The sequence below is a fragment of the Bradysia coprophila genome, assembly GCF_014529535.1.
Source record: "Bradysia coprophila strain Holo2 chromosome X unlocalized genomic scaffold, BU_Bcop_v1 contig_12, whole genome shotgun sequence".
Lineage (NCBI taxonomy): Eukaryota > Metazoa > Arthropoda > Insecta > Diptera > Sciaridae > Bradysia > Bradysia coprophila.
Window position 1 is genome coordinate 7,669,792 of NW_023503293.1, and position 144,179 is coordinate 7,813,970.

The window sequence follows — 144,179 nt, forward strand, 5'->3', positions numbered from 1 at the left end:
AATAAATCCTAAAGATTATCCAAAAAAAACTCAGAGATCCTTCGAAATCCTTGAGTTCTTGAACAGGGAGCATGTTTCCGTGTAAATATGAAACTCGGTTACGCCTTGAGTTACTAAAATCAACAGAAAATACAAGTTTAAGTCGATTGTCATGGCAATACGTGTAATTATTTATTCTAAATGAAAAATAATTTCGATATATTTTTACATGAAGAACATGTAAAAACTACACTGCTACGGACATATCTCCGGAACGAGCTCCCCGATTTCAATAAATAAAAAACAAAAATGTAGCTCTTTGAATTCTCTATAAACCTTTTGAAGAAAGTTTTTGTGAATTTACAGTTTTTTTTTATCGGTTTCAGGGATTTTCCTTTGAGGATAAAGTATTTTTCGACTTTGAATAATTTTTTCCGCCATTTTGGATTCAAATGTCAAAAAATAAATTCAACCAAAAAAAAAAATTCTTTATAATTTATCCTTTGGAAGTGGATTGATATCTCTTCTCGTTTACGAATGAAAAATCATAGAAAAAAAGTGACATAACGGCCGCTCACCAGAGAACTATTAAGCTGCCGTCTTGGCCCCACTAGAATCAGGAATCGATACGGATTAATCTACAATCATCGTTATCGATTTTGTAAGATGCACGATTTTTTGCCTAAGCAGGTCCACTATCTGTACACTTTTGTTTATAGTCGACCACATGAAAAACAGCTCAACCACATTTATGCCTAAATTTTACTAACGTCGACTGTACATGATATTTCTTGGTTTTCTCGAAATTTCTTTAAAATGCTTTTAATCGAAGTACAAGTAAATAGGCTTTGCTTTGGGTTTGGCTTGTGCTATACACATTTTTCTCTCATCAAGGACGTTGCGATAATATGACTACATCTCAACCATTCAATTTTTACAACAATGCAATCGGACACATTGTTGTAACAATTGGGTCTGAAATACACAATCGAAAACCCGATGAAAAATACTATGTAAGGTTTACATTGTAAAAGTAAACGCTGCTCGGACATTTACTGCAAACATTTTTATTCTTCCATTTCGATGCATATCTTTATACTTTAAGTAATATTCCTTATTACGGATTCCGTATACCGGAATGGTTGTTGAATATCTGTACCGTATTGGAAATGGTATTGGACGAAAAACAATGTTTGTCCTTAAAGTAAAAACCGTGGAAAAATGTCTTCCTTTTATGCATTATAAATAATAAAAACTTTTACCATAACATACCAGCTGCACATGAATGTATATAAATAACACTTGATTTATGAATAGATGCATAAACTGTTATTTTCAATTGTAATTCGTACGACATTATTTGATGAAAAGTTATGGGTCATGCGTCACTTTGTATATTTTTTCTTCAAGAATAAAAGGTTAGTCTCCGTTCATTTAAGGGACCATTCACAAATGACTTTCTACAGAAGGGGGAGAGAAAGGACGTGGAATCCAGGGGTGGTTATCAAAATTGAACGATAAGCAATCGGATGCTAAACATCACCAACAAGTACATGACGTCATTTATGGATGGCCCCCAATATGGTGAAATATGAAGTAAAATACATCTTAAGCCAATAGAGCAAGTGGCTTCGCTTCTATCTAAATTGCGAATTTACAGAGTTACCCTTTTCTTGCAAATTCTTAAAGTTATGGAATGGTTATAACGAAATGAAAAGTGTTCTGAAACAGAGATTCGAAACTGGATAGAAAAAGGAAAGCATCGCTTATCAAAAACCAAAAACCAAAATTAATGAACTATTCACTAGTCCCCTTGACTCTAAGTCATGGGTCTTACAAAAGAAAATACACCGTACGTTACACGTTCACTATGCACTTAAAAATGAATGGTAAGATTTTCATGAGTTAAATGTAACAATTTTGTAATCTTTGTTAACACGATAACTTGAGTAAATCTCAACCGAATTTCAAGAACTTTTTTTATTCGATGAACTATTGAAATCCTCAGGTCAGGTTCTAAAATGAGTGGTATCTGGTCAACTTGGAGTAGTTCTCAAAAAAAGTCTTTGGACTATTTGTTAATACGATAACTGGAGTGATTCTCAATCGATTTAAAAAAAACTGTTTGGTGGAGAATGGTATTCCTGAGGTTAGGTTCCAAGATAGATTATTCTTGGTCTAACGATCTAGCTGCTGTTGCTAAACGAATTTTTGTATCTATTTCAATAGTATTTTTCTTGTTATGTGATTTTGCCTTGTAAATAAAACCGAATAAACAGAAAAACCCGAGCGAAGCAAGAGCCATAATTCACACGAGTTGCAGTTTAATTGAAAACAAACGTCATTTCTTACTGGGGCATTTAATAGACAACGTTTCGAAGATTTTCATTGAAACTAAACAGAATCAAGTTATTAATGAGAGATTTAGACCGTTCTAGTAATTCTTCTTCTAATTATGTTTTTGTGGCCATTAAAATACATTTAATTGAAATAAATCATTGCCAATAAAAATACTAATGATAAGTTCAGGCAATCAAGAGATCTACCCAACAGGTGGGACCTAGTGTTCGTCATTTGTTTGTAATTTTAAAGGGACTTGCCTAGCATCACTGAGAGTTTTTTTTTAAATAAACTTACCTCGAAGTGATAGGAACCAGGTCCCTTATAAGAGAGCGTTTTCACATGACACATAAAATATGAATCTTGACTGATAGTTTACGGACAAGAACATAAATTTGTCCATTCACACAGTTCACTGAAAAGGACGATACTATTAGATGTATCGAATTACATTCTCTTGACGAAGATTTTGGTGTTTTGAATTATTATTAATAAAATTATTAATAAAAAAAATCTTTTGAAAGAATGTACTCAGTTTGCTTCAGATGGTCCACTCATACAAATATAGTCTTTATTATGGTTTCATGTTTACACGGTATGGTAATTGTAAAACCATTAAATAAACTTAAGCAGTGTTATTGGGTGGGTGGACAAGCTTGTATAGAAGGTCTGGTAAAAGACTTGTTGCATTCACATTTAAGTTTAATTTACTGTTAAATACAATTTAGTTCGTAAAGTAGATTAAACTACCAACCGAAAGAGTAATCAGAATATTTTGGCAAGTTATTTTTAATCTAATCAACATAAATTTACTTTTATTTTACCACTTCAAAACAAGCAGCAACTATATTGGTTGAATCGAAATTCAGTAGAAGGTTTTACAAAATGTGTAATTATGACACGAGACCGCAGACCGTGTGTCATAATACACATCGTGAGCCTAATAAAGTACTTCGCTTCGAGATTCATACAACGTTTTATGCAACAGAGGCATCTAAAGTTCGTAATGTTCGAACATTATGATGCTGAGTTGCATAATAGTTGATTATGATACCGGAGAATATTTTCAGCGTTATACACTCGTGTATATTACACAAAATACGAGTGCAACGAGTATTTGTGTAATATACAAGAGAGTTTTACACGTGAAATATTCTCCGGTATCATATTTTCTTTTATTGTATTGCGGAAACGAGGAATAATTGAGAGAAATAATGTTTGGTATAATACTCTGAAAAACAGTGTTTAATGTCGATATACAGACCGCAATGCAATAAAGTAAATTATAGAAAAACAGAAAGAAGGACCCTTCGATCGCCACCCAAATCACGCATGAAAAAGTTCAGCTTTCGCAGCTCAATGGGGGATTGAAGTTTTGACCAATTCGACGCAGACAGTTATTCTAAGCAAAAAATTATTCTACGGTATGCCTCTAAAATGAACAGATTTTTTTATGAAATTAATTTTGTTTACAAAGTACGACCCTACATCGACCCAATTTTGTCAGCGGCCTAAAATGTGCCTGTGGCCGTTTTCAATCTCGATGAACATAAGTATGTGTAAGGTGCTATGCATCAAGTACTACATGGGTGGGTATCGACAATTCTGATCAAAAGAATTTCTAAAATCGTAAAATCAAAAATATAGGGCCGCCATTTTGTAATTTTCTTACGGGCGGCTGTACGTTTCGAAGTTTAGACGAACTTATAAAAAGATCAGTGCATTTTAGAGACATACCGGTGAACATTTTTTTGTTTAGAATAATATTTTACGTCGATTAAAAATAACTTATAAAAACTTCAATCCCCCATTGCAGTAGGTGCACTTTACAGAGATATTATAAAAGCATTAACTATTTACAAAATGGTTTACTTCGTACCAGCAACAACAAATCTCTTCAAAAATCGCTGCCTCGCATTTAAACTGCAATCCAATTCAAAATTTCTGCTTATTTTGTTTACATTAATTTTATCTCATTCTGGTGACAAAGATTAGTTACTGTTTCGAGTCATTGGTTCAGATTTTAATATAATTGCAACGAAAAACTAATTTTCACGATGTGTCCGGGGTGTTTTATTCAAGGTAAATGTATCAACAATTAATTTCGCTGAAACCATAAAACATCAAGCTAGAAAACACTAGTCTTTTGCGATGACATTACGATGATATAGGGATGTACAGTTTACTCAACCGTTAGTGTTAGCTTTATGTTTATTAAATAAAAACATTGATAAATTACGCCGTGGGTTACACCGGTGATGGCTACGTATAATGTATGTAAAATAAAGTTAATTATAATGAATTTTCCACCACCTCCATTGCTTCATGCTTACATAATATTGCGTTTTAAGTAAATAAATTTCATTAGAGGACACAACAAGAACAAAAAATAATGGTTTGATAGTTCGATGTGATTGTTATTGCATATATTACATTCACACACAGTACGCATAGTACCGTCATATTATCGGGAAGCGTGTGGATATTATGTCGTTACAAAACATTATGAGACACTTGAATTCTAAGTCTTACAATGTGTCACAGGACTATTTTTTCGAAAGCATTTTCCCAAAAACATTGGAAAAATAGTAAAATTTCTGGAAAATATTTTCACAAAAATAGTCCCCGTATATGTCTAATGTGTTTCCTAATGTACACATAATAACCTGATGCTGTGCGATGAAAACTTATAATAAAATTAAAAATTATTTCCTCATTAAGTCTAAAAAATGAAAATATCTAGTAAAGGCAATAAGTTACCTGTGAAGGTAATTGCACTGGAAGCTAGAGCTAGTGCTTCATTCACTGACGATTCGTTTTGTGCTCACGTTATTTTTCAATTTTACCCATCCGTCCCCCCACTTAGTCTGATACCTTGGATATCATCATGATCATCATCCTGATTTCAGCATACCGAGAATAATGTTTTTTATATTCTTTAAAACAGCAAACAGTTGTTATTATGAACTGTTGGGGATCTACCAATTTAGTAGATGGTGTGGGTGTTAGCAAACCTTCGTACGAAATAATCTCTATTCCAATTTGAAATGTAGTTTTTTAAGGTCATTAAACATAAATTCGTTGCTAAAATACACAGTGGCGCCACCATTTCATTTTAGAAACATAAACTACCCCATGACCGAAAATGATGGAGCTGCAATCGAGTATTATGACATCACATTTAATCGAACTGTTAATTACGACTAACATCATCATCTTCATCATCATCTGTCGTCTTACTCATCGAGGGAGCATAGAGAGTCTACAAATTGTCGCCATCGTAATCGGTTTGGTATGAGTCCTTTGACTTCTGTCCATTCTTTCTCGGCTTTCCGCACTTCGCCGACGACTGTTCGTTTCCACGGGCCTACCCATTACCGCGACTATATTAGGAATTTGATTTGGAAAAAACTTTGTAGGGCATCGATGCTTTGCTAAAATTATAGCCTACATTTGTGCGTCTCGTTTTTAATTTTTGATGATATCTCAAGGGCCCTCTCAATAGAACAAACTGACAAATTAAAATGAAAAATCATATATTTGAATGTGCGTGGGACGGCTCCGTGTACAGACAGTACAGGGGACTCTTAATGTCAAAAGTAAAGGGACTGATAATGTCAAAAGAAAAGCAAAGTTGACGTTTTCGTGTTAGTGGTGTGTGTGACATAATTTTTCAATGAATTTCGGGCATAATTCCTCTAGGTAGTCCTCTATGTGATATCTTTTCATCAGCATCCTTTTTGAATTTGAATTTACGACCGCAATAACGACCACAAATGTGATAATTTAAAATAAAAATTAAGTTTGGTTGTAGTCATTTGAGCTCTTATAGTGAACGACATCTCAAATGTCTCACTGTCAAATTTTTCTGAGAATTTTATTGTGTCATTGCAAATTCACAATGACATTCTCTGAAAAAAATGACAGTGAGACATTTGAGATGTCGTTCACTGTAGGAAAATTAGCAATTTAACGAAATTCTCATAAACTGTTCACTTTTTCTTAGAGCTGGTCAAACTGTTACAAACAACAATATTTTCTGTTGAAAGCTAACACATTCTTAGTCGTTATTGCAGTCAGATATTTTTGAAAAAGGATTCTGGTGGGAAAATATCATAAAAAGGAGACTAAAATCCAGTATTTAAAAAACGCCTAAATGTACGCTTTTCAGCAAAGCATCGATGTCTCTTAAGCTACAAAGAAAACACGAATTGAAGATGGTGTAGTCAATATAAGTAGCCGAAGTCACCGAAATAATAGTACATTATCGATGGAACAGATTATAGAAATAGTACTTCTTGTGTAAAATTTACCGATCCGAGTGGAAGCCGAGGTCTGTCAACATACAAGAATCTATTTCCGTAACTTTTTTCATTGATTTGTGTCCATTCCACTCAATTTTGTCTCTCTCACTGAGTTCTTTTTTGCTAAGAGGAAACTAAGCTTTGATTTTACTTGGCAACCTAAAGTTCTCGAGTAAAATATCTTCCTTGTCAATGGGACAATTGATGGAAATGGCTTCTACCATTTGCCTCATTGATAAATAAAGTACTATATTACCAAATGAAAGGCGTCGAGAGAAGACCGCATGTTTATCATTTACACTGGATAATTAGGCTGGCTGACTAAAAAAAAAATTGGTAAAATACGAAAATTGAAATTCTCTACTCTTTATTATGAGAATTTTATGGGAGTTGTTCGTGTATAAGTGCATTATACATCCAATACGTGCGATAAGGATTAATTTATAGACTATAAAATTACCTAAATTGTACGACAATAACGTAGATCATCAAACATGTGCTCGGTTGATATCGTCAAATCAAACATAATAAAAAAGTTATTGACAAATATCAAAAATTTTGCAGGCTATTTATTGCTTGTTGTTTTGACAAAAAGAGTTTAACGCAGCCAAACTACGGGTATTGTATATGTACGTGGTACATACGATTCAAAGGAAGCTCCAGCGCCATCATCATATTTTTTGTGTGCAAAAAAGTGACATAATTGATAAGTCCCGTTGATTTACATTCACCTGTCTAACGTGCATGAAATCGTGTATTTTTTTGGGAAAACATTTTTTTATCGAAAACGAATCGACCAATTGTGGATTACATACAAATCTACAGAAGTAGAATGTCGGGATTATGTTTATTAATTTCGAAATTAATTTCTATGTCTGTGCTCCATATGAATTGGAAATTATCGCCGGCGTTTATCTACGCGCCAATCTATCTGAATTTGATAAAATTCTGTGAGCGAAATAAAATTTTATTAGACTCGTGCTATTCATATACTTATAAAAGGATTACGTCATCCTTGAACGAATCACTTATCTATATTAGATGCAAAATAAATACGTCATCGAATATATAACTGTGACATCAACGTCACAGAGAACAATTTCAATGTCTAGTCGTTTGTAAATGGAAATGCGTATAGAAATATTACTCTGGCGGGTATTTGCTCCTAACGTTATGTAAAAATTAAAAGAGGTGGGATTCAATTGACTCATTGACTGTATTTTGCAGAGACTCTAAAAATAATGTAGCGAATGACAAATACGACATCAATTACTTCCGCATTGACTTGAATTGTTTTTTAGAAGTGTGGGCATATAGCTTTTTAGGCTATTCGCGCCCAAAGTAGAAAATATTTTTTTCGTTTTTAGATGGCTTTCTTTTCGATGATAAAAAATAGAATTGGTAAAGAGAGCAATGCGCTAATGTTATTGGTAGAAGTAGAACTCAGAAGGAGTAGACCATGTCTTGTCAATCAAGAACGTTGAAATAGATATTTACATCACGTGGAGCGAGCATACGATATTCTTGAATAAGCGTGAAATGCTATTTTTTACGTATGTATGCCTTTGTTCGAGCCGAAAGTAACACATGCCAGTACCTATTTTAGTGAATTAAATTACCAAAAATTCGAAAAATTTCTGAATTCAGGTTTCTCTGAGGGGGAAAGCCACTGGCCAAAAAGGTGGCAAATCAATTTCTAATTCATTTCAATTCCTTCAATTACCGTATTAATTCCATTTTGATGAAGTTGCTTTAATTCCTATTAATTTCTGATAATTCCACGATATTTTCTGTTACTATCCACAATTCATTGTCTACTTTTTAGAGACACTTTTCTAAAAATTTTCTTCTATTTATTTCGATAATTTTCTAAGATTTCCTTCAAAGAATTCAAAGAAAACGAACGAAAATCTTCAAAATTACGACAGTTTCGTAGTTGCCGAAGTATCCGGTAATTAATACTAATTGAAGGAAATACTAGAAATTGAAGGAATTGATGGAATTACAAGGAATTGAAGAAGTTACTAGGCTGGAAATACAAGAAATTGAAACTAAATGAAAGGAAACAATTAGCGAATGAACTGTATTTTACAAAACGAGAGCCAAGACCAGAAGCCTACAGTGAGTAAGAAGATCAAGTTTTTTTTTGCATTCTGCTAGTTCTTTCGTTCGGCCTACTTATCCGTATTTTCTTTCATTTACGTTCAATTTCTCATATTTTCAGTCAATTCCTTGTAATTTCTTCAATTTTTAGTATTTCCTTAAATTCCTATTAACTACCGGATGTTCCAGCAATTCCCCCTCGGGTTTCCTTGACATACCACCCGAATGTTTAGCTCCAAAATATAAAACACCACTAAAAATAACAGAGGCACTTTTATCTATTTTTGTTATTTTAGAGAAACATATAAAACGGAATGACTCAATGGCTACTTACTAGCCTTCCTCGAAAATGACCCGGGTTCGTTTCCTGTGTCAGACAATTCCATATGTAATTTTATTAGCGATTATGTTGCATTGGTAACGTCCTAAAGTTCCCTCAAGCTTAATAATTTGGATAGTTGCAATCTGTTTGGTTGCTGCAATGATGTATACACTGAATGACTCGTATCACGTAACCCAAATACGATGAGTTTTTATGCATATCTGTAGCCTACATTTAGGCGAGATATCATTTATCACCAAACTTTCCTCAATCTTTGCAATCTTCGAGGCGTGGTTCTGAAGTCACGTAAAGGTCCAAACTGCACCACTTGTTGTTGGCCGTAAAAGGTTGTTAGTGAGGTGTCTATATAAATCAAATCAAAACGTGACCGAGAAATTAAAGAATTTAATAACTCTGTAATAGGCCCTGACACATACAGTATAATAAGTGTAAATAATTCTATCGATATTCAAGTTCACTAAGATGGAGCGGATTGAATGGATGAACTCCTTGTGATGTACAAGATTTTACATGTGTCATGTTACGAAAGACACAAAAAAATACGAAAGAGAGAGAGAGAGAGGCTCTGCCTTCTTATTCAATCTAAATGAAAAGATCGTTTTTGTGCATTGGAATGTTTGCAAGCACAACGAACAACGTAGATTTATACATCCTATACATCCTAAAAACAATAGTTTCGCATACCTTTCACCCAGTGATTTCTTCTACATTCCATGTGACCGTCGACTGAGTAGTTCTAAAGCAGACATCTAAGATTTTATAAATAGTTTCATAGACCACACTGATAAAAAAAATCGTAAATGTTTCAGGTGTACGTAACGGGACAGTTTCCAGTACCAATAGTGCCAAAAGCACTTTCGCTTGTCAAGAGAAACGTAAATAACTTTTCTGCTGACATACAGTGAACTTACGTATTACGTAAGAATATTTAGGTGTCCTCTTGTTGGGTTGGATGTTATTCCTTTCGAACTGAGTACATGTTTTTAAACAAACAATACTTTTTTGCCAGACAAAAAAAAAATGTTTTTGTTTATTCCTTATGTCAACTCAAAGATATTCCTCTCCCCCTTTTAAGAAAACGAAAACACAAAAAAATTAGAAAATAATTTCCAGCATCACTATGAAAACCATGCACGTTTTTTTTTCTTCTTCTAATAATAATATGTGGCGCAATGCTCTCTACTCCAATAAGACTATTGAGAAAGCTTCTTTGTAATTTATTTCATCACCTCACCTGTGATCCTTTCTTCAACTGTGTGATATGCTAAGGTGTTATTTCACCTTAGCACAAAGAAAACTTTTTTTATTCATTTTTTCCTGTAAGCAATTGTGTCTGATGGTTGCAACAGGGCATAAGATTATGTAAGTTTTAATATATTCTTAGACTACATGGAGTCGTAAGAGTATTTTAGGTATTCATTGTTGTAAGTTGTAACACTGGAAAACAGCCGAAAACGATCTGTATCGCGTGTAGCGGATTCAGTGTTTATATGTGTTAATACAGATAGGTTGGAAAAATGCTTCAATTTTATTGATTTTAAAGTCTCAGGCATGGAGGTACGTAGTTGAGTTAAAAATAACGAGAAAGTGTACATAACTGGTTGAGGGGTAATGAAACGGTTGAAGCGTAAGAAAAATTTTCGACGTATACCACTCATTACCACTCATCTTCGATAGTAAATCATGCTTCCTTCAAAATATCCCAAACAATAGTCGAGTTGGTTGGAAAATATTATTTTTGGCGATTGGTATGGAAATTTCAATTTTCAATAGGTTACTTTGATATTGAAAAGAAGGACTATACCGCACTGTGCTGTTGTTAAAACGTTGCTCTTAACTTGTGTTAAAATGCTTTTTTAGCGAATTCGAAACTGGTTTTTGTTTACACGGTAATGACACATTTTCTGGCCACAAGACAAAAAAGTACCGTACAGTCTTGCTGGGAAATTTTTTGTTGAGGTTTGTGATATGCATTCCTCGCCTTCGGCTCAAAATACAATTACCCACACACCTCAACAAAAAATGTCCCAGCAAGACATGAGTGTACTATTGTTGCCTTGCGGCCAGAAAATGCATCATTACCGTATACCGTGTAACAAAAACCAGTTTTTCGTATTTTTTGGCCGCAAGCCAAAGCACCGTCCTCTTTCGGCTCGAAATACAACCTTCCTATACTGCCGTAATTCGGAAGAAAAACAATTTCCAATAAAATAACAAAAGAATTACTGGAAATTCTTTTGTTATTTCCACTGGAAATTGTTTTTCTTACAAATTATGGCAGTATAAGCCTCAACAAAAAATGTCCCAGACAGTAATGTACTGTTATATAGGATTTTTCTTATTCATTACTTCAGTCCCCAATCGGTAGAAGCCTCGTGTGGGAGTAAATAAAGTTTAATAAAACTTCTAGGTTTAAAGATGGTTTTCTTACCAACTGCGGTTCGCCCACATTTAAAAAAAAAAAACAATTTTGAAACATTGCAAATTTGCAATCGAATGTGCTTTCAAAGAATTTGTACATTATGAAGCGTTTGTTGGGGTGTAACTTGAATAAACTTGCTGATAAAGCTTTTGTTTGCAAAAAACCAAATTTCATCGCTAAAGTGTCCATAAAATGTAGCTTTATTTCAATACAGTTCGAATAGAAAATTTACCAAGGAAACTAATTACGAAAAAGCTCGATAACTTTTTTCTTGGGTGTTACAGCAGAAAATGCATACTAAAAGCTTAAACGTAGTTATTGTACACAAAACAGCTATCAACATGCAAACTATGTACATCAATCGTGCATGCAAACATTTCTCCCATTTAAACTCTCGTTGGATGCTCGATGTGTCTCTACCGGAAATATGCTGTAGATCAGATTTGTATTCACTCTTTGTCACTTATTTTTTGACGATATAATACCTGAAGCTTTAAATAAAAATGCTTTGTATCATCCATTCTGTCTTCAAAACCAGTGTTTCAAAACTATCCAGAAAGGATGTGGAAAACTTCCAACGACAAAATAAAATTGTTTTTACGATGTCTTTATATGTAAACCGGTTTTATGAATATGTTCAGAACTCTTTATATTCTCATGGGAATAAGATAACGAGCTAGTTATATTGCAAAAAAAGTGTCATAGCTGATTCGTCTTGTCGTAATCCATTTGTCAACAGAAAAATGAAATGAATTTCAAGTTCATAATTGTATGAATGGGTGGTGATGACAAGTGCATGAATAATAAAAACCATAAAACGTAATCTGGGAATTATTTTATGCATTGTAATCATGCAAGCCGTTACAGCTACTGTTCTTGAATGTAAATGAAATAAAATTGGTAGAACTTTCGATGAATCCGTTGGAAAATTGATGCAAATTTTTAATAAGGTGAAATGTAGATCGGTGGAAAAAGAAGCTTGGGGTGTTGTTGCTGGTTTCTTTAATTTTAACACTATGTTAAAAGGTCACTGATATAAAACGGCTCATCGGCTGTGGGTGGGTGGGATATGGGATAGTGTGCATTTTCTTCAGCAAATAGCTTATATCAGAGACTATTTTTGGGAAAACATTTTTCCTTCAATTTTGAGGGAAAATGGTTTCTCAAAAATAATCCCTGACCATACGAGGTTGTTTTGAACAAATTAAATTGTGACTCAGGGGCCATACATTATTCATGTCAGTATTTTGGGAAATACATAAAAATGAGATAAGGTCATCGTTTGTTCTTGTTTAATACTTGAGCAACATTGATAGCCTTCAGAAACTACCGACATTTTCGTCCAACAAACCATACGTTCCAGGTTCTACGGTTCTTATTTTTTATGTACATGCAACTTCCGTAAACATCGACTTTTTACTTTATATTAAAAACAAAAATTTTACGTTTTCCGTTCAATTATCGTAAAGCGTGCATTTATTGTTCGACAGTGTTTATCACAGCTTTCATTGGGCATTAAAAACAAAACATTACATATAGCAGAGACCATGGACCCAGAAGGCTATTGGTTGCAGCAATCTTCCCAATCATTTTGTGCATGTCAATGTTTAGCACTCACATTATAGACCTCGAGGTCAAACCAACAGTAAAATCCACCCTTTCAATGCTCTTACACTTGTTGCAAATATTTCCCAGAAATGTAACATTCAATCGAAATAGTTTTCAACAAGTGCATCAATTAAATGCCATTATCGATCGTCAGGAGTATACCATACTCTTATTGTGCTGACATGGTATATCCGTTATGTGGATTTTCTTTTTGCTGATATTGGTACTGATTGATACATGGCGAATTCTATATACCAATCGACACAATGATGTTGTGGTAACGGCAATAACACTCTCTAAAATCGAAATGGTGTATACCGATGTACCATTTTGAGAGAATTTTGCGTTTAAGTTATATTAATTATGCTATACCATACCATACCATCTCGATGCGATGGTTTTCCTTCGCCAATATTCTTTCTTAATTTAACTTGGATTAAATTAATCTTTTCTGCAAAATAAATTAATTTAGATTATCTATAGATCCAGCCGAAATTAAAATTAAATAAATAAATAAAGTAATTCGAACTGAACCGATTGTTTCTCCATTTCATGTAACAAATTTAAAGAATTTGCTGAACGCAAAACGAGGTCTCTCCAAATCAATCAAACAAATTTAAAGAATTTGCTGAACGTCTGTAACCCACAATAGAATTACATATATATCGTTCACCAATACCCGCGGTGAACATGATGACTTGTGAGTCAAGTGTATGGAGAATGTGTGTACATTTGTTTCGGTTGATTTTTTTTTCTTCCGAATCCTGCTCAATTGAACAGGTCGATTTGAGACTTGATGAAAGCGGGAGGTAGGAAATAAATCACCTACTCGTGATTTACTTTGCCTATTTATCGATTTAAAAAACCAATTTATTCTTTTAAGCTTTTCGCGGCAAAAATTTACGATGGACGGACGACGATGGACGAAGTATAGGAATGTCGACGAAATTTATTATATGGCGGTTGAAGTGTACCAGTACCAAGCCTTATTCAAAAATCGAAACACGTTCCAGAAAATAAAATTTCGCCAAAGAATTGGTCTAAAAATCGTACCTGCTAATTTAGCATATTTAAAATAAAAACTTGCAAACACCAAATTTGTGTCTAAATTTGCTTCAGCTGTTTACCAACTCGAGCACTTACATTGCTCATTATATATGGGGAATTCCATTATTTTTGTGACACGAAGCTCCTCATTTTTGGATGTAGCATACGTCTTATAAGTAGTCAAAATTTTGGTTGAAATTAATTGTAAGTGATTTCTGATAGAATTTAGTAGTTTTCGACTTTGAATTTCCATATTATCTTTGTTTCATTGCTACAGGTGGCCAGTTGGTGGTAAATACCAAAATTTCTACGAAACACCATATGGAACATTCCAGCTAATTTCTGACTTTTCGAAATATTTTCACCAAATGTAAACCGATTTCGCTAAACTTTTTTTCCCTGAAAGACGTTGCACAGACGCGTAGCTTAAGCCCCATATAAGGTCGGTGGTCCTAAATCTAGGGGAGATACCACCATAAAAGTGTGTGTCTTGTTTTTAGCTAATTTGTGAAAATTCTATATATTTTCACTAAACCTGAAACGATTTCGGTAAAAAAAAGTTTGACAACTAAATGAGGTATAAAGTTATTAAAAACATTGGTATAAAATTTCGATATTTCGAGACGTTACCATTGAATCTCAAACGATTTCTGTAAACTCGTTTCCCTGTAGATTCGAACGCTATAATTGCACAATTGCACCAAATGCCACGAAATTAAATTTTTAAAAGATTTTTGATTCTGTGTCGAAGTAGGGGCATATTACCTCGATCCAACCGTTACTGAAATTACTTTTTTTTAATATGAAAACTGAAGAACTGTGTCATTCGAGAGCTACTGCATATGACTTCATGAGAAAAATAATTTTGGGTCGATCTAGTTAGTTAGTTGGGTGAGGGAAGTAGGTGGGTTCATCCACCGATTCATCGTGAAGCGCACTTATGGCTTGAATGACCCCCGCAGCATATCACTTTTATAGACATACCTCCCACAAATTTTGGGCTACCAAAAAGGTTTAGTGAAAATATAACGAAATGTCACAAATTTGTAACACAACTAACCATCGACGTCACCCTTCGGAGGCTAAAAATTCAAATTCTTGTATGGAACCATGGAATTACCCATATACGGATTTCCTCTACTAATGAAATACTCCGTCCATTGTGAGATTTTTTGTGGAAGCTTAGAACAATTTGCATGTTTAAGTGACATTCATGCGCTGTGTAAAGTTATTTTGCACTTTGCAGGTTGTTTTATGAGTGTGAAATCATATAAAATAGAAGAAACCAAAAAATCTAGATTAATCCACACCGATAAAATAAAATGTTAGATTGTAACGTACGCTGCAGTACGGATGGCTTTATAATCTTCGTTTAATTTTTTATTGCATCCTGTGAATTTATTCATTTTTTTCCCTTTAATATACAAAAGGAATGGCTGACATAAGACGAACGTTTTATAATATTTTTGCTAGCAAAATTAACAAATGTCGTTCATATTTCATGGTAAAAATATTTTTTATGACCCTGTGCATTATATTCCATCATATATACGGTAGTCGGTCGGTAGATGTATTTTAGATAAAACGTAGAAAATTGACATTGATAAAATTATGTAGTTAACGTTTTCAACCTATAAACATAAAATTCATATTCATCTTGGTCTTCCGGGTTTTTTTTTTCTCTCACCGAAACCCTTCGTCACACACAAAAAAGCTGTAAAAATATTTCACAATCGGACAAAAAATGAATATTCCATTAATATTTCCACCGAATAAGCGATCCGACGCTTTTTATGAAGCAAAAATCGAATGCATGCAAGAAAATCGGGGTCATTAACGAAAAAAGTAAGTCCGTTTTTACGCATCACAGAGGCAAATCTTGGGATTCAATTTTTTATACCTTTTTTACGCGGATTACAAATTATACCTTTTCGAAACTGCTAACTTTCCTTTTACTTTCAACAAATCATATTGAGTTCTTATGAAGCGAATCGTGTGATAAAACTAAAAAAGTCGTAGATTACCGCATCGTTTGGACATTTTTATTTTGACGAATAGAATGTTGGTAATAATTATGCGAACAACTTTGATTAATCAAAAACTTAATCCTGAAAAATCAGCTAAACGTTTGATGATACACCTCGATGTCTAGCTATTTAACTAGCTACTTGATTTAACATGATTAGTGACATACTTGCGACGATCGGCATTGAGTGTATTTTGTTAGTCACTTGAGTAACATGTGGTTACTCATGTACTATTAAATTCTGACATTTTTTCGATAGTTTTAAAAGTTATCGATGTTCCTAGTCAATTAAGCGCTTAATTCCCAGTTAATTATATTTTGGCGCGAAATTGATAAAGAATTTAATTAATTCAAATTTTGCGCCAAAATATCATAAACTAAGAATTCCTTTATGCGGTTCGACAACCACAAGAAAGATAATTTCTATTATTTATCCTGTTGACTTATGAGCTTTCGCTTGCTGATTTTACTAGTATAACAACACCACACAGAAATGATTTATCACCTGATTGCAATGAAATGCGTTGGTCTTTCGGAATACCTTGAGAGATTTAATAGAAAATCAAACTCAGTCCAGCTTCACTTTTATTGCATTCTGACAACAGAAATTCGCAGAAACTCGTTTGTTCTTTCCTGACATTCTGTAGAATTTCGTAGAATTCTGAAAATATAATTAACGTAGCGCTGGAATGAACCATATATATTGAACAAATAATAATTTCTGTCCGCGAAAGGCTAAATTAGTTGATTTGATAGTTTGAAATGATTTGTTCCAAAGCTTTCAGTAAATTAAATTAAGGAAGAAAAACTGAATGCCAAATGATGACTGATTTTCTGTCAAAAGTCGAAATTAGTTTTTTATTTGATGATTAAAGAAAAACTAGAGAAAGAACTCTCTATTAAAGTGATTCCATCAATCGAGAGGGCTTTCGTCGTTCGCTACTGTTCTTAGCATGTGCATGTCTTAAAATGAATTTATGCCACTCAGCATCATAATATGCAAGATTTGCTCACTTGAGATGACTCTGTGGCATAAAACGTTGCATGAATCTCGGTGCAAAGTACTCGATTAGTTCGCACTCGATGTCATAAATAACTATTTCATCATCGAACTATTGAGATACCAACTTTTATAATAACACCAGTTGCTCTTCTTTTAATATACGTGCATCTCAGCAATTGTACACTATCTCAAAATACAGATATAACCGAACGGCTATCTGATGGTAGTGACAGCGACGACTGACGGAGGAAATGGTAGATGAGTTTCGTGCTGTGCTAATGTTTGTTAAAAAAAAGTAAAGTAAAAGATTTTCTTAAAAAATGGTTCAAAAAAAGAGAAGTAGTAGATTCATAAGTCTAACGCCTGTCTCTTATGGAAAGGTATGATGATTGAGCTATTTGTTTAAAACAAAAGTTAAAGCTTCTAAGACCGTTTACTTCAAATTTTATATTTAGCTACATCCAAACTACAATTCTCATTTCATTGTTTACACTGATAGGGGACAGTTTCGACATACACACAAAAACATGCAAAGTACTTCCAAAAATGATCCATATCCGTTATGTAGAAGCGGAACTAGCAATTTTGTCCAAAGATAAATTTATCATTTTTACTCTAAACTGACAAAGAAAATTCAACAGTTTATTGTATTTTATACATAAAAAAAAAGTTCCCCAGCATAACCCCCAGATGTAACAATCACGTGTATTATATATGTATGTCATTGTTCCCCATCATTTCTTCAAGTCCTGTGTACATCGTGCTCGTACATCATTTTTTTTTAAACAAAAATTCCTGTTGTACGGACGCAAAAAAAGGCATCAAGATTTTTGTTGTCGTTTGCTGCCATACCCTCCACACACCAAGCTCATCTTCTCCATTCGATGTTGTTTCTTCAATTACAAATTTTTCTTTTTTTTATAAATCCAGACGCAATAATGTATATATTCGCCACATCATCCAAAAACTAGATGTACAACAATTTTACAGGAATCTGTGTAATATACGAAAAATGTGTGGCCATCTCTCTCGGTACATTTTATGGTATGTCTATATAAACGCTTTTCACTGCTGAATTTTCTGCATTCCGTTTGTTCCGTTCAACCAGTGAGGGTGTGTTGTATATGTATATATAGTGCAAACTGTAATCAGGTGCTTGTTGTGGATTTTTCTTTTGCAACATTTATCAAAGCTAACTTGAAATACACTTGTCGCGTTTCGCGTTATTCGTATTTTAGCACTCAAATAATACGCTCTTCAGATTTTTTGCATATTTTTTGTTTCGACTGTTGGTTGGAAAACATTTTCCTGCGTTTTCTAAAGAAACGAAAATAAAAATAAAAAATTTTTTGCGTGAAAGAGGAGAAAAAGGTGAGTGGCAATCGTTCCGTTATTTTTTTATTTGTTTTCATTTTTTTCGTACTCTTTTCAAATTAAATTTTTCAATTTCAAGTGCACGATAACTGCGGGCTCTCTATTTATTTTCTTTATAAATGGATGATGTTAAACAACCGTAATACATTTTAGTGTAAAATTTATTTAACAAATTGAACGAACGTGTTGTACGTTTTTAAATTGCTAACGTGTGTTTATACGGAATTTAATAATCTTTGTACTGGGTAGCAAACACTCTTCTTTGGCAGTTAGAAAAGTTAGAAATTAAAAACAAAAGGAAAAAAACACCATAAAATCGAACTGTGCATTTTAAAAGAAGAGGAAAATCTCGTCGTTTATTAAATGCAAAAAAAAAAAATAGGGATAAGGATAAGGCAATACTGTGCTGTGTTGTGTGAAATGTTGAGCAATTTGGCGGAAGAAATAAAATTTGCATGTACCAATTACGGGTACATTAAAATACATCATATGAAGCGTTCAATTCGTCAAGGATATGAGTGTTCGTAATTATTAAAACATAAAGTTTTTGTGGCATAAAAAGTACGGGCAATGCATACAGCATACTGCACACATGAATATTAAATCTTTATTTTATGGAAATTTTGAATTTGAATTTTGCATGAGAATTTGTTCTTGTTGGAAAATCCGTTGGTGAATTAAAAACTTTTGTTTTTTCGTTCGATTTTAATTGGTTCATCACATTTAAAAAATGAATAAATTTATTGACACGGGGAATATATCAGTCGGCCAATATATTGATTGTATACTCAAGAATGGATATCAGTGATTAATGAGACGAAGATTATTTTTTTGTTGTTAAATTATACGTTTTTCTGGCCTCCTTTATTCGTGATCACTTCAAGGATACCAATTGAAATATTAGGATTATAGTCTCTTGCTCTACACATAACTGTTGATAATATGTGTCAGAGAAGTTAGCCCCAAAATTCATGCTGCTAATGGGCTGTTCAGTTTCGGTTTCGAAAGTTTCTTAGTTATACTTTGAGGAAACAATTTTTTTTTTGTGTATTTGACTTTAGGGTCGTTTGATGTGGATTACATACAATACATACCCGAGAAGTTTTCCGAGAGGTTTTCGTCTATATAGATATATTGTTTATGTGTGACCACACACATAATATAGTCGAAGAAGGGGGAGGGGTAGGGATGAAAGGATTATAGAAAAAGAAGAAGAAAATTATGTGTGTGAATCGAATAGTTGGTATGTATATACATTTGCATTGTTGGTCCTGGTGTGTCTGACTGTCGCATTGGCGTATTTTACAAACATAACAAAAATTTATCCCAAAATGCAGCAGAATATCCTTCTCATATTACAGCTCTTTACTTTTTGGCAGATAGTTTGAATGTTGTTCTTGTAATGAATATTAGAGCCATATATGCATATAGCCGTATTCAACGAAAGATTGGGTACGATATGTTGACTCGAAAATTTAATCTGTTACCTTTAAATGCATCCTATAGCCAATATTTATGTTTGCCAATGTTTATACACATGAATTATCCTTCTCTCTCTCTTACACACACACGTACTCTTTCCCTCTTCCTCTCTCTGTGTGTTAGATACATATATATCGATTGAATTCAACTAATATGCATACTAAAGTGCATGGTTTCTGAGGGATTTTCAAAATTTGGCAAAGGGGAGAATTTACGATTTTCGTTGAAGTTAGACAAAAAAGAAGAAGATCAGAGTGTTCCATTAAAGGTATAAACTTCCATTATATTTCTGCCTACAGGTTGTTTTCTTTATAAATAAACGGTGCATGATACACATTCATGTGAATTCGGCAGAGATAAAATAAAAATTCGAGTCGAATCCATCATACAAAAGATTTTTTTTTACGTATTTTTTGTTTTATTATTTTTTGTTTAAGAGGCATCAATACTCAGCTAAAATTATAGTCTACATTTGCAAGTCTCGTATTTCATTTTTGATGATATCTTTTCCTCCGAATTCTTTTCGAAAAATTTACGACCGCAATAACGACCACGAATGTGATAGCTTTAAATAAAAATTAGTGTTGGTTGTAGTCGTTTGACCAGCTCTAAGAAAAGTCAGTAGTTTTTAACGAAATTTTCATAATCTTCTCAGAATTCTCAGAGATGGTCAAACTGCTACAACCAAATCTATTTTCTGTTGAAAGGTAATCCGCCAAAAAAAACCTAAAGGGTGAAAGTGTGACGCAAGTCCTTGTTTCTACTTACAAAATAACTGATATCGCTGGGGGTGACTACGCATTCTGCGCCTCAACGTAAAAGTTTTATCAACAAAAAATTGACCCAAAAAATTTAAGAAAGAAAATAAATTGCGTCACAAAGTGGCAGATGATTCAGGACATATTTTTCGATATTTTAACTATTTTCCTAACAGTAGTTTCCAATTAACATGAAAAAAGCTACTTTACTGCCAACCAAATGTAAATATTTTATGTTTTTATTAGCCGTATTAAACCATAGCACTATCGCTTGAGAGTGCTATGATTAAACGCATCCTTCTGCAGTAGCAATACAAGCGTATCGACGATTTTTATAACGTTTAAATCTGCTACTTCTTTTGTTGTACAATTACCTGCGACAGTTCGCTTCTTGTAAGTAATAAACAAAATACAGATATTCCTGCAAAAACAAACGCTTTTGCGACTGATACAACGTACGCTGTACGTACTACGATGGAAAATTTTAAACTGCTAAAAGTCAGCAAAATATAGAAATTCTATTGCAGTTGCACGTTTTTAACTCGGATAAAACGTTTATGTCTCCAAGCTTAGTTTTCAGGAAATTGTTCAATTACTGGCAATGTACGACTTCTGATCTCAGCCGAAAGGGAACGAAGACTTTATCAAGAAAAGGAAGCTAACAAAAATTGTTCAGTCATAAATGTGTTGGCCATACATCAACGACATGAAAAAAAGGATGTCGAATTAATAAAAGACATTGAACATATTTCTTGTATAAAAAAGTTTTGGCAAAAAATTGTGCACAACTAATGGTTTCCACTTAAAAAACACAACTTTTTCTTTGTGCTGCTGCAAATTCACGGTGCGAAATTCCCCAAAACGAAAATCAAAAATTTAGTTATAAAATGTCAGGGGACAGAAGAAATATTAGGTTCTTGGTTCCTGGACCAATTGGCGATTTTTTTTAAATGATGGGTAATTATTGCAGTTACAGAACAAACCGTATAACTACAATAAACTTAAATCAATTTAGGTTTTTTTTTCGCATGCAGAGTTTTCCGTTCATTGTTGGAAAGAGAAACATTTTAACCCATTCACCACACCGATTCATTTATTTTCTTAAAAAAAAAAAAACTTTTACCAATTTAACTTGGTTGAAGTTTGAACTTAATAATAGTTTTCAAAACGAAACATTAAAAAAAAACTTTTCCTTGAAATTTTGAGATTATTCAAAGAATAGTTATTAGAGAGGTTTCTCCCTCTTTTTTCGAAGCAAAAATTGCTATTAAATTTTCATCACTCTACGCTTCGTATAATATTTATAAAGTATCCATCACACAGCCACATTTCAATTTATTTATGTCGCAATCCACCTAACTATACGAATCACAAGCAAAACATTTTGCCATACAAATTTTTATCGAAGAAAATCACAATAGTCAATCAATCATGAAATATATTACGGCTGATCTCCCTTAATTCTAAAGGTTTTTTTTTTTGGTCGATGATGAAAATATAGGACAAGAAAATAATTGGGCCTTGAAGAGAAATGTTTACTTAATCTTGTACAAACGACAAGTGTATCGATAAATCTGCTAATTTCTGTTGTTTAAATTTTATTTAACCAGAGTTGGATGCAAAATCTTTTCCTTCAATAGTTGTAACATGCGTTTTTTCAGTATATAAATGAACAATTTTTTCGGATTACTGACGCCATATCTGCAATTATACTTTTCATTCATTTTTTATAGCGAGACAATAACGACCATAAAATCGTCAGTGAACATACGGGCACAGTCATAGTAGGGTGAAATTGTATGAACAGACACTCTCTTTCTGAACCGTTCTGAAATTTCTTTGGACCTAAACTCTGCCTTTTTCCAATTTACTCAGACTGCATAAATCTCGGAAAGGCGGGGATTTAGAGCAGGGCTTATTTTAGGGAATTTTTTAATTCTGAAAATTCCAAACAATTCGAGAACAATAAATTGCTCAAAAGAAATTAAAATTTTTTTATAATTTTTCAGAATTAAAATTCTTTACAAAAAGCCCTGATTGAGGGGACTCTTGACTGATTCTTAGTCATCACACAAAGATCACATTACAGATAAAACAATAAAACAATCAAGGTCGTGGAGTAAAGGACCATTCCGAAGAAAACATGGAATCTCATTTTTTTGACGATTTTTTTTTAAGAAGACCGAAGGTGGCAGTTGATGTCACTTGGAGTTGTAGTTCTGTCTCATGAGAAGCAGGTGATTCAATCAACAATATGATATTGATCTCTCTGAAACCGCGTATACACAACATGAACGCAACTCGTTTAAGAAATGCCCGTAACACTTGAAGCAAAGTTCAGAAAAACTATGACTCCCGATAGGAAAAGGGTCGAATTTTTACGAGTATCCGCAAACTGTTTAATAAAAAACTTTATCGTCAAAAAGTTCCGAATTCGTAATGATAAGAAAATATATTAGCATTGAACGGGTGTATACTACCTTGAATCAAATTCACTGTGATCGAAACTGTGATTACTTTTTCACATAAGTTGCTTTAATGTGTCCAAATAAACTACGACTTGCCGTACGTGTTATATCGTAAAATGAAGAAAAAAAATTGCTAAATAAATAATCATTGAGGTCAGATTAGGTAGAACAACACGGAGCTACCTTAAAACAAACATTTCTGTACATAGGTCGCTTTCGTAGAATTATAAAAAAGGGAGAAAATTTATTTTAATGTATTCTGTTTTCGATTCTCTTTTTTTCAGTTTTAAGACGGGGACGAATTTTTACAGGGATGTAGATGTTGTGATTGCATAAAATCCTCCGATGCATGTTCTAAAATATTCCATTTTGCATTCTGTTTTTGTCTAACACACACATATATATAAAGCTATTAGCATTCGGGATATGCTGTTTTGGAGATAAAAATTCTAATTGATGTATATCGGTGGAATTTTTTTATTGTTGATAGAATTGGTAGATAGAAATGGAAATCAATTTTGCATATCGGAATAATGGCCTCGCTAGAAATTCATTTTTTGAAAACATCGACTCATCACCTGTTAATATTTCTGTGAGAAAATAGCCTGAATTGTCGATACTTCTTGAGTTTCGGCTCGAACACTCGAATACATAACAAGGGATAAAACGATGAAATCGAGGGGGACCGCACTGAAAAGAGTTGCATGGAGTTGCAATCTGAAAAAAAAGAGTGGCACGCAAAAATAAAGAGTTGCAGAAGAGTTGCACGCGGAAAAAAAGAGTTGCAAAAGAGTTGCACGAGGAAAAAAAGGGTTGCAAAAGAGTTGCACGCGGAAAAAAAGAGTTGCATGCCGAAAAAAAGAGTTGCAAATTCAGTGCGGTCCCCCTCGGATGAAATAGTTATTTTGCTAGCTAGTTAGATGTGAGATTGTCGATACGAGCCGAAGGCGAGTTCGGCACACATCGTATGCGCAAAACCCCCATTTAATAACGTGTTAGCAACAAGATTTTATGTACAGCAGTGGGATTATCATTTTTTACAAACGTCAATTTACCTACCAGTGCGTAAATATATGACAATCCATTTACGCACTTCTTTGATCGCACTGCTGTACATAAAGTAGAGTTTTCGTGTATATTTTGTTGATCCTGTGCGAATCCAAGTTATGTAATCGATTTTACATGCTGTTGAGCTGCTGTCAATTTACTTTTTATCCCCAGGGCTGTAATAAGCCACTTTCGACCCTATGAAAAAAAAAGTTTGTAAATTTCGCATAGGATATTTCGTACCTGCTTTAAGTTTTTCGTTTTAATGAACGGAGTCCTTGAGTAGTTTGAATAATGCGGTTTAATGACTCACGAGATTTGTTTTGTCTACTAGCGCTAAAGGAGCGGGATGAAAGGCCCATTTACCTCATGCTATTGCCCGATTGGCCGTTATGTAGCCACTCCTGCTTGTTAGCTATACAATATAGTTACAGGTAAAATCAACGTCTTCAGACATGACGCTGACATAAAACGTAGGACATAGAAAAGAAGGTAATGATGAAGAAATAACGGCGACAACCTTCTAAAAAATCAAAGTCACAAATTCACTTTAACTGGTAAAACATTTCGAATATGTGCGGCCTGTGTGTCTGTGTATGTTTGTGTGGTGTGGTAAGTGTCAAATACTTAACATTTTTATTGGAGCCATACACAAAAGTATCGGTTCGAAGAAAAACGATTATTGCTCGAGATGTTCAGAGATTGTATAACACTTATACTACATCCTATGGTTGAAGTGTTACCGACAAAATGTAGGTTATTTTATTGGAAGAATAAACGTTATTCGTAAAGATGTTGAAGCGTACTTCTATAGCCGGAGAGATCGATTTGCATTTTCACATTCAAATATGCAAATAAAGTTTCCCTGATTTCCTATCCGTGGATGAAAGCAAAGGAGGAAAAAAAATAGAAAAGAGAGAAGAAAAGAACTTGAAGAATATTTATTGTATCGACGTCTTTCCTACACTTTGTTACCTCCATTCTACCCATTCCAACGTTTTACAAATTCGATATTTAAATATCACCGAACATTAAAACATTTTTTTAATTTATTTTGTACACACCCGCATCGAATGTTTCGTGTGGTATGGGTGCTAAACAGTGTTTTGCTATTGATATTATGAGGATAGACAAAAAAAAAGGAAAGCATAAAACGGAGGGAATGGTATAACTAATTAATAAATATTCAATAAATAAATATATTCCGCCATTTACAGTACGATCCATTTTGGTGAAAAACATTAAACCATCCAAAGGCAATTTTGCTAAGGCACGTAGATTCATTGTCGGAACAAAGTAGATTTGTCTTAAGGTTTTGTTGTTTTGAATTGCTTCAAGGGTGTCATCATTTCAATTAGCTGACAAACATGGGGTGGAAATTTTCCAACAATTATATGCGAAATCGTTGAAGCACTTTAGAAATCTTTGTTTGTTTGGCCTTTCGTTCTCTCTTTTTTTTTGCGAAATGGTTGCCAATTTGAATGCCCTTATTTAAACGGAGTCGTCGCGCATCAACCGTGATAAGCGCTAATTAAAAGATATTGTTTCCATCTATAAGCACCCAGGTAAAGTTTTAAGGAATCAAATTCATTTGAATACATTGGGAACCATTAAATTTGTAAAATCTTTTCATTGAATAGAACAAAGGCGTGACAATTAAACCTGACAATGTTTTTTTAATTTCCAAGTAGTGTGGATGGTAATTTAAAGAAATCTTTTTTCCGTTTACGTGTGTTCTTACACAGAAAATCGTTTAAATTGTTGAAAAGGTTATCACGTTCTAATTACAGTTTCCAAAATTCCAATTTTCGATAGAGGCGCACTATATGACAACAATAAAGCTGAGTAAAGTTATTTCGCTACGCGCTTAACGTTTAATTTATGAAATTGATTAAATTTCGGTGTGACCCATGACGACGCCATGACTTTATGATGCCAGATCATTTGATGTTGTTAGGTACAATTTTGTTTTCCTAAACTAAGCCCCACTGTTTGTGGGTCGGTTTCCTCGACTGCCTTTTTAAATTTAGGGAAATTTCAAGTAAATTGATTTCTTTTGATTGAAATGAGGAAAGTTAGTAATGACCAGTGATAAGCACACGGGATTTTTACTTTTACAATGCTGATTTTAGCAATGACCAGTGATAAACACACTGGATTCTCACTTGTACCGACCAGTGATAAGCTCACAGAATGTTTACTTTTACAATGGACTCTAGCACAGACTAGTGCACTCTTACATTTACAATGCTCACTCAATGCACACCGATGTTATAGGTTTCACCCGAACAATATTTTTTGTTTAAATACTGGAATCAACCAATTCATTGAAAAATAATGAAATGAAAAGCGTCTTTCGAATTTTATAAGAAAAGTTATTGGAATGCGTTATTTTTTGGTTACTTCACCAAAGTTAAAAGTTATGAAAAATTGAATATTGTTAGAAATTATCCCTCATTTTATATTAAGCAGTGTACGACATAAATGTTATTAGTTTTTGAAAGGCGTTCAGATTTTTCATATGGTTCAGGATTTTTCGAGTTATCGTGCAATCAAAAACCAGATAAAATTGCTTTTGGGAATTACTTCAAGATCATGAGTATTAAGCTGACCATCTACGAACTTGAACCCAAAAACGTTTTTCCTCGTCGAATACAACCAAAACTTCCAAATTTGGTTTAGGAATTCTCGAGTTATCGTGAAATCCGAAAGCCATACAAAAATGCTTTTGGGAATTACTTAGAGAGCATGAGTTCAACATTGACCGTATTCGAAATTGAGCACAAAAATTTTATTTCTCATCGAATAAAACCAAAAGTTCCAAAATTGGTTCCGGATTTCTCGAGATATCGTGAAATTTGAGAGCCAGACAAAAATGCTATTGGGAATAACCTCCAGATCATTTGTCCAACATCGAACACCTACGAACTTTACCTAAGGAATTTATACCTCGTCGATTAAAACCAAAATTTCCAAAATCGGTATAGCTTGAAATCAGATAATATTTACTCAAATAATGGGTTTCTCCAACCCACCTATAAAACATATCGTCAGCACTAATCGGCTGTTTCTCCTGAACTAGTATTTTCAACAAATTCATACTAAATCTTTTACTTCATTAGTTTTAACATAACATTTGCTAAGCCATTGACACAAACATTATTACTGGACTATACATTCCAGCTGAAATTTTAGTGGTCTTTATGCTCTTGCCGTTTTTTGCGAGCTTACAACAAATATAATCTTGAAAGAAGTGCGTGAATAAGTTTCCGTCGAAACGAATGTGATAGAAGTTACACCAAAATTCCAGCAACGAGACAATAATCTGACTTTCAAGAGTTCATTTTATTTGTTCATTCTATACTCATTGTTAACTAACATTGTTAACTCTAAATTTTTGTCGTTCATTCTATATTCTTAAGTATGGTTTCCAGTCAACAAAAAGTACTCCGTGAGAGAGCAAACTGTCAAGTAAACAAAGTAAAAATTAAAAAAAATCAATTTTTTCTTTCTCACTGAGTGGTTTTTTCGTAAGTGGAAATGAAGCATTAGAAGTCTTCTGGTGAATGAATTATACTTTGCCAGACCACCTTCATACATTTTCAGTTTTCCAAACACGAATCTTTTCATTTTTATCAGTCCCTATGGTTTGGATTTTATATGTTAGAGGAAAACTGAAAATGTGTGAAGTTGGATGTAATGAAAGGTTTCTTAAACAATTACAAGTAATCAAATACTCCAATCCATACTTGCAACCAAAAACGCAAAAATCCAGATGACTAGCAGAGTGTAATTCATTCACCAGTAGAACTCTTCAGAATATAGAATGAACGACGAGAATTTAGACTGAACGATGAGAGTATAGAATGAACAGATAAAATGAACTCTTGAAAGGCAGATTATTGTCTCACTGCTCTCTGGAATTTTGGTTTAACCTTTATCACATCAAAACGAGACTCACATCTCTGACAAATCAGAGAATTTCTTGGTCAAAAAGTTAACTTTCTACATTGAAATTTATTGCCGTCGGGATCGGGGGACATGTGGCTTTCAGAATAAATTAAACTAAGTGAAGAAAACATCAATTTCATCTCTTCCGTTTCTGGTGAATTTCGAATACGGTGCCAATTTGGCAATGGTATACACACATAGGAATGATTATTTGGTAGATTGGATAGCAAAAAATCGAATTGAATGCAGGAAATGTGTCGAAATTTGTGTAAAGAAACTTGTTCAATGAATTAAAAATTGAGTCGAATTTGTCGAAAAAAAAATACAAAAAAAAAAACAAAAATAAACTCAAACTAACGAGACCTGACTAAATTGGGAGACGAGAGACAAAAAAAAATATTATTCTAAAGAAGAAAGAAAGAAAACTGGCTAACATTATTACCATGAAAACCTCAAAATGACAGTTCCATCTGTGAATTTTAATGTATTCAGCTGACTATATAATGTAAGAAAATGTTTGACTGCGAGTTTTGTTTACTTTTGGCAATTAAAAATTAATTTGCAAAGTGAAAAAAAAACAAGCCGTCCACGAACGAGAATGAGTGCGACACGATAGGGATTCGGATCCAAACTCAATTAAGAAAAAAAAACTACGTAAGGCAGTCATTTCGGACAAAATCAATTTTCTTTTCTACTACTCGTATACGTGATGCTAACAAAGCCGAATCAACGGTAGCTTCACAATGCCAATAAACCTTACCGTCAGACAGCTTGATTATTTCTTTCTTTTGTATACCTGGTGTTATTAACCGTCAATAGCAAGAACTTGCGTTATATAATGAAATTCAACTGTTCCCCTCGTTTGGGGCACGTACTTTTTTGACACTTTCTAAGTGGCATCGCATGGTCGTATATATAGAGCGTCACACTCAAGCCGAAAGTTTTCAGACACTTAACATTTATAGTGTAAACTTACTAATTGCATCGCTAAGAGTTTACCGCCGAAATCCTAAAGACATTTTCAAATTAAAGTCGAATTTCTTCTGCAAAGTTTATTCTAGCGTTCGTTGCCAGTCTTGCTTTTGTTATTTTATCTGACAAAGTAATTTTACATTTAATTTTCGGAATATGGGAACGATTAACCTACCAGGTGCTTAAATAAAACCACAGCAAAAAAAAAAAATCAAGAAACGCTGGCATTCCCTTAAATGGCCTGTGAGCTATTATATTATAAACGTAAGATGTTAGGTGTGTTGGTATTCGTCATATTGAATTTTGGTGTGCTGCTGTTGTATCAATTTGAAAAAGTTTTTCTCTTCTTCTTATCATACAAGAATTCAATTTATTTACGCACTGTATAACAAGTAAATATTATGAAAAAGATAAAAAAAGAGAGAACTGCGGGTACGGTATGGTATAGAAAAGTGATTTTCCTTTATTTTTGTCTTGTTTTTCTTTTATAATCTGTTCTTAAAGGTGTATATATACACGTTGCTCGAAGAAGAAAAAAATGTAGTATTTATTGAAGGCACACACAAAGAACGAAGTGTATTCGTCGGCATGATAAAGAATTTTTCAATTTCAATAAAAATTTTATTTTTTCTGTCATTAGTACAATAAAAATCAGATAGAATGATAGAACGCTGACATTATTTTCCTTTCTCGTCTCTCCCCTTTTTCTCTGCTTTATTCGACAAGCCACTTTTTTTTCGTTCGTTCTAAAGAAAGTTTATCGCATTGAAAATTCAAATTTTCAGAATTGTTATTGAGTTTCGTTTTTAAAATTTTACCTAAAGAATTTATTTACAGCCAATTTTATTTAGGAATCTTGCAGAACCAGCAACTTTTTTCAGTTGAAATGTTTTGTCACATTTTCCTTTCGTCTTTAACTATTTTTTACTGCTTTGTTTCACTTTAGACAGAGAGATGACGTTTTATTCAACACAGATAATACCGCTTGGCTTATGACACTTATCTATGAGATTTTACGTGTTATGGCAATGTAAATGTCGAATCGCTCTGATGAAATCGTTATTTACATGACAAGCGATAGAAAGTTTGAAAGTCCATTTTTCGTGTAAATTTTGTTGATCCGAGTCGAAGTCGAGGTCGGCAATCACACGAAAAGGTGACTTTTCATTTTTATCCAAGTTTTGTAATGCTTTGATTTCCCAAACCAATTCTAGTAATGTAATAAGCCATTTTCGACCCGAGGGAAATCCCAACATAAGTTTGTATAAGACGCATATTTCGTACGTTTTTACGTAAAATCTTGCATCAACACATCGCCAATGTAAAGTTTTGTTTTTATTTAATATTTGGGACAATTTATCATTAACTCACTGAGGTCTCAACTTTCAAGGGTTTTTTTATGAATTGTGTCAAAATTGTGTAAATTCGAAAATATTTTTTCTCGAAAACCTTTTGCGTATTTATTAATCCAGTGTATTCTTGGAGTACACTTCCGGTCTCTGAAAGTTTCCAACTTCATCCCCAAGATAATCGTTTAATATTTTATTATTAATTTTTAAAATTTTAAAGATTTGTGTAGTAAAAAAATTGAATTCTTCACGCTAATTTGCACACCAATTTTGCCCACCAATTCTCACACTATCAAATATTGTCGCGGGGACAAAAATTTTACGTAAATTTGTTCGTAATTTCCAGTCTATATATAATTCGTCTAAGATTGAATCACTGTCGTGACTTAATACTCGATTATTTACTGCTACTGTGCTAGGTGCTTTGAGTACGCGTGTATAAGAAGAAACTTTCAGAATATTTCAGAATTACAATTCCCAAAAATAAGGCCAAGTTCAGATATTACCGCTGAAATTGTACGACTCAATTGCGTAAAGTACGTAAACCATTACTTGTTCTAAAACTTCTATATTTGTTCGAGGTCCTACCTGGTCTTCAAACGTCAATGAAATCATGGCTCTGCGTCTTTTATGTAATTTCATGCCAAAATGTTTGGTACTTGACGTTAACTTTCAGGTTCGTTTCGTATTCCAATCTATATTTTTTTACTGGTTATAATATTCTCAATTCATTCCCTTGCCATTGAAAATAATTTTTATTATTATTCCAATGGGCGATAAGTTGAAAATCATTTAGACTTTTCTTTACAATGTTTCTGACTCTCAGTTTTTTATGCCTTTACAGCTTGAAATATGATTTAAAGAAAAAGAAATGTTGCACGAGTGGATTTTCGAAAAAAAAAGTTCAAAAGATAAATGTTGAAAGAAAATCCTACCCGAAAAACTTTCTTGCGTCTTTGACCTATATTTATAAACTGGAACATTAGTACAAGTTTCGGGTCGCAAGTTCTATTTGTTAATGCGATTATCTTCAATATCTCTTGAAATTAGAATTTAAATATAGTTAGCTGCTGAAAGCAAAATTATTTCAAATATCATAATCATCTCAGTTAAGTTGATTTTTAATTAACTTAAAGCCTTCGCTTTTAAGGACTTGTAAAGTTTGTACTGAAAGTATAACATTAACGAATTGAACGGATAGAGAAAGATTTTTTTTTCTTTGGATTGACATGATAAAATACGAAAAATGGGATGGTAATAAAAAAAGGGAATGTTACAATTTTGATGTACGCATTGTTTTTGTGGAATAATACTACTTGATTCTTTAAACGCTCAATCCGAAAAAAATGAGTTGGATTCGAGGGGGAAGCCACTGCAAAAAAAAAAATTGTCCCAAAAGTTCATAAAATACAGTCCCCGCAGATAAAAATGTGGATTTTTTTTAGGTAGTATTTTGTATATTTTTATTAATTTTCTTTAAAAGTTACAATTAATACAATACAAAGACGTACGAAAATATCACAAGAAAAAGTTAAAATCGTTTTTATCACAGAACGTATTGCGTATGCTGATTGCGTTACCCCTCTGAATAGCAATGGAAATCCTTTGTAATAGGAAATCCAAACTTTGTGGTTCACCCGTATTGCGCTTCATGAGTTTGCCCAGCTTCACTAAAAACATTTCAGGGCCGATGGATCCTAAAGATTCGAACGCCAGCGGAGTGAAGCTGTATTGATTCTTTAGTTGTGTTTATCGCGTTCTGCCTGATCAGCCGCCGCACCACATGTTTCAAATGTTTTAAATGTGGAATTGAAATTGTAATTTCGGAAGGGATTACTTCCAGTAAGTAATTTATCTGGGATTACTTTGTAATCCCCTGCTAGGGATTAAGGAATTCAAAATTCTCTGTGGATTAAAATTGGGATCAAAATGATACTACTGATAGACATGACTTAACGTCAGTAAATGTTTTATATTTTTTAGTGTCACTGGTCTCACAATTTCAGTCATTTGGATTGCCCGATCATTTCACTAAAAAATTAAGGTTTATTTTTGTCCATAACAATAGTTCGAAATAAGCACTGACAGGATTAAGAACGCAATAGCTCAGTGTAAAGGGTCTTAACTGGTATGCTGAAGGTACCTGGTTAAATCTCGTAAGCTAAATTAAAAAATTGTTCTCATTTCTGACCTAAAAAACACTTTAATTACTCTAAGAGAACAGATATCAGAGAACAGAAACAAAAAGAAGCGAAAGATTAAATTTCCTTTTCTCTAGGACCTAATGATTTGGGGTTAAGTGAAAGTAGTTCCTGAGGGATTAAATTTTAATTTCATAAAGGATTCGTTCGCGTGCGGTTAATCATAAAAAGATTAAGATGTAGGACCATATTTCTATCTGTGATGGTGTAAAAGATATCCGATGTACGGACATTTTACCACTTCCACATTGTCGTTCATTGAAAACATCCCCTTAAATTGACCTGGTTCAAATGCCAAAAATCCCATTACGGCATTTTGAGCTACGAAGAGTCAACCTGAACATTGCTCACGCGCTACCCTTTGTCGATGTGCTCTCATTTTTTCCGCTTATAATTAAGAAAAAATAAATTTTTATTTAAAAAATTTAAATTCATACAAATGGAGGATTTACCTTTCCGGGGATGATTCAAATCGAAAAAGATAAATCCTTTGATTAGGGTTCTGTAATTGGTTTTTGGAACACAAATTTATCCTCTAAATGTGCATATAAAGTTTGATCCATGTCAGATATAAATAATAGAAATAATACGAATTTCACTGATGTACAGAGAGAGAATTGGATTGGCTGCTTACGGTGTGTTGGAGTTGTAAATTCTGTTGCCATAATATGAATTTGTCTTCGTATTATGTTTGCATTACAACTTATGTATACGTACGTACCGAAATAGTCGGAAAACTTATGTGCACTGATTGAAATATTGCCATTATTATGAAAGCAAAATGAGAAGGAAATTATGTGTACACACAACCACCACCACACGCCACACCATCACCATTCACCACTATACCGCCACTCACTTAGTACACTTTAAAACAAAAACCGGGGCCATCATCAGAACCGAAATTAACTTTTTGTTGGGTAGTCGTACAAATAATTGTATTTTATTACCATAATTATGTAGCGTCGTGTGTATGTACATACGTACATTTTGTACACTCCATTCATGTACAGTTTTGAGTACCATACATGCAATAAAACGGGAACAAATTCGCCTATATGGTAAGCACTTCAATAGGGTAATGGAATAGCGGTTACATGATAACATAGGGAATACGACAAAGTTTTCCAAACAAATGTTAAAGACACGAAATTTATGTCAACTGTGAGATGAAATTTCTTCTGTTTTCATTGCCATGCATGAGTTTTGTTCATATTTTTATGCTTTCAATAGACTTTTGCGGTCGTTGTGTTAAAAAGATGAGTTGTTAAAAATTTTACCACAAAAACTTTACCGAAGAATTAAAATCAAAAGGAAGAAACCTCAACGCAGATTCTACGTTTATGAAGCAAGAGTTGATTTTGTGTCTTGCACTTTTTTTGGGTAAAATTTTCGATTGAAATTGAATGCATTAACTAAGATAAGACCTTCCCTGTTATTTAAAGAGGAGAGTAGATCTTCGTTTACCGGACACAGGGCCTACACAATCACCTTGCGAATCGGGCTCTCTAATGATGTAAATTGCCCCTAGGCTTCGGAAAGGATTCAGGAATTCTCGTTATAGGCATGTGCCCTGATTTTTTCAACCCGAAACCCTGATCCCTGGGAGGACGCTCGCAAAAAACTTTGAATTTAATTTTGATAAAAATTTTATTTTCTTGACTCATCCAAATACTCTTGAAATATTTCATTTCAACAACAACTCCAAATCGGACATCCGATAGAACTGATTGTCTTGCAAGGAGTACCTATGAGACAACACATATTCATGCCATCCTCTTCGTTAAAATCTGAACAAGGCGCACAGTCCCAAATTAAACACCCTGTTTTCAAGTCGTACACTTCAACACTGTAACTGTTTTCGCCACACACTCGTATCTCTGACCGTCCACAGCAATATGGTTGTTTCGGTGCACAAAAATAACTCAAGCAGCCATTCTGGTCGATCATCTGGCCGGGTTTTGTATTAGCTGTGTCCTCACATGGCTCGGGAAAACTCATTGGACATAGAGGTTTAAATTTTGCAGTTACATTCACAGTCTGGAGTAATTAAAAATTACGTTTAAAGTTCAAAAGAGATTCGTTTAAAGAATTTTTTATCACCTGGATTAGAACTATAATTCCAGCTATTACCAAGATCTTCATAATTCAATGTCGTTGATAGATTTACACTGAGATAATTACCATTCTGTGTAACATATTTATACTTAGTCAGGTCGACGTCAACATCCCGAAAAACAGAAAGAAAACACAAGTGGCTCGTGTATCAAAATATGTTTTCTTATTAATATATACAGACAATCAGACCAGCGCCACACCGGACTTTGAGGCACTCATAAGGTGTACGATTTGAAATCCCTTCCATATTACTACATTATCCGATACATTTGCTCTAGTAGGGCCCCAACGAGAATAGACCCAAGGCTGTACACTTTGGGGAGGTCACGCAGATATAGATACGCGGGTTACACACCACAGTTGCACACCAAAATTCACCTACTCTGATGATTCTCGTCGTCTTGATGATGTGGTGACATTTTTTACATGTAAAATCCAAGGTAAATATAGTGAGGAGGTAATGCCATTCAGACGCGCGGCCTAGCAAATAAGTTCGATGCCAATGACATCTTTTTTAAAATGGTTGACTACGATCCTCACTATATTTACCTTGGTAAAATCATCAGAAGTGGTGTGTTCCCGCGTATCTAAGAAAATGGCGGTCTGCGTGACCTCCTCAAAGTATACAACCTTGAATAGACCTTGTGGCCTATATCTCAGCTGTCACCAACGAACTTCAAGCATGAGTGGTACTCTAATAGAGTACTGAAACTGAACAGTGTATCAAACAAACGTCATACATTGCAAAACCATTTTTATGTAAAATACAGTACCTTCTGCAGCTGACCACTATGATTACTCACTGAAGTGCGTTGCTGTCACACATCGTAAAGAAATCCACGTTTGTTTTAAAATGACGATTTTTGCACCAAATGATGAAAGAAATTTTTATCAAAAAGCCTGTCGTGACACAAAAATACAAACTTGAGTTGTCCTGGCACGACAGGTCTCTCGATAAAAAAAAATGTTTTTGCATTTAATGCTTCCTTGGGTTCAAAAATGTGTACGTTCAACGATGCCAAGATATACGCTAGCCCTACCCTCAATGCGGCTCTGCCAAAGCTAAATATTAATAGTCGTAGAACAAATGCTTTTCGTATCGAGTAGTATAATAGCACAGGTTTTAAACTGGAACTCTGAAAATAGAAGAACAACTGAAACGTTCCGAAAAAGTTCTGTTTGTACTTTAAAATTCACATTTTTAGCATAAATTATCGGTAGGGGAACTACCACGTTGATGAACACAGAGAAAAAATCGGATTAAAATATTCCTCTTAGATTAAAGATTACGAATGATCGTTGATCGAACATGATCTCGCGTCTCTCTCTCTCCCTATGTGACAACTAAAAAAAACGAAACTTACTGATCAATTTAAACGAATAGTGTATGTCATAGATGTGTTGTGTGCTATCACAATGGGTGTTATCACATATGACAACAAGCTAAACCAAAATTGAAACTTTTCGTTTTGCGTCGAAAAGTACGTAATACGGTTGAGCTATTTAAAATTAAAGCCTAATAAAACGGAATGTGTTTTGTGTTCGCTCACTATCACTTAGGGTTTGCTCTTTTAATGGGTTGGTATATTTGGTGTATTGTCAAGCGTAAATATGTCGGAAATATATTTAAGGATTTTATCTTTGAAAATTTTACTGTAGCTGTTTAGCAGCAACGGTTAGGGTTACATATATTTTATATAAAAAAAGAAGAAGAATGCGAACATCTTGAAAAGGCTCTATTCACTACTCGGTTATAAAGTGGGGTTTCTTTAGCACACACATTCATGCGAGCCCAGACAACTCTGCGATATATTTATCATAAAACGACGAGCAGAAGTAAAAAAAAAACTTTTACGTCTTGTTGAAGATAGGAAATTTATTTATTGCTCTTGGAGGTGTTTATGTTTATATGTTTGCGATGGAGTTAAATTATCACATATCTTCCTCAACACATAATGTTAATTTACAAACTTGACAAATAATTTCAATTTATTTTTCTGTTGAAACGAGAATATAAGTAAAAGGGTTGGTTGGCAGGAGGGGAGTTATCATAATTTATTGCTTGAACTTTACTATGCATGTAATTCATTGGGTTAAATATCATCGTACATCGCAAAAATGAAGATTGAACGAGCAGACAATTTTCAAGAAAGGGGAAATGGAAAATATCCTTAAAGAAAAAAGAAAAGAAAAACAAGAACTGGAACCTTTACAAACAAAAAATGTCTTCTTAACGTCCAGAAAATGCATAGGTATAGGTTATGTTGGAAAACTTTCGGCCAATAAAACCAACGATTATTTCATTTTACATGAGCTCGATGAACTTGATTGCTGCTACAATTTTAATTTTATTGCATACAGTGCAAGGCAGTGAGATTTAGGGATGAATTTGTTTCAGCTGATGAACTCATACAACTAAGCGTCATTATACGATTTGAAAAATAGCTGAAGCAAATTAATGCCTGAATTTTACTGCCTACCCCTGTAGTCTAATTTAAATTCATTATTTCACACGGTCATTCATATTCATGCCGATTTATTGTATGTTTGGTAATAATTTTGTCGTTATAAAGAAAAAATCGCACCACAAAAAGACATGTATTAAACACGCCTGAGAAAACTCAGTTCCACTTCGTCAAGGCTGTTTTCAGAGAAATCCCTCTCTCTATTTTAATTATTTTATAAAAATATATGTCGCTCCTATGAATGTTTGTGCACTTTCTGCGCTATTACCTATGCGTTCAAATGTTTTATTTCTTTTTAAAATCGTTTTTAGCTCACTAGAACGCGTTAAGACATAAGTATTTTAGGCCATCACCTTCACATGAGTTTTTGTTTTTGCAAAGGGTTGAAAATATCGATTTTATGACATTCGCCCTCTTCCTGTGATCTGTTAATCTATGCCATCGATCGTAGTGTTTTTTTTGCAGTCGCTTTTAACTCTTTTTCTCATAACTGCTTTTTGATATATTGTAATAAATGTTCTCAAACGTGTGGAAAGCATGGCCCCGTCTCTAGGATAAGACCACAAATCTCGCCTGGGGGTGTCCCAATTTCATATTATGTTTACACAAAATTCCGTCAGACTCAAGATCGTTGTGCTTGGTCGTAGGACAGTTCAATCCCAATAAAACGATAAGAAAATTCAAAATAATCTGATAACACATTAAAATCTTCATATCACAATAGGTGAGTGTGCCTGTAGTCGGTTTACCTCATGTAAGTCACCCATTTGATTTCAACGTATGCAAGATAGTACCGAGTTTTCTGTGATATCTCCTTTCAGATTTATTAACTGAATTGGCTGTGACCTCTTGTGCAATGTCTTATTTTATTTTTAATCCCATTAAGTGATACTTGACCTTTGTTACTTTGCTTACTTTTTACATGTGTCAATAAACTGTACCTGTGTGTAACCGAGAAATTTATGTATGAATTCAACGCCCTAACTATGTTCTAGGCTATAATGCTGACGATGAAAAGAAACTATAAAGTATATCCGCAACTAAACCTAATCTGACACTAACCATTAAAAAATAATACAAAAATTAAGATCAATACTAATACAAATTTAAACTACGAGACAAACGGACGAAAGAATATAATCAAAATATAATACAATACAGTCCTAAAAGTCAGACTTAAAACAGTAACTAACTCGTATATTGTATTCCGCACCATATTTAGAATTGGAATGATAATAAAAAAAACTAATTTAAAAAAAACGTAGCGACTAATGCAAGAACAGCGACTGGATGCTGATTCACATACTCGATTGCATAGTTTGTGGACAAAGGATCGCTTTGAAAGGAATGAAAATTCTACAAGTTTGAAATCGATCCGATTTTCATTATTTTCCAATTCTTTCTTAGAAAAAAAAAAAACAGAGTTAAAAGTAGACATTACAAGTCGGAATTACTAATGATTTTTTTGATATCAAACAAAATTCAATAAATCGTTTCTTACTTGATGCAATTCTTTTCAAAACGATTCTTAATTGAATGTCCTTTGTGTACGACCGATATATTCGATATATATTTTCCCCCTTTCTTTGTATTTTTAATGAATAAAATATGCGGCAGCAAAGTAGTAGAGCTTTCATATTCTTGGATTTTCTTTCTTCTCTTCTCTTAAGATTACATAATTTCATGATTTCAATTTTCAAGAATGCAATGAAAATAAGAAACATTTTCAACCATTGAGAGTAGTTCCCAAAAGAAGCCTTTTCTACTCTTTGTTAAGATGACAACTTGAGCAATTCTTAACCGATTTTAAAAAAAATGTTTGGGAAGAATGGAATTACTAAGGTTAGGTTCTACCATAGATTACGTTGGTCTTACGAGCTGCCGATGACGTTGCAAACAAATTTTTGTATCTATTTCAATAGTATTTTTCTAGTTATGTGATTTTACCTTGTTAACAAAAGCGAATAAACAGAACAAAAATGAACGTCTTCCAGAGCGAAGCGAGGGCCGCATTTCACACAAGTTTAAGTTTTACAATAATATTCTAATGTGAGCATAAAACCTGACCTGGGCGCCGATTATCATTTGTTAAAGGATTCGTAACTTGACAGTTTTCACCTTAAAAGTTACAAATCGTATGAACCACTATTTAGCATTAACGTGACAGCTGTCAAAGTACGAACTCTTAAATTCACGAGAGTTGGCGCCCTGTATATGTTATGTAACCAGAAAATGAAGTTATGAAGCATAATGTTTTATAATATTTCAGAACGTTTCGAAGATTTTCAGTGAAACTAGACACAATCGAATTATTAATGAGAGATAAGACCGTTCTAGAAGTTTTTCTTCTAATTATATCTTTGTGGTCGTCAAGATTACATTTCATTGAAATAAATCAGTAAATCATTACTAATACAAAAACTATTGAGAAGTTCCGACAGGGATGTGACTCACCCAACAGGCGGAAGCTAGTTGTTACCGTTTATTGTATAAAGTGGAGTGGTGCTTGGCACGATTTTATCGTTTATTTAATTCCACCTTTTTATCCTTTTTGTTGCATTTTTTTGGGAACGAACAAAGTTTAACAGAAACGAAAAATTAACAAATTCAATTTGTACAGTCTGATACCTCTCACCGGGGAGGCTTTTGTCAATTCTGGTATGGCAAAAAATATTGTTCTCGGCTGAATGTAGCAATGTCAGCAATGTGTAAGTATATGTGCTAAACGATATCTGTAGGGTACTTCGTGCGGAGTTAGTGGAGTGGGTGCATTTCAATTTTGTGAAGTACTAAAGTTCTTTATAAAGGGAAAATCAGCAGTAATGGTGCTTAAATAGTCTGGAAGGGTAAAATAGAGGATACGTACGTATATGTTTTCGAATTTATGAAAATATTGCTAATACATCGGTTGGAGTGAGATAATAGTACATTTTCTACATTATGCACATGGTCTGTCGATTCATATTTCTCGAAAGCATCCGGATAAAAAGCTAGATTATGCATCAACATTGAAGGACAATTCTATGCAAGACTTTAAATAGAGATTATGTTCACTTCGTCAAAATGTAAGGACTCTGAAACGCATACCCAAAGGTGCTCGAATTGTAGCAGCGAACAAATTGAGTCATTTGATTGAAACATGCATCCGTAAAAATGATTTTTCGTCATGGCAAGACCTAATGTGTTTCAGTTATTACGCTTTGCAAGTTCCTCCAAAATCTTCAATTTCGCTTGCACGAGTAGTTAAAAAGAACATTGACAAATTCAAGATTGATGAACCATTACCGAATACTACATTTAAAACAAGTTCTAATCTTTCTAAACGAATTGAAGCAAAAGTAGGAGACGGAGATATTCGTGGTGCCATTCGTCTACTTTCATCAACTGACGATATCGCCCCTCAAGACAATGCTACTTTTGAAAAGTTAAAAGCAAAACACCCAGCGCCATCAAGAGAGTTACATTTCCCGGATCCGCCAGATTCAAATTCAGAATCGTTAGTAGTATCCGAAAAGGAAGTCAAGAAAGGCATTTACAGTTTCGGGGCAGGATCTGCAGCTGGTATAGATGGCATACGTCCACAACATTTTAAGGACATGATTTCGAAAATCACAGGTGACGCTGGCTCACGACTTTTGTCATGTTCGACTGAACTTTGTAATTTAATGTTGGCCGGCAAAGTTAATAAAGACATCATCGAGTTCTTTTATGGCGCTACTTTATGTGCATTGACAAAGAAAGATGGAGGAATACGTCCGATCGCTGTAGGAAACACATTTCGGCGTTTAACAGCAAAATTAGGTTGTTTGGCAGTCAAAGATGAAATTGCAAATCTTTTTAAACCAATACAAGACGGATTCGGAGTTAAAGGAGGCTGTGAAGCCATCGTTCATGCAGTTCGTACATTCCTGAGTCTCAACGAGGAAAGCTGGTCAAAGATATTACTGAAAATTGATTTTAAAAACGCTTTCAATTCGATCGAACGCGATGTAATGCTAAAGGAAATTAAGTCACATGCGCCGAAGCTTTTCCCATTTCTTTGGCAGTGTTACTTCGATTCGACACATCTTTTCTTTGGCAATCACACAATTTCATCAATGATCGGCTGTCAACAAGGAGACCCATGTGGACCTTTGGTGTTTTGTCTTGCTATCCATTCAGTAATCAGATCAGTCAACACAGATCTGAATGCTTGTTGGTATTTGGACGACGGTACTTTGGGTGGTCATCATTTCAAAACAATCATACAAAAATGCGTCCACATTGGCTTAGAAATTAATCCTTCAAAATGTGAAATACATTTCTGCAAAGACGTGGATATGCAGGTTCTGAATGAATTTAACAACGTCGCCCCAGGCATCAGAATTGTTCAAGAAGATCTCAACTTGCTTGGTGCGCCACTAACTTTGGAAGCTTGTAAAAATATTCTATCAAAGATTGCAGACCAATTGGCCTTATCCGTTTCGAGATTAAAACAATTGAAGAGTCATGTGGCATACTTTCTGCTGAAAAACTGTCTTGCAATTCCGAAACTGTGTTACTTTCTGCGAACTTCGCCTTCTTGGAAATTTCCGGAAATTATTGCTAGAATGGATTCTTGTTTAAAACAATCATTGGAATCAATCATTAACGTGAACATTGCCAATTCAAAGTGGGACCTATGCAGCTTGCCTTTGATTGATGGTGGCCTTGGAATACGTAAAATCGAACACATTGGACTGCCAGCATTTCTATCGTCTGTAAATAGCACATCCAGTCTGGTCCATTCTATTTTGTCAGTCTCTGACTCAGATAGGATTGAGATTTGCTTCTACAGCGATGCTATTCAAGAGTGGTCTTCAATTCATGATAGCCTTCCGAGCCTTCCGAGTAAACAAGAAAGTTGGGACAAAATCGTTATAGACAGGACTACATCACAGTTGAACTTAACTACGAAAGAAGATCATGCACGGTTATTGGCTTCGAAATGTACAGAATCGAATGGTTGGTTAAATGTTTTACCATCTAAATTAATCGGCACTCTTTTGGACAACAATACTTTTCGGATTTCCGTTGCTGTTCGTTTTGGTTTTGATGTTTGTGTTCCTCATCATTGCAAATGCGGAAAGGCAGTCGAATCTAATGGCGTTCATGGTCTTTCTTGTAAACTCAGCGCAGCTCGTTTTTCTCGTCACGTAGAGTTTAATGATATAACGAAGCGTACGTTAGCATCGATCCAAGTTCCATCTCGCCTGGAGCCAAGCGGTTTAGACTATAATTCCAGAATACGTCCGGATGGAATGACACTCATACCATGGTCGAATGGTAAAGTTTTGGCTTGGGATGCTACGTGTTCCGATACTTTGGCTCCTTCGTATATAAACATTACATGTAAACAAAAAGGAAAACTAGCCGAACAAGCAGCTGCAAAGAAAATCCGATGTTACAACGAAATAATCGAAAGGGAAAATTTATTTTTTGTTCCCCTGTCTATTGAAACTTTGGGTCCGATTTGCGAAGAAGGTCACAAATTTATTAATCACATCGGAAAGAAATTGGAAGAATTATCTGGAGATCCAAGATCGAAAAACTTCATCATCCAAAGATTCAGCATTGCTTTACAACGACACAATGCTGGTTGTATTATGGGCACGTTCCCGGATAATAAAGGTTTTGAAGAAATTTTCATTCTATAATTGTTATAAAAGCATCAATTATGTTATAAATAAATGATCAATCATTTTTCTACCTTGGTGTATATTTCGAGAATAACTTCGTATGTACAATTGTATATAACGAGCGCCAGCGAGTGTATATACAATTGTACATAAGAAGTGATTCGAGAAATATACACCAAGGTAGAACAATGTTTTATCTCCTGCAAGCTGATATTTCATACATTAGCGAAATAACCACAAAAATTTGGATTTAAAATTAATTAATTAAGCATGTTGTTTTAAAACGCATTCACAACAAAAAAAACATCATACAGAGAATCCTTTATTTACTTACTCACACACATATACTATCCACCTCAACATTTCGTTCAAATCACATCATTCCGACTACTCTGATTATTTGATCGATGTAGAAGTGACTAACGAACCACTACCGACACCAATTGCATCTCGTTATGTGATTTGTTGGCGTAGTGGTCAGCATGTTTGGTTGATATGCTGCTGGTCCCGTGTTCGCTTCCGCTGTTCGGCGTTTTTTTTTTTTCAAATATGTAGATGGAAAGTAAATTTACCCTAGGTGGGTTATGTGTGAATTATCCAATCGTATAGGCTGTGGTTATGTATGTGTTTGTGTTTATATGCAGAAACGCGTAATGTATGAAATATCAGCTTGCAGGAGATAAATTTATTTATCTACCAGTTAAGAGTAGTTGAACATTGAATCTGGGATGCGGGACCTAGAAAATGGATACGATTCTCTCATATTTTTTTTTGTTTCGGTGTTCGACAAAGTCCTGTAAGTCTCACTTATAATAGTACGTAAGAGAAGGATATTTTAAATTAGGTACTATTGTTGGGAAAACATTTTCCGACATTTTTCCGATTTTTTTTTCCAAATTTTACAAAAAACCGTTTTTGAGAAAATTAAGGAAAGTATGGGAAAATTTAGGAAAATTCTTCAAAAATTCAAAATTCGGGAAAATTTGTGGAAAACTAGTGAAAGTTTAGGAAAATGTTTTCCATAATAAACTCTCTGCCATTAATTGCTTAATCTTGGTCAATCTTGTATCAGCCAGGGTTAGAACTTAGAAATTTATGGCATTAGTTTCGTCAAATCGTGTGATTTGTAGTAATCGAGGATTACGAAGCAGGGCAGCAACTTGATTTTTTTAGCAAATTTTGATTGCAAAATGTGGAAAATATCGCACTACCAAAACCGAATCGATTAAAAAACAGTTTATTCTTATCCTACTCATTCCGAATCCGGAGGTATCCCATTTCGGATATTATGGAAATACACACCTCCCAGAAAAACGAACCCAACCATAACTCAAATAACGCAAAAAATAACTCTCGAATACGGATATCGTTTTCTACTCGTATATGTATGGTAAACAACGAGCTTTCTATTAAATTTGAATTTGAACATGTATCGCCTAAATATGAGCAAAAATTTCAACAGCTTTTTTTCCAACACTAGAAATTTTAATACGAAACTGGAGGGATGAAATGTATTGTAAGTTTATTTCGCAGCCTTTTTTACTTCACTCTTTCACAATATTTGTTTTTACCCTACTTTACCTTATATTTAGTCAATATTTATGTTTTCGACGCTACTTGCCAATTCAAGAACATAAAATCCATACTTTTTTCAGATGTTATTTCTATATAACTCGTACTGTAGTTGTGTGTGCAGATTCTGAAAATTGAATGAAATATTATAGGATCATAAACCAACAGCGGACGCGTTGTATCCCATTATTGTATATATATCTGACTGGTTTGACTGTATAAACATTCAATAGATGGCATTTCATCATTCATTCGGTTTCATTTTATTCTACTACGGTTTGTTGTTGAGCTTCACCATTTTTCATTAACATCGTAGCTTATTGTGTCTACTCATTGGATATATGGAATAGAACCATTCGTTTGGTTTTATTATTTTTATCACGTTGCCGTTGCACTCGGGTTCACAATTTTTTTGTTTGGTTTGATGTAACTTATTATAGTCGATCAGAGTGGAAGTTTATGGGTTATTTTCATTTGACAGTAAATGACGCTATTGTGTGACCATAATGCAGTCGTATTTTTTCATTCAGATGGTGACATGTCTTTCACTGATGGTTGTTTCACTGCTTTATTCCATTTTTTTTACTTTTTTTTAAGTTAATAAAATATGGTGGAGTGGGTGTGTGTTTCCTTTTATTGCTACTGTCCAATGAAATGTATATGTGCTACTGACTGAGTAAATTGAATTTGATTTTTATGGTTGGAATATTTTGAAAATGCCATCAGTTAGATAAAGCAAAGATTCGCCACTGATTTGATACAGAGGAGTGTTTTCCTAAAATTTCATCACAGACTGGACACTCTGTGAATAGCAGCATTTAAAAAATGAGGAAATTTGTTTGCCAAAATTGTACCCCAATACCGCATCCGCACACTGATAAAAAAAATTCGTCAGCATAGGTCCAGTATGTATCCGACATATACAGTACATGTCCGACGTATAATCATACATGCTGCTCGTGACTATTCATGTCGCTCGTACGTTTATGCGTCAAACATGTACGATATACATGTCAGCCGTTGGAATAAAAATATCCGAAGTAAGACAGAAATGTAGCCGTCTGCCACCCATTTCATACATACTGGATGTATGTTGACGAAATTTTTTTATCAGTGCATGTATGTAACAATGGATCCATAAGTGTCACTGTGAAGGCTTCATACTCTATTTATATGGGAAAGTCATTCATAAAGTATGTCACGTTCATGAGGGAAATAGGGTAAACCGGTCCGTTACGAGCGCCCTTTATTTTGGTGTGGCACATAACTAACCTGTTTACCCTACCTTTAATTTTGAATTTCTTAGACAGAGGGAAATTGAACAAATTTTCTGATGTCTTTACACATAAAATTTTCCAGCGTACCTTTACTTCAATTCATGCCAAGTTAATGAATTTTATTTTTCTTAGATGCTGTTGTTGAATGAAAGTTTTTCCAACGCAGCAAATCTTCTTAACGTACTGTCTTTTACCGTTGATATATTCTTTTGGCGTGTCACTGAATATGACACGAAAAGCAACCCAAAGCCAATATTTATTCAAACCAGATAAAAGCATCCAAAATCCCTTAACATGTAACCCATGTATCGCCAATCGTATGCAAAGATCAGTGACATATCAGAAGTAAAGACAAGACGGAGAAGATAAAAAAAAATACCAATTTTTCAGTTCAACGACTTAACTTATGATGAAATTGAGTGGAAACAAAGACGAAATACGGTTAAAGAATTTTTTTTAAAGTTTTCTTACATTTTTTGTTGGGTGTTGTTGTTGTTGTTGGTTCATTCGAAAAATATCTATAATATCTTGTCTATTTCGTCCAAATTGAATCAAGAAATAACAAATCCCAGTATAATCTATGCTTTTGAATATATATATACCCTTTATTGTTCGTTTACTACAATCCTCCCGTAAATATATTCTTTATCTGATTTGGATTATGGTTGTGTATGAAAGCAAAATTAAGAAACTTTCAATCCGCACAACATCTGTGGTTTATTTCTAAGAATTTTTTTTTGTATTGTTGTGAAAGCGATGAAAATCACTTTACTGACTAATATATAACATGACTAAGGTAACTTAAACTGAACATCTAATACTTCTCAAGCATACCCATCTATACACTTTATTATACGGATACATGGTTGGATGGCTGGGATATATGTGTATAGATTTGTATATGTCGATGAGTATACGTAACGTATAGATGTAGTACGGGTGGAAATGAAGAGTAAATTTTGTGAAATAATTCGATTACATGACGATGAAGGCATCAGAGGGATCAGAGCATAACGTTTATAACATTTTGTATATAGATGTGTGCCACTTTAAGTATTTAGTTCCCTATTTGATGCTCTAGCTTCCTCTTTTTTGTTTAATGATGGAAAGATAAAAGCTTTGTCAACAATCAACTTCTCTAATTATCATATATCTATAGATACACTCTTACTCGTACATATGGTTTGGTAGGTACGCGTCGTACGCGTGTATACATTATCCATATCCATATGCGTATTATATACCCTCATCATCTAAAAATAAGGAAAACACACAAAATGATGATGGTAGAGTGGAAAATCATTTATAATTCATTCGACATTTTTTTTTGTTCCATTCTTATTTACATTAAAATCTCATCTGATTCGTTAACCATATATGTCTCGATAAATATCAAAATAAAAATGAAAGTAAAAATTATTGCGTCGCACAGGGAAGGCGGGGAAAAAAATCATATGGCTACAATAGGAACCGCGCGCAAATTTACAGGAAGTTCGGATATCAAAGGTTAAAAACTGCTGAAGGCAGATTTTTGGCGTAAAATATAATATATTCTCAAAACGAGAAATTTGTAAGCAAGAACGTACTTTTAATTTTAATCGGAAAACGATGGATCCGAAACTTCAACTGTACAGAAGAACTTCACCTGCAACCTCACCTGTAATATTTAGAAATATATCTTGCTTGATTGCGGGTTGCTGCCAGAAAACGTTTAACTCGAAACTATTTTTTGCATTTTGTATACACAATGTACACACAAAACACAGTGCTGTCTTGCTGGGAAATTTTTTGTTTTGATGTGTAGGAATTATTCCTTGCCTTCGTCTCGAATCAAACTTCCCAGGCGCATAAAAAAATATTCAAACAAGACAGTGATGTACTATTTCTGACAGCTTCTATGTATTCCTTACATAACAGTAACTGTTTTTGGGAAAACATTTTCCTAAATTTTTCCGTATTTTCCTTCATTTTCACAAAAAAAAATGTTTTTAGTAAATTTTAAAGATTTGGGAAAATTTGAAAAACTTGGGAAAATTTCAGAAAGTTTAGGATAATGTGAGAAAATTTAGGAAGATGTAGGAAAATTTAGGAAAATGCGGGTAAACATTTTCCCACAAATAGTCCCTGCCTTATAAACAATAAACATCGATTCTATGCAGTCTCTCAAGTGTGAAGTCCAATTCTCCTTCAAAGCTATAAGACTTGCCTACTTCACACTGACAACTTTAAAATCAAAAATAGAAAGGAAAAACCATTCTGATACGAAAATAAATTGCTTCTCGTTTTCCATCTCACGGAGAAAAAAAAACGATAACAAAATGTACAAATGTACTTTATTCGCAACCAATAAATTTTTTTTTCGCAAACAATAGCAAAAAGCTAAACACAACGAGTGAAGGAACGCTTGAATGAAGTAAAAAAAATCACCCGAAAATAAATCTGTATAAATTGTCATAAAGGAAAAAAGCCCATCATTTTTATTCATTCGTTGCTGTTTGAGGGTTTATAAATATACGATGGCTATAAGCATACTATATAAATTTTGTACACGAAAAATGGTATACAGAGAAAACCGTGTGCAAAAATATTCATTTCTCCTGTATTAAGGTGAATTCGGAACATTATTTGTAATGATGCCGATGACTTTTCACGACTCCGGGAAAAGAAAAGTTTTTAAGCACACAAAGAACCGCACACCAGCCACCTCGCATACAACCATTATTATATAGCACTTATAGCATCTATTATACCGATGATGATGGGTAACAAAAGGAAATTTTCTTTGAAAAATTTCCAACCATAAATAACAACCAATCCATAATAGTAGGTTTGTTTTATTATATACTAGTGTTGTACCCGGCTTTGCTCGGAATTATTTTAATGACAAAATATTCACAAAATTTCACGCGCAACAAAAATGTTTCCACTATTGAGAAACGCATCAACGACATAGACCGGCGTAAAAACGTACGCGCTTCAAATAACGCATGAATATGAAAATTTTTCTCGCGTTCCTCCTAACTTTTCTCCATTAGTCGGTATGCCAAATTTCAAGTATCCAAAACTTTCCGTCTGGGCTCCTATAAATTTGTAGCCTTTATTATCCACTACTGGATGTCTGCCTCCCAATGAGGAGTATTCAGCCATGAAACAACACGCGGGCCAGTGCGGGTTGATGAGTGTAGACCACACGCTTTACGTGAGTTCCGAACCACGCCTGTAGGTTAGCAAGTCTTCAGGATTTTATCGTTTGGTGCTGATTATATATGCGCCTAAAGTTAGACTTCAGATATTTGTACCCAGAATTTATTGTCATTCTTCTGTGTACGTGTCGTTGAGTAAACACCTCAACTACCCAGATTATGAAGCTTTCATGCTACACATTGAGGAAAAACCCCATACAGAATGTGCCCTCACCGTGAATGAACCCGGATTTTCTTGGTGGAAGGACAGCACTTTACCAACCCGTTCTGAGCTCCTATAGATAAACAAACAAACAAACAGACAAACACTAAACTTTATGTTATAGTTGTTTACCGTATAACGGAAACTACGAAAATTACTGGACGAAAGTGAATTTACACTAAATCATGCTTAATATATAATTGGACGAGCCATTTTTCTTTCTTATTAATTTTATCTTTTCTTTCTACGGTTTTTTCCATCTACCTTCGGTGAAGGCCTGGAAAATTTTGTTAGTTTCGTTTCGGGATGAGAGATATCTCCTTTTTTTTGCTTCCATTTTTTGGTTTGAAATGATGAAGAACTGGGTCAAACCGAAACTGTTACTGTGATTCATTATACACACGACTTTAAATTTATACGAATTACAAAAGTTTTGTCTTGTTAGTGGGAAGTAGCTTTATTAATTTAGAGCTTTGTCGTCCGATTTATAAAATCATAAAGTTCAAAACTGCATATCCGATTGAATGAGAGAGAGAGAGAGAGATAGATAAGTTTCAACTAAAACGAAAATATTTTGCATAAATGAATTCGCATGGATTTATGCGCATAGTTACGGAATTGGTTAGTTATTGGACAGTTTTAATTGCTTGAATAAAGTTTTAATCCAGTGGATCGATCAAATTAAAAAGAAAATAGGGAGAGAGAGACGGTATGCGTGTTGTGTGTGAAGATCTCCACACATAACTGATAAAATACGATTCAATTGATATCTGTCTAAATTAAAATATTTTACAGCTCATGTCAACCAAATTTAGTTCTGTTTTACCAGAAAAATAATTCTCACAAACATTCTCCAAATAAAAATTAATTTATAACTACAATGTAATCAATGTAATGTTGTCACAAAACGGGTATATCCAACCAAATGAAAGCTTCACCATGGACCCATATAGTGTGGATTTCGAATGGATTTTTTTTCTTCTTGATATTAATCGGCGAATAATCCGCATAGTGTTCGGAATATATAACTTCTAACTTCATTAGGAACTTTAATTACTGTCTGAATCTTCGTATTGTCACCATTACTTTGAAATGTTCAATTGGGACTCGGTTAATGGTTATGAATGTTAGAATATAACGATAAGGCGAAGTGAAAAAAGAATCGAGTTAGATAAACCGAATGGGACCTAGATAGAAAAGGGTTTCGAAATTTTGTTGTTAGTCCCTTGGCTTTCATTTTTTTAACTTAAGACATTTAATTAATTGGAAGCAACAAGACATATTGTCATAAGACATATTAGAAACACTGCAAAAATGGTATCAACGTTGATTCGCCAAAACTTCTTGACCTGTTGCGATGTTCAAAGTTTTAGCCAAGAAATCATCATCGTCCGAAGACGAAAAAGTGGAACAAGCCGTTCCAATTCGCAAACAGATTCTTAGCGCATTGTGTGAGTGCTCCTTTTGTGAAAAGCAACGAAAGATAAAAGCGAAGCCACGTTCGACGCTGAATTTGTGATTTCAAGTACATAGTAAGGAGTAAATTTGGAGCTGCGTTAAATGTGTAATACACTCTTCAGTCTACGAGTGTGTAATCATTACACATTTTACTCTAAAAAATGAAAAAGTGTGTAATTGCAAAAAGGTATTATACACACTTTTTCGGAAAGTAAGAGTCTAGGAATTGATAGAAAAAAAGTGTGTAAAAACTCAAAAAGCTTAAAAACGCCCGTGGTGTGGGGTCTGTTTGTAACAAAAATCAACTACTCTTATATTTTGCCATTTCGATGCTGAGATTTTCGGACTGATTCCCTTATGCTTTGTTCTATAACTTAACTTAAATGGAAACCTCAATGGAAAAGGAGTCACCATTCTTAATTGAATAAAGTTTTCACTGAAATTTGGCTTTTTTCATGAATCGGGAGCGTAATCGCTCTTCTTCTCCTTTGACATCTTTATATACTTTTTAGAAAAGTTATGGAACAAAGTGTAAGTGAAAATCCCAAAAATCTCAGCATAGAATTGGAAACATAAATATATGGGACATTCTCAAGTTAGTTAGAAATATCGTATATTATGAAGCACTCAGCGGACTAGGCCCGTAGTCTACATCTTCAAATTCACGTTGGCATGAAAATATGAAGAAAAATAATAGACTGATTGTTACTGCAAAACATAGTCAACATAATTCACTGAATGCTTCAATATGTACGAAACTTGTAACTCAATTAACTTGACTATAACCCATATAAGTATACTACCTGCATATTCTAGGAGTTAAAATTGTTAAGATTGTGTCGACAAATTCTTGCCATTGCTTTCCACTTTCTACAGAAATTCTAATTGTAGTCTGTACTCTTGGTTTGATTTGTCGGTTTTGATAGAGTAGAAGAAGTCATTTCAAAGAAAAGACGAATAGCTCTGATAGTGAGAAATACATAGAATTGCCTAAGATATAACATTTTTTTTGAAATTATAATATCAGTTCTGGATAAAGTCTATCATTTCGTTGGGTGCTTCGGCACCCAACGCTACCTAGAAGTCGGCGCGCCTGACAAGATGATTATGATTAACGATTAGGGTAGCCAATCGAATACAGAATATAGTTTTGACTGAAAACCATTTTTTTATTTTGGCAAAATATTTTGTTTGTAAAATGTTCGACGACGGAAAATTCGACAGCCTAATTTTATCGCACTTCAGCCTTCAACTTCTAATTTGTAAAAGAAAATTCTGGCTACCCTAGACCCAATGACACATTCGTGATTTTTTTTTTTAATTTTTCGTCATTAATATTAGAAACAATTACACATTCGGCCATTCATTTTATCCTGGGAATATCCGGGATAAAATCAGCACGTCGTTCATTCATATATTTGAGATATATGCACACGTATAATATCCGTCGTATATTATGGCGTGGTGGCGCATTGTGGGGAAAGGTAAAAATGTATGCAAATGTTTGCGGTTGAAAGTTTCGTTGTTCTGTTTTTTTATTATCGTTAAATATGATGGAAATATCAAATCAAGTAAAAAATATAATCATCAATCAAAACAGCTTGATACCCAGGTGACTGAGAAAAGAGAGCTGTATTTCCGCATATTAAAACTTTCAATCAACGGGTAAAGCCATATGATTTATGTACATATTACATTGGTAAACACATACAATACTCTTTCTCTGGTGTGTGTGTGTGTGTATACACATGGCTCAAACTTGTCAGTGTTGCATACTTTGTGTAATATATGTGATGTTATACACTTTCCCATCTATACATTAAATAAACATAAAAAGGAAGTACTATTGTAATACTTACTTGTATACTAATATCCTGTTTGTGACAATTTCACCGCATAGACTTGATAAATTGTATAAGGAAAATTTAGATAACGCAACTTATACACAATACACAAAAATATATATATATATACAGACGACGTACAGATGTGGATACGGACGATCCTTATTTAACTATAGATGTAGAGTCTACACGTAATACCATACCATTACCAATGCTATCATGGGTATGCCACGGTTATTTCCTGATAAGTTCATTTCAAGATTTTCCATTAAGTGAATAATTATTAACGTTATGTTCAAACATTAAATTGAATCAATGGACTGGCGGTCGTTTTTCTATTTTATGCTTCATATTTGAAGAGGTTTCCACTTAAACTATATATATATATATATATATATATATATATATATTATGGTAGCGTCGATGATGTCAAAAGCCCGAAATGTTTTTCCAGTTACGAATTTATTGTGACATAAATTTTAACGTAGATCCAGCAAATATTATGCCACACTTTCATATACAACGGTAAAAAATCTTATAGGCTGTGGAAGAGTGCAACATTTTGCCTTTGATTTATTTTATGCGAACAATAAAATCATTTCAAGGTTTTTATGTGTATATCCAGATTGACGTTCTGAGAGAATATATTGTAAGGTCACGTGTTATTACCGTATTGTATATTAGGTAGATAGATAGACTATTAATGTTACAGTGTCACTGTGCTGTCTGATGATCCGATCATATATATATAACCAACTTATAGAGAAGACAGCAAAGCCCTTCGAAGCATTTACCCGGTTTTTTCTTTCCCTTCTTCGAAATGTGATTCACGTCATATTGTTTCCTTGGCTCTTGTCGGTCACGCTGGTTTTATTCGATAAAGATAGACAGGAAAAGTCAATACAACTAAAGCTTACCGTTGCCTTTCCAGTTGTATATAATATCGACATACATAAATACATTTATCTGGCATGGTAATGAAATCAGACCTCATTTACTAAACAAGTCTCCAAAATGGAACAGAGGAAAATGGAAGCAAAATTTAATGAACCAGATGTTGTATGTTGGATGTTGCAATTTTGGTTATTTGTACATAAATTGATAAAGTTTAAAAAGAAAACAAAATGTCACAGATAAGATTGTGGTTTCCCAATCACCACTCGTCGAAAATCACTGTAAAGATTTTCTTTGCGTCTACAAGGCAGATTTTCAAAAAAAAATTGTTCGAGAATTTTCAAGAATTTTTATGAATTTCGTTCATTTTCAATAGTTAATTGATATTCAGAGCCTATTTTTGGGAAATTGATTTGCTAAGTTTTTCCACAATTAGCTAAAATTAGTCAAATATTTTTAACAACAACCACAGTTCCTCTGTGTGGTTGAAAAACCATTAAAAGTATCACACACACTCCAAAAAAACAAACAAATTATTTAGGGCGGATCGGCCTCTTTTTATAGATTGTTGTTTGGACCAATATCGAAACCAATTTTTCGTCTGGTTGGAAATCTCGAGAACAAGAAGGCAATACGAAATCGTTGGGAAATTTTTATGGAGTCACAGTCTCCACATGTGTCTTTGAAAGCTCTGTTGCATTATGGGTATGATTAATTCGACGCTTGTATGGAGTGTTTTACTTCGGACATTTAGGACAATTCTAGCCGTGGTACGATATTTTTTTAGTGTCAAGTTAGTACAGTTAATCGGAATAGATTTTCAACACACTTGTGTCAGTGTTATAACGAAGTAAAACACTCTATGGAACAACTCGAAAATAATAGGCAGACTAACGGAAACCCTTATTTTATCGTAAAGTACGACAATTCTAAAGCTGAAATCTTGTAAAAGAAAGCTGTGCCATGCTGGCAAAGTATCAAATGCTCGTCGAGTGGCGACAGTGCAAAATCTCTTGACGAAATCTTTGTGCTGCTAAGCAGCACCGAACGAACAAATCTCTGCCGAATGTCGTTAAAATTCGACAGTGAGGTAATAGTGGCTAGCAGTGGTGGGAATTCGACAGCCTCGAAGACTATGCTTCTGTTGACACACTCGATGGATGACTATGTGAAGATATTGATATTCACCTTCATTGCCATTTTACTGACGATAACGGTTAGTCTGTTGATTTTCGCTTTTCGTCAACAGCTTCGTGTCTGGTTCCATTCCAAATTCGGTATTCGCCTGTTTTACCACAATAACGATATCGACAAAAACGAACGGGAGAAACTGTTCGATGCTTTCATCTCGTATTCATCGAAAGATGAGGCTTTTGTCGCCGAAGAGCTCGCGCCCATATTAGAAAACGGAGACACTCGTTATAATCTCTGTCTTCACTATCGCCATTTTCCCGTCGGCGCATACATAGCCGATACGATTTTACAGGCCATCGAATCGTCCCGCCGCACGATAATGGTTCTATCCGAAAATTACATCAAATCGGAATGGTGTCGGTTCGAATTCAAATCTGCACATCATCAAGTCTTACGCGATCGTCGACGTCGTTTGATTGTGATCATATTGGGCGAGATACCGCACAAGGATCTCGATCCCGACATTCGTCTGTACCTGAAAACCAACACCTACTTGCAGTGGGGTGACAAATTCTTTTGGGATAAGCTTCGATTCGCACTGCCAGACGTGCCTAATAATCGGCGCAATCAATTGAATCAATTGAATCAAACGGCGTCAACGTCTCGACCAAATCTTTGCCATCATAACATTAACATACACAATAACCAGCGTAATCTCATACAAATGACCAATTTACAGCCCCCAAATAATGCTATGCCGTCGGCGGCAGCGTCGAGAGCTTTGCCTGTACAAAATTTGTTATGAAGTTGTGGTGAATGATTTCCTATTAGATTGTAGTCCTATAGTCGAAACTTGATTCGTTAAATAGACGAAACGAAGGAGAAAGCTCACAAAAGTGCAAGGCCTGACTTATCAATGTGATTAAATGTAATATTAGGATCACCTATTGATGCTCACGAATTGTTCAAATTAGAATCGATTTGAATTCCAACTGATTACAATACGAACAAACAATCATATCGAAAGTAGGGATTTAATAGAAGGTTTTCCATTTCCATAGGTATAATAACCGGTCAGAACATTAGTCATTTAACGAGGGATAAAGAGTTCAAAAGTCGAGTTTTCGTGTGAATTTTGTTGGTCCAAGGCGAGGCCGAGGTCAATAAAAACATGAAAACAAAACTAGTTATGTAATGGATTTAACATGCTGAGGGCTGGCTTTGAACATGAAAAGTACGGTTTCGACGCATGTAGCAAACAACCTCAAACTTAAAGAATCTCGAAATATTCAGAGGTGATTAAAATGGGATGATCTACCACAACTGACGGTCTAATCTTATTCTTTTACACGAAAGCCTATTTGACTGATTGGTGTCTAAAAACATGCTCTCAGCATATGCCTAAACCCATGGATTAACACTGTAATTACCTCTTCAAAACTACAATCTTAGCAATTAAAAAAATCATAAATTTTCTGTAAAAATCAACATAATATTTCCAGACCCATTACAATCGTATTGATGACTGTAGGTATCGATAGAATGTATTTAAGTAGTTTTAAGACGATGATAAAACAAGACAAATAAATGTGATATTTATGTAAATACATTGAAGAGAGTTGTTTGTTTGTTTTAATTAATAAAGACATAATCATATGGATTGACTGTTATGTGCGTGCAGCCAGTATTTACTATCGAGTAATCAGACCCCGAGTAGAAAAAAAGCCTGACTCACTCATTATGTGCAAGATAATTATTAGCAGATTGTTTATTTTATTGTTTCCGCTTCAACACTACAACGACTTTCGATTGCTAGAAATCGTACACGCATTCGAACGTCAATTTTTCGTTAGACTATCCTGACTGATTCATTAGCAACTTTTACGTCATGCTCTCTGCTGTTAAGCATGTTATAATTTATAGAAGAAGACCTGAACCAACGATTGACGACTGATTTTAAATTTATTAAAAATTATTTATTTTATCTCGCTTGTAAATTGATGATGTTAAATAGACGGACATTATTGATCGGAAATCTCGGATTAAAAAAGTTCTTACCTTTTACTACCTTTCAGACCCTACCGCATAGATAGAAGTGTTGACCTAGATCTTAAGAATGAATTTGCGAATTTAGAGTAATTTACGATTTTAGATTGATATTTATCACGTTCAATGCGAAAAAATAGGATTGATGCTGCCGGAGTGAATTTTTTGGCTTTTTGTCCCTCCACAATTATTCTTCATGTAGACGTATTTGTGTGTCACATTGACTAATAAAAAATGCATTTGTCGGGTCTCTACCCCCGCGTTTTTAGTATCATTGGAAAGTACCCGTAGTAAGGAGATCTGGTAGGTTTATCATTTTTTAGTGGCTTTTTAGTTGCGGCAGAGGAGCCCTTGGAAGTTCTCCGACGTAGTCAAATTTTCTCAATTTCTTGTCACAACCTTGGATAGCAACAACCAACGGCTTCCGTAGTATAGTCGGACTAATGGTAGACTACTCTTCAAACATTTTTGTAGTTGCTGTTCAAGAGTTTCCGAAGCCGAAAAGAACATGCTGATTTTCGGTATCTAGCGCTTCCATACAAGGACCTTTCAACCTTTTTTAGGTATGTATCGCAGCATCTTTCTAAGCACTACAAACCTGCACACTTCCAAAAAATCGTCTGTATATTGGCAAAATTATTCAACTTTGAGTTCACAAACAAATATTTTTCAACATATGACATTCACTTTTACAACTTTACTGCCAGAAACAAAAAGACAACTAGGAAAAAGTTGTTTCACAAAATTGTCAGGAGAAAATCGGTCGGATCTGATGTGGCTTGAATCTCGGTTATTCTCAATCTTTTAGGGATTAACATTACTCGATCGAATCGTTTTTAGAATTAAAACTTAATGCTCGTGGAAATCACTTTCATTATACCCAAAGCGTTACGTCGCAGAAGGATTACATAATAACCTCTAGAGACCTTAGTTCCTCGGTCAATATTCTCCTTAAAACTAAACGGATAAATGTAAAATTATGGTCAAATACTACACTCACGTCACGGATTTTCGAAAAGCGACACATTTTCTGTTTTGTGGTTCTGGGGTCTGTGAATTTTGCATGTATGGAGAAATCGAAAACTCAAGTAAAACACAGAAATAGAAAATATGTCTGTTTTCGAAATTCTGTAAGTGTAGCTGCAACACGCACGTAATAAAACCAGATAAACAGTTTTAATTGTTTGTGAGGATCAGCTGAAAAACAGCTGAAGCAAATTCATGCTGAAATTTCACTGCCTCTAACTGTAGTAGGTATGTAAACGGAACTCATCATAAGTTTTAATTTGGATAGCATTCTAAAGCCTTACTAGTTCCACATTGAACCACACGTTGTCAACAAAAGAAGAGTGAAGAGAGTCGTTTCACTCACACGTACGTGTGGAATTGAAGAAACGTAAAGACAAGCGCTTTTTCTGTGTGGTGGAATACGTTTGGAACAAATAAAACGAAATAAACAAACGAAACCCACCAAAAATTAATTCTTATGATGAGGCCCGTTTAAGTAAGTACCTGTAGGTATGTGGATATATTAGCTGACCGGTAATTAGGGTAATGATTGTTTAGTAATCGCATTTATAATCGCCAAAGGAATTCCATCTAGTCAATTCCTAGAAGAATTCCAAAGAATTACTATTCGGAAAACCCTAAAATTTTAATCTATATTTTTATGTGTGCTGTACTATATAAAGAAAGACCTCAATAGATTAATATAATCAAAAGATGGAACTGGGGCAGTTGATGCGCGGGGTTCCACTGAGTACACTGATCAGACTTGGTTTCATTTACAAAAAGAAAATATTTTTTTTTCTCGAATCTTCTTTTAAACAATAATTTGTTTTACAATATAATTATAATTAGTTTTTTTATGACAAAAAATGGAGCATTTATGGTGATAGTATTTTGTTTTAAATTGTGTCAAGTTTAATTGGTGTACTGAAGTGGGGGGGGGCAATTATAGGAATTGTACACTCAGTAAAATTAATAATAATAATTTTCAAGTCACATCATCGAAAAGTGTTTCATTTGTATGAAACTATCACACTTTCGATGATTCTAAGTTTTGGAAAATGTGTAAAAAATATGGAAACAAATTGGAAAATGTATTTGTGTTGTGTTTTTGGAAAGCCGTAGCTGTCGGTTCACTCGAAATAATTTCATTCTTCATCTTTTTCTTTGATCAAAGTACAATTTACTGTGAGAAAACCGAACCGATGATAGCAAGGAGAAATTTTTGTTTGCTCTTCCTAGGTTTAATAAGTTATTTAGCAACCGATTTTACTTTCAGGTATTTTCTTTTCTGTTCGTTGATTACAAATATTATTTTGTTTTAAAACCATGCGATGTACATTTTGAAAGATGACATACACTAACTTTACGGACGGCTATCTCATATGCTACCGACAACGGTGACCTAATAATTATCTGTTGTAAATAATTACCTTTCAAATCATAAGTACAGGCCCGTAACAGATTCGATTCGATAAGCATCCTAATGATATGCTTGCCGGAAGAGGCCAATGCAACCATTTTTATGAATTCTATTCGTCCGTATAAAGGAATAATCTGTAAAGAGATTATAGGAAGGACTCTAGAAAACAAACTGCCCAGTGCATTCATTCAATCAAAAATACAATTTTAGCGCGTGAGGATCATAATTCGATGTTTTTTGCCACTAAGTTGACTGACAAAAAGAGCGATTCTCGTACTACTGACTTGTCCATGATGTTTTACGAATACGATACGTTTTTCACCTCGATTGGTAAAAAACGTTCGCGCTCGACGTTTTGCTTAGCCCGGTCCGATCAAACACCGCCTTTGGTACTTTTTATACGCGTGATTGTATAAATGATTGTGTTCCACACTTAGAAAAAGGGACGATAATAAAGTGAAATAAAAAAAAAACGTAAAAAGTATGGTGTAGGTGGTGGAACTCGCGTCAACTTTATCGTCAACCAACATCCAGCTGGAAGAGGTGGCAGCAACATGTACCACATTTCTATCGGTATTTTATTATTTTTTAACGGTAAAATTGAATTTTTCTATTAGTCGATTATAATTTCCCGTATCAACCCGTATGTAAACAATTACATTTCGAATAAAAAAGCTATTTCCCTCTTGTTTTCATTGTTTTGTGGTTTCGTCTCGCCGTTGGAAAAATGAAAGGGTTTTTCTTGCAACATTACTTATATCGTGAGAGTGGACTTAGGCGAAAAAATCGTTTCTACATTTTTTTCTTTCTCGACGATGGCTTCTATAATGCGCAACGTGCCTCGAATCTGCATGTACAGAGAAATGCGGCAACTTTTCATCTCTGCTGTTATTAGATCTCTTCCAAACTTTTCATATATAGTCCAGCTCCAGCATTTTGAACCATAAATGAGGACTGGGTTTTGGAAGCATACGCTTGTCGCTCAATACTCCTGCATTTTCTCGCCATTTAAGCCAGGCCACGCTGATTCTTAGTTATAGCATAAAACCTCGAACATCTTGAAAGGAACCCCTAAATTAGAAAACCTTTTCCAACTAGAGTGTACGCTAAGGCACAATCGCACAAATTACTTATTACGGGCTAATGGCCTAAAACCAATTTGTTCACAATACTATACAATTCCTGATTTACTTGTAAGTATGGTCCTAAATAGTGAAAAAAGTAATTTGGACGATAGTGTGCGTACTGCGTACACACTAGACACTTTTCAATATTGCCAGTCATTTTTACTCACAAAACTCTGAGACTTTGCCGAAGAAACCAACTTTGAAGTCTTTTTTTTCTCATTTCAACTAAACTGAAAATTTTGAAAATCGGTTAAAATTTGCTCATTGTTAACGGACAGGAGAAAGGCCAAAGAAATTGTAGAGAAGTTTACAAGTGAATTCAGTTTTATTGTGAGATTGACTTTTTTTTATAAAAACCAAGAGGCTTACAATGCACAGATTGCAAAAATTTTAAATTTTTAATTGCAAATAAAAATTGAAAACAGAATCCGCTGCGGCCAAATATCTTCATGGCGGCAGAGCGTACGTGCGAATAGCATTCATATAATACTGCGGCTATTCGTCCGTACGTGCGGATAGCAGTCCTATAATACTGAAACTATTCGCACGTACGGGCGAATAGCCGCAGTATAACAAGAATGCTATTCGCCCATACGGGCGTTTAGCATCTACCAAAGTATTTACCTCATTGACCTTCATAAATGTAAAAAATTTGAGTCTGTTGGAGCTGTTGATAAAAACAGATTTTCGCGACCACTTTGGACACCATTTTGATAAAAGCCACCACAGCCCAACAAAAATGTTTAGCGAAAAAGTTGTTCGACGAAATTCTCATAATGGAACTAAAAGAGCTAACGTTTAATGCTCGGAACGGCTCGAGGTTCTAAGATTTTAGGTTCGACCCGAACTTCACCTGAACCTGAAATTTTCGAGTTCAGGTTCAACCCGAACCGAGCCCGAACCTGACTTGTTTACCCTACACCAAATATGCAATTAATTTAAAATTTAAATCCTATGGCTGACACCGATCCGGGAAATGTTGGAGGCGCTGGAATTGATGAGTGTAAAACAGAGGGTGATCGAAACGACGATGAAGTTCATCTACAAACTGAAAACCGAACAACTACCCAGATACCTGGGCGAAATGGTGACGTACAACTATGACATACACACATATCCGACGAGATCGAAGGATGACTTCAGGGTGGCACGCATGACAAGTGGAAGAGTGTGGAATTCTGTTTTCTATAAGGGGTTGACGCAATTTAATTCATTACCGGGACGCATAAAGATGGAAAGGAGTGAAAATAAGTTTAAGGAGGAATTGAGGCAATTTATAAGAGAGAATTTGTGAGTTTTGTATGTAGAGTCTCAATGTGTATTATATGTAAATATGTGATTTTAATAGCTTTTGCTAAATAAACGTATAATCTAATCTAAAAAAAACTTGAATGAAAGCTATTACGGGTTATTTAAGGCAGCTTTGCTGCCGTCTTGCGTCGGTCTCACTGTATGCTTCAGTGAAGCATTGCTTCACTCATATGTGGATTTTCTTCTATTACCATATTGTTGAATAGATTCCAATACATAATTTTTTGTGGTATCAGTACCATTGACGCATCTCTAATAAAGTGGCTAGTCAAGTATTACTTTGTTCGTTACATTTTTAAAAGAATCAGCTCACACCATAGAGATACCTAGAGTATTTATGAGCCGAAATTCATGAAAAACCATATCACACACACAACTGTAAAAAAAACGTCAACTTTGTTCCGTTTTTTGAAAGAATCGTAGAGTGCGTTCAATTTCATGCGATTTCAGATATCAAAATCAAATAAAGAAATATCATTTCATTCGTATGTATCCTCCTTCCGTAATCTTTCTTTTCAATGCAAAAAATTATTTTGACAATGAAAATGGTTTTCTGTAGTTTTCCAAAGGATGAAAATGTATGTTTGGATTGGTTTCATTCTATTAAAATAATAATTGGTCAAACATTAACCGATGGACGAAGAACAATTATACGCAGTTCTCATTTCATTGAATCTGATCTTGTTAAAAAGAGTCAAAAATTTCTGCTGAACAAATTAGCGGTGCCGTGCATCTTCTCACATTTACAGTAATAGCTAAATTAGTGTCTGGCGTAATTGCAGAACTTTTAATTTCTACTTTGTCTGCAGACACTCAAATTATGATGTTCTTCGATTGTCATTAGATCTAGAACCAAAACCAGCAGACCAAATTAGAAATTCATACCAAAAGTGAATCTTTGCAATCCATTCCCGATCTAACTTACTCATACAATCTAAATAATCTAGAAAAATGCAACAGCTTCCATAATATGACCTACTTTTACATCCATCACCAAAATATGAATGATAACTTTTGCTTTTTTACTCTTCATTCGAATGTAACATTTTTTTTAGAAATAATAATTTTAAAAATTTCGCGCATAAATAATGTAACTTGAATTATGTCAAATTCAAGTTACAATGCTATCTGTACACGAAAACGACACACACCAACGCACTGCTACTAGCACGAACACTACTTTGACAAATGTCCAATTTGGAGGCTTTTGTGATGAGAGCTACCGCTTAATATTGTTTGTATTGTGTGTTTTAACTCACACAACGAAAGAAGTCACCTATCTCTACAAAAGAAAAGCTGTGCCTACTGTGACTACATCAGCCTCCGAATATTTCTTATGTTCGTGCTAGGAACAGTGCGTTGCACACACACATTTAAAAGGTGATTTTTCATTTTAATTTGACATTTTGTTCTATTGAGAGGGGCCTTGGCTCACACTTATGAAGTTAAACGGTAACTTTTTTCTAATAATTTACATTAAAAAAACATGATTTCCGTAGATTTTGGTGGAGTTGGGTGCAAATAGCATCTACCTATTTTAACTTGCCTTGGGCCAACAATTTATATAAAAATGTTCAAGGTCAAGAATACCAAGGAGGGCTGGTCTACGGTACTCTAGCTCTCACGCAGTAGTTTTCGGCAATGAATGTCAAAACCAGGTATGGTCTATCCATACAAGCCGGAGGAAATAGCGATTTCATATAAAAAAACTCACCTCTCAATGAAAATCATTGAGAGGTGAGTTTGTTTATATGAAATCGCTATTTCCTCCGCTCCATACAAATTTTGACATTAGACCATACCTGGTTTTGACATTCATTGGTTTTCGGTTCTCGTTGACACATTTCGATATAAAGTTGGTATGACTGAAAAGTCTCGTTGAGTTTCGTTTGTTTGTACTATCCAACGAACACTTGTCAGTCAGATACAATCGTACAATTAAGTTGATGGAAATAAAATACCAGTTACGTGATGGATTATATGAAGTTGATCACGACCGGAGTAGTGGTGTTGTGGACATCCATTGGACTGTGGATTGCGGTCAGTACGACCAAAGCAAACAACAGACGGCGACCAGATGAGGTCTTTCTTTTCGGGAATGGTGGTGGGTCAATGAAAGTCGAACAATGCCAAACAGTAATTTGCAACACATCAGTGTCTACTAACATGCAGAGAAAGGTTGTGGTGTTCGAAGACATTGGTCCAGGGCTTCGCGGTAGCCGGGTTTTTTATTTTATGCAAGAAGGAGGATCAACTATAGTCGACGTATGCCACGGCAGTGTTCACAACAATACAATTGTCAATTGAATGAGATATGATCAATTCGGTGTAGTTTTCAAAAAATTTGAACTGTACAGTTGAATCGAATTGTTGTTTATTGTGCAGCATTATCACGCAGAGTTATTAACATTCTAATTTGTGAAATTAGCAATTGACAACTCAACCTATTTTTTTTATTCGATGAATTATCATTTTTAATCGATAGACATGTTTATCCTGAGTAAAAAATTGTTCTACAGCACACCGAAAATATGCACTCCTGGTTTTACACGACTCCTTGAAAATCGTAAACCTGACCAGTCCATGGCCCTTATAAAAAAAACGAATCACTTTCGATGCATGTCGTAGAACAATTTTTTACTCAGAATTACATTCTGCACCGATAAAAAATATAAAAAATACAAAAAAAAATTATGAGACTTGTCAATTGGGGGACTGAGTGAATAAATATTCGAAGCAATCCATGACCTGACCATAGATATAAGAAAGCCCGTGACTAACAAACTTTAAACTAACTAAAAATCTGTTCAACTTACTTCATTTCATTGGAAAGGGGGCCAAGTAGATGAGATAACGTTCCATAAAGGTTGATTTAAGAAAAGTTTCACCGATTTCGAGCTATTTCAAGACCCAGCTTGTTCGTAGGTTGGGTTATAAATAATAGTGGAGATGTTAAGGACCAAAACGTTTGCATTTCAGGTAGAGACGATGAAATAAAAAATTCCTGGGGAGGGAGCCGAAAATTTTCACACTTTTCACCCCTTCGAAGTTGATTTGCAGAGGTACTTTCTGTGATTTTTAGAGACGTGACCACTAGCCGTACAACATCGGATGGGGCTCAAACAAAAGGTGAAAGATCCAAGTTTTTTTTAGCGAGAAAAAAATTTGGGTAAATTCCGTTTTCCCAGTAGTTTTTCCGGGTTTACCGGAATTTCCTCGGAAATTAGTATGAAAATTAAAGTTTAATAATAAATAACTTTTAAAATATAATTTTTTCGAACTTTTTTATGTTCAGGCCAAATGTTCTCCATTTATCTCCGAACAACTTTGCTGACAAATCATAATTTTTTTTCATAAGTTTAGGTTTTTCAGTAGCTTTTCCAGGTTTTCCGGAATTTTCTTCAAAGATTTGAACGAAAATTAACAGTTTATGTCAATTAACCTTCAAAATATTTTCGATACGACTGTCGTCTGTTGAGCCGAGTGTTTCTCATTCATTTCTGTACTACTCTTTTAAACCAATATTAATTTTTCGCCAAAAAAACTTGGATCTTTTACCTTTCGTTTGAGCCCCATGCCGATGTTGTACGGCTAGTGGTAGCGTCTCTAAAAATCACAGAAAGTACCTCTGCAAATCAACTCAAAGTTTAGGAATTTTCCGGGTAATTTTTTGGGAAGATGCCTATATCGACGCCATTTTGTTTCATATGACAAAAAGTTGTTCCACGAAATGTTGGTATTGAATCGGGCTTTCAAGGAAAAAAAGAATTTTTGAATAAAGTTGTCACGTTGGGTAGATGTTTGACTTTCAATTTTTTCATATAAACCGCTTTTCCGGCCGGAAAAGCGATTTTCCATTTTCCAAAAAAAAAAATTAGTTCCACAATTTTTCATGCTCAATAACATGAGATAAAGAAAAAATTCGAAAAACTTAAAGCGAGCGGATTGACACAAGGGCCTGGACTAGTTACACATTTGTTACAATTCGATATTATTTTTACTGAGCCTGTATCGGAAAACTTTTTTTCCCTTGAAAGCTATTAGTAAGACGCCCTGTTTTCTTGTGATGGAATTAGAACTTATGTAAAGAAAGTTTTACGAAAAATAATTCCGAAATTCACGCCGTAAGTGCGGTCGATATTCAAAATTCTTTTTAACGTAGCGTCATTTTCAAACAAGTGAGCCCTGAAATGTACTTTTCAGTTCACTTTTTCATTGAATCGTTCACTTGAAATTTGAATTTTAGGTATACTTACGGCGTGAATAGAGCAAAGCATTAAATTCTTTAGGACTTGTCTTCTTTTAAAATGCAGACTTAATACGTTCACACTATTTAGTTTATTGTTCATCAACTTGATAGACCAATCGTCGCTTTAGTGAAAAGTTTGATTCAGACATGCTAAAAAGCGGTAATTTAATCATGGCTTTCGATCTCTTCGAAGCATAGTGCAGGTAAGTACTTTTGTCATTCCATCGGCCTTAAATTCTTTGATTTTTTTTATCCATGTTGCTTGACAAGAATAGTATGTTACATACCTAGGATCAAAAACAACACCAGTATGTATACTATTTTTCATCCTGGAGACCCAAAGTCACATTCCGAACGAAACATAACAAACTTGAACTGACACATTTGGGAAATAACGAAAATAACATAAACAGATCGAAAATGACATAAGCGGGAAAAAAAGTGAGAAATAAAATAGAAAAGAATGTTGCTCTTCTGGTACTAAATTCGGTGAGAGAATGAGACGTTTTGGGTTCTCTATAGGATGAAAATATTCATTACGAAAGGCGGAAACGCCACTTATCCCAAACAACAATTTTTTTTAAATTTCTTTTGTTGGTGCAGTCGGGATGAAGTTCTTATCCAGGTTTAATGACTTATCTCTTTTGTATTTTCAGTTCATTAGAAAAAACCAGGAGAAATGCAGAAAAACCGTCTGAATCTCCTGCAGTTCTATAGTTCTAGAATAGGGAAGTCATTGAACCACGAAGATATCACTTATTTTTAGGAACTGACCTCTGGTGACTTCAAACTTGTCAAAACACCAAATGTATGACGAAAAAATGGCCAAAAACCTCAAAAATGTGTAGCGTCTGGATAATTTCATCGAGGAACGGGACGAATAAAAGAAATTGCAAATTTCATAGGGAAATCCTTGAATAGAAATGAAGGAGAGGGGAAGGAAGTAGTTTCTTGGTCGAAAGTATTTACCTCATTGACCTTCATAAATGTAAAAAATTTGAGTCTGTTAAAAAACAGATTTTCGTGACCACTTTGGAGACTATTTTGATAAAAGCCCAAAAAAAAATGTTTAGCGAAAAAGTTGTTCGACGAAATTCTCAGAATGGAACTAAAAGAGTTAACGTTTAATGCTCGGAACGGCTCGAGGTTCTAAGATTTTAGGTTCGACCCGAACTTCACCTGAACCTGAAATTTTCGAGTTCAGGTTCAACCCAAACCGAGCCCAAACCTGAATTGGTTCGAATCTGACCCGAGTCTGAATATGCGAAGCACGCAAAACAATTTAATTTCGATTCCCGGTATACTCCGGGAACGGACAATTTTATTTAACTCTCGATACTGACACTGAAAGAGGAGCAAGTTCTGCATTTTCATAATTTATTTTCTGACTCCATTAACAATATCACTTTTACCTCTACTGAGTCTGCGTTTTCAGCTTTTCAACTTCATTCACATACTCCGATAGATCACCGACACCCACACCGACTTTTTTCTTAACATCCACTATGGTCTCTTCAGCAATTCGACTGGACTTCTCCGCACCAATTCTCATAACATCAATCAAATATTCCGGATTCTTGAGATAGTCCTCGATTTTCAATCGGATCGGATCGATTCTCTCGATTACTGCTTCGGCCACACGAAATTTATATCTAAAAAAAAATGGAAATTTTTTACCGTCGGAACAGTGATCACTCCCATTGCAATACGAACTTGCCGGTGTCCAAATTCGATGCATCGCGGACAATTTGTTCAATTGAAATTCCACTCATCAGAGAATGAATGGCAACCAAATTGGATACACCGGGTCTGGTTTCCGGATCGTAAGCAACAGCCGATGTGCAGTCGGTGACCGCTTTTTTAATTTTTTCCAATATTTGTTCAGGTCGATCGAGAAGTTCAATTCGAGTTTTCGGATTCGGGTCAGATTTTGACATCTTTTTGTGAATTGAGAGGACAAATTAGTTTGTTCACCAGTTACAGTGACCGCTGAATTTACCTTTTTTGTAGGATCACGGAGCGATTTGATGCGACAGCTTGTATCTTTAGCTATAATGCCTTGACAAATGGGAAATGTTTCTCCGAATCGGAAGTTGAATGTATTTGCAATGTCCTGGGCTACCTGCAATTGCTGCGATTGATCGTCACCAGTTGGGACGTGTGTGGCTCTGCAAACAATTTTACATTGTTAGTGCATATCGGATCGGATTATGACAACCAGTGAGTCAAGAAAGCTTCGAATAACCCAACATCTCATACGCACTTGTACATTAAAATATCAGCTGTCTGCAGCACTGGATACACAAACAGTCCCAGAGGTATATCTTTCATGTTCGCTGACTTGTCCTTAAACTGTTGCAATCGATTCAAACGAGCCATTGTTGCCATACAACCGAAAATCCAGCACAATTCGGCATGTTGTTTGATGGATGACTGAACGAAAAGCGTCGACTTATCGGGATCAAAATGTGTTCGTTTTCGACATAAAATAAAGGCTCGGGAGTCTACGCCGGCCATATTTTAAGGAATTTAATTTCCCAAAATTTCACAAATTTCACAAAAATTCTCAAAATTTAAGTTTTGTTTTCTCTTAGGTCTCATTCTAAAGTAATCAGTTTAGTTCAAAGAAATGAAAAACAACTGAAAACGCCGAAAAATAACATTTACACAGCCAATGCATTGTATTTTTAGATAAAATTACTAAAAGTGACGGAAAAATGTGAGAATTTTTGACAATTGAATTTCCCTTAAATAGGCCCTGGCTTTCAGTGTAAATCGCTAAATAAGGGATCAAACGGGTAGATGGATTAGATTTTGAGAAGCAAAAACTCAGAGATTTATTGTTCCCTACTCCTTGAACTTAATACTTTTATCAAGGAAATTTCCCTGTTTTCAATAAGAAGCATTTGTCATCTAACGATTAACCGAAGGTGCGAAAACTGAGATTGGCGTAAAGTGAACACTACCTATGGATATGTAGACCAGTCTCTGGTGCCAGACCACAAGAACAGATATAGTCGATAGACCGACCAATTCTGTGAGGATGATCGTTAAGCTAGAGAGGAAATTTCGAACAAAATTACATAAAATATGTGGTCCCAACATGAAATACGAAATGTTTGATGTTTGCCCTCTTAAGTGGTCAAATGGAACTATCAAAAGCGTCAACGAGTGCATGTATTGGTGTAACACTCTACAGTCAGAAGCAGTGAAATTTCACGGCTTATTCGTCTTTAACACGGTTTTACCTCTACCACGCCCAAGCGTACGCGTAATAGCCTTAACCGTATAAAAAGTTTGCTGTTAAATCTTAGGAAATGTACATCTTCTATAAACTGATGTTAGGAACACATTTTATCGAGGGAAAGGTGGAATTTTGTGCGAATTTATGAACTTGTCAAAGTCTGAAACGGTTGAACGGTACCGAGGGAATTAAATAGTCTTTGATGTTGGTAAAAATCCCAAAACAAACCGTGATGGATCACAATAATCTGCGAGAGATCCAAGCGTTCTAATATACGAAATATTAGTCTAGGTATAATTACAAACGGTTCGTTGACCATAAAATTTATGAACTATTCGCTACGACGAGTGCAACAGAAAAGACTGGACGTGACAATGACGATGATGTAATTTTTCTTAGAGAAATGGTAGCGTCGCTACGCAGTTCATCAATTTTAGGTTTTTTCGCTCAGTAAAAAAAATACGGGCCGAGTCAGACCGGGCCGGGCTTTACTACAAAATTCTCGGGTCGGGTCGGGCTCGGGCATTAAAAATTAGTCTGGGCCGGGCTGGGTCGGGTTTTGAAAATAGGTCACATCTCTAGTCATTTCGAAATGATCAAGAAAAAAAAGTACAATAACTAAATCGCAATACAACGTGAAAATGCCGCTTGCATTTTGGGAACATTAGGGAAAAAGAAGGCTGATGATTTTTATTTATTGTAAATTATTTTTATATGAAAAGATCGATTTTTTACTGGCTGCGCCACTATTGTGAGCAGTCTTTTTTGTCGCAAGTATAAATAAAATATATAATTACAATTGCAAGAAAAAAAAAGAGAGATGTCTGGCTGATGAGCCGTAATAGTGAAACTAAAGAAGTAAAAGATTCCTTATTAAACAAAATGAATTCCAGATTTTTTCAAATTGCAAGCGATTAGCCTGGAGACATATTAATGAAAATCAAAAGATTTCAACCATCGTAATTATTTTAGAGGATCCACATGAAGACTTTGTATATATTTTTCTCACACAAACAAATTATCTCTACTTAAAGCGTTGGCTGAATATCAAATTTTCATTTATCATTTTAAATTTTTTTGAAATTACTTAGCGAAATAAATTTTATTTGGAAATGGCTTGAGAACCCCCAATTATTACGATTTTTTTAAACATTTAAACATAAAAAGCGAAATATAAAGTTGATAGCAAAAATCATTAATTTTATTTTCTTTCATTCTAGTTATACGAACATCTGGAGAAGATATATTTATTCGCGTAATAGTAAGAAAAATTCTTATAGAATGTGGACAAATAATTTTTGGATTATGCTAAATAATTTCTTTCTCTGTTTTTCCTCCATTTTAGGTGTAATACATTCTTGGATTTTATCCTAATTTTTTTTTTTTTTTTTTTTTTTTATCACTCTTACAAAAGTCTATTTATTTATTCAAAGCGAAAAAAAAGACTGCTCGCATACGGCGCAGTCAATAAAAAAACGATCTTTTCAATCAACAAATATTACAATAAATAAAAATCATCCGCTCTATTACTTCCTAAAGTTCCAAGAATACATGCCGCATTGCCTCTTTGTATAGCAATAGAAATTTTCTGCAACAGATAATCTTTGGAACGTGGCTCCCCTGATGCTCTCTTCATCAATGATCCCAACTTGTCAATAAATTTCCTTGTTTCTGGACCCATGCAACCTAGTGATTCAAAGGCAAGGGGGGTAAATAAATAGTTTTCTTTAAGACGTATATAATGATTATGCTTAAGTCATAAGAATAATGTTATTTTTTATTTAAAATTGTTATAATTATTTTTTTTATAAAGTTTATAATTTATTTAAAAGAAGAAGAAAATATGAATAAATCAAAGAATCAAGACCGCATCAATGTTGATTTGCGGCTAAAACAATAAATAACTTCAAACGAACGATGAAAAACGAAAATCTTTTTGAAACGTCAGGCTGCTGAGTTGCAATAGAGTATTATGATGAAAGAGAAAGAAACATTTCGCTCTCAATGTAACATGTTGAAATAGAAACAAATACTTTGACAAGTACCCCAAAGCAAGTTATGATAAGCTGATCTTCGGTTTTCTCACTCTAACTATAACAGTTTATCAGAGAAATGATAACATTTTGCTTCAGCGACATCTGTTATCATTTCTCTGGTTGCAATAATTAATTTTAAAAAACGTCCAAACTAAGCTGCCAGTGTTTATTAGGTAAGTAAGTTTTTTATGGAATAGGTTTGTTCCATCGGAAGGTAAAAACGATTTTTGACAAACCAAAAACAAAAGAACATCCACAGAGCCAAAACCTCAACGCTTTTTTGATAGGTACCGAAGCATATCCTCGATAGTTTTCTCCCTTTTCTTTAATTTCTGATTGAGTTAAGTATGCAGGGTAAACCAGAACTGCGATATTTTTACAAAATGGAAAACAAAACAATGTCATTGCTAGCGTTAATAAAAAATGTATCCTACGTGGTGCTCTGATGTTTTGGCTCAATAGAGGAAACTCCTCTTCCTCTTAAATTATCCCCCTTCGCTATATAAGTGCAGGCTGCAGTAGCCGAAATGAAAAACAAAAAGACTCCCGGTGAAGATGGCGTTCCAGTGGAAGCCATTAAACTAGGTGGCGACTCATTATTGGGTGCAATAACGACTTTGGGTGCAATAACGACTTTGTTTAACCAATGTCTCCAATGGGAAGAAATACCAGCAGCATGGGAAAATGCAGTGATTACATTGCTGCATAAAAAAGGAGACATAACAAAGTTGGAAAACTATCGACCCATAAGTCTCTTATCAACACTGTACAAGTTGTTCATGAAAATCGTTACGAAGAGGAACACCAAGAAGCTCGACTTCTACCAACCTGTTGAACAAGCTGCATTTAGATCAGGATTCAGCACAAACGACCACTTACAAGTGATGAGAACTCTAATTGAAAAATGCAATGAATACAAGATGCCTGTGGTCTTGATATTCATAGATTTTGAAAAAGCTTTTGATTCAGTGGAAATATGGTCGATATTGAACTCATTAGACGAGTGCAGAGTAGACTCAAGATACTCAAACACTATTCGATACGTCTATAAAAACGCTACGTCGTGTATAAAACTCCATAAAAGCACGGAAAAATTCAGAATCGGCAGAGGTGTACGACAGGGTGACGCCATATCACCAAAGTTATTCACATTGATTCTGGAGAGTATTTTGAAGAAATTAGACTGGAGTGGAATGGGTATCAACATACATGGAGAGTACCTGAGTAATCTCCGTTTCGCAGATGATATCTCCCTGATGGCAGCTGATTTAGATCAGGCGCAAATTATGTTGCAACAGTTAAATGAGGAGTCAAACAAAGTCGGCCTCAAGATGAATTTGTCGAAAACGAAAATCATGACAAACAGTCGACAGTTATGTGTACCTAGGTCACAAACTGAAGTTGGGTCTAGACAATCAAACTGCAGAAATAAAACGTAGAATTGGTCTTGCGTGGGCAGCCTTCGGAAAACTCAGGCTAATTTTCAAAAGCAAAATGAACAATAGTCTGAAACGTAAAGTGTTCGATACGTGTGTCCTTCCTGTGCTCACCTACGGAGCGGAAACGTTAACGTTAACAAAAGCATCCGAAAACAAATTAAGAGTGGCACAAAGAGCCATGGAACGGAGTATGCTTGGAATTACGCTCAGAGATAGAATGACAAATCTATGGATTCGAGAGCAAACAAAAGTCGTTGATGTCATGGAAAGAATAGCATCTTTAAAGTGGAGCTGGGCGGGACATATTGCAAGAATGACGGACGAACGTTGGACCAAAAAGATCATGAACTGGAGACCACCTAAAACACGACCTAGAGGTAGACCACCAGAGAGATGGAATAATGGTATAAAGAGAATTGCAGGCGGAAATTGGCAACAAGTGGTAACTAATCGTTCGGAATGGAAGAGAATCGGGGAGGCCTACGTCCAACAGTGGACAAAAACAGGCTGAAAGAGAAGAGAGAAGAAGAGAGCTATATAACCAATTTCGCGGGAAACTGCTGCGGTCTTCCCACCACTGTGAGACCGTAACCCGTCTCACGAAAACCGTAGAAGATGCCATCGAAGTTATATAACCAATTTCGCGGGAAACTGCTGCGGTCTTCCCACCACATTGGTTGGAATGACGGAAAAACAATCAACTGGGACACAATTACACGATACCCTTATTTCAGGGAATTATATCGAAACCCGTTGACTGTCGAGAACAGACTAAATCTGACGAAACGTTGCATTGCTTCTACTAGACCAAAATTGTTGAACAATAAATGAATTATTGTTGTTTTGCGTGGTCAGTAATTCAACATTGAAGAAACAGCACAGTTATAACAGGACAGACATTTTTCGTGGATTCGTCATCTATGACCATGGGCAAATGCTTCGCTCTTACCGTTTGTTTCGGATTTGTTTCGTGATACGCCGAAATGAGCATCGTTTGTCCTTGTATTCGCCTTTTCTTAATGTAAACGGTGAAACTTTTCATTTAAAATGTAAACGGTAACACGTTTCAATTCAACGTGAAATTTTTCAACATTAGTCTGAACAAATCAATCCAACAGCTTAGTAATTTAACATTACCAGACCAGCACTACAACAATTTGGGATTAAAATTTTAGGTCAGTGTGGGATTACTTTCGATTTCTAAGGGCCGGCTAAAGATTAGAGAGCGTATTTTAATCCTACAAGGATTAATTTCTCTGTAACAACGGTTCGAAATAAACCACGACGGGACTAAGAACGCAATAGATCAGTGTGAAGATTCTTGGCTGGTGTGCAGTAGGTCCATAAAGTAGGTACATAAAAAAAAATTTTGAATGTTCTGCTACATTCGGCAATAAATTTCCATAATTATATCGAAATTGAAAGCCAAATCTATATGAGGTAAAAGCACATCACTGACAGCGCACTGAATCACTGTATTGCTTTCCTTTGTATTGCATCTGTGGTCGTCGGTTAAACCAAACTTGCCAAGTACAGACAATTTAATATAGGAAAAGAGGATACCCCACAACGAGTTGTAATTCGACATTTTCTATTTTGTTTGTTCTCTTATTTTGTGTGGCACATCAATATAATGTAGTTGTGGCGTATATATATACTTTCACCTAACCATATATCTAACCTAGATACAACACAAATAATCCCAGGTATAATCTCAAAGCTCATAAGTATTGTCAATGTCCACATAATATAAATTCGATTAAAAAAGAGATACATCGCTCACACGTTCATTTTCTGTGGGAGGATAATTTGTCCGATTCCTGACGTATTATACACATTTTATTGTTCTTGCTGTATACAATCGACTCGTATTGTTCTTTGCTTTTACTCTATTTATATACTTTGATCCATGAATCTCTTTAACAACAATAAATCACGTTCATTGTACGAAATATTCGTTTCGTTGTTTCACTCGTTACACCATTTGCGCTAGCTGCTTATTTCGCTGGTGAGAGCGATAAACTTGAAACGAGATTTTCGTTGCAAGTGTGTTTATAATCATTGTTGCGAGTTGGAAAAGCACCAAGGTCTCCTTAAATTTTATTGTATTGTGCCACTCAGTGGTTGCATCGAAACACTAATTGTTGGAGACGATGGGTGGGTTTCGAAGGGGTTGTGGAGTAGTAGTTGTTGGGAAAACAGAATCAAGATTAGCATTTCAAGTATTCAACATCTTAATATTAATTGAAAACAAAACAAAAACAAAAAAAGAATAAGCAAAAATTAAATGGAAATTGTTACATGGCACAGCTATGCTTCTAGCATGAACATAAGAAATATTCGGAGGCTTATGAAATCAAAATAGGCTAAAGATAGAAGCAATAACCTCTCTAGCTCGAAAGTGAATAACAATTTGTGTTTGTGATGCCTTTTTTTGGACTCTGCTCCGTCATTTTGGTGTTTGAGTTTTTTGTGTCCGATATTACTTTTAAAGAAAGCGCGGCACGGCAGCTCCATCAGATTCTTTGTGAAAGTAAGGTGGTATTTTGTTTCCTAGCGAAGGTCATGATTTCTTGGTGTGAATAAAAACGCACAACACAACACATACAATCGTAGACGTTTTATTTTTCAAAATTTGGAGGCTTTTTAAAGTTGGAAAACAATTTGTGTTTGTGATGCCTTTTTTTGGACTCTGCTCCGTCATTTTGGTGTTCAAAATTGAAGTAAAGTTTAAAATTTGAGTTTTTTGTGTCCGATATTACTTTTAAAGAAAGCGCGGCACGGCAGCTCCATCAGATTCTTTGTGAAAGTAAGGTGGTATTTTGTTTCCTAGCGAAGGTCATGATTTCTTGGTGTGAATAAAAACGCACAACACAACACATACAATCGTAGACGTATTATTTTTCAAAATTTGGAGGCTTTTTAAAGTTGGAAAAATGAGTGTTAGTGCTGGAAGCAGTGCTATGCATATGGTTATAAAAGCAAGCTTCGAAAGAGTCTCTAATTGTTTGCTCATATTTTGCTTTCAACATTCCCCAAATTCCCCAAATAACAATACGAGAGCAAACATTTCAAATGTTTCGTTGAGTTATTATATACTTTTGCTGATGACTAAGTATATTATTCAGTTTTACACCATCATCGTTCATCGTCGTATCCAACACAGCACATTTCTTTTGTACGTTATGTTTAGTGTTTTCAGATTATGCTGTGTGTGGTACATAAAATAAACACAACTAATGGATATACCATGAATAGGCTGGTATCTATCGCTATAAAACGGCGGGTGCATGGTATATATGTATATATATATATATATATATATGCTTAATACGGTATGTCGTACAGGCGCTGAGGGAAAACATTATTACCCTAACCCCCAAATAAACTTCCGATGAGCAATGTAAACTGTGATCGTGGAAGGTGTTTTGAATTAATTTTCTATGTAAATTTTGTGCGATAATTTATTAAGTCGTTTCATCTGTAGGCGGTTTATATATCTATCTATACTATACACTACCACCACCACCCCGTCCTTATATAACCATTCGATTTAACTAACTTAAATCCATGTATGGACTATTGTATTTTGTATGATTGAATTTTGGTATTCGAAGTGGAGTTTATTGAGTCTTGAGAATAATTCATTTAGTACAATCCGAAACGGATAATGAATGGTGTTCTGACGTAGCATTAATTGTGTCCAAATGACTGTAGTGTTATTTTGACTTTGACGGAATTAATCGAGGAATTAATTCGAATTTGGCTAATATTTCAATAGAAAATATTTTGGTGGAAAGGAAAGGCCACGCACAATTTCCATTTATAAAATAACAAAAAAAAAACGAAAATTAGAATACAAGCAGAAGAACAACGAAGTCCTGGAAACGACATTGTAATTTTTGATTGATACTATTGTTCTCCCCAGCCAAACGGTCTTTCCTAGTATCGATTTGGGATCACATTTGAATTAGTATTAGTACGTGCATTCTACCTGATAGGCGATGACCCAAGGCATTATCTTTTCACAGAGAAACAACTTTTGTTGAATGCAATGAATGAATTTACTCACTTTCGATGGGACATGTATGTATATAGAAGCAACACTAATCTGCCTTGCACCCATTACCATTGATTAATTTTTCAGATGGTCTGAGCTAATGACTTTCTGAAGTACTTTGAATGCTGTTTGTGGCTTTCGTGTCATTGAATCGGATTGAATTTAACTAAATATTCACATACGTACGCCTCATATTATTGTCATATGCAATTTATTGAAATGGACCGGCAAATTGATTAGTCGATACTAATTTGTGTCTTGTTAATTCACCAGTTTTACCTTATACCGCCATCATCATCACATTATTATGGACTAAAATTTCTATAAATTATAAATTAATGTTTCGACAAATCATTTCGAATTTTCAATTCATCTCGGAATTTAGTATTTTCAACATCGATATCGATTGATGGTTAACCATTTTGGTGCAAACCGCCAATTAATTAAATATTGTTTGAATTTATATATGAAATGATACGTTGAGGCAAAATTCAAATTTATTTAAATTTCACATTGTCATTCAACAACTTTCTGGCATTCCATTTTTTTTTAACCAATTTTAATTCGCACAATTATATTGGAAATGGGCGAAATAGAATTTTATCGTTAAATGAATTTTTTTTTGTCATTTGAGTAGAACGGAATAGAGGATATCGTTGAACCAATAAAAAAATTAAATTTTTTAATTCGATCTGAAAACTATTGTGTGTTACGGAAAAACTGTTCGACATTTTTACAAGGATAGATCACTGGCCACGAGTTAGCAAGTTTGGTGATGAGTTGAAATTTCATTTCGACTATGATTCACTATACTTGTTCGTGGGAACACTGTCGCCTAGGCCTGATGAGAAATGGTATTTTTGAACTGCATGTTAATGCAAAACGTCGAAGGACGTATTTAAACTTTTTCTCAGATCAAAACAGTGGTCGAATGTCTTATATTTTTAGACTTTCCTTAGGGAAGATCTTTTCTCTTCAATTTCAAAGATCTGTCGTCATTTTAGTAAGATAATACGTCTCTTACAACTAGGCATGTTCACTGAAAAATATCATCAATCGATGATAAAATTTCCTAGTAATCGACACATATCAATCGAATGAATTATCGAACATGCCTGCTTACAACGTCCCAACATATATATTAACATTCGACGTTCTTGATTCATGGTTGTCATCAGGGCCTTTTTTCAAGAAAACGTTTTCTAAAATTTCTGAATATTTCTTCAATTTTTGAGAATTTCTACAAATTTTAGAATCTAAAGAAATTTTAGAATTTTTTAGAAAACGTACCCGGTAGTGCTTAGTGGTCTGTAATATTTTGGCGCAAAATTTGAATTTAATATGGCATATTCAAATTTTGCGTCAAAATGTCATAAACTGGGAATAAACAGTTTTGCATTTGCGTCGCAAAGGTTGAAATAACCATGCCTAATTCCGCGTTTTTTAGGGTCCGAAGGAGTCTTACTAACTTTTGCGCCCCCATTCTTCACTAATCAATGTCGGTATATCTTCGTTATATTTGCCATTCGCCCGTTTAAATTATTTAGGGTTTTATAAAAAATCTTTTACTCCAATAACATTCATCTTCAACAATTGTCATATAATGTAATTTTAAAATAATCGCAAAATAAAGGAATTATACGATGATAAGTCAAGTAACTGAGCGAATGTCGTTCCACCCAAACAAATAACAATTCATTTCAATTGAACGAAACGACGACAGTTTTTGTTTGAGGCCATAGTACTGCTCCTAGCATTAACACTGAATTACCAAACGTCAAATTTGAGGGCTTAAGATTTATTGCAATATTGCATGTCTTAGCTCATACAATGACGACAAGTCAATTTATGTTTCAAAAAGAAACGTGCAGTGATTTCATCAATCTCCAAACATTCTCTATATGTTCATGCTGGGAGCAGTGCTATGGTATGTGGAAAACTTGTTCCAAATTATATGTAACGTTTGGTTAACTCCTTTATAAACACAGTGGAGCTAATTAGTTTGGTTGGTTAAGGAACTTAATTCTTCAGACATGCTTTGTGTTGTTTACCTGAATGAATATAATGTTACTTTGCCATAGTTCCCTTCAATGCGACACAATCACCACCTATATTTACCTATATCCATACATACACGCACATATAATTACCGTGGGTTCTGTATAATGATATTCGAACCGAATTATAGGATATTTACCACCCCACACAAAATTAAATTCAGTGGAAATATCTGTGGATTTCGGCAAACTTATATTTATGGGTAAATTTGTGGTCGACGGCATTATACTCTCATTTCACAGTTGAAATTATTACAATAACATTTTTAATATTCTGGTGATGTATGCATCAATTCCCAGCAATTATATATTTGTTTTCGCTTGATGAAATGTGAATACAAAACATCTACAACAATCTATGTACCATTTTCTGCCTAAAGGTTGTTCCGACCGTATTAATAATATGTTCGTTTTGCAAACAAACGACGCTATGCTTGTGGAATAAACCGAACTGTGATAATATCTTGTACAACATCACATTTTATTTATATTTATGTGAGCATACATGTATGGCCTATGTATAAATATCCAATCTATCCAGTTTCGGGGTCGTTCAAAAATGATGTTGAAGGTCATAGTGTCCTGAATAAATTGATCTCGAGGCGAATTGCTAGTTGAAAATGTAAAATATTGGAACCCGATTAAGCGTGCATGGATCAATCATAAATTACGTAACCCTTCTTCAGTGCTGTCAGTAAAATTAATCTTAAATAACTCCATGAATACGTGTTCTGCAAAGTTAAAATTAAGTACTATCCTGGTATACAAGCAGTCCTAACTTCTCTGGGAGCACTGAAAAAGCGCTAGGTAATTTATGAATGATCCCTTTAACAGGTGCGCGTAGTATTTTATAATCCTATGCCGAGTGGGGGGATTTATGAACTGGATCTCATCTATATTTTATGTTTCTGTTGTTGCAACATATTATTTACTAACTTTTCGAACTTCATTTGCGAATTGTGTTCCGTCGTTGTTTACTTTAATTACATTCTCCACATAAATCCACTTTGTTGCCAATTAAAACTTATATGATGATTTGTGCATCAAAAATGAAAATGCAAATTCGAAGGTTAAATTGTCATTGGCTTGTAGCCGAATTATTCGCAGCACCTGAAGGAAATGATTCATTACCCAATGACTTCTGTAGTAATTGCCATTTCCGTGGGATGTAGCCATTCATTTATTCACGCAATTGCTAGAACCTTTATTGTGTTATTATAACCTGTGCTTTGTAGAAACTGCCTTCGACGCCTCGTTTCCTATAAACTTCGTACTAGTAAAAAAGGAAATGTCCAAACAGAGACGTAATCTTCAGTTGCGATGGCATATCAGATATTGACAAGACATCGGGTGACCTTTACTGAAGTGTTGTGGCTAACCATCGTAGCACATTGTTTGTGTGCTTTGAAATGCTTTAGAAAGCTTGGAGCTTCTTTAGGAATCCGTTGAAAAAGTGGAATATTTCAGTGGAATAAAGAATAAGCTTTTTAAAGCAATACAATACGTTTGTTTTGGCTTAACACGGCATATTATGTGATCGCCTTAAATGTTCCGATGTCAATTTGAAGAATTATTCTTTCTGCACACCTTGACGACGGAAACTTTTTATCCAAACGTCAAAGTTTGCTTACTAATCGTTATGGTTGCAGGAGGAAACTCTTGGTTAGAAAAGGGACTCATTCAACGTAACGTTTTCGTTGTCGAATCGTTTTCAAATTTTTCAGATGGAAGATTCAGTAGATCCTAATTTCACATGGGTTTATGCAAATTTCAAATTTTAAATGGAAGCATAAACCGATAATTGAAATGCAATGAATATATTAATGTTCAATTGAACCGTTGGTCCACTATCCGACTATGCTGCAGGCGTTAACTTTTATCTGAATTTTTATCAATCTGGGCAACGAAAAATCAAATATTTCATTGACCGTTCTTTCTGCTCCATTTAATCATTGAAATTAATAATGCAGCGAAAGTTCGTAACTATTACACCGGATGCATAACTGATTATTTACCCAAATTTTGTGTAGCCCGAGCCACTCATGCAAATACGGCCAGGCGTACACACATTTTCATCTCCCATGTTCCAATGTGAAAATAAATAATTTATTTTCGGTAACAAACTGTTGCGATATATCACAAGCGCTTCTACTACCAAGTTGCGCCAGGATATAAGGTGTTGGTAGTTGGGCTTTCGGGGCACATTAATTTATTGATTGTAAAGCAACCATCAGTGAATATGGAAAGCCATTAGAAATAATAATCTATTTACAGTTTTGTGTATTGCGTATACCGGAGTTGGTAATAGTTATACCCCCTGCACAAAAACAAATCAAACATCGAGATACACCAGACAAATTGCACTAATATTTTGTCCATATTCCAATAGGATATGTACACATGCCGTTTGGATATGGGATAGCATATATCCGAGAAGAAAGAGAGATAGATGTGGGGGAGAAGGAGAAGGGAGTGGACATTATCTAAAGCTAACGCAGAAAGCCGTACAATAAAAACCAATCGCCTAAACCATTGTGCTTTTATTATTTTGGTTTTTTTAGATGGTTTGGAGTTTTATGTATTTATGTTGGAGCGGAATATCCATTTCCGATCTTTACCATCACAACACCCAGACAAACGAAGTGAAAGTGAAACAGAGAGAGAGAGAGAGAGAGACAAAAAAGCCCATCCTAACAAAACATAAAAATATTGTCACAATTTAATCGATATGGATCACACACAGAGGTGATCCCAAACCATTTCTTTTTCTTCTCCGGCAAAATAAACATATACAAAATGAGCGGAGTAAAAATGCGATTTAGAAAAATATTGTCACCTATGCCGTTTATCATTTATATTGGAAAGTGGAAGATGGTATCTTCTCTCTAAATATCCAATTCGTTCGATTTTATTTTTTGTGTGCAAATGATAGAAAATAAAATTGTGTAGCTTCGTGTCGAATTGTATGAAAGTTTTAACTTTTTGTTGTTGTTGTTGTTGTATTGTACGTTGTTTAGGTATGTCAATTCATCTATGTCACGACGTCTGCTTCCACACCAAACCTTGCATATTACCGAATAAAATCGAGAAAAAAAAAATTACAAAAATGAATGAATGCAACACTGACTCTACAATTTCATGATTTCACCAACAGTTCTTTTTTTTCGGTTGTGTATACCGTGTATATATGCAGGTCCATATACACATAACAGCTGAATGCAACTCTTTAGAAATTGCACACGGCGTCAATTCATTGCATTTCCTCGTAGATGATTATGGGTGCCAATGTTGTGTGCAGTTACGTGCCAAGAGAGAGAAAAATGTAGAACTTTTAAGCGGAATTGAAATTAAAAAAATTGAATAAAAACGAATAGACTATCGCACATCCGATCTAAAAATGTTGTTCGATTCAAAATGACATCGAATTTACAATGGTCAATGTTCAAAATGACCGGAGCGAAGCGAGTTGCATTAAATTGTCGGTCCAATCGTAGGTGTAATTATTTGGACATTTGTGGCTTTGAAGTTAAATTATTAGATTTAGATTTAAGGGGCACAAAGATAAATTGAAATATTGTCTGTGAAAGAAAATATAAAAAGTTCAGTAAATATGGGGACGCTCGCTAGAAGATAATTCGGAACGACAATCTCATCTTTCAAATAGTTTCTCACACTCTTTTTTGACCATTAGTATTAGCGAGATCTGCTATGGAATATTTCCGTGAAATTACTCCTTAGTGGCATCGTTGGCAACGATTCGTTGCCTTGTATCGTAACAGTTTTTCAGTGCTGTCATCAAAAATTTAATTTTTAATTACTCCAAAAATACGAACTCTACCACCAAAGATAGCACTCTAAATGAGTGATAGAACATAATTTTACCGTTGTAGATGGCATTTTTATCGAGCTAATAAAGATTCCATTATGATGACAGCACTGAAAACCCGTTATTTAATAATGATCTTGATGAATTGAAGAGTTACAGAAAAATTGGAAAAGCGAGACTGTGGTTGGGAAACATGAATTCTTGGAAATTTCTTACAACTCAACTTAAAGGCTTCAAAAACACGAAACAATCGACTCGAAGCACAGTTCCCACCACCCATTACACTATTTTATTGCTCTTAATTACACTATGCAAATATTTTATTTCCTGTAACATAGACCGACCACATACATCGCTGTGCAAGTTTCTTTTTTTTTTTTCTTTTTTTCGTGTTGTAACCTTACACATAATAACTCGAACCCACTAATGTAATAGCCAAAGAAATGTTTTTTTTTCAGGTCAGGGTTATGAAATTACATTTTTTTTTAAATTTCAATTTGTCCAGTCTCTGGTGTGTTGTTGTTTTATTGCACACAATTTTTCATAAAATCGAAACAAAACATGGTAATTTATGCATCCCATGTACACATGTTCATGTTTGGCAAATGAGAAATCGTAGCAATGCAAATGAAAATACCTTCGATACACACACAAAAAAAAATATTTTTGTGTAAAAGCGAAAACCAATTATAAATCTCTAAAATTTGATTTTTATTTTCAGATTACGATCAATATGCCAATCTCAGATTTTCGTAAAAAGAAATTGTTGTACGTCTTCAATGTATTTTTCGGTAAGTTTCTAAAATCCACTTTACATTGTGTCTACGCATAAAATTCAATAACATTTTTGGTAATCTTTGCCGATTTGTTTTACGATTGATTAATTGCAATTGAATTGGAATGATTGAATATTCATAAGGTTTATTGTTCGTATAGCATCTACACGCTCGTTTTATCCCGTGTATTAAAAAGAATTCTATTACGGTGTTAGTTCGAAGACTAAATTTAATTACGAACTTATTCATCATGCCCATATTGACGCTAAGCTTGTAGGTCAAATTCATATAAAAAACCTTTTTTTATTGAATTTAACACGAAAAGGGTTGTTTCATAGCAAGTGTTTCTTTTTGGTTGGAGAAAAGTGCTGGGAAAATATGTAAAATTCCACTATTCGCCATCTGATAAAGACGAGAAAAGAAATTAGTTTCAGGTCCTTTGCCAAGCGTAAGGGTTGCAACATGATCAGAAGCAGCGTTGGGCTGTGCTAGTCTAGAGCTAATTTTTATTTCTTTTTTCAAATTTCGATATTTAGGGCCAGCCAAAAATTCTTAGTACGTTCAAAGACAAAGTTGTTCCTTGCAAGTCCTTAAAAAAAATCCCAAGACGTCGACATCTAAAAGTTCTTCTGTAAATCCACAGTTTCGATTGAACACATGTTAAGGGTAAGGGCATAGCAGGGTTAGCATGTAAAAAGTGCCCCCAAAGGAACTAAAGCTTGTGATACATCATTCGAAAGGTCTTGGCCTAAACTACTTTTAGTGTAGTATCAAACTCCAAAATGGAGTTATAGTGGAGTTATTGACGAAAATGTGAATTTTGTTTTTCAATTATTTCTATCTAGTGTGTTTACGTAAAAATCTGTAAAAATTCTCAAAAAATGTCTGTATGAAGGGTAACATCTGAGATTTTTATCAGATTTTTTGGACCCCTATTTAAGGGTGAAAAAATTCAGAGAAAAATTCGGCGACTTTTTTTCGTACGTTGGAGGTACAGAACTAACTCGGTATTTTGACCATTGATTGGTCTTATGGACATGTATTTAACATAATTTTTTCAGATTTTTCAAAATGGTGGAACACACCCTAATTGATCATTGAATTTTTCTTTGAATTTTTTCACCCTTAAATAGGGGTCCAAAAATTCTGCAAAAAATCACAGATGTTACTCTTCATACAGACATTTTTTAAGAATTTATTCAGAATTTTAAGTTATAACCAACGGGAGATATAAATTATGGACAAAACTAACCCTCATACCCAAAAACTCATCCCTAGAGTGCTTCTAAGGGCTGATATTCTACCAAAAACCCCGTTTTGTTAAGTCCAGTCAAGTTGCTGATCATTACTGATAATAATCTGCAGTTTTATGGAATTTTGTTTTTGGTCATATCGCGGACGCATTTTCCACAGGTAAAAATACACCCTTAACATGACCGAATGTCCATAAGACCGATCAACGGTCAAAATACCGAGTTAGTTCTGTACCTCCAACGTACGAAAAAAAATCGCCTCTCTAAATTTTTTCACCCTTAAATAGGGGTCCAAAAAATCTGATAAAAATCTCAGATGTTACCCTTCATACAGACATTCTTTGAGAATTTTTACAGATTTTTACGTCAACACACTAGATAGAAATAAATGAAAAACAAAATTCACATTTTCGTCAATAACTCAACTATACCTCCATTTTGGAGTTTGATACTACACTAAAAGTAGTTCTAGGCCAAGACCTTTCGAATGATGTATCACAAGCTTTAGTTCCTTTGGGGGCACTTTTTACATGCTAACCCCGCTATGCCCTTTATGATTCAACCAAAATTTCTGCTTCACAAAGGTATTTTTTGTTGTCGATGTCTTAGGAAAAAATCTTAGGAACAACTTTCCTTTGAACGTTAAAAGAAATTGTGGTTCAAAATATTGACATCATAATACTCGAAACAGAAATTAGCGCACAACTAGTACAGCACAACCTTGAGTCGAAGGCAAGGGTTGCAAGGGTACAAACCTCACACGAAATGAGTTGCAATGCTTATGTCAATCAAGTAATGACTCATTTACCGAGGCCCAGTAAGTAAACAAATTTCCATCAATGCACTCAGGAAAGTATTGGAAAATAAATGAGAACTGACATCAGATCAAAACAGGACATCACCTACATATTCTGTCAATTTTCAACTGTTTCTCTAAAGAGAGCTAGTTGTAATTCGGATGGATTTGAGGGAATTTTTGAAAACTTCGGCAATTTAATTATTTAAAATAGTCACTGAATCAAAGGGATCACCAGACTCGGTAATTATATTGATGAAAAGCTTAGCGTCTCAGAAATAATTGCATCTCGGTAAACTTATTGAAGTCTCAGTGCTAGTTTTCGTCTTTTTCTCGTAGTGAAAAATGGTCAAAAATATACCAAACGTTTTGAGCTGCGTAGGAAACCTTTTGAATAATAAAGCTGAACGGTTAAATTGATTGACCAGCAAAGCAAATCACATCCATCATACCTGTCTCCCTCGCTTAATTTGAAAGCTACAAATTCAATTTTTTTTCCTTCAAGCTATGAAATTATTATTTTGCTTTGAATCGAATAGTCAGAGAGCATCACATAGTGCGGGCTACATATTACGTTTCAGTTATACATTCCTTTATTATGACAGTCTTCCGTCTCCTAATGTCCTTCTTTCCCAACCCCATTATGGAACATTTTCTGTCGTATTTTCCAACAACTTTTAGAGATGGTACTTAGCTCGGTGATTTCTTATTATAAAAAACAAATCGAAATCCACTAATCGCATAGAGAGAGAGCATGATTTATGAATGGAATCTTGTGGAAAAATGTCCTTGCTTTTCCATTTTTGTATTTTATTTTCTTCGTTCTTATTGATTTACGATCTAGCGACGAAATGACACAAAAATTTCATGCGAATTGGTGCCACAAATTAAATAAATTCACATAAAGTTTCGTATTTATTTGTAAGCCGTGTGTCAGAACCAAATTGATTATTTTGTGCCTAACATGAAACAGACTGGTTGTGGGGAGATTAAAAGAGTCGTATAAACTATGACATGGCCTTTAACTGGTGTATTGTTGGGGGTTAGTAGATAGACAAAATTTTGTAGAAGATGATTGAATTTAACCGAATTTAAAGGACGTTTAACTTATAGCAAACTTGAGCAGAGAATAAGTTTCATTGTAGGTTCTGCAATCGAAATCATTTCAATTATTTCATTCAAACGGTGGAAGAATGGTAAATTGCACATGATCCGAGATGGATTTGAATCTGAGATTCTTCTCTGTGCTGACTTATTCACAGGTATATCGCTTTTTCACTCATCCGCCTTCTAATTCCTAGTTACGCTCTGGCCACAAACATCACGCTAGAAATGAAATTTCCAGCTTTTCTGCCCTCGTTGAACAAATAACTATATAAATGCTCCGTACTTTATGAACAGGTGATTCAATTGATGGTTAAACGTCTTGGGAAGTATTCACACCGTAAGTCCGACGCAAATTCAAAATGAAACGCATAATCAACAAATCAAAGGCAGCGTAGTATTTGGTCTACTCACTTAATTATCGTATACTGCAGTGTTACGCCAAATCACCGAATCGCATTTGTTCATTTGCTTTCAAAGAGCTTTCGATAGCTTCAAGCTTCTTGTGAATTCCAGTGAAAACGTCCACTTTTCAAATGGAATCCAAAAGAAGATCAAAGCTTTCGAAAGCTCTCTTTTAAGAACACAAACCTTGCAATACGGTATTTTGGCTTAACACGGCAGTATAATGCCTGATTTCCACTTACCAAAAAAGTACTCCGTGTGATAGACAGGGATTTTTTCAATTTTTGCTTTGTTTACTTGAAAGCTCGATCTACCACGGGGTACTTTTTGTTGAGTGGAAACCATACTTAAGAAAGCGTTGAAATTTATTTTTTAATTCATTGGTTCATCCATCGATTCATCGAAAATTTCAATTCTCAATTACGGCGTGAATTGAACATATTCTATCAGGCAGTGTAGCCGTTCCGACTGACAGTGTTTGTGGGATATTTGAAAAGATGATTTTTTTCAACTTTACATTAGGACATAACAAAATTGCTTAATCGACTGAAATTGTTTTTTTTTCTTCAATTTTTGCAGATGTAAATCAGAGTGGCGAAATCGATATCAAGGACTTTGAGCAAGCTATCGAAGTAAGTCGAATCAATTGTATATGAGTATGAACAACGTAGCAGTCCTGCCCAACCTAGACACAAATTAAAAATTGAATTTTTTACATTGGATTAGACTAATCCTTCGGATAAAATTGGTTTTGATCATTACACTTGGGTTTTTATTTTCTCCGCCAAACAATTAATTTCCATTTTTCTTCTCCTGTTCTATGCTCCCCAATCAACGCCATGTACACCAATGTTCCTATGTGTGTATATATACACGTTGCATAGAGAATATTGCATTGGATATAGGCGCTAGAAAATACCCACAGTCTTAAATCATTGTATACAGCCAGCCATAAAGAAAGTTTTTTTTTGTTTCTTAGGCATCATTTATTTAACCTTAAAAGTGTACAAAGATTAAGACGGATGTTCCATTGAAAAATTAAAAAAAAAACACAAAAAATAAGAAAAGAAAAGAATTTTTTTAAATCGAATTTTAAATGTAATTTATCTTAGGAGAGCAAACACACATAATACCATACACACAAAGAAGAGCTGGCTAAATGAGTTGTTTTTATTTTTATAGAAAATATGTTCTTTGCGAGGATGGCCATCAGGTCATGCGAAAAATAAAGAAACTCATGAGGCAATGTTGACTATATGGGAAGGACTACGATCGAAAGCAGACAAAGATAACGATGGCCAGGTACGTCTGAAAAGTTTTCAATTTTATTTCTCCTTGCTTTTTCTCATTAAAAACCGAATCAGTTTTCATTAACGAAGAGAAATGAAACCAAAAAAAAATGAATTAAAATCCATTTAGAAACATCTTGTCGGAATTTATTGAATTTTATTTCCAGTATTCAAGTATATCATGTACATGCGAAATGCAAATCGAAAAGTTTTTCATTTTATACTTTTAATTTTCGACTCAACTGTTCGTCTTAATAATTTTTACTCTTGAAAATGTGCTATGAAAAAGTAATATAACTCCGAAGAGTTGATTTATTGCAGTTTCATTGTCGAAATTGTCGACGATAAATTTTATTTGCATTTTTCCAAAAGTTTTTTTTTTCCTTTTTTATGGAATTTACGTTTTTCATTGACAATTTTTTTTTATTGTCAGAGGAACCGTAAAATGATATCGACAATTTATTTAGATATACCGAGTAAATATCAAATACCAACCGCGGCGAAATCTTTATCTGACTTTTCCATGGGTAATCGATGGATTAAATTGTTTGGTACGATAAATATAAAAATTCGAAGAGATTTCCTCTCAGAATTTTTTGCTATTTTTTAAAGTTTTAACTTTTGCATTCCACAGGAAATAAATCTGTTTCATCTGAATAACAAAAGTTTTACTGTGAATGGTTAAGTGGGACGATATGGATAAGTCCTTCAAAAATACACTTGAACGTTGTTGACAAAAGAGGCTTCGGAATATAATCTTAATAATAATCGAAAAAATGGCTTTGTGCTTGGAAATCAACAAAATTCCATTCATATTGCACCAAAATCATACTTAATTGGACGACTATTGTATATAGTTTCAACTGCGTTTAGCAAGTCATTTTCAAGTCTCGATTAAAACACTCGAATTTATACTTGATAATGACTTCTTAAAAACACAATCCAAACTGTAGAAGTCATCCAATTTAGTATTTTTGGTGCAATGTCAATGGAATTTTATTGATTTTCAAACACAAAGCCATTTTTTTATATAATTATTATTACGGTTGTACGTTTCGCTCGGCTTGAATCATACACTGTTCTTTGTCAAAAATAATTAGTCTGCCTTAACAACCCAGAGATGGTCTGGTTCCACTCACCTCCTCGTTACGAAAATATTTCACTGTGCCAGTGGGAAGGTGTACTACGAGGGAAACTAGCTCAATACCGGTTCTACATACGGTGCATTTTGTACGTAAGCCGTGCGAAAGCTCTAAAGGCAACTTAACTTGACTGGAACCGATTCAAGGAGCTTTGTGTTGTTTATAGTCCAAGTACTTGTGGAATTCCATGCGTCTTAAGTTCTTTAAGATTTTTCTCTGTTATATGTTGTTTGCGACGAAAAGTTGTAAAACAAGTTTTTTCCCGGAAAATGGAAATTCGTTTTTCCGTCCGGAAAAGCCAATCATATGAAAACCTTCAAAGTTTTATATCTCCGAAAAATTTCTTCTGTTCTTATTACCGATATTTCATGAAAGAAATTTTTTTAGGAGTTAGAAAAAGTTTTCCGGAAAATTCATCAACTTTCAAGCAATTTTCCCTGGCCATTTCCAATTTATTTTTCATAAAAGTGTTTTGGCTACTCAACCGAGCTACAACTACGCTACTGAGTTGTTAGGGGGAAGAAGTTTTATTAAAAATCGATTAAACTGGACCTGAGGGCTATTGGACGTCCAGAAAACATGATTTTTCAGCTGGCAAAAAAGCTATGTTCTTTTAATGAAATTGCACAATATGGAGTGGGATACGTATATTGGAAACAACAACTTTCCGAAGAGAGAGATTCAGAGAGATTCAAGAATGTCTTTAGAAAATGAGTAAAAATCGTTCGTACAAAAGGTAATCGTCTATAATGGATTGATCTATGCGGATTTTGGTATTTTTGACTCTAGCCCGCATTTGTCACAATTCCCCCTCCAAAATTGACTAAAGGATAGAAAGTTTAAATCGTTGAGAGAGGGAATTTTTTTTGTGGACGTCACGCTTCAGCGGGTAAAACAATTCATTTTTGTGGCTATGTATTATCTGTAGTTTGTCGTATTCTCTATCCATTTATAAACGAAAATGTTTGGTACACACTACGACAACCCTGATAAATGAGAAACACACCGAATCCACAGTTAACAGCATTTTCCTTTGTTTAATTTTCCAAAGTTTACCGAATACCATTCCAAATGTTATCGTGATCGCACAACCATGGATTAATCGCATAAACACTCTCCGCTTCGCACACATAAATGAACTTCTTGATTGAACCTACCCGACAGGGTGAAAAATTATTTGGTGCGAGTGAGATTATGATTTACAGGTGCGGTGTGATGAACCTTATTTTCTCAACCATGAGAACGTTTCACATTGAGTTGAAGCTTTGTTTTGTTCCACTTGTTTTGACAGGGGAGAAAATAGATATTTTCTACCACGAACTGTCAATATTGTTTGAAAAATGGTGCAACAAATTGTTGGTTTTGTTCCGTGGAGAAAAAAGTCTTTACCTCGAATAAGGGAGGAGAAGAAAGCACTGGTTGACTGAGTACTTGAAAAAGAAAGTTATTATCGCTGCTTCATACAAATTATGCTCGAAATTATGCTGCATAATAGTCCCCACATTTAATAAAAAGAAATGAATTATCTTCTTCCACTCCATTTTCTGCAACTTTTCCAATTTGCATTACACTTTGTATGCAAACAGCTCAACAAACAGACAAACAAACAAAAAATTGTCACATTCTTGGCAAAACTTGTACGGGTTTCGTGTTCCACTTTCTGACCTACATATTCATCGCACGGTGCAGATTTGTAACAATACCTCCACCGTACATCACATTCAAATGCTACAACGAGACAACAATTTGGTGTAAATTTGTTAATTCAATTTTTTTTTATTCGTCGGTAAACTAAAAGAGTGAATGGGGTTAAAACCAAATTATAATTATACCGGAAAAACTTGAACAACAATATATAGACGAAATCCTTTTTCTATTGTAACCAGAGAAAGTTTTAATTCGTTTCACTTGAATTTTCCATTGTTCGACGAAACGAATGAAAAATGTTGCGGTAGTGTTGTGTTTGCGAAACTGCATGGTGATGGAAGGTGTGTGTGCTTTTACTTGTCGTAATGGGTGACAATTAGTGTTTCTTCCTTGTATCCTTGTGCTGTGATTTGGGAACTCTGAATATGAACTTTATTTACAAAGAAATTTTTTTGGTTTCGGTAAATAAACAGTTTTGGCCTCGCAGATTGAATTTGTCGAACAAGTTGTTTGTGTAATCGATTTTAACTTGTGTGTGGGTATGCTTTGTCTATGCAGAACAAGATGTTAGTATACTGCCTCAAAGGTACACCATTGCATCAACACGTAAGAGGCAGGCGGCGCGGCGGAGGCATTATCATATTTTGCATATTTGCGTGGAAGACAATATGGAACGTGGAGTTATCACCTTTCTGGGGAAAAAAGTGTTCGGAAAATTGTGAGATTTTCGTAAGAATGAATGTTTATCCCAGGTGAAAACTTGGCTAAATTGCAGTTTAGTGGAACAACTCCGATTTGGTCGAAAGTGGTGGGGATCGACGCGGGGAGGTTCACTGATGACGAAAAACCACTTTTTGGGGCGCGGAAGCCCCTCCCTGAGTCACCAGGGCCCTCCGAAGTTTCCTTTTTTTATTGAATTTTCGGTATTTTTTTTTTTGAGAATCGACAACCTGATAACGGAATAAGAAAATTTGGGGCGCGAAAGCCCCTTACTTAGCCACCAGGGCCCTCCTTAGTCGGTACAACTAAAAATAAAACTTCATTTTCCTTGTACAAAATGACGACTTCTAAAAATTAAACTTCATTGTACGAAATAAAGACGACAACACTGTCCGTAGTAAAAAACTTCATTTTCCTTGTACGAAATGACGAAGACTACAAACACGTAAGGAACTAAACAAAAACTTCTTTTTACTGGTTAGGAACTCGCTTTCCAAACTTTCGAATGTTGCCGTTCAGGAACATTATTAACTTACGGGCCCTGCTGGCTTAGTAAGGGGCTTCCGCGCTTCAAAAAGTGGTTTTTCGTCATCAGGTGACCTACCGTTGTCGATTCCATAAAAAAAATACCGAAAATTCAATAAAAAAAAGGAAACTTTGGAGGGCCCTGGTGACTCAGGGAGGGGCTTCCGCGCCCTAAAAAGTGGTTTTTCGTCATCAGGGAACCTCCCCGCGTCGATCCCCACCACTTTCGACCAAATCGGAGTTGTTCCACTAAACTGCAATTTTGCCGAAAACTTTCCATCAGGTATGTGTTGTAGAGCTTCAATCGCGCAGGGGCGATTATCGAGTATGTTGAATTTTCTTCGCTCGTTTGTAAAGTGTGCATTGTAAGAATTAAAAAAAATGTGGCCGTTCCGAGTCGCTCATGAAGTTCAAAATTAACCTACGTTTCATTCCTAATAATAGTATGTTACATTGGGTGCTGCGGAGGTAGTTCATTACATATGAGATCAATTTGTGATATGAGCGGAACTCACAAGTGTGTGTTTAAGCGCCAAGACTTGAAAACTGTTATTTTGACAAGGGTTTGTATATCCGAGCCGAAGGCGAGGTATGCAAGTACCCAAGTCAAAATAACAGTTTTCAAACAGAGGGCCTTAAAACACACGCGTGAGTTCGCGAGTTCACAAATTGATCCGAATAACGAATTCATTTTAATCAACGGATGGTGGCATAGTACACTCAATACATTGTTTTTCGCTCAGGACACCACTCAGGACATTACTTCCATTCCTTCGATCATCCATTCTTGTTTTGGCAGTGAATGAATGCATCTGGCAATAAAACTGAACAACATCGATGAAATGCAAAGTCAATTTCGTACAATGTTCGCAAAATGTTGTAGCTACGAATCGACAAATTGTCTAAATTATTATGTCGTCCTAGCTTATACCATACCCGTTGCTTTCATTTGAAAATACTAACATACAAAAATGTAATTGTTTGTCGCTTGAAAATTGAGATCACACATGGTGTGCAATTATTCAACATTGTGCAACAATTTGTCACACGGGCAACAAGTGTAGAACTGTAAATTATATGCTCTGCGAGTCATTTTTTTATTCGAAGAATGTCGTTAAAAAAGCTAACAATTTCCTGATTAACTACACGTACGGTGCAACGGCTACGTGTAGTACACATGGTCCTTTTTGATAGAAAATTATTTCCGTAAAATGTGTAAAAGTGCTACGCGACTGGGTGGTGTAAAACGAAGCTTTGAAGATACCGTTGCATATTTTATTGACCACAGTAAACATTCATTATTGGCTCGGGTCAAATAAATCGAACACATTTTGGATGACAAAAATGGTTTTCCCATAATTAGCGAAGCTTTCATCATCCTTTTTTTATAACATAAAATAAATTCCGATTTGGTTTTTTTTTAAATATTCATTTTCTGTATTTATAACCCAAAATATGGTACGTGTAGCAGTGTGCTTGACATGAATAATATCCCGGGCGCAGGTTAACGTGCGGCGAAAATATTTTAAGTTTGTTAAACATAAAAGCGTTTCACATATATACAAACAATTTTTGGTATTCCCAAAAATTATATGCATCTGGCCTGGCATGCATGTGAATAAGGTTAATTATAATTGCTGAAAAGTTTGTTTCCCGAAAATTATTATGCATGCTCCACATACACATCTGGAATAGTGGAGTATACCTTTATACACGCTGTACAAAGTTATGTCTTTCGTGTTTTCCAGTACTTTTTTTGTTTTGCATGGGAGGTCCTTTCAACGTCATCCGCTTGTCAATTGAAGAAACATTTCGCCTTTGAACGAAATAGCAGGAGAGGAAAGAACACGAGAGTCGAAACAAGTGATTATACGAATATTAAGTACATAAATAGTTTATTTTTAAATCATTCGTCTTCGAGTGCTGATTTAATTAAAATTGTCAGGTATTATAACTGATGTTAGATAGAATATAAGTCTCTGGAATGAACATGGCATACGAATGATTAACGAAGGTTCACAAACTACACAACATACTACAGCAAAAAGTAAGAACAACGATAACAAGATGAGCCAGATTTCAAAAAAGGTGGAAGCAAAATTATCAGACGGTGATGTGAGCGGTGCTTTACGGCTGATTTCATCTACTGACATTATGGCGCCTAACAATGAATTTACATTGCTTTCGTTAAAGCAGAAACATCCACCTCATCCCGAACCATCATTTTATCCTAATGCTGAAGTAGAGACCGAGCAAATTATACCAACTGAAGATGAAGTACACCTTTCAATTGTGACTTTTAAGAAAGGTTCTGCAGGTGGTTTGGACAGTCTGAGGCCACAAATTCTGAAAGACGTTCTTTACATTAAGAATGGTGAAGCAGGAAGTAGAGTAATGAGAGCCGTAACATCACTCGCTGAAACAATTCTGAAAGGTAGTGTTCCACAATCCATTGGTCCGTATCTATATGGTGCATCGTTGACTGCGTTGCAGAAAAAATGTGGAGGCATTCGACCAATAGCTGTTGGCAACATCTGGAGAAGAATTTCAGCGAAAATTGCATGTCGAAGAGTATCTTCAGTTCTCAGTAATTTATTTCTTCCCGACAATTGGGCGTTGGAATCAAAAATGGTGCAGAGGCTGGCGCACATGCGGCACGGTTGTACTATAACTCCATACACAAATCAATCCGCATTTTCTTAAAAATCGACATAAGAAATGCGTTCAATGAGTTAAGACGAGACGTTCTGCTGCATAAAGTGAAAGACAAAATTCCCGAAATTTACAAATTTGTCGAACAATGCTATAGATACCCATCTAATGTTTACTACCGAGAACATGTAATTTTGTCTCAAAAGGGAGTTCAACAAGGCGACCCTCTCGGCCCGGCTTTATTTTGCCTCGTTATTCACGACATTATTTCAAATCTACAAAATTTGGATTTGAATATTTGGTATCTGGATGACGGTACCATCGCAGGAAACCCGGAAGATGTTCTGAGAGCTTTCAAAACGATCATCGAAAAAGCAAAAGTGGTTGGCCTTGATGTGAATTTCAATAAATGCGAAATGGCCATACTTGGCACGGATATGAATGATGTGGAACTCGAATGGCAACGGAGATTTAATTTAGTTTCGGATGGTATTCAAATAATGAAAGCAGAAAATGAATTTCTTCTTAGAAGTCCTTTAACCGAAGCTGCGTCCATTTTATGCATGAATAAGAAAACCGAAGATTTGAAAAATTTGTGCGAGAATTTGAAAAGCATAAGTATGCACAGTGCATACTTCCTGTTGCGAATGTCTATTACCATTCCAAGGCTCATATTCTTTCTTCGTGGTTCACCAATGTGGCGCAACAAAACCGGCTTGCTTCATTATGACAATGTTTTGAAAAGTTCGATCGAGTCTATCCTCAATATCAATTTAATGGACAGATCATGGAAAGAGTCTTCGTTGCCGATTAGACATGGTGGAATTGGAATTCGACACGCCTCTGATATCGCTTTACCATGCTTCTTGTCATCAATGTACAATGTTTCTTCCTTACTGGACCAGTTGTTACCTGAACCCTTCCGACAATTGGACCTTGTTATGGCTGAAGCAGAAGAACAGTGATGTCAAAAGTTTGGTTCTTTACCTGAGGATAATGTTCGAATTTACCAACATTCTTGGGAGATTTTTGAAATTGAGCAGAAGGTCACAACAATACAGAATTCGTTACATACAAAAGAAGACAAAGCCCGATTCTTGGCCAATTCATGTGCTGAAACCGGTGCCTGGCTACAGGCTCTTCCATCCCCCCAGCTTGGGACACACTTGAGTAACGACGAATTTCGTGTCGCAACATCTCTTCGACTCGGTGCAGCAATCGTTCAACCTCACAAGTGTGTATGCGGCTCAAAAGTGGACAAATTCGGTCGACATGGTCTGTCATGTGCAAAAGCTGCAGGAACAAAACCAAAGCACGAATCCGTTAATGACATAATCCAGCGATCGCTGAAATCGGGAGAAGTACCTTGCGTTCGTGAACCACCAGGTTGTTCACGACCTGATGGAAAGAAACCAGATGGTCTTACATTGGTTCCTTGGGCCAAAGGAAAGTCCTTACTTTGGGATTACACATGTGCTGACACCTTTGCAAAATCCTATGTCGATAGAACGTCACGTGATCGTGGTTATGCAGCCAAACAAGCGGAAGACAAGAAATTTGACCACTACAGGCATTTAATGGATCAATTTATTTTCGTCCCAATTGCATCCGAAACAACAGGCGTCATTGGTAAAACGGGCTTACAATTATTGAAACAAATCGGAAGCAAAATCAAACAAGTCACTCACGAACGTCGAGCAACAAGTTATTTAATTCAACGAATTGCTGTTGTTATTCAACGAGGAAACGTTGCCTCGATTCTAGGAACGCTTCCTCCATCAAAGAATCTTGGTGAAATTTTTTATTTATAATTTTTAAATTGTTGAATTGATTTTGAAAACAATAAAACAATTTTGAAGCTAGAAAAAAAAATGTTAGATCTAACTTCTATTTGAAAATATTTTGGTTCATAATTTTTGAAGAAGAGCAGAGTTACGGCACAAATTACGGAACGGTGTGCAGAACACGACAAATCTGATTTCTAAATCTAAGTTCTTACTTGAGCCAGAGATTTAGCAGAATTTGTGAATAGCAGACAAATGAGATGCGTCGAAAATGCGATTTCTAGAAAGACAACCTTACCTGATACGTTACTCGGTGCAACCGTACGTGTGGGTGAAACTCGAGGTCTACTCAAGCTTCATTTACAGTACCTTCTTCCGAAATATGTGTAACACTACTTCATCTCATGCATTGCGGCACACTCCGAAAGGAGTGAACAAGTTTGTTACATTTGGTTGGGTCCTGTTTTCTCGAGAATTTTGAAGAACTTCAGGAATTCTTGAAAATATAGAAATTATTGAATTTTGAGCTGTTACAAGAATTTCGCGAATTTACTGATTTTCGACAATTTCAAGAATTAAAATTCTCGAACTAAATATGAATTTTGAAGAATTAATTTTACGAAAATAGGCCCTGGTCGGTAATGTGTGAGTGTGGGCTAGAGTCAATTTGCCAAAACTTCGAACAACTTAAAAACAAGCCATCGATGATTTTTGGAGAGTATACAGTAATTGAACCAGTAATTTTTAATATGCTAGTAAACACTTGATACAGTGCCGCACTGGCCACACCGATAAGTCGGGAGATACCCGAGGATTTTATAGGCCCCTAACGAAATTTCCAGAAGCGTAAGGTGGCAGTAAGTCCAGCCCTGACTTAAAATTGTCTCACACGCCAGAAAAATTAAAATAGATGCGAAGATGGATTGTCATGGATTGTAAAGGTCACTACCTACCCAACGACACCCATATCTTCCAAGTCTATCATTGTAATTTTTAAACACTCTCCAAAAGTTGGAATTTTTTCCCCTAAAATAGCTACTGCACCACAAACACCAAAAATTTCGACATTTTTTTAAGGTCAACATATGCGTCCTCAACACCTCTGCCAACCACCATAATTTCAGATAAATGCGTTACGTACTGTCGGCGATTTTATGGTCACCCTAATGCCGACCATTTTTCCATGATTTCTGGCGTGAAATAGTAGATTACATTGGATGCTGCGGAGGTAGTTCATTACATGAGGGAATTCCGAGTGTAATGAACTACCAAGCAGCATCCAATGTATGCTGTTTTATTGCCTATTCACCCGGAATATTGTTGTTACGAGTACATTTTTCCACCCAAGAACCTGACAGTTCAAAACCAAAAGTGTTCAAGAAGACACTAGCAGATTCTTGAATACCATAAGATTATTCTAAATTAATGTATAATTTCACAACATTTATGTCGCGCTATTTCATTCACTGCCAGACTAATAATAAACATAAAAAATACCGATAGCACAAAACCAACAAAAAAATCTGTTGTTTGAAACGTTTATAAACGAATTTAGTCTGCTCATGAAATCGGCTCACACTTCTTGATAACATTAATCCCGAAAGCATCACTGGACACTACTGTTTTGATGACATGTTGACAAACTACTTCGACTGTTTTGTTTTTGTGAAGTGCTAGATTCATATTTTGCGTAATATTAGTCGATTTTAGTGGTGTTACAATAAATTTTGCTGTGAAGTCAAGTGAATACACGATAATAAAGACAAAAGGGTTGATTGTTTTTGAAAATAAGTGAAAAATGCAAAAATTAAAATTGTTTGGCCATAGGTGTTCGTCGAAGTTGAAAAAATTGAAATTATGGATATAAACAAAATGGCCGTCACTTATTTTTGTGTTTTTTTTTTTTAAGTTTTTAATGAATTTGCTTAGATTAGTGTGCACATAATTCAAGTGACAAAGTTTGTGATATTAAAACTAAAATAACATCGCGAGTTTTGTTTCGATTTCAATGTTAAAGAATATTTCACGTGCTACATTTTTACTGATAAGTAATGAAATTCTGCTGGTATGTAATGAAAATCTCCTGATATGTAATGAATTTTCATATGAATATTCCTTCACTTGTGATGTAATGAAAAAGTTCCCACATGTAACGATCGCTTTCCGTGGGTGGGAAATGTACGTGTAACAACAATATTCCGGGTGGATAGGCAATAAACAAAATTACTTCGAGGATTTTTTTTGTTGCAAATGACTCAGGAGGTTCCCCTGATTCAATTACTGTATACCCTCCAAAAATCGCCGTTGGCTTGGTCTTCTGTTTAATACAACTTGTTCGACGTTTTGGCAAATTGACTCTTAAGACCTATAGCATTCAGTTTCCTTATAAAACTTGTGATTTTTAACCACGTAAATCGCAGTAAATAAAGTCATTCCTTATAAGCATCCATTGTTACTTTTCTGCAGATAGGTGAGTCGCCGAATGGACATTGTATTTCATTCTCTATTCCTAAAATCTTGCAATTTTAAGAGTATATTCCAGACCCCAATTTTAGCTATCATAAAATGACAAACTTTTACCTACTTTCCTGATGCTCTATCACGGTTTGCATTCAGAAAACTCACACTTTTCGTCGATTTTACCAAATTTTTTTATGAACACCACAAAGTCAGGTAAATGTAGCAAATGTCGGCAACAGAGTGCTATCAGCTGAATCACGTAGAAATTGAATACAATATTGTAGCACAATGTTTTATAAACTTCTGATGTGTATGCATTGTTCAAAATCATTGTGTATAGTCACATAGTACAATTGCGTATTTACAGATATATAAAACAGTTTTCCCCAGTTGATATTGATCGAAAGTGTTTCCTGTCTCGGATTGAAATCACATCCGTGACTGATATGATCAAAATGAAGATATTGAATAGATAAATTCTTTACGAAGACGGAGAGTAACATAATTGTAGCAAATAAAACAAACAAAAAACGATTCAATTGAGATGGGAGAAATCATGACTATGGATCCAATTGTTTGAATGAATGTTTTTTTTTATACCCGAACAATCGATTCCAAACTAACATCTTCATAAAACAAATATATGAAAATTTTGTAATGGATTTTATAAAGACGTGATCGAACTAGTAGTCGTAACACTACTGCCCCCAAGTATCACATAATGCACTTTACAAAAGCCGAAAGCTTCGGGCGGATAATAATTTTTGATTTATTCAGTCGATGGTTTGTGGTAATTTTAAGTTTTCCAATGGCAATATTGACCTGAATAAAATTTATGATTTATTTTCATCGAAATATTATTTAGTTATTGGAAAGCCACTTCGGAACCAGAGCTCTGAAATAAATGGAATATGCATGGCTCTTTTTACCGCATATTATTAATGTAACTCAGAGCTAATCGATGGTCCCTGCCAAATTCAATAAAATTGCAAAGAAAGGAAGAAAAAAAAACACTGAAAACACAGATGAAAACACAATGTGTTCTCGGTGTGCATATGAAATGGAAAACATCGAACAATGAATACTATACGTTCCGAGGGGGATGTCAAAATTTAACAAATCCCTCAAGCGCTCTCAATGGACTGCAGCCACTCAGCCAGACTATATACACTTACAGCAACTCCACGATTTTCTGTTAATTAGATCTGGAACAACTTTCATCGACCGAATTCATACATACATCCTTTCTGCAGCCTGTAAGTCCTTTTTATAGACTGCATCTCTACTGTCTACACAGCCCGAAACTTCTTCCCATTGTCTGGGATTTCATTTCATCGCACACATTTTCTCAACTCTTCGGTGGTTTTCCCCCGCGGGAAGAGTTTATATTTTCAGGGTCGTTTCGCTCAGAAGGAGAACAACTTTAATGTTCACTTTTGTGGTAAAATTATTCTTTCAACCGGTACATGCACTTGAAAACAAAAGACAGAAGAATTTATTGATAAAAAGTGCAGAACACCGCAACGGCCATAATTTATTACCAGAATGGGGGGTATAATTTTCGGTACGGTTCCAACAATTCTCACAAAATCCTCTTAACTGTACAGTTCTCTGGCTCTAACCTACATTCTACATTTTGCTAGTTGAATTGTATGCTATAACAATAACAATGAGAGGTGGTGCTTGGTGAATTTATTCCAAACCATTTTCAGCTTTTATTTCACCGAAAAGATTTCAAAAGACAACTGAAGTGGAATAGAATTTTGATATAAAATTCACTTCTGCTTGCAAGCATACACCAGTTTGATATCTTCTTAAATATCCCAAGGTACAGATTGCACATAATATATAAAAAGCAGAACCAGTTTATTTCACACATTTTGGGTTTTGCTTTGCATTATTTTTCTTTTAAACTTTCGTACGGTGTACGGACGTATAGTTTTGCAGTTTTACAGTGCATTTTACAAGATAGTGCCATAGATACACACACACTGCATTTTGTCGATGGAGAAATTTTCTTTCGAAAATAAATGATAAAATAATAACCATTTTCACCCAAGTTTTAAATAAATATTTATGCATGCGAAATGCGGAATACAATACAAAATAATATGCAAACGAGCTCCTTAAATTGGTGTTGGTATAGTAGTTTGTTTGTTGTATGAAACAATGGTGAAAATGTTTTGGAACAATGACGAAAATGGAAAGTTTTTTATTGGAATTTTGTGGAACAGAACTTCCACTTCTATATATCACTACTATGCTTCGGCGAAAAAAAAGCACATAAATCTATTCGTTAATCCTTCGTCGGTCGTCGAGTAGCACACAATTACTTAAATTAAACTCAGACTCACATCATGGAAATTCGCATTAGAATAGTCGGTTAGAACTAGGGATCGGAACAGATCGTTTTTATCTGATCTGAAATCTGAAAACTGCAATCTGAAAATTTCAGATTCAGATCGGATAACTTAAATTCAGATTCAATCTGATCTGAAATTTTCAGATCGCATGGTTTCAGATTTCAGATCAGATATAATCTGATCTGATCTGTTATCTGAAATTTTTTCTATGGTCATTCGATTTTTTATATTGAAATTTCAAATTTATCCTCAATCTGAAACTGATCTGATTTTTTCAGATTGAAAAATTCAGATTTTTCAGATTTCAGATTGAATTCAGATGAATCTGAAAATTTTCAGATACGATCTGAAATTTTTCAGATTGATCTGATCTGTTCCGAACCCTAGTTAGAACTTTCAATCAGGGCCTATTTAATTCCCGAAATTACTTTAAATTCCTGAAATCTTGTTACTGTTAAAGATCGTAATCATTGCAATGTAATCGGTTAAGAGGCTCTTCTGACGCTTCGATGAAATAGTAAAAAATAGAATTGGTTGTAACAGTTTGACCAGTTCTGAGAAAAGTCAGTAGTTTACCGAGATTTTTATATGCTGCTTTCTCAGAGCTGATGGTCAAACTACTACAAACAAATATATTTTTTATTGAAAGCTAACGTGTTGTGGTGGTTATTGTCGTCTTACATTTTCAGAAAAGTTGTTTAAGAAAAGATATCAGAAAAATAATCAAAAATGAAGCCTTTAAAAATCGCTACAATGTAGACTTTTCAGCTAAGTATCGACGCATCAAGAGGCTAAAGAGTCAGTACTTAATAAACGCACAAATGTAATGCCTTTCAGCAAAGCATCGATGCCTCTTAAGATAAATACTGGATTTCAGTTTACTTTTGATTATATCTTTCCACCAGAATTTATTTTCAAAAATGTACGACCGCAATAACAACCACGAATGTGATAGCTTTCAAAAGAAAATAGATTTGGATGTAGCAGTCTGACCAGCTCTGAGAAAACTGACCAGTTTATGAAAATTTCGTTAAACTGCCCACGTTTCTCAGAGCCGGACGAACGACTACAACCAAAACTAATTTTTATTTAAAGCTAACACATTCGTGGTCGTTATTGCAGTCGTACATTTTTCGAAAAGAATTCTGATGAAAAGATATCATCAAAAATGAAAAACGAGACTCGCAAATGTATGCTACAATTTTAGTGTAGTTCCGATGTCTCTTAAACGTACCAAAGGCAATTTTAGGCAATAAAGAAAACTTAGACTTAGATGCATTGTCTTTTCAGAGGAAAAGTAAACTAAAGAACAGAAAAAATGTGAAATTTTTGAGAATTTAATTCACTTGAAATAGCTTCTGCTTTCGATAAATTAAAATTATTTTTTTAATGGTTTCGAACAATTAACTTCTATAAATTTTACGAATAAAGTGAGTAGAGAAAATGGACCTTCTGACAGCGAAACCCCAAAATGTTTAACTTTACATCTCGAAATTGTACATTTCTTGGATGAACTATTGAAATACCTACAAAATTAGCAATCACAACAATAGTTTGAATAAAATTTATTCAGAAGGTGAATCCCGGTAGGTTGGAATCAGTTATTAAAAAAAGTCGAAATTTACACACCCGTCGGGTAGTGATATGACAATTCTATGAAATGTTTTCGGGTGGTTTCGTTCCCAAAAATGTTATTTTAAACTTCAGCAGTTTCTATACTTCCTAAATATCTAACTGTGACCCATATTCCGTCACAGTGGAATTGCGGCTGACTACATTTAGTCTATTTTGTGTGAATTCCACGAGAACAATGTCTGGGTCCAAGCTCATAGAATCATTGCTCATAAGTCACCTTATTCCACAAAGATTTTTTTGTTACATTTGATTGCGCCTGAGATGACCCAATTACGAATGTAATACCGAATCAATTTTCTGTCTTTTGTTTTTTGTCTTCCTTTCTCTTCAAATTAGAAATGGTTATTATATACCCTTGACAATGATGATCATGATTATGATGATGATAATAATGATCAACTATACATTTCTGCCATTCTTTTTCTTTTCTTACCAAATGACACTCATAAAAGTGCTGCCAATTCCAAATAAAATGCAAAATGTTTCGTTTTGCTATATAATTTTGAGCAAACAAACAAAAAAATCCAACTCCACTTTTACTGCATCTAAAAGATGTATTTACGAGGTATATGGTGCTGGTGTTTATGCAGAAAATACAATCATGTACGGTGTCTTAAAATCACGAAAATACACTTTTACAATGTCATATAAGCTGTTCGAGTAAAATTTACAAAGTACTCAACAGTAGATGAAGCACATCGCAAATACTATATTGTGTACTATGATATGGTGTGTGTGGAGAGAGCCCACGTGGAGAAAACATTAAATCAGTATTATGGCAGCATATAAATTACTAATAGATACCAAAAGATAGCACTTTTATGTCGTACAAACTTCGGTCACCGAAAACTTTTGCTGATGTTTTTTAGTTCCTGTTGTTGTTGTTGTTGTTGTAACAGTGTGTGGAGGCAAAGATCAAGTTCATAGCAAATTGTTCTTCAACTTGAATTTCACAGAACATTAAACGTTAGTATATTGAATTTTATGACTAACGGTGGTCATAATTTGTTTAAGACGTTAAAGACATTGCTTGCGTTGGTATGGTTTACCAATTTGTCATATGAATAAGGAAATTTATCTTACAATGCCAATATGCGGTGGAACCCATTAATGTAAGAGACACAAAACAATTTGCAGTGTTATTTAGTCTATCGAAGAAGGTCAAAACGATGCAAAAGGTGGAGCTCTTTGTCTTGATTTAAAAGATATTTCGTTCCATTTCAAACGGTCTGTAAAAACAGTTTCAGTTCCTACGCTTGATTTTGAATATGAATCGAGGTTTGAACATAAAAAATTCGTACAAGAGGGAGGATGGAGCGCAGCGAGTGGTGATCGTTTTATCATACTTATAGTAGGTGTTAATACATTTTTGGGGAAATTTGGAAAATTCTGGGAAAATGTACATAAACGTCGAATTTTCGCATGAACTTGTTGATCCGAGGCGAAGCCGAGGTCAATAATAACGCTAAAATTTGACTTCGTTTTTCGTCCGAGTTACGAACATGCTTCACCGAAAAAATGCTCCATTGATAAATGAACGGTGTTCGGTGCATGAATTTTTTTTCCAGAAAATACAACCTTCGTGGACTTGACATGACTTTACTTAACTCGTTTGTTGATCAATTTTTTTTTTTTTATTCTACATCGTTTTTCATTTTATTCTTGCCACTTCACTTTACCTATCGGCCAATAGCTAAAAATGTTTGAACGAAAAGTAAAAATGTTCAGAGCGAACAGCTTTTAGCCGTTGACTTCAGAAACTTTAGCATATCTTTCTCAAGTCACGTTTCGTATTTCATTGGCGATTACCATGGATGAGCAGAAAAAAATGCAATTCACCACAGCAGCGTACCCGGTACAATTATGCATTTTAGATTGATTTCATATTTTATAGCGTACTCGCCAGTTTCGTACATAAACGAATGTCACTGTGACCAAAAGAAAAATTTAGCCGAACGATAATCCAGCACATAACAGTGAGATTCAGTGTGTGCGCAGGTATCAGCAGGGTCAAGGTTGAATTTATACGATGATTGAAATACGTTTGAGTTCAAACGAATTTCAATTTTCAAAGGGAATAAATTTTTTTTATCTCGTGTTCTCTTGTAGCACTTGTCATACATAATTTATGTTCGTTTCAGAGTGTGTCTTTAAAACAAAAAAATTAATAAAAAATTCAAAACTTAATTTACATCCTAAAATTTCAGGTATCTGTTGAAGAGTGGTATAACATGTGGGATGCTTACGCTAAAGATCCGAGCGGTGTATTGGACTGGCAGTTGAGGTACTGTTGTCGTTTATTATTCATTTATCGCACTTGGACTGTAATAAGCCATGACACTTTTGACTAGCTCAACGCAAAGAATTTTATCAGCAAGAAGTTGTATTACGGTATCCTAAATAGCTCCGCCCTCTACCATTTATTTCTCCTTGTTTTTCTAACATTTATTTATTTATTGAGCCACTAACCTTTTAGAAACGGCAGACAAATAGCTATATAATCATTAAATCTGCTACTTATTTTGTTTCAACTACCACCCAATGTTCGATACAAAATCTATTACTTCATTTGTTTTAACAATACGTTTTACAGTAAAAATCCGCATTACATGGAAGGTATCGCTCATTTTTATCGTTGCTGTCGACAACAGATGATTAGCCGTTTCTAAAAGACTGAGGAGGGCGTACTTCTCGTCAGAATTCAGCGGAATATTTTACATTTTATTTCTTTGGTCAATTTTACGAGTGCATATTTCAGCCCTATCGATTCGGGTCTCAATCGTACTTGACCTTAACTAATTCAAGAAATTGTCCACACAATTTAAGTCTTCGAAAGAAGAAACGCCCTTTATTTAACAGGCATTTCCAAAAAACGATTTTTGAATAGGATTTTGATTGCGGTTGTTTGTTAAAAATGAGTTGTTAAAAGTGGATGGAGTAGTGCTACTGCTCCAAGCATTTAAGACATAAACGATTTGGAGGCTGAAGAGTTTATAATCAATCAGAGCAATGCTCACTGAGAAGCATTGCTCCGAGTTTTCTTCATATTGATTGATGACGTGTTTTCGTTGTATGAAACCTTATATGCACAATCTCAAGTGGTAGCATGTAGTACCTCGCATCGCTGAAGCCTCCAAATTTTATTGTCATCAAACCAGTGTTAGAGCTGAGAGCACTAACGTGCTGTGATAATAACAAATCTAAAATCTAAATAACAATCAACTCCCCACTAGATACATGAATTTCATGTTCGATTTGGAGGATGCATCCAACGATGGTACCATCGATGCTCAGGAATTCGCTCTAGTCTGTTCCAGTTATGGCCTGGATCCGAACGAGTGTGAGCAAGCCTTTGCCAAGATGTCTAAGGTAAGCATTCCGACTCGAATTGTTGTTGCTTTTGTGCTCTGAGTTATTTATTTCTATTATTTGTCCAATAATAAACCAGGGTGCCGTTGAGGTCAATCGTGACGAATTTGCCATTTTGTGGAGAGAATACTTTTCCACTGATGATGTTACTGCACCGGGCAACTTTATCTTTGGCAAAACATCCTTTTAACAAAACTGAACTCCCATTTACAATTGAAAAATGCCGTTAAATCTTATAAAAATTCAATTTTTTTCAAATTCCTAACTAAAAAAAAACAATTCAAATCAATTAAAATGAATTACAAAAGAAAAAATTGAGAAATAAAATCAATAAAAGCGAATTATAGAATTATATTGAACGAGATTTCAACCAGAAGATAAAAAAATATTTACACAAAATTATATGATATACATATATACCTTAGGCGGACTATATATTATTAGGGAGACAAAACAAAAAAAAAATAAGTAAAATCGTTGGAAATAGGGTCTATGTTAAGTAATAACAATATTATGTAAATGAATGTTAAATGTTTTCGTAAAACTTAACTGATATCGCAAAAAGACAAAGAACACAGAAGAAAAGAACATCAAAGAACAACCACAACCTTATTAATTGAAAAAGAGTGTTTCATCGAACTTTATGAAATGTTAGTAAATTGTAGCCAAATATTCTCTTCTTACCACACTTTAAATGAATTCCTTTAGTTTGTGTAATAAAGAAAAAATAATAATAATTTACGGGTGTAAAGATGACTTTATCAAAATGAAAGTGGAAATGTAGAGATAAATATTCCGTCGTAAAATAAAAATGCATATAAAGTAAACGAAGTGGACTTTCTATTTCAACTGACCAACATACATCATCACCTTGCATTGTTCACCAAGCCAATTTCTCGGTAAGTACTCCTTTCGTTCCAGTAATTACGCTAGGTTAACTTTTCTCCTTTTTAACACATTGCACAAATTCCACACAGATTGATTAATGTTTGCTAGGCTTTGAAGCAGGAACTCTTTTTGGGAAAAGTACTAGATTTGTGCTTGAAGAATTTTTGCCTATAGATCAAGTCGAAGGTTATTCAAAATGTCAAAAATCATCCACAGAGAATCCTAACCTCAACGTATGTGCAGTGAAAATGAGCAGGCACGTTGTTTATGTTTGAAAATAGAAACAAATGTTTGAATGGTTTTCATTGTTTTCTTGTAAAATAATGAGCTTAAACACTTACGCCATACAAGAAACAATCATAATTTCTCCTTTTAAACATTGGAAATCTATTAAATTAAACGTTTTTGTAGATCCGGACAAATCATTAAAATTAAACGGCATCTCAATAATTTCATTTTTTTTCTCCGAGATGAGGTTAGGGTTCTCTATGGATGAAGGAGCTGCTGTCATTGTTCGGGTTTACAGTTACTCGGACTTGATCTATACTTACACGACAGAGTAAAGTTAACCAGGCAAGAGCGCTTGTTTGACTAGGGACCTGAATAATCTAGTAGCCCTTGATATTTTGCGAATAAAATTTTTCAATTTATGTCAGTGTTCATTTGAGTTCATTTTCATCCCGTGTATTTGGTCCCTTATTGGACGTTTCGAAAATGAACCGCTCCTGCCTGGTTTATTTTACTCTGCCGTGATACTTATGGAATGGTTAAAATTTGTTAACGCATTCACTTGAAATGTGCCGAATCCTGACATTTTGCTAAACCCTAAATGTCAGCCCTTCCAAGTGAGGGTGTAAGTGTTGCTTTATCCCCTAAATGTAGTAGCGTATGGTTAAAGGAATCAGAAAAATATTTTCCAAAAATTTTCACGACGGAAGTGGTCTGAAAGTAAACCGTATTCCATATGTATGAAATAGTATTTTTCGTACCAGGCCAGGAAATGACGATTTTTTCAGCACCAGTCCGCTTGCTACCCGTGTTAATATTTGAACATTTCGTCTTTAATTACCCGTGTTATGGTCTAAGAATATATTTTCTTTGTGCCATAAACACATAGGGAACAAGAACACTTATTCCATTTTAACATTTCGTCTTTTGAACATATCGTCTTTTTCATTTGAACATTGCGCCAAATGTCGAAAAGTAATGTTAAAAACGAACGGAGTACGAGTAAGGAAAATGAGGACGTGTGCTGAAATAGTATGTTGTGTTACAAGTATTGTAATGTTGATTTTTTCAGCAGTAGACCCAAGTTTTCCTTACGAGCGGAGCGAGCCAACCGAGAATTGAATTAGACAAGAGCACAAAAAAACATAGTTTTCATTGTAAACAATCACTCTTCAAATTTGATCGATCACATTGCTTTGCATTTTCTCAAACGAATGCTGTAACAACTCATACAAATTCCATATCAACACTGCTTTGAGTGTTGTAATATCACATCAAACGGGTGCTGAAATAAGTCACTTTACAACACTAAAATGAGTGCTGAAAAGAGTCGTATTTCAATTCTCGGTGGCACAAAAATCCATTTCCTGTCGAGGTACGAACAACGTTTTGTGCACATAACAGGACAACTGAAATAGACAAAACACATTAATTTACTTGACAATTTCACCATAGTAACTTTGTTCTATCATATAGTCATAGAAAAATTCATTCAAAACCGTTCTTACACGATAAATCGTAAAGAAATGAATTCTTTCCAGCACGATATATCGTTCGGGAAAACCTGACATTTCATAACAAAAAATCATGGCAAAATATGTCGTGTTTCAGTTGTCCGGTGCATAAACCGGTTCTACGACCACATATATTGAAACTGAAACGAATTCAGGCTCTTTTTTACGTTACGATTTGGTAAGGGCGGAGGATACATATGTGAACCTCGGACGAGGATAACTACGAATAAATCAACAGAACGCTTCTTCACACCGGGTAGCAGCTGAGACAATAAAACAAAATCGCTTCAGCCTCAAACGTTGCGTCCTTATACAGGGATCTCTACAAATACCCACATCTGAAATGTCTCCAGAATCTGGAGTCCCGATACATAACAAAAGTGAGAAAAACGAAAACAAACAGAGAAATCAATTCCCTTCTCTCCCAGTTGCTGACATCGTCTCTGGCCAGCGTGGTCATTTGATCTTCGTGAGAAATGCTGAGAAATACGTATTGATCCCCTGACGCCAAAAATATTTTTTCTTTATTCGTCGATGCTTGTATGGTTAGAGGTGATCGAAAACCGAAAAATAGTATATTTCAACATACCCCAATACACACAAGATGTGTGTGCACGCGCGGGCGAAGCCCAAGCGAAAACACACATCGAGTGTGTATTGGGGTATTTTGAAAGATATTTTTCTGTAATAGTGAGAGTGTGTTGGTGCATTCCTTCCCAACCGTTACTTTCCTTCTCGACCGTTTACTTTCCCTACCGACCGATTCATATCATAGCTCACCAATACACTCTCACGTATACAGAAAATGCACTTTTCTCATGTAAGCTTATAAGATACTTGCTGGATGAAGGTAGGCGTAAAGTCTGCTTTACCAGGCAATAGAATTCATTACTTATCAATGGGACAAACAATGTAAATGCTACACTCTGAAGTTGACCGATTCGAGGCGAAGCCGACGTCAGTCAACACACAAAAATACATTTGTGAGAGGTGAGGTATTTTACTCAAAAACTTCAGATAAAAGGTTCGTCGCCCAAATAAAATTTCCAGTCCACACCAGACCTTTTCTGTTTAACAAAATGGACAAAATGCCGATTAGTTATTGAAGCTTACCCATTTGCTGTGTAGACCGATTTTCATAAATATGTCTATTGCTGTGGTATTGTCTCCCAATCTTCGATTGAAATATTTCTCCATGTTTTTGATTATGCAACCAAACGAGTCAAAATAACAATGTTCAAACCAGTACGTAATCTACTGTTACTCGCTTCGAAAACGAGTTCTGCCATCGACCGAAAACGCGTTTCAAGGAGTCTGATCAGAGCTGAAATTTCGCAAATTTAAGTTATAGAGTTTTAGTCGATTTTACTGGACACTATCGGAGTTTGAATGACGATCCAGCCTGTACTGAAGAAAAATTGCATCCACGCCGTCGTCGGTATATAAATTGTACCTAATAATAGCCCATGTACTACCACAACCTACACGTCTAACATATCTTCAACAAATTAGCAAATAGAACAGAATTTTATTTCGGTTCTCGCTTAGAATTTCTTGCCCGCTAAAATCCCCATGAGAACCGAAAATGCAACGTGAAATGTGTGGAAAAAAAAACTTCGATTAAACTTCGATTCAGAAATTTATTGGATATAACCAGAGAATGAACCGTTCGCATAGAGCTTTTAATGCATTAAATTGGAAGAAGATTGAGTGGTGGTGCAGCGGTGAATTTTTAACCATTCTAAACATTAGTTATTGTTAGCATGCAACCGCACACATATTTTCAATATGATACTCCACTCCATGTAAATTGTATTACCAAAATAAAGTAATTTTTTTGAAAATGGAACTTTGGAAGATGTTTAACGGAGGAAATGTTTACTGGCTTTATTTAGGATGTGATGTTGGGTACGCTACATCAACTCTATTCATTGACATATACACGACATATTGTGGATTGTAATGTAATATGATTGCATATGAATCTATCCTTTCAGCAACGGGAACAATCGATTTGAGGTGGTCAATTTATTATGCTCGTAAAATATAAGAGTTTAAGGACCAGACAAGAGTAAAGAGGCTATAAGGAATAATATTCCATGGGATCCACTTTTTCCCATCGCACACATAAACGAAAGAATGCCTTTTACCATCATCATTGAGACGTTACAACGGAGGAAAAAAAAACGGTACCTCCACTAAATTTATATGGATGTTTGGGGCCCATGTAAAATGGTTTTTATTATTCCCCGTTGAGCGATTTTATTGTATTTGTTTTCATACAGTCAAATGAACAGCGAAGGAAAGCAAAAGTTATATTTTGTTTGAATAAATATGTGTGTGATGTTGATGTACAATATATACAATTGATTCGGATGTCGTCAACATATATTATACTACATCGTTATATCACACCAGATGGTAAATGAAGAGGTTTAGAAGCAAAACGAACTTTGCTGACTGTATTTTGGACGTTAAAACAAACCATCTTCGAAGATTTGTTTTGCACTGACCTTTGTATAGTGACGCTACTCCTAGAGCGGGAGCGAGTTTGTTTTTTGAATAAACTGTTGGTAGTTCTTGGAAAACCCATCATCTAAATAGATGTAAAAGAAGAAAGAAAAAGAAGACATTCGAAACGAGCGCAAGGCTCAAAGTATCAGAGTCTATCTCTAGATTTAGCTCTATCTGTGGTAAGAGCAATGTCTAGTGCCACCCACGTCGCGACGTGTGAAAATGTGACAAATTCTCTCTGTAAAACCTGCTTTAGCTGTCTAAAATTAACCTTTTGCATGATAGCGCAGCATAATTGTCAATCTCAGCAACGCAAAATTGATCGTGTCTCTTCGGCCTTATGAAATGAAGTTAATATCTAGCAAGACTATCAAAACATCCGACCGGGCTACGAAAACGAATTCAACTGAAAACTGACTATTGAAACTGCAAACCCTTAGCAAATAACAATTTTGCATGCATCCTACCAAGGTAAGTGGAGTAAACATAATTCTCAGCAAGCACAACGAATTTTTCTTTTCTTAAATTAATTTACGTGCTCAGTGACACCGTCTTGTATGTATACCACAGTCTTTTGAAAGTATGACGTGTTTTTAATGTGATTAGCATCTCCTTCGTTTCTTTTTTCTTTATTATTTAACGTTCATCTGGACGGGGGGAACATGGAAAATTTAATCTTGAGAGAATTTTTCGTTTTTTCGTTGTCTGAATATCTTTATTTAATGTATAAAGCGTCAGTTTGAGTGTTCTAATGATTTTGTTCCGAAGAAAATCGTACCCATCACTGTCGGAATTTCAAGCGGTACATAGAGGTCCCCTTTATAATATTGAGAATGTATTTATAATGAACTAAACATACGAACTTTACGATTTGACCTTATCAAAGTCATGGCTTCAGATTTTATGTTTACAAAACAAAACGACCATAAAAGATGTCGACCGTAATTAAAGAAATTGACAAAGTACGCAGAAGGAAATATGGATCGACATTTAAATATTTTAGAGATTACCAGTACGCGACCGAATGAGTTGTGGAATTTGGACTTAATCTCTCAGGAATTACACTTCGAATTGGAAACATTATTTTTCTTTTTGGATATGTCGACATCTGCTAGGCATCGGGCAATGTGGCACACGCGATCATAGTATGCACCCTTTTACGACATGTAACGAAAAGTCATGACTGTGCCAGATTCGCCCCTTAGAGCTGAATCTGGCACACCATCAATTTGTATGGTGTGCCAGATTACCCCACGCCTTGAAAGCAATCTCACACAATTCTAAATCCCAAATTTTTATCTGTTTAAATGTAGCTGATGGCAAATATATAATTTCATAAAGGAACATCAGAGGACAAGGGAAACTCAGAATAAAATAAAATTCGCCAGAGCCCAGCCCGAACTTAAAATGTTATAAGAGTAGATTTTCACTGGTCGTTATTTTGTGGTATTGCTTGAAATATGAAGAAATAAATAAAAATTCCAGGTGCTCACAGTTTCTCAAGACGAATATACGGAGCCCAAATTTTACTTAAAATACCCTGATGGCAGAAAATGCCTAAATTTTTTAAAATATCCAACCCACAAAAATATGGACCTACAATTATTAAAAGATTTGTATGTGCAGAATAAGCACCAGCTGGTCTACAGACAAAAACATTTTGTATTGTAAACAATTCAAAAACAACCTACTCACAGTGCATTTCTACGTTAACGTCATCTATGCGTAATACGTATTTTACGTATGATTGAAGTAAATAAACACATTGTTAAGAATGTGTTTTGATCGTTTATCATACAAGAAGTGTGTAGATCAGATTATTCTGCACATACAAATCTTTTAAAAATTGTAGAGCTAAATTTTCTAAATACGCGACCGAATCTCTTTTTAGAATTAAAATTTGAAACTTTCAGTGATTGCTTGAACTTATCCCCAAATGAATTGACCTAAAAACTGTAATCCCATATTTTTATCTGTGCTTGCAACGTGCAAGGAAAATTTAACTTTTCGTCACTGCGTTCGGAAATACTCATTGAGACAACCGAGTAATAAATGTTTTTAGGCACACGACACGCGAATTCATATCTAACTGTCTAAAAAAAAGTATTCACCACTCGGTTGCATAAATAACTGTTTCACGCACTAGTGTGAAAAGAAACCATCGAATGGTTGTACGGAACGGAAATACGAAAAAATAATGTGAGACACAACGTAATTTTACCAAAAAAATTTGTAAAAATAAATTTTAAATCCTAAAATCATATAATTTGAAAATGCAAACATATTTAACACACATCAGGACAGACCACGGTCTTTTCGTAAATAATTTCTGTGGGCACGCCGTATTATTGTTATATTCATTGATTGATTGATTGATTCGTTTTATCCACTTAATAACTTCATTTAAAAAATGAAAAAAAAAAAATGTTCATCGAGGTAAATTACCTCTTGAAACATGAAGTGAAAAGATTATCGGCTGTTGGTTGGTTTTTTTTTCTTTCTTTCTCGGTCACACAAGAGAGAATAAATAATTCGATAAAAACTAATTCATTGTTTCAAAATCGAAATCGAAAGTGCCAATTTTGTATCTCGCATTTAATTTTAATTTTTTTTTCTTCTTTCGTTGGTTTTTATGTTTTGTTTGAAAACCGTTAAATCACTTTAAGTAATAACTTAGCTTTTTATTCATTATTGTTTTCGATGGGCCTTTCAAGCATTTTTTTTCTTCGTCTTCATAATTGACCCAAACATCCGCTTCGACCTCAAAATAAGTTCAATTTACATGTTTGTAAATTGCGTGTTAACGGGTTTTTAATACAAATATTATTCAATTAGAAATAAGGCGTAAGTGAAGAAGTAACCGTGTGTAGTAGTGACATCAGAACGTTTAGAAATGCTGACAAGCGGAGTTTGTTCCTATCAAATTTTGTCGGAACAAATAGCGATAAAATTGTTGGCTAAATAGCTGCTGATGTTAAAATAGTAATTTATGCAACAATTTGCGAAAAGTGATTGTTTTTGTCACTGTATTAGGGGAAATAGTCTTTCAGATGCCATTCACACACCAAAAGGTTATCTGGAAATCCTTTTTGTCACTAGTTATAGAAAGTAGACGCTCAAAATATTTTGATTTGATTGTTCTATTGTTGTCGTGTTCGACATCTTTCTGACTGCTGCAATCCACCAGTGAAACAATGCATGGAAATAGTGAACATTTGACGACGGAATAGCCACCGGTTCCATCAAAAACTCGAAATACCGATAAATTCCCCATCCCAGAATCTCACTTTTATTTATTTATTTTTCGGTTCACCAAGTACACGCCGAGGAGTTAGGTAAAATATTCCCTTTTTTTCATTAACGGAACATTTGGGAATCGTTTCGAGTTTAGCCAATGATATTTATCCAAGACGAAAAACAGATTATTTTAGTCAAGCAGAATTATATCTTCATAGTATTAACCCATTTAATGCACACATACTTGACCCAATATTTCGGTTTTCGTGAGATAATTCTTAATACAAAAAACATATGGTGTACGGACCGTGTGGAATATTACGTACGGTGTATATACATCTTCTATCCATTGTATTATGAACATATCGTTAATACTCATCTTATATATAAAATGGATAGATTTGCCGAACACAAGACAATAGTAAATTATATGATTGGAGTCGTTGGAATATACTTGTACACATTGGTTAAAATGATAATGCAGTGACGACAGAAACCCATAAAGCTTATCAGGTTTATCATTTTTATTATTTTGAAGGAAACGTTTACGTTTTTTTTTGTCTCAGAGAGTAACCGCAGTCGGTTAAATGAGCGAAAATAAAATTTATTTTTCCGTAACATTAAACCCTTTAGAATTTTGCTGCAGAAATTGTTTTTAGAAAATTTTTCTGTTGATTGACAAAAATAATCTTTACATTTGCCGAGGAAATGTTACCCTTTTCGCAAACACCATCTGTGGTGTTAAAAATTAGAGCGGTGGTCTGGTTGAGCAAATCGTATGTAAGACCAAATGAAGTGAACGATTATGTCTCAATTTATTGCAAATACAACAAAAGAATTAACAGAACACATGCATTCTGGGTGGCATGTCTACCGTCCATACGTAAAAGAATATCGCTTATTGAATCTATGGTTTTACGTCGTTCCGTTTTTTCATATGATAGACCCGCCTCGAAGCTTCTAGTATGAAAATACTGGAAAATTCGAAGCCGAATGACGAGTCTAAATAAATCTATGGAAGTGCTAACAGCGTATGTATAGAAACATAATCTACATCTGCTGACGACAAGGTTAAAAGCGATTGAGCTAGGATTGTGGTTTCTTATATTGGGCAATATTATAATCAAATTACTGAAGTGATAGATTTTGTACGAATCACTATATTTTGTGTAAACCAACGCACTATTATTCATTATCATTTGAACAATCAACCTGTTACAGACGGCTGTAATCTGTTATCGACAACTACAGCAATACTAAATGACAAGGTGACAAGGGACTAATGAGGCCTTTTCTTAGCAAAAAGCATGTTCAAAACAAATGAAGTAAAAGATTTTTGAAATTAATCTCATAAAAAACCTTTTACCAAATGAACTTTTAAAACTGTTAATATACTTTCCGTGGTACATTTGGGACTAAACCTATCTTGCCCGTTTCTCTTCTATATACTCATTGAAAAGTATAACCTGAAGTGAATCATAATTCGGCAATCAACGTCATAATCGCCTTCGAAAAGATGATCGCCTAGAATACAATGTAATGGTAAAACTCGACGTTGAGTGAATGATTAGAGATTTGCGACCCTGATCCCTATTATTAAATTCTAAATTATTTTGGTTCGTTGGTTAGAAAATGTCTATTGTCGCTAGTCAGACTAGCGTTGCGAATCGTGTCAAGTCGCGTACAATATGGAGATTATAGTACAAAGTGTCATAAATAAAACATAAAATGTCTCGCTCTTAATAGCCTTCTCCTATCATATGAATCATCTTTATTAAGTTGTTGATAATAATGCACACTGCAACTGTAAAGTAATAAAAAAGCCTTTTCAAATTTTGTATGGAAAAACTTTTACCTTTTCCGTTCCGTAGTGTATATTAATTGCATTACACTAAAAACAAACAGGAAACAAAGTTGCTGTTTCCTTTTTTTTTTACATTACATTTACTCAAAGTATTTGTTTTCGTAAAAGTTATTTTTATTTTATTTTTTGCGCCCATAAAAGACGTTGTTAGTTTTCTGTGCTATGTATTTATTTATGCACTTTTAAGACAACACAGACGGTAGGTATTATATTCGAAATCGGTATCACTGTCCATATAAATTATTCAATTTTGCCGATAGCCAATAAATCAGAACAGCTCGTTAAATATATCTGTAATTTTCTTCAACATTTAATTCAAACAAATTGAAAGTGAAAACACAAATTTGAACACAATGCGGTTAATCCAAGTGAAAGAAATGTACGGTAGATACACGTATAAATCGGTTGGTAATACATCTATACGAATAGGTATGTATATACGAAAATGGTTTTATGCTGTTAAATAAGTATAAATAATACACAAAACCTCTTTAGCATTGTTTTAATTTGAATGTTGGATAAATGGCCACGATATACTTTACTTTAACACAACAACTGAAAGTATTCAACTTAATCCGATAGTCTATGCATAAATTTTTATGTACATTTGATACATTATGATACCGAGAATGGAAAATGGAAATAAATACATATAGGTTCCGATGACAGGCCTTCCACTCAACGTAAAAGTATATTCGTAAAATTGTAGAAATTTTTTAATTACTTTTTGACCAGGAACAATTTTTGAGAAAACGTTTTCTCAAATTTTCCGAAGGTTTTTCACATTATCACAAAAAACATTATTTATTTTTTTGATAAACTATGGAAAAATATAAAAAAAGATGAGAAAATTTCTTCCCAAAAATAGTGCATAGTCACGGTGAGCTTATAAAAAAAATTATTCGATCTATCGTGGACAAGAAATGTCTTTCGTGGTTTTTGTAGAGGGCAGCACCACGAGTCGAAATAAAAAAAAAATATTTCGATGGGAAATTTTTTAATAGATTGATTTTTTTGTTTTTTTGGGGCCTGCGGGAAGCTTTGAAGACTGTTTGGAACCTACTGGCGACTCGTTAGATCACAAAAATATAGTTGCTGTTTATCCTGAGGTTTAAGCTTTACAGCGATACCAATTATGATATTTATGACTACCAACAAACATCTTTTACGAAGTAAATGTCATTCAAAAAGGTCGCTACGAATTTGCTGTATCACGCGTGGATGATTTCTATTTTGTCTCAAAAAATATGTTTAGTTATTCCAGTCGAAACCACTGAAACCACAGATGACCTCTCCAAGGGTACTGAGCGAGAGAAATAGGTTCATTGTCAGACGTGTTTTCCCCAGGTGCGGTTAGAATCATCGGGGGTCCATAAGAACCTATATAATTTCATACGCAATAGTTATCGTAGGTCTTTCGTAGCAGATAAGTCTTGACTTGTCAGTCACCCTAAATAGTGTCAGAGCAAAGCTTTTTTTTGCCTTAATGTAGTATCATTAGGTTTTCTACATTAGCCGTTTGTAGTTTCTGAAGGCTTGGATTAGTTTAAAAGAATTTGTAGATGGTGGAAGGCCTGTGACTGATGTACACCGATAGCATAATCTTAGAGAATAAAATAAAAGAAAAACAAAAAAAAAATCAAATAAATAGTTAAACCTAAAGCGGAGTAATATTTTTTTTGGTGTTAAACGTCGATCCGTAGTGCAAGTGCCGTGCTAAGTGGTACCTACGTAATAATGGTATCTGATTATGTTTACAAATTAACATAAGTGATAAACTGTAAATGAAATAGAAATGAAAAAGTGAAATGAATTGTTTTAATCGCCAGCACGAAATTGTTGTCTTTGAGAGGGGATGGATAGATAATAATATTAAAGTTTTATCTCTGAAAAAAAAAAGTTTTTGTTTTGTGTGTTTTTTTTTCGTTTTTGTTTTTCATTTTTCAGAGTTTTTACTTTATTTCATTTTGATGTGTATAAAACACTGGATATCCGAACCGAATAAGTGTGGATATGGATAGATAGATGTAAAATTGTTGTATGGGCAATAATGAAATTGAAATTCTCAATTTTTAGTTGATTGTTGAAAGCGAAGTAGTTAACATCATGTTTTAAAATTTATTAATAGTTTTTTTGTTTGGTTTTGTTGGATTTTAAAAATTTGCTGAGGCTTTTTTGTGTGTTTTAAATTTTTCTGTCGGAATAGTGTCTGTGTTGACATTTTTAAATTAAACAAAAATGTTTTGATAAAAATGTAAAAATTAATTTTTATTTCGCTCATTGAATTCATTCCAATTTTAATTTCGGAAAATATTATTGAAATTATCGATGTCATTTAATTTGCTTCCATCCATATACAATACACAATTATGTGAATCGTGAATCATTAATTTTTTGTTGTTGTTTTGTTTTGTTTTATCGCTTTAAATATTAAACAATAAAAAGGAAATCAACAATAAATTCAAAGAAGTGAAGTTTTATGATTGCTGAAGTAGTCGCGTTATTATGTTAGGCTGTAATTCATTTTCATGACTGCCTCCGGAAATTTGTATTTTGTGGACTATGATTGTTAAACATTTCTCTCGTTTTTTTGATGATGATCATGATGATGATTTTTGTTCTTCTCTTTCGGTCACAAAAAACAATTAATTCTACAATGCATCTAGCTGACCTACTCATCTACTGATTGTAACCCTGTATCGTGACCTATACCCACGTAATGACCGTGTTCGTGTCAATTGTTAGTTTTAATGAGCTTAAAACGTTTTTACCCGACCGACTTAAGCTTTGAGTACAATTAATTTTTCATATAAATTCGCTCGTTTGTAATTTAGGGAAAACCGGAATTAATGCAAGCCGCTATATGCAGCGAGTAGTTGAAAAATACCATCACAACAATGATTACAATAATGACTCCAAAATTGATCTCATAAATAGTTATTTATGCCACCGAGTGATCAATGCTTTATTAATCACACGATGTGTGTTGTCACACTCGGCCTACGACATCGAGTGACAATCCAAATATTTAGTGTTTAAAAAATAGTTAATTGTTTATCGAGGGAAGAAATTATGAAATTCTAACAAGAATTATTGTTGGAATTTTTCGGCTTTTTGCTTCCAGAGATGAACGCAGGCGAGAAAATAGCCATTTACTTACCTCAGATGAAACTTCGCGAGCCTTTGTGGTGAAAACTGTTGTGTTTACCTCGAGAAAAAATTTCACTTTCTCGAATGAACACCATCGAAATAGAACCAACTTTTCCCTAGGTAAACAAATAACTATTTCATATGTGCGAGGTGTGATTAACCGTTTTTCTCTAAGAAACAAAAACATCAATTCGGGAGATGTGCTACATGCACACCACACTGAAACATAGCATTTTATATAAATGTGAGACGAACTTTTAACGTTAATTGAAATAATAGCGTCCCGTCTGTACATTTTCTCATGAATATATTATCGACAAAGTGTATAGTGGTGGTCAAGGATAGTGGAAAAAAGTGTGTTTAGTTGTCGTGTCGTAGGATTATAGCACTCCAAAATAATTTGATTTCAAAATTAGAATTTGCTCTTATTTCCTTCAAACTTATTCGCACCAACAGATCTCATTGTCTCACAATCATTGCAGAAACTTCGTTGCTTAATTTCTGAAAAAAAAAACGATGAAAAATTTGAACATACAAAGTGGATTTTATCACACACAAAACATTCTCTCATCCGATATTTTCCCGACAATTCTAATAAATAAATGTTTCAAAAGTTTTGAAATTTTGTTGACATGGCATTCAGCTTCAATGTTTGATATGTAAACACCATTCCTGTTTTCCGTACGATGTTTAGATGTTAACCATTTTAACGTCGAAATACGTGCGGTCTTCGGATCTATGTGGATGTGCGGTGATGCCAAAGCAATATGTTGAGTGTAGAGATTAGTATTGGAACTGAGGTCAGTCCATTATCACGTGAGGCCGAGGTTCAAGTCATTACTTCATTGATATGAAATTTTTAAACTCGTTTCACATCAGGGGTTTAGTGAGTAAAATAATTTAGTAACTGTTCGGAATTCTGTGTTTTGCCTTGTGTTGTTGCATCCCTCGCCTTCGGCTTGAGCCCGAAACGCCACACCTGGCAAAATAAAAAGTTCCAAACAAGGACGTAATTCGCTATTATTTTCATCTATGCCTTTCGGAGCCTTGAAATATTCTAAGTACTGGCGTGCCAGACAAGTTCAAAATTTTGAATTTTCCTCTTGTCAGGAAACGGTCTTTCACTGTGCAGAAATGAGGATCAGAGATGATTTCAGGTTTCAGTTTTTCTGCACGGACAAAGCCGCCTCTATGACACTATAAACAAAAGGGGAGAAAAATCAAAAACCAAGTCTGGGGTTCCCTTTGTGCTATGATGCATGTTCGCTTACAGAATACAAATTTCGTGTTACGATGGAATGGCTCATATGTCTGTTTTGCACATCGAAACTGTTTCTGCTAAAAATAGGAACTTGCGTTAAGGTTAAAGCGTTATAACGACATTGAAGATAGAATAACCAAAAATGTCAGAAACCGTATTTTGAGAAAACAAAATTTTCGGATGAAATTTGTAAAACACATCGAACGAACAGGAAACTGGGTAAAATTCGAAATGTTCGCAAAATTCAATAAGTCAAACTAATGGAAAATTGACAATTTTGCTGAGAAAACTGTGTTTTCAGTTTTGCAAATTTCCTTGCCATAAATAATTTCGTATATGAAGAGAGCTGCTTTACTTTCCGAAAGTGGTACATATACACCATCTGCGTGGCAAAAATCTAGTGATTCATAATTTATCACATTTATACTGTGAAGCAAATACGTTTTTTGCTTCAAAAATTTTTCCATCAAAACAACAGCATCTCACAAATTCAGAAATTACCATCACACCATATACCACACAACGTTATTATTATATCGGATCGAGAGCGCCAACTTTCAACCAATTTTCTATGCGATACAGAATGGAGAAGAAGAAGAAAAAAATTGAGCAAAAAGGTAACTTCCGCAAATGTAACGTAGAAAATGAAATTGTTGTTTTTTTGGTTGAGACAAAGAGTGTCACAAATTCCAGACCAAGACCACGACCAATTTGTAAACAATTTAAATTTGAGACATTAAAATCACTTTTGCTGGAAAGAAAAATGATTTGGGCATTAACGTATTGTGTTGTTAAACATTCGAAAGGTGAACAGATTAGAATTCTGTGAAATATTTTGACTCCGGATTAGTCCGATGAAAATTCGAAATGAAAAGTGGCAAGGGATAAACCAACACAACGTTGAATCACAACCCATTCTCATATATCAGAATGCGTTGCAATTTATTTTTCAATTGATTTCAACTCATCCCATGATCCACCCAAAAATCATCCGAGATTCTATAATCAAAAAAAAAAATCTATTCAGAATCCGTTTGTTCATCAGTTTGTAGTCTTCTCCAGACTTTGAATTTCGACTTATTTTCATTCAAAAATGTTTTGTATTGTCCTCGTGGGCAGTTAAATTTAATTGATCTTCGCTTCGTTAAAACTGTGTTATAAACTACGTCCTACTAATGTATGGGACCGGATTCATTGATATACAGTGTTAACGGAACACTGTATAACATTTAAATAGATTTACGCTCACATTCCCATAGTCTACATACTTCTACATACTCCTACAATATTTCAATTTAAGTGAAGTTAAATGTAACGTATTAGTATCGCTTTCAACTCTTACTAATTCGATACAAGCTCAAGTCGACAATAGGATATACATATCTCCGTCTAAACAATAGCGCTTGCCGAAAGGAAATTCACCAAGTTTGATTGAAAAACAACATCACAATGGGGATGTCTACTTTATGACGGATATTCCAATAAATTGTTTGTCGAATAAAACTTTCAACGGGAAATGGAGTATTTGTAAATTCTGAATATCAAATACCGTTCCACCAATTCCTAGATAAACTTGACGATACGAAAGCTCTTCAGTTCGCTTCGAAATGGTGAGCCAGTAATAAGCTTGTCAAAATATATTTCGCATAAATACCCAAACGAAAAAATTCACGAATATGTGTGCTGTGCGAGAGGTCTTTTATTCGTTGGCACAAGAAAATAGGCCTCACCACTTGGGTGGGTCAGGTCAATTGAGTGAAAACTGGTTCAATAGATTTTTGAATCAATAATAATTATTCTAAAGGACCGCAGGCCATTAGTTTTGTTTGTTCAGAGTAGGGACTCTCTTCTTGACATTTATTCCATTCCACTCTATTTTCTGAATTAAGAAAAAATTCGTATGAATTATGGTCGTCGCAACACTAATTACAGAAGTTATTTTGTTGTCAATAGACAAATTGGTAATTATACTTTCAGATCGATCGACTTCGTCGTTAATTTTTTTATTAATTCGATTGAAAAATGGATAAATCGTCACGTGACTCCGACACACGATACAAAAAACGTTGTTCCTACTCTGTATTTTTTGTCGAACTCGACTCGTGATTCTAAAACTCCCCTTCAGCTGGGAGCTGGAAAATATCCTTTTGCTTTCTATATTACGCAACAAGGTAATACTATCCATCTACGAACTTATCCTCAAGAATTCCGTTCTACATCGATACGTCGATTAAAAGAAAAATTTAAGAAATCATTCAAGTTATGGTGGTACGGACATTTTCTGTTTGAACGTTTTTATCGCGCACAGCCTCAGAAGTTCGGTATACTAGATAGTGTTTTAATCAGTTCGATATCTCTCAAGCGATAAAGTCGTATTTGATCTTTGATTTGATTCTTTATTTATCCCAATGTCTAATAGACCAATGTCTAATTGTCAAAAAAACATTTTTTTGCACTCCTGATTATCATTCTTCACGCTGGCATTCTGTTTCATTAAAATATTGTGCAGTCAAAATTTCATTATTATCCTTTTGGCCTGTCAAACTTACCGTTTCCGTTTCTGTTTGCGTTGTTGTTCATAGAATCTGACGTTCTCTTATAGGGATATTTCGAGTGATTGTCTTTCGTAAGATCCTGACTTTCAGTCAATGGAAATAAATAATTCGTCTGGTTCCGGTGATTCTATATTCGTCCAGCTTCACATAACTATACTTAGGTCAATAAATGAAGGGAACACTGGCAACTCACACTTATTTCATTTAAAGTAATAGCACAAGAAACGTCGTAAATCGAATAGAAATTTTGATTTTTCATTTATAAGTCGATAAATATGATCAAATCGGCGATATAATTTCCTTCCATAGATATATATTATTGATGACAATGTTAAACGTCTCTCCGTATTGTTGGCGAATTCAGAAATCAATGCAGAAAATCCCGGTCGTTTGTTCAAATATAATTTTCTGATTTATTTGATCCGATTTTTTATTATCATTTTTGAAGTAAAAAGGAATAAAACATTTCAAACCAAAGTGAAAAATATGTGTGAAAATGACTTTTATATATTTATATACCGTTATGCTGGCACTGAAAGGGATTATTGTGAACGGCGAAAGACAAATAACAGGTGAGAGAGTTGATTTAAATTATTATTTTTCCTTTTGTTACAATTTTTTTATTTCAAAAATAAATCTAAGCACAACCGACATTCCCGTGTTATATGAAAGCATAAATAAATCAAAATTTCATTAAAAAGGTTTCGAATTTATTTGGTATATCAACGGAAAAAAGCTAACCGGGCGAAGAGATTAAAGAAAATTTGTTTAAATTTTTGCTTTATACATTATAATCCGTTTGGATAATTGGATAGCGCTGCGTTTGCTAAAAAAATTTAAATTACATTTCGGATTTTTGGCATTTTTGTTCTCGTTTAAATAATATTTTGTGTGTTTTGACAATAAATTTTTGAAAAGAATAGGAAGGCAACTGTTGAATATAATCGGAATGATATACCACTCGCTCATCGAGCCAAGGTTATATCGAGGATTATATAGACGCAAATCTGCTTTAAGGATTTTTCTTTCTACTTTTTATATTCGACAAATTTAAAATTTAATTGGATTGAGTACTTTCATGCCAGAAGATTGTTTGTATCGTCTGAGATAACCTCTTACTGTTTCTTTGTTATTATACACACAAATTGAATTATAACACGTCCTTCATTCGCAAAACGGCTACATAATACATAAACATAGACACACAAAGAACGGAAATGGGTCTCCAATCTCCATTGTAGAATGTATACAGTTCTTTGCTCCAATTTTATAAATCGAATCAGACCATGAGAAATTTTGAATTTTTTTATTTCATTTTGCTACATCAACCACAATCCATGCGAAATAAAAACGTACCACTAACAGCAGGACGCAGACTTTTTGTTATAGAAAATGTAGTGTCCTATATTTTTGACTAATGTCGCCCTCCTGCCTGGGTTATGTCTGGCCATTTTTAATGGAAACTTTAATGAATGAACCGACTTCTGTTTCCGAAAAAAAAAACCTAATTTCCAGAACTACTTTCATGCAGTGCCTATTTTTGTGAAATAATTTTTTAAAAAATTCTTGAAATTCAAGCAAATGTTCAAATTAAGAATTTCGAGATTTTTTTTTCGAAATTTTTTACAAATATCCTGAAAATAGGCCCTGCGTACAGTGTTGCTTACTATATTGTCGCTGTGAAGTTTCATTTCCAATTGAAAACACTTTAAAACCCAGAAATAACATTTAATAAAAATGATAACCGGAGTTGAGTTCCTACTATCATAATCTCTGGTATACTTTCAGGTCTTACCTGATTGTTAACGATAGAGACAATTACTAACTAGAATGCAGTTGTGAAGTTTTTTTTAAGTAATTGACCACTTCTTTCAATATAGTCCAAATTTGCCTTCTATTCTCTCCCCAGCAGTCTAGCATAATTGTAACATTTACTTTTTATCGATATTCAAACAACAGCTGTCTTATGCGTAATACGAAAGACATACGAATTTTATGCTTTCTGTGATTCGCTCACCTCAAAAACACGAAATTCAAACAATATTTAATTGCGATGTTCCCCAGCAGCACCTGTATAATCCACTAGTTAAATGGTTAAATTGATTTCTTTTATTCACAGTGTTGACCAGATTATATGGAAATTATAATCCGATGTGCAATCTGTGTACATACATTGTATGTACGTACACACGTCCATTTGAAAACAATACGATAAGACATTGTGTTGTCGATTTATCGAATTTGTTGTACGCTTAATTGGGAGACAGACATACGATGGACCAATACGCGTGATGAATATACGAGCTTTTCCCCCCAACGAAAGCCCAAGGGCGATACCTATCTTTTCTATTAAGGTAGAATCCAACAGAGGCAGTGAAATTTCAGCATTAATTTGCTTCAGATCTTTTTCACTGATCCATAGACCCAATACAACAGGCATGACCACTCTTTTTCCATGTCAGCTGGAAGATGGCTAAAACAATAAAATTAATATCATTCAATCAATGAAAACTGTTCATACTTGTTTAAACGGTTGAAGCTGCTATACGCACGCGCATGGTAGTATTAAGGTAAAGAGATATAAACAGTTTTGATTGTGTGGATCAGCTGGAAAACAGCTGAAGCAAATTCATGCTGAAATTTCCCCGCCTCTCACTGTATAATTAAAAACGTTAAACAAGTCATTTATCGGTGGCTTGATGAGTGACACAATAAACATACACACATTTGACCTCAATAATTATCATTATATTGTGTCATCGTCGTCAACGAATCCAATTATCCTCTGATCAAATACTTTGAATATGTTCGTAAAACTGTAATGCTGTTTCATTTTCACTATTGATTTAGGATAAGTAGGATTTACTAGGCCGTGTTAAGACGAAGCAACGAAGTTTTTAATTGTTTCTTCTTGCTTCAGTTTCGTAGGATATATTAATGATAGTTCCGGGAAATTGAACGCAATCAAAACAATCTTGGAAAGAGAGACTCCCAGCTTCACGGACCAATTTACCTCATGAAATACCGTTAAAGTTGCAGCAATTGAGTTACAAACAATTTTTTTTTTATCGATGGAGAACCTAATTATAAGACACTTTGTCTCGTATCATATGCCAAAAAAAGTTAAAACTTTTTTTATAAATCATTTTGAAAGTCACTGAAAACACGAAAATTCGAATCGAAATACAAAAATTTTTGATGACATACTGTATTTCTATTCGAATTTTCGTGTTTTTAGTGACTTTCAAAATGATTTATAAAAAAAAGTTTTAACTTTTTTTGGCAAATGATACGAGACAAAGTGTCTTATAATTAGGTTCTCCATCGATAAAAAATAAAAATAAAAATTTGTTTGTAACTCAATTATTAATTTGTGGTGACATATTTCCCGTCAATTTCTATTCACTTCCGCTTCGTCCATTTTCTTTTTCTTTGATGAAACCCCTTCGCCTAGTCCCAAAATAACACAAAATTGAAACTCGGAATTAAAGTGAAAAGTCTATATTGACCTCGGCCTCGCCTCGGATGAACAAAATTCACACGAATCTATATTGACCTCGCCCTCGCCTCTGATGAACAAAATTCACACTAATCTATATTGACCTCGCCCTCGCCTCGGATGAACAAAATTCACACGAAAACTGGACTTTTCAACATTTCATCCCCTTTCATGTATTTATGCTATCGAGTGATAAATGCTTTTTTAGGCACTAGATGTGTGGACAGTATTTCGAGGTCGCACGCTTAGTGTGACAATATACATTCGTTAATTCATTCGATTGACAAAATATCGAAACAGCCGATCATCAATATTTTCCAAAAATCAATATCAATTGAATGCTTTATCGATATTATCGATAAATATCGACTGATAAATCGATAAATGTTGGCTGTCGACAACCGTACTTTTCAATGCTTCAAGCATTATTTCCGACATTACATTCTGTTATACATAACTTGAGTTAAAATAAAAAGTCTCGGCCTCGCCTCGGATAAACAAAATTCACATGAAAACTCTTTTAACCTTTTCGCCCATTATTGCCTTCCGAAAATGAAAATTTCGCACAAAATTCCACAAATCTTATTTAAAAATTCAAAATTTCACTTTTTGTTAAAGAGTGCGGAGTCAGACCGTTACGGCGACATCCTAGAATTAATTCAAAATATCGAATACCAAAAATAATCGATGGTTCTCCGACCAAAGACGGACAATTTCCATGGCAAGTTTCGCTCGAATTGCTTCATCCGTCGTTAGGATTTCTGGGCCATTGGTGTGGGGCAGTGTTGGTGGACCCGATGTGGATAATTAGTGCAGCGCATTGCATACATAAGTAAGTCTTGATCGTCTTTTTACATTTTGGAGTCTAGTATTAGCGTCGTCGCCGATTTAATTCTGTTGCAGTGATTTATTCAATCTACCCTTGCCACCACTATGGACAGTAGTTTTAGGCGAGCACAATCGAATGATAGAATCGGGATACGAGCAAAGAGTTTCGGTCGAAAAAATTGTATTTCATGAAAAGTACGAAAACTTTCAACATGATCTAGGTATGAGCAGTGCCTGATATACCTATTGTGGTAAGGGAGATAGAAAAACAATATTTCTGTTCCAGTTATGATCAAATTGTCTGAACCAGCTGATCTGAGTGAAGAATCGAATATCCGGACGATCTGTTTACCATTCAGAGCCTTCGGTTATCCACAGTCAATGGACGAAGAACTGTACGATCAGAAAGACGACGACACGGTGGCCATACCAATTAGGGATAATAACTTTTTAAGAAACATTAGAATTAAGCATCTGCAATCGAACAGCAACCATTCGACCGGTAGACGACAATCACGACGCAGTCACACACGAAGGAATGATAAATTTTTGCATGGCAATTTGTACACAGATGATGCTGTGTCCGGTAAAGCAACGTTACAGGTTTGAATGATTTGCCAACGCCAACACATGCACCACTTCATTTTTGCTTTTACAAACCGTTGTGATGTTTCAGGATTTACCATACACGGATTGTATAGCAACGGGATGGGGTCGGTCGTCAACAACTTCGGGAGACTTAGCTGATACATTACTTCAAACAAAAGTACCCATTCACACCAATGTTAAGTGAGTGCATTTGATTTCATAGGGACCAACTGCAGTGCGTAACTTAAATTGAATGATTTTCGTTTTTTATTAAAAACTTGCCTTTCTTCAGACCTGTGATCTTGTGACCTCTCCCTTTATTCCCCTTTCTCCTAGCCTTTATTGGTACACAATAAAATGATTTATCGAACTATACCGAGACGATCATTCATATTTCAAGCAATCAAGCAGGGACTAAAGAACTTTCAACCCTTTCGCGCAGAGTTGTGCCTTCGAAAGTTGTTTACGAATCATTGGCTGCCTTAAAACTTATTTTCTTTTTGTATTTTACCAGATGTAAAAACGCGTACGGCAGCAATGTTAAGATCCACAAGGGTCACCTGTGTGCTGGTAAATTAAATGGAAAGGGCGGAACTTGCGTCGGAGATTCAGGGTAATTATAAGGATGGCATTTGTACGCCCGATTTCACCACACCAACCATTTTCTCCGTTAGGGGTCCACTGCAATGCCGACTGTCGAAAAACGGACCTTGGCTACTAGCGGGCATAACATCATTCGGTTCTGGTTGTGCGGAGCAAGGCTATCCGGATGTGTACACTCGGATATCGTATTACATTAAATGGATTAGTGACACAATATCTCAGACGTCGGATGGGTCGTGAAGTGGATGGGATGTGGGCATTGTCGACAGTGTGCGGTGTAAATTAATCAAACGAAATGTGATAATTTGATGTATTAATAATAATGGTTTTTAAGCTCGGTGTTTCATTTGTTGTTGTCCTGTGTGAATCCCATTAAAAAAGAACCTCCCGTTAAAAGCCCATAAACCGTTCTTAACATGGAAGGGCATTTGGCAGAGAAAAAAGTTTTTCTTTTATATAGACGAAAAGTATGGAGCAAAACGTTTACGATGCATGACCTGACCCAAATATGAATGTAAAATTTATCGCGTTGCACTGCCGTAAATAATTTTCAATTTTCAATGATACTTTCGAGTTTCATTGTGAAGCATCTCCGTCGGTCCGCATTTAATATTACAGCACTTCTAAAATGTACTGCATTCAATAAGAAGTATAAGAAATGGAGTGGCTCTCATAGAATTCATTTCGATTGAGAGAAAATAAAAATTGAAGTGATAAACGGATGTGTACGGATAAAAAGCTCAAAGCTCATTTTCAGAAACAGAACGAAAAAAAAAAACGGAAACAGCACAGACACAGTACGTCCGAATTGTAGAATTTTTTTTTTCGAAAATTGGTTTCGTCCCTGCCATCTGGTTGACGATGGAAATTGCAAAGCTTTTTCTTTGCATTTCTGTTCATCGAAATTTGTTTCCTGAACTTTTACTACAACTGCAAGATACAGTCCGCAAGAGAACACTAGAAAGAGGTCATAAATTATTTTTGTCGTCATTGTTATAACTGATGACTAGCCGTTTCTATAGAGTAAATTTTCTTAAGAGGCATCGATGCTTTTCTGAATGAAAAGCATACATTAGGGCGGTTTTTAAATACTGGATTTTAGTTTACTTTTGATGATATCTTTACACCAGAATTAATTTTCAAAAATGTACGACAGCAATTAAGACCACGAATGTGTCAGCCTTCAAAAGAAAATAGTTTTGGTTGTCGCAGTTTGACTAGCACTGAAATTTAGCATTTTATGAAAATTTCGTTATACTTCGCGTTTCTGAGAGCCGGTCAAATGACTACAACCAAAACTAATTTTTATTAAGGCTACCGCATTCGTGGTCGTTATTGCGGTTGTAAATTTTTTGAAAAGGGTTCTGATGAAAAGATATCAAAAATGAAATACAAGACACGCAAATGTATGCCACAATTCTAGCTAAGCTCCCATGTCTCTTAATTCATGCTCTCTTTTAGTAGATTTTCGGTTCTGCTGGGTAGTTTCAAATGATTGGAAAAAGTGAAGATCACGTAAAACCTCGACAGGGAGCAGGTCAACTGTTTTGATGGACATATGATGCGGCATTTATTAAGAGGCATGTATACTGAAGCGCTGAAACCAGAGTCTACATTTGGGCGTTTCATATTGCAGTTTCGCTGATATTTTTTGACGAAAATCCTTTTTGAAAAATGTAAACGGACAATAACCACCACAAAATTAGCTTTCAATGAAAAAACGATTTGTTTGTGGCAGTTTTACCAGTTTCGAGAGTGTCAACAATTTGCCTTAATTTGAATAAAATGTTGAGAGACTTTCAAACTGCCACAAAAAAAAATCGATTTTTCATTGAAAGCATCCTAAAATTTCATGGGTATCCTGATTGTATCTTTTGGATGCAAAATTAAGTACGGTTAGTGCAAAACAGCGTCCTTGTGGTGGTTTTTCCGATTTTATCATTTTTCAAAAATGATTTTTCTTAAAAAGATATCAGCGATATCACCTTATCAAATGTCCTAATGTAGGCTTTTCAATAAAGTATCCACTCATCTTAAACCATTGACCGTAAGATGGAAAACCAGGCCTCTCACTCTAATTCCGGACTCCTTATTAAGGAATTAAGGAGGTTTCAGCTCAAAAATAAGGAGAAATAAGGAAATTGTTAATTGAAATTAAGGAAAAATAAGGAGAAAGATACAAATTTTTCAACTTAAAATTTTCGCTATTTTACAAATTTAACGAATTTGTCATGAACTGTAACAATACTCTCTCTAGCAACCAAACTCTCAGCTCTCTGTGCCAAATTCACACCTTATTTCTTTGTATTCTACAAACACTATTCTACATTTTGACTGACTACGCTGTAATCTAAATGTAAATTCCAAAGGCGACTGGATTCTTTCACCACCTTAAGAGGTTCCGAGCATACGCTGAAATTGTAGCATACATTTGTGCGTTTCGAAATTTTTGATCGCTAATATCTTTTTACGAGAGCCCTTATTGAAAAATGTACGACCACATTTTCAAGTAAAAATATGTCAGCTTTGAATAAAAAATAAAATTGTCTGTGAAAGTTTCATGTGCTTTAAGAAAACTGTACCGGTGCATCAAATTTGCATCTAAGGTACACTTTTCTCAAAGAACATGGAACTTTCACAGACAATTTTATTTTTTATTCAAAGCTGATATATTTTTACTCGAAAATGTGGTCGTACATTTTTTAAAAGGGGCTCTCGTAAAAAGATATCAGCGATCAAAAATTTCGAAACGCAGAAATGTAGGCTACAATTTCAGCGTACGCTCGGAAGCTCTTAAAAAAAGCAGTTTGTTTGCTAGAGAGGGTATTGACTGTAAGTGTCTGTTCGAAAAGTACAAAATAGGTTTTTCATGTTTTTTGAAGTGTACCGAGTTTACTCGACTTCGAGCAACGAAAATTGATATTTATCGAACCAAATAGGGCGTGTATGGTATCGTTCGAAAGTTTAGTAGTCTATAGACTAAAGATTGCAATCAATATTTGCACATATCAATTTGATTAGCAGAGGCTTTAGGTTCGAACTGTTTCACGGATTTTTTTTTATATATTTTGTCCGACACCTTCTGATGGGTTGGGATGAATACGTTCAGCAGATTTTTATCTAAGAAATCCTGCTGAAAGCTTACTTGAGTCACTTATTGTAATGGAAAACTCAGTAGGCACTATGCTACTAAGCTTGCAATAGAACAAACAGTCATGGGGTTTTATTTCCATATGATGCAATTGTCCACTTTTTTGTTATGGGTAAGTTTCGCAGAAATCTTTTATTGCAAGCCTCCAATTTCGATTGAAGATCGACCTTATTTTCGAATATAAGTTCCTAAGGTTAATCGGTACTAACCGGTGATCATAACCAACATTTGTGTCTCTTGCTTCAATTATATCGAAAAAAAATTGCAACCCCTTTTTGAGGGAATGCCATTTACTTTGGCTTGGCCTCTATAAGTCCGAAAATAAGAAATTTAAAAAAAATGTGAAACAGTTTCTTTTAGAATTGAAAGGCGCATAAATGAGTAATTCCATTCCATTTTAAAAACCTTTGTATTATAAGTGATACTCGAGAAGGAAACCACAGAAAAACATGGTAAGTCCAGTAAATCAATCATATTGGAATGACAATGCGCCACCACTTCACTTTTCTATTAGAGTTCTTTGTGTTAAATAATAAAAGTAATTTTAAAATCAATGTTTGCCGCGCAGCGATTTTTTTTTATTAATTTTTGATTTTCTGTCAGTAAAATTTGCGAAAATTAAGGAAAATAAGGATTTTTTACCAAATAAGGAGGAATAAGGAGGTTTTCATAAAAATAAGGAAAATCAAGGAAATAAGGAGGTGTGAGAGGCCTGTGGAAAACTCTTTAGCTCGTTCATTCATTAAAATTGTGTGCCTGTTGTTCAAATTAAAATAAATAAATAATAAATACCAATTCCATCATTTCCCAATATCACGCAGTATTTGTCTTTCAACTTCTCTTCGGCTCATCCCACCCTCAACATGTACGGTCTCTGTTTTCTATTAGTCAGTAGGAGCATTACATTTGATTGAACAGTAGCGTTAAAAGTCCAAGCTAATGCAATGGTCAATGGTACAGCATTGGTTTAATGTTAACGATGAACAAAATAAAAAGAATTCGATTGTTTGAAAAGTTTAACTAAATTTCACTAAAATTCACTAACTTTAGTGGAATTTAGTGAAACTCGTCGTTAATATTAGGCCATGGCTCCAACATTTACGTGCTAGGTTGAAAACGACCTTTGATAAATTTCAACAGAGACTTTTGACCTCAACTCAGCGATATTTGACTTTCCGTTTACTCTATTCACTACACTCCAATCATCTGAACAGTAGACTTTTTGGTCAATTCATAAGATAGTTCTTAGGATAAAAGGCTTGACTCCATTGTATTTGTGATCAACTGCAGCCAGAGACAATGCGGCCTTGCCAATTAGCAAAGAAAAAACACCGACGAGTGAATTTGATTCATTTTAATTGAACAACAAAACAAATCATCGCAAATTAACCATACAAAAAGTGATTGAGAATTCAAACTGGTACAAAAGTTATCAGCCGTTTGATGCGTCGCAGCAATGCCTCCACGAATCCTTTGCACGAAACTGAATCGTTCTAATTAGGAAAAGAAACAAAAAGTGTTTTCAGTAAAGTGGTCTTGATGGCAGAGTATTCAGACGGGAATTCATCTATAAACCGTCACATGCACAAGATATAAGAAATGGTAAGCGACGAAGACTCAAAGTTCATTGGTAAATTACACACGCACCCAAGGAAGCGAAGAGGTGTTATCGAAAATAGTACACACATCGTCGATATCTTCCTGGAAAGCCTGAGACTCATCATCTTTCGCGTAAGTAATTTACGAATGGTCCCCCATCGTCACGTTATTCCTAACCCGATAACTTTCAACTGACCTGTTCCATTGCTACCAATCGCTGGCAAAACGTTTCATTAAACACCTGAATCAACGACTTCCTCAGCACGGCAATATCGTCTGACGTGATTTTCCATCCGGCATCGATGGGTGAGATGATCGTTTTTCGGCCGATGGAATTCATTTGGATTGAATTCACCGATATGGCACGTAACATGTAAAAGTCGCAGTGTGTCCACAGCAGATACAGACAGTGTTCGGTGAGAAAGATGCACAAATTCAGTTCAGTTCGTTTGTTGGACAGCATTTCGGTGATACGGTCGTATTGTGATTGATCTGGGAAATGGGCAGACATTGAAATTTCAATAAATAAAATCCTCCCAAGTGGTCTCTCAATGCCTTACTTTTCGAATCTAGACATAGCGTCGGCAATGAATTTCTCTGTTGTACCAATGCGTCGTAGCTCTGTTTCACTCGATTGAAATACTCAACGGACGCTTTCAGTTGATTGACAACAATTCCGATGCTTGGCAATATTTCTAGGGATCCGGATTGCGTTTCGTTTCTTCCGATGACAAAAAAAAATTGTTTCATTCAATGCGCTATCGACAATTATGGACGTGACTTCAAAAATGTATACCTTTGCAGTCCTTCGTTCACGCTAGGCGAAAATAAAATGCCTGTCGTCCGATGATCGGCACTGTGATTAGCTATTGCATTCCTGGCGTACAAAGCCAAATTCGAAGCGATTTGCAGGAAATATTTGATGTTCTGCGATCGGTCGCTGTCGGCTGTTTGATATCTGAAATGAGTTGTGCATTTGAAATGAATGTCCTACCGTCGTGTGTAACCACTGGCTGTTCATTATACTCACATCGTGCTGTCCGCCTTATTAATTTCCTTAAACGACGCCTCGGACAGTATAAACCTTGGGAACAAGCTCATCATCAACTTCTGCAAACGATACAAATAGGCGCCCAGCTCCTGATGCGGAGTGTTCGATTCAGCCAGTAACATTTCCTGATTGGCCGTCCGTGCAATAAGCCCAGTAATTGCTGACAATTCTTGCAACAAACAGACATTTAGGAACGGTGTCCCTGTCCGGAGCACGATTTCGATCATGTCGCCGTGCGAATAGAGGAAATGAAGCACTTGGGTGATGGCTGACTGATTTTCCGGGCCCAGTGTGGACAGCACAACATCGCATATATTCAGAGCGGCCAATAGAATTTGCTGGTAACGTATCTCAACGGGTGGAATGAACGATGAACTGTTGTCGATCTGATACTGGTTGACCTGGAAATCGGGATGCATGTCGTAGACTTTCATCGATGACAGTACATTCAACGTTTTGTGCTCGAGTAGTAGTTCGGCACCGATATGAACACTTGCCACCCGTCCCAGTATAGCCATCTTTGATTCGTACACGTACAACGCTTTCATGTTGTCGGGCATCGTTTCCAGTATGCGACACAGTTGATTATCCGTTTTCATCAAACTGTCCACCAAATGGGCGAGATAGCCGCGCCGCGAAATGAATTGAATGTAATTGACCATCATGTCCATTTCCAGCAGAATGTCGATGCACGACAGGGCCAACATTTTACAAACATCATGACCAGTTGTGCAATCATGACAAAGGATGTCGATGATCTTGTCGCCGACGGATGCGAACACCTCAGCAGCCATTTGACTGTCATTAACATTGTCTTCGTAATCGGAATGGGCAGTTGCCTTGGAAATGGATTTGTCTAGCCGGGACACATAGCTGGATGGATGAAATGAAACGGTTTACCATCTAACGTCGCAATCGACTCCAAATCAATACTCACTCCTCTCCGCACACTTCAGAATCACTTTTCCTTTGCTTCAGTTTGATGATCTGCATGAAATTCAGTAAGGCAGCGTACAGATTCACTTTTAACTTTTGCGACGACACTCCACTGATCAGTATCCATTCGACAATGTTTTTCAGAATGTATTTCAAGCTCAGCGAATTGGTTTTCGCTGAATAGCTGGTCTGCGCAAATTGTCCCAACAAATGATTGCTACCCAGCAGCGAAAAGGAGATTCCACTGATTGGTTCCGATGAATTGGCTACGATCGAAATGGTTCGGATTAACATTAGGATCCGACAAAATGTCTGTGTCATCAATCTTACCAAAGTCGGTGCCACTGTTCAGTTGAGTGTAACAGTGTCGCAAGATGACAAGTAATTGCAGTACGGAAGCTGATGCCAGATTCGACAGTTCGGGCATGATTTGAAGCGGAACGATTTTGTTGAGCAAAACTTGAAGAATTTCCAAAATCAGTCCACGTTGCACCTCGTACGATAAGATGAATGCCGGTGCCACGATGAACAGCGTTTCGATTACCATTCCCCAAGCTTCCAGAAAGTTACTCGACGCTGCGCTCAAGTTTTTCTGTTCATTCACACTGAGCGCATACTTCATCATCGCCTCGATTTCCTGTAAAATCAATTGCCGTTGACCGGACGCAATTGTGGTCGGAACGGTGCTCAATTCATCGCGTAAAATTTCGTGCAATTTCTTTATATTGATCAGCTTCGGTCCGGAACCGGTGCTAAACTCGCAGCTCTGCAACAGTTGTGCGATTCGCGAATTGTCAAAGAAATCCCATTTCGGTTGATCGACGAATTTCACTTCAAAGTCGCAGCGTTCCAGCAGCTTGCAGATGAGTAAGCCGGCACTCTGTTCGTTGCGGTTGGTATTGTTGTTGGACAAAAATATGGACGAATTGTCGCCGTATTGAGTGGAATTATTGGCTATGGAATGGTATTGTGCCATATCATTGGCCGGTTTGCCGTCTTGACACGAATCTTGCACGACGCCCAACAGTAATTTGCTCATGTTGGTGAATTGGGTAACTTGACAGTTGTTGGCGGTGATTTTCAATTCAATTGCTAAACTCTTCAGAAGTCCAGTCATTTGGTTTAAGGCGTAACCGTTCTCGGTGCTCCTAAATGGCATAGCTGCAATGTGCCGGCAAAAGAAGTCGTTGCACGATCGAAGGAAACGCAAAACCACGTCCGACGTCTTTGAGTTGTAGCACAGCGAATGCAACAGGTGATAGGCATTCTGTATGAGTCGCGAATAAGTCGATGCCATGTCGAAACCAGACTTTCGATTCTGTAACAAAAATGGGAAAATACTTTTAGGTTCAAGTGGTCCACGGACACCGAAAGTTTCCGAACGCACCTCAAGCGCTTCATCCAGAATCGTGACCAATGATTTGATACAATTGCTTGGAAAATCTAAAACGCCCGGCTGCTGCAGTCTGGTCGCCCGGATATCCTTCGATATATCGAATCCGAACAGGTAATGAGCTATATTTGGCGCAGATTGCGGTAGACATTCTTCCAGCAAATTGATGATCGTATCCTTGAGCGTTAGGTGTACGTTGTCCCGATGATCTGGATCCGAATTGTCCACTACGGTTATATCCGCCTCCAAACACTCAACGAAACCGTGACGAATCTCGTTCGCCAATTTGGTCGTGCGCGTAAATTCGCCGAGCAGCAGCGTACTCACGTTCGGTTGACGAGCAATGAACGTAAGAATTTTGACCGCTAAGAGGGCCTGGTGTGGCAGCCATGTGTTGTACGTGACGAATTTAGTGATGTTGAGCATGTTGTCGGGTTTTCCGCTGCGTGGATTCACGCCGAGTAGGAGCTTATTCGTTCCGGACATCAGGATGGAACAATTGGCAGCGAAATGAGCGTCGAAAAATAATGCTTGTGTGGCAAGTGCTTTTTCGATGATGCTGAGACAGTACAGTGTGCACTTTTCGAGTTTCGCTTTGCCGGGGAATGGAGCGTAGTTATCGAGACGAACGCATGCCTCGTCGATGATGTGTAGAATTAATCTGAAAGAGCGGTTGAGGGTAACAGTTTCGGCAATTTTTACGACTAAAGTCCTTACCTAAGCAGCTCTGACTTGTCGTTGATGTTCATCTGCAGCAAAATATGAAAACCTGGCGGTGGATTTTCCTCTTTAACTATGCCATTGACTGGGAAATCAGCCGGATTCACTTCGTACATTTGAGCGTAAAATTCCAATATTTTGAGACACTTTTCGGCCACTTCCCATTTTTCGAGCTCGTTCTTGTAGTTTCTGGAATTCAAAATAAAAATTTGTTTTCTGTCCGCATGATCTGCCAAAGGTCGGCCTACCTGTTATAAAATCGTAGAAAAACCGTTTCCACCACAAACGTCAGGTATGGATCTAATCCTGGCTTTCTGGTCCCAGCTCCGAGATTTTTCGGTACAGCCGTAGTCGATATGGTGTACAGAAATTCCAGTAGGGCTTGCGTCAAAGGATACGTGCCATTACGACTCTCAATTTGCTCGATTTCGCTTTCTATACCTCGAACAGCTAGGGCACATAAAATTCAATTTTTCATTTCGTTATTTGCAGTCACCTTCAATGGTCAATCTTACCGAACTCTGTCGTTGATGGTATCGTTGTTATGATTTGTTTGGCTTCTAAGTTAATCCATAATTGCATGGCGGTGTCTTTACTCTTTCCTAGTGCAGCCAGCGTGAGCAGAAGTTCCGTTTTCAGGGGAATAACAACCGAACAACCGATCAATCCCAAAAATATGGTCAACGGCTGCCAACTCGAATGTTCACACAGGGCGATGCGAGCCACTTCATCGTGTTTGGCAACAGCTCGAACAACTGCTAAAACTGCCTGCAGGCCGGCAATTTCTTGTGGACTAATGCTTCGATTCAGAACTCGATATACCGTATCGGTTGTGGGATGTTGCTCCTGTCGCAACGTGAGATAGTAACGGTTTAGCGACTCGAAGAAATGGTCCCACGACAGCGTTGTACTGCCCGACACACCGGGACCTTGTTTCAGTAAATTGAAAGTGTTTCTGGCCGACTGCTGGCAACTGGACAATCCGGCCAACATTTTGATGTACGGCACAAAGAGATTGGGCGGAAGCAATTCACCGGCCAATCGAATGAATTTGAACAGTGACACGGATCGGGTCGACGTTCGTTGGTAGTTGTTGGCTATTTCCATTGGTCCCCAGTACTCGAGATCAAGGTTGAGATTGAGTTGATCGCTGCTGTACAGTTTGCCGACAATTAGCAGCAGTGTTTCGAAGTTCATGCAAAGATTTGGTGGCGGATCGAGTCCTTGTTGAGCGTGTAGCTGGATTGTACGAGCTGTTTCGTCGGCTCTAGCCCGAAGATCGGTTACCTGTTACGAATGGGGAAAGGTTACAGTGAGCGCTCATCATTCGAAAAAAAAGTAATCGAAGAACACAATGAACAGAGTGCAGTCCTTGGAGTTTAAAAGCTTTCCTGATTAAGCCACTACTAACACTGCTGAGCTACCATCAAGATTATAGTCAAAAAGAAGGGCCCAGAACCAATCTAGTACCATATTCAGAGAACAAGCACAAGAATTACATCCTTCTGAATTATCGAAATGAAATTCGTGAAATTTACCAACTCAAATCTAGGACATAGGAGGCCGACTAAAACTAACTCGTTAGTCAAACAATGACATTTCATATTATCGAAACAGGACGTCGAAAATGTTGCAATCGTTTCCGATTGAAGCTCTATCCACGTCAAGACGACAACGATACAAGTTGCGACCTCGATCGCTTTCCAAATTACGTGACCGGTCGCGTTTGAGATTGCGTCGTAGTTCGCATTCCCGATCGCGTTCGCAATCAAGACGTTTGCGGTTGAAGTGGCAAGATGTGAAATGGGGTCTGGTGCCTCGCTATTCATCCGAGATGAACATTTGCTGGAAATGTGAGAGATTTGACAATGAATCCGGCCCGGTCCACCATCATTGAGTGGACACATTTTAATTTAGAATTTTCAGAGGCTTGACACTGATCCAACTCTTTCACATCGCTCCACAGATTCGATATTAACAATAATGGGAATTGTCACGGTACTGCACTTCCTGACCACCTATTGCGTCCACACAATTCTGAAAAGCCACATTTTTGGCAATGTGTGCTTTCTCAGTCCCAAAGGTTAATTTCCCACCCCCGAAACCATTTCCACGTCCAATCTAACAATTTGCTCGGATTGCAGTAGGACGACCAGACACCGTATGTGACTATCTACTCATTTCACCCCTTATCACGGCCGCTGTGTCCATATTTTGGATCCAATTGTTCTACATTTGTGGACGTGGTGGCTATACGTTTCGAAATCATTTCATTAACGAGCAACCGTGGCGTATTGTACTACCGTCTGTGGTGTGCTTTGCAGCGATCGTTATCACTCAGTGCCTGTACATCTTCGTGCTGCATAAGCATACGACTTTATATTGTAACGACGTTGAAGCTGAGTTTCCCGAACATAGAGGTAAAAGCTGCGAGTTTCTGATCGGTACCACTAGCAAGACACCGGTTGTATGGCATTACCGAACGCTGTACTACAGCGCGATAACAACGTGCCTACTATGGCTGACTGCGACAACGATAATGGTCGTGCGCGTTTTACGTGCACCAGACTTTAAAGTTGTCATTGACAAGCAGTCGAAAGTTAAAGTACCGTTGGATGTGAAGAGCAACAACAACAATAAGAATGCATTGGACCGATCGGTTCGTTTCAAGCGAATGTCAATTTGAATTACCTTTGAGTGCATCAGCTCAATGAAATCGGTTAGCAGAACATGTAGTCGTCGGAAGTAGAATTCGGTTCTGGAAATGGATTTTCAAAATAATAAATTAAATCAACGAAAATGGGACGACAGCCAACTCACTTGTACAGACTTTCATTCTCCAGCAGCACATGATAGATGAAATCGAACAATTTCCCTTGAATAGCTGACTCGACGAGCGCTTCGTCCTGGTCAATAATACTCATGACATTCTGTTGGAGTGATTGCGGTGCTTGCCGGAATGTTGCCATTGCCAGTCCAAATGCATATAATGCAATCGATCGCAATTCCTCGCATTCCCAGTTCGAATACAGTGCATCCAGAACACCCTGTGCGAATCCACTTTCACTAACGATCGGCAATCGCTTAACGGCCTCTTCGCCATCCTCACGTCGTTGAAACACACTCAGATCGAATGCATATAACAGAGCCATTAAAGCGGCCAATGTGACGTCATCGATACCACCTCTGGCATCGTTCGGCTTATATTTGGCCAGGTAGTTGATCAATTTGATGGTGGTGTCTTTCTTCAATCCACATTGGGCCGACCAACAGAACAGCGTCGAGGCCAATTGCAGACGAATTTCCTCGAATAAACTGATCACTTGACGATGGTGTTTCGGCGAACCGAGCGCCCGATTTTCGCTCAATATTTCCATTTCTTTGGTGATATCCAAAGTGTCCAGTAAATCGACGATGCGATTCAGTAGTCCGTCGGCCACCAATGAATCCGTATAACTTGTGACCAGTCTCGTCACTTCCGATGACAGCTCAACGCACCACGAAATTCCTTCGCGTGCCTGACACAATTCCTTCAGTGACGACACCAGAATCTTTCGGCCATCGTAGTAGAGCAGTATTGCGACCAATCCGCGCGGCAATCCGGGATGATGGGGAATTTGCTGTTGAGCCGTGCACAGTAATTCCAGTGCCATGAATTCGTTCAAATTGTACATGTCCGAGATGATGAAACTTTCGTCCACCAAATCTTTGGACAGTATCGTGTGACCAATACCGGGAATATTGACTCCATCCTTGCTGCCTTGTCTAATTTCTTCGCGGCTTTTTGCATTTTTTGGCTGTGCAAGCGAATTGGGATTTTGATTTTAGTTAGAACAATAATTGGCCGTGACATATTGCTCGACTCACCGAGTTCTTCAGTAGATTGATGAAGTTTTGTTTGAACTTTCGTAACGTCAACTCAAGAGTGGAAATTTCTGTTGCTTTGCCGCTTAAAAACGAATCGACCACCTTGTTCAGATGTTTGCATGGGGTCCATAGGTCATCGGGCGTTCCTGTCATAATAAACAACGAAAGGACACTGTAGTTTGATGGAATTACACAATTTTAGAATTTTATGTCGGTGGTAAACATAACCAAAACAGTGAACACTATACAAGACTCGAAATTCCTCCGGTTACTTTTGGACATTTTCGGTTCAATTTACCTTCAGACATCGTCTCGTTTTTGTTCGAATTTACTGCACAGTATACCGACCCGGTGAATGATGATTCTTTTACGAATTTTTGCCAATTCTTGTTTATTGAATCACTAAGCGGCAAAAAAAAACGTTTCGATTTATCTTCAGTATTAGAATAATGCTGTTTGGAGCGGCCGGTTGTCACTTGTTCGTTCCCTCCTGCCACATTGCATTTCGTGTGGTCTTCCGATAGAGAGCGTGCCAAGAGTGTCGCAAAACCATATGAAAGTACAGTTCACTTTTTGAAAAAATGTGGGAAAATACCGGACAAAGTAGGAACATTTCGTGATTACGTGCAGTGTCCTGTGAATGAACAAACCAGGTATGGTCTGTCCATACAAGCCGGAGAAAATAGCGATTTCATTCAAACAAACTCACCTTTCAATGAAAATTATTGAGAGGTGAGTTTCTTTATATGAAATCGCTTTTTCCTCCTCTCCATACAAAGTTTGACATTAGACCATACCTATACTTTCATTAGTGTCCCGTGCTTATTAAAGCAGAAACTGATCCTATTTGTGGAGATTTGTTTAGAGCTACATTCGTTTTATGACATTTTATTAATGAATTATTAATTTCAGGTGACCCTCTCTCTTGAGAATGCAGAATATTATGTCAAATGGAGTTCTGAGGTCTCTACTTTTCCAATCAAAAATGTTTAGAATAACATGTGTTATTACCAATATCATTAGCAATATATACAGGCTGGTAGTATGAAACATCCATACAGTGCTAATTCATCAAAATATTCCATCAGTTTTGAAATCTTTTAATTAAAATCTACTTTTCTCATTTCTCATCACAGCGAGAAGTCCAAAGACCAGTTAATTATAGTTTGCCTTGCAGGACTTGTCATAGCATTTTTCGATACATTATTTTGACCAATATTATCTCCTAGAGAAAGAGTATTGTTTTGGCACATTAAAGTGCAAGTTAAAATAAGTGATCATCAATCTGTAACGAATGGGAAATATGGGAAATAGAGAGAAATCAGAGATGTTAATTATTAGTAAATTCGATTCTCTCTTTTGCTAAAAATCTTTAACATTCGTTAAGAAAATAACTATTCCATGCCTTGGGCATAAATTTCAGAATTTTTCTCCTAATTTAGGTCCTCAGCACCGCCACTTAAATGCAAGGCTGAAATTTAGGTCACGCAGACACATATACGGTTAAGAGCTCGTTCATAAAGTTTATCGCGCGTGTGAATGGTCCATATGGTCCACATGCGGTACATCACGGCAGAGTAAAATAAACCAGGCAGGAGCGGTTCATTTTCGAAACGTCAAATAAGGGACCTAATACACTGGATGAAAATGAACTCAAATGAACACTGACATAAATTGAAAAATTTTGTTCGCAAAAAATATAGGGCTACTAGATTATTCTGGTCCCTAGTCAAATCAGCGCTCCTGCCTGGTTAACTTTACTCTATCGTGGGTACATACTTCATTAATGATGCCTTTTTGAGTGCATCATTCGGTTCGCTTAGACTTTCAGTGTTTGAGAAACGAAAGGCAAGTATTTTACAATGACTGAACAAGAAATCAGAATAGGCACATATTCTTGGAAGTGGTGTCAATTCATTCGTTAGAATAGAAATTCTAGATATCCATAGAGTTAATCTCGAGACGGGACATATTGACGCTGTTGCTAATAGGCATATAAAAATTAGATGGACACAGCAGGTCCTATTTTTGTGAAATTGATTCTTGAAAATTCTCTAAAAATAAATGAAAATTAAGAATTTCGAGAAATTTGCAAGAATTTAAATCCTCGGCTACTCGACCGTACAGTGAATGTTGTGTTTTTTTGACAATATATCCCATAAAGTTTGACCGAATTTCATGATTTTTTTTTGTTTGAAAGTTATATTTTCAGACGATTGTCATCTGTTATCGACAACTACAGCAATAATGAACGACAATAGTGAAATTGTCTGTGACATGTTAACGAATGTAAAGCGTCAGTACTATTTCCGGTCTTCTTATTATTTGTTATCTGACAACCGACAGCTTACAGTAAACATTGCAATTCGAAAATTTTGTAGTTGGT

The 144,179-nt window shown here is 35.3% G+C and overlaps 4 protein-coding genes across 4 annotated transcripts; 2 read left to right on the forward strand and 2 right to left on the reverse strand.

Moving 5' to 3' along the window:
* Positions 1 to 18,270: 18,270 nt before the first annotated feature.
* LOC119067430 (calexcitin-1) lies at positions 18,271 to 106,728 on the forward strand. The gene is made up of 7 exons (XM_037170402.1): positions 18,271 to 18,546; positions 83,149 to 83,218; positions 87,341 to 87,393; positions 87,944 to 88,063; positions 105,186 to 105,262; positions 106,212 to 106,347; positions 106,427 to 106,728. The coding sequence occupies exons 2-7, from the start codon at positions 83,161 to 83,163 to the stop codon at positions 106,535 to 106,537; spliced, it is 555 nt and encodes a 184-aa protein (XP_037026297.1). The 5' UTR covers positions 18,271 to 18,546; positions 83,149 to 83,160; the 3' UTR covers positions 106,538 to 106,728.
* Positions 67,126 to 68,282, reverse strand: LOC119067279 (tryptophan--tRNA ligase, mitochondrial-like). The gene is made up of 4 exons (XM_037170156.1): positions 68,029 to 68,282; positions 67,765 to 67,933; positions 67,479 to 67,702; positions 67,126 to 67,417 (listed from the first exon to the last, which is right to left on the reverse strand). Exons 1-4 carry the CDS (start codon positions 68,280 to 68,282, stop codon positions 67,180 to 67,182), a joined length of 885 nt encoding a protein of 294 aa, XP_037026051.1. The 3' UTR covers positions 67,126 to 67,179.
* Positions 106,729 to 123,508: 16,780 nt separating the features above from the next.
* Positions 123,509 to 129,409, forward strand: LOC119067432 (trypsin-1). The gene is made up of 7 exons (XM_037170404.1): positions 123,509 to 124,130; positions 127,676 to 127,889; positions 127,961 to 128,106; positions 128,172 to 128,488; positions 128,562 to 128,674; positions 128,988 to 129,086; positions 129,148 to 129,409. The coding sequence occupies exons 1-7, from the start codon at positions 124,055 to 124,057 to the stop codon at positions 129,314 to 129,316; spliced, it is 1,134 nt and encodes a 377-aa protein (XP_037026299.1). The 5' UTR covers positions 123,509 to 124,054; the 3' UTR covers positions 129,317 to 129,409.
* A 4,157-nt stretch (positions 129,410 to 133,566) lies between these two features.
* LOC119067433 (nuclear pore complex protein Nup205) lies at positions 133,567 to 142,261 on the reverse strand. The gene is made up of 15 exons (XM_037170405.1): positions 142,092 to 142,261; positions 141,794 to 141,939; positions 140,747 to 141,723; positions 140,618 to 140,684; positions 138,442 to 139,213; positions 138,175 to 138,376; positions 137,924 to 138,115; positions 137,201 to 137,867; positions 136,144 to 137,131; positions 135,815 to 136,079; positions 134,857 to 135,750; positions 134,623 to 134,784; positions 134,387 to 134,547; positions 134,023 to 134,318; positions 133,567 to 133,720 (listed from the first exon to the last, which is right to left on the reverse strand). Exons 1-15 carry the CDS (start codon positions 142,099 to 142,101, stop codon positions 133,640 to 133,642), a joined length of 5,880 nt encoding a protein of 1,959 aa, XP_037026300.1. The 5' UTR covers positions 142,102 to 142,261; the 3' UTR covers positions 133,567 to 133,639.
* Between the last annotated feature and the right edge of the window lie 1,918 nt (positions 142,262 to 144,179).

Bases quoted from the DNA above. Each gene is read 5' to 3' on its own strand.
- LOC119067279 (XM_037170156.1), bottom strand. From the start codon at position 68,282: ATGGCCGGCGTAGACTCCCGAGCCTTTATTTTATGTCGAAAACGAACA. The intron at 67,703-67,764 runs GTAAATTCAGCG...ATTCACAAAAAG, and splicing joins TCCGTGATCCTACAAAAAAG to ATGTCAAAATCTGACCCGAA. The intron at 67,418-67,478 runs GTTCGTATTGCA...ATTTTTTTTTAG, and splicing joins TCGAATTTGGACACCGGCAA to ATATAAATTTCGTGTGGCCG.
- LOC119067430 (XM_037170402.1), top strand. From the start codon at position 83,161: ATGCCAATCTCAGATTTTCGTAAAAAGAAATTGTTGTACGTCTTCAAT. The intron at 83,219-87,340 runs GTAAGTTTCTAA...CAATTTTTGCAG, and splicing joins CGTCTTCAATGTATTTTTCG to ATGTAAATCAGAGTGGCGAA. The intron at 88,064-105,185 runs GTACGTCTGAAA...CTAAAATTTCAG, and splicing joins ACAAAGATAACGATGGCCAG to GTATCTGTTGAAGAGTGGTA.
- LOC119067432 (XM_037170404.1), top strand. From the start codon at position 124,055: ATGACTTTTATATATTTATATACCGTTATGCTGGCACTGAAAGGGATT. The intron at 128,107-128,171 runs GTATGAGCAGTG...TTTCTGTTCCAG, and splicing joins AAACTTTCAACATGATCTAG to TTATGATCAAATTGTCTGAA. The intron at 128,675-128,987 runs GTGAGTGCATTT...GTATTTTACCAG, and splicing joins CCCATTCACACCAATGTTAA to ATGTAAAAACGCGTACGGCA.
- LOC119067433 (XM_037170405.1), bottom strand. The intron at 141,724-141,793 runs GTGAGTCGAGCA...TCGCTTGCACAG, and splicing joins TCAATCTACTGAAGAACTCG to CCAAAAAATGCAAAAAGCCG. The intron at 138,377-138,441 runs GTAAGATTGACC...TATGTGCCCTAG, and splicing joins ACCATCAACGACAGAGTTCG to CTGTTCGAGGTATAGAAAGC.